At 36.2% G+C, this 144,179-nt stretch overlaps 4 protein-coding genes and 1 long non-coding RNA gene across 13 annotated transcripts; 1 reads left to right on the top strand and 4 right to left on the bottom strand.

The window, feature by feature from the left end:
* Positions 1-39,817: 39,817 nt before the first annotated feature.
* LOC148865198 (putative voltage-gated potassium channel subunit beta) lies at positions 39,818-81,514 on the bottom strand. Of its 2 annotated transcripts, XM_088979046.1 has the most exons (4): positions 80,544-81,514; positions 78,330-78,473; positions 46,084-46,248; positions 39,818-40,256 (listed from the first exon to the last, which is right to left on the bottom strand). In XM_088979046.1, exons 1-4 carry the CDS (start codon positions 81,105-81,107, stop codon positions 40,143-40,145), a joined length of 987 nt encoding a protein of 328 aa, XP_088835172.1. In that variant the 5' UTR covers positions 81,108-81,514; the 3' UTR covers positions 39,818-40,142. The 2 variants fall into 2 exon arrangements, with proteins under 2 accessions (XP_088835172.1, XP_088835173.1); XM_088979047.1 differs by lacking the exons at positions 39,818-40,256; positions 46,084-46,248 and adding an exon at positions 72,463-72,782 and having other exon boundaries at positions 80,544-81,237.
* A 5,639-nt stretch (positions 81,515-87,153) lies between these two features.
* Positions 87,154-103,742, top strand: LOC148865197 (sterol 3-beta-glucosyltransferase UGT80A2-like). 4 transcript variants are annotated; one of them, XM_088980620.1, is made up of 4 exons: positions 87,154-87,542; positions 100,264-100,326; positions 100,464-100,540; positions 103,205-103,742. In XM_088980620.1, exons 1-4 carry the CDS (start codon positions 87,380-87,382, stop codon positions 103,346-103,348), a joined length of 447 nt encoding a protein of 148 aa, XP_088836746.1. In that variant the 5' UTR covers positions 87,154-87,379; the 3' UTR covers positions 103,349-103,742. The 4 variants fall into 4 exon arrangements, with proteins under 4 accessions (XP_088836746.1, XP_088836744.1, XP_088836745.1 ...); XM_088980619.1 differs by having other exon boundaries at positions 87,306-87,542; positions 100,470-100,540; XM_088980617.1 differs by having other exon boundaries at positions 87,306-87,542; positions 100,224-100,326.
* LOC148865196 (uncharacterized) lies at positions 100,939-108,515 on the bottom strand. 2 transcript variants are annotated; one of them, XR_016110631.1, is made up of 4 exons: positions 108,167-108,515; positions 107,568-107,695; positions 107,354-107,450; positions 100,939-101,285 (listed from the first exon to the last, which is right to left on the bottom strand). It is a non-coding gene; the product is annotated as an uncharacterized LOC148865196 (long non-coding RNA). The 2 variants fall into 2 exon arrangements; XR_016110630.1 differs by lacking the exon at positions 108,167-108,515 and having other exon boundaries at positions 107,568-108,056.
* Positions 108,516-109,470: 955 nt separating this feature from the next.
* On the bottom strand, positions 109,471-111,543 carry LOC148865195 (uncharacterized). The gene is made up of 3 exons (XM_088976361.1): positions 110,954-111,543; positions 110,699-110,870; positions 109,471-109,743 (listed from the first exon to the last, which is right to left on the bottom strand). The coding sequence occupies exons 1-3, from the start codon at positions 111,541-111,543 to the stop codon at positions 109,471-109,473; spliced, it is 1,035 nt and encodes a 344-aa protein (XP_088832487.1).
* A 6,018-nt stretch (positions 111,544-117,561) lies between these two features.
* Positions 117,562-130,831, bottom strand: PAP23 (purple acid phosphatase 23). 4 transcript variants are annotated; one of them, XM_088980614.1, is made up of 7 exons: positions 130,300-130,831; positions 130,007-130,198; positions 128,696-129,032; positions 127,627-127,844; positions 127,303-127,493; positions 123,437-123,718; positions 117,562-117,915 (listed from the first exon to the last, which is right to left on the bottom strand). In XM_088980614.1, the coding sequence occupies exons 1-7, from the start codon at positions 130,559-130,561 to the stop codon at positions 117,781-117,783; spliced, it is 1,617 nt and encodes a 538-aa protein (XP_088836740.1). In that variant the 5' UTR covers positions 130,562-130,831; the 3' UTR covers positions 117,562-117,780. The 4 variants fall into 4 exon arrangements, with proteins under 4 accessions (XP_088836740.1, XP_088836742.1, XP_088836739.1 ...); XM_088980616.1 differs by lacking the exon at positions 117,562-117,915 and adding an exon at positions 121,369-121,951 and having other exon boundaries at positions 130,300-130,805; XM_088980613.1 differs by lacking the exon at positions 117,562-117,915 and adding an exon at positions 121,369-121,913 and having other exon boundaries at positions 130,300-130,805.
* Between the last annotated feature and the right edge of the window lie 13,348 nt (positions 130,832-144,179).

Genomic DNA, 144,179 nt, shown 5'->3' with positions numbered 1-144,179 from the left:
CTTTCAAAATGCAACAATCTACTACCTACCATTAAGACTTTTGAAAATGTTAAAATTACCCTTGGAAATAAAACATATTGTTCATTATCTTCTTCCCCAAGAAGATGAAACAGAACCCAAGCTCTCTATCACAAACACCACAAACGCGATCTTTTCTAACAGACCCACTCATCGGATGGTTGGAATTGCTCTAGATCATTCTTGTTTTTTATTTATATTCTAATGAGAACTGGTGTCAAGTAAATCCCTGGTACATATGTGGCATGCCCAAGGTTCCAGCTCTTAGTCGGGCCTAACTCTTTTGTGTCTTGTCTTCCTGTCCAATTTTAATGTCTCACCTAAATCCCCACTAGATAAAGCTTCAACTGATTTGGTAAAGGAGCTCGAAAGATTAGCATGGAGATCAACCACCCCCCTGAATGTTGTTGTTAAGCTCATGGATTAGAACCACAAGAATTAATTTTCTTGCACAAACACACAATAAAAAACTGTGCAAGTTTGAATAAAGAGAAATAATTCTCACAAGAAAGTAAGCTGAGGGATTTTGGCCAAGGACACTAGGAATAGCTCCTACACGATTAGATACAAGGAAACAAAGAAAAGATAAAAAGTAAGAGATTAGATGCAGAGGACTAATGAGAAAGAAGCATGAATTCAACAAAGAAAGAGATGAATAGCTCTCTATGTTTATTCAAAAAGCTCACAGGTATAGCAAATTGTTGAGTTGACCCAGAGCCATGGGAGTGTTGCCAGAGAACTGGTTATTGGATTTGGATAGATCCAATGTCTGAAGCTTGGGAAGGTTTTCGAGCTCCATCAGAATTTCTCCAAAAATGTTATTGTTCTACAATAACCTGCAAATTTCAACCCAAATAAGAAAATAAAAAAGCGGAAGAAATACGCAAATGGATGTGTGAAATTTTCAAATTGTTATTTGGTTTATTACCGCTTAGAGGAAAAAATTAAAATGGATGAAAATTTTGACGATTGGTTTTGATTTTAGCGGATGGTTGATAAAGAAAATTAGAGGACATTTAATGGGTATTTGTGTCTTTTCACATACCACTTAACAACTGGTTAACAGCAGGTACAAGATTATCGCGTTTCAAAAGTTTGGGTACTGGATTGTCGCATTTTAAAGTTCAGGGACCATACTGATCGGGAATTTTCCCCTTACTACTACTACTACTACTACTACTACACTACTAAATTTTGTGTTCCATTTTTGTCTTAAATAAAAATAATTTTTATTTTAACAATTATTTTTATTTAATATGATGATTATATAACATTAGAAATGCTCTAAAATTTCTTTGACAAAATTCTATACTTTTTTATTTTTTGTATTTAATCTTTTTTTAAATATTAATTATTCAATTATGACATTATGAATTTTTTTGAAAAGCTGGATTTTTGACCCATCATTTAGATAAGAGAATAGCTTTGCTTTTGGATTAGTTTTAAATTATATTTTTCATCTACATTATATAAATAATTTTTTACTTATCACACTTAATTTTTATTTGATATGATGATTATATAACATTAGAAATGCTCTAAAATTTCTTTGACAAAACTCTATACTTTTTTATTTTTTGTATTTAATCTTTTTTTAAATATTAATTATTCAATTATGACATTATGAGTTTTTTTGAAAAGCTGGATTTTTGACCCATCATTTAGATAAGAAAATAGCTTTGCTTTTGGATTAGTTTTAAATTATATTTTTCATCTACATTATATAAATAATTTTTTACTTATCACACTTAATTTTTATTTGACATAATTAATATATAATATTTTATACATTCTTTTAATTACTTGTACTTTTTTATTACTTTTTAAATATTTATTATTTAACTATCATATCATCAATTAATCCATTTGACCTAAAACACTAACCCACGACCCAAAAAAAAGTTTGATTTCTAATAAGTTGGCATTGAATTTTGTATTACATTTTCATTATTGATAAAATTATATCTTATGTATAATATTTATTTTTGTTCAACGTAATTAATAAATGTATAATATTATAGATGTACCCAATATTTTATTTTCTATAAATATATAACATTATATCTTATGTATAAAAATTATTTTTGTGATTCTTTGTATTTTTTTTTTAATTTTATTATCTAAATGTAACATTATTTCATTTCTAGGTTGATTTTAATTTTGGAATTCCATTTTCATCATTTATAAAAATACTTCTTACATTTCATACTTATTTTTTTCAGTATAATGAATATACAATATTAGTGATGTGCCCAATTCTTTTTTTTTTTTGTATTATATATTTTATATATTTTTATTTTCATTATTTAATTATGGCATTACTTATTAACACATTTGACCCCAAATGGTTGAATTGCTTACCCACCATCGAGAGGGAAGAAAATTGTTTTGTTTTCAAATTACTTTTCAAAATATTTATTTTTATATTAGTAAAATGAATGTTGTGGATTTAATTGGTAGAATTTAATAATGGGAAGAATATATCATAAATATATGATTTAATAAGAGAATATACTTTACATATGTGATTTAATGAGAGATAATAGGAAATAGTTTTACTTCCAATTGGTTTTAAATTTTACATTCCATTTCCATCAATAATAGTAAGCATTTCTTTTTTATCATCAATGTTATCAACCTGTTGTTGACCTGGCTAATTAAACCGTTCAAACCGTTACTTGGCCTTGACCTTAGGTTTGCTTCTATTGAAATTCCCCTTTCAGTTAAAAACCGTCTAACCCGAGCAGTTCAACCATTGCCTTATTCGACCCATGACCATGTTGTAAATTGCACACTTAATTATGTGCAAACTTTTGGAAGCCATAACTTTGCACTTTGATGTCTGATTGAGGTTATGTTTTTTTCTTTTTTATTTTGAGTAACTTTTCAAGATCTATACGTCCCAAGGGCCTTAGGTGCATTTCCTTGCTATTTTTTGCAGAAAAAAACCCTTTTTGGCCCCAAATTGTAATTTTAATATTTTTATAAATAAAAAATTAAAAACATAAATGAATGTTAGATAATACATATATTATATGTAATATATGTAAAACATAACTATAATGTATGTAAGACATAATTATACTATTTATTGATAAAATGTGTATTTTTGCACACACACACACACATAATGTTGATGTAGAGCGGTTTGACTCGTTTGACCTTGATAGTCAAATCAATGACTTGTGACCCGAAGGGAAAAGCGGGTTGACCTCTATGTCAGTTTTTAAAACTTTGTTTATCATACTTTTATGTTGTTTAATATGTTAAATATATGATGTTTAAAATGTCCCCATTTTTTAATTTCTATATTTTTTTGCATTTTATATACTTTTAAATTTTATTATTTAATTGTGGCAACATGGATTGACACATTTGACCAAAATGGTTTAATTTCTTAAAAGTATAAGTTTTTATTTATTGAAATTGTTAATTTATTATGTATGGATTTAATTATAGAATTTAATGTTGAGAAAAAACTAAAAAGCCTTAAATATACGATTCAATGAAAGTGAATACAAATTAATTACTTAAATGTTGGATTTAATGAGAGAGAATTGAATGAATTGAAAATCTTAAAATTACCTCTTTTCAACTCATTTAATATCAATAACCAACTACCCTATTTGCCCTCATTTTTTATCAATAAACTTAAATATAGAGTATAGATTTGTCTTCAGAAAATTCCAGAAATATTCTTTAGGCTATTCATACTTTTTAAAGTAGTATAGATTTGAGGATGAGTTAGCTGATTGAATGTCAAGCTTTCTCAAATCCAAGTCAAAAGTTTGTTGAATAAACTGAAAAATATATACATAAATAAAATAAAAGAAAATTTCATAATAGTATTATTATATATAAAACAAAAAATGGAAAAAATAGCTAATTTCTCATTATTTGTTTTCCATTTTTTCCATTGAGGCCCATAGGCCCAATTCCATTCATGGGTCGGGCTGGCCCAGTCACTATAGTAATCCAACATGGCACGGAGAATTGGCCAGGCTAGCATGACCCACACCTACCAGGCCCGGAGTTCACATCTACCACCCACAAATAAGGGTGTCAATGGACCGGTTTTGGGTTGGACCTTGTCCAGTCCAAAATCAATTTGGACAAATTGCACGGACCAACAAGACCTATTGGATTGGACCAATTCAGTCCAAAATATTTATTAGATTGGATTGGACCTGATCCATCCGTAATAAATTTATATTGGACTGGGTTGGATTAAGCCAATATCTGATCCATTGATATAAGATAAGAATATAGGTGTCAATGGACTAGGTTTGGATTCAAACCTATCTAAATTAGAAAGAATTTGAACAGATTGGACAGTCCAAAAATTGAATTGGACTCGTACAAATGGTTCAAAATATTCATTAGATTGGATTGGACCTGGCCCATTTGTAATGGACTTACATTGGACTGGATCAGGTTGGACCAAATCCAATCCAATTGACACCCCTACCCATAGGACACGTCCCAAAAATGCCCTACATGCATATCTCAGCAAGCATTGAGAACATCTCCTATACTTGTCATTGGAAGATGTTTCCAATACACGACTGGGATGTGTTGTGGAACATTTTTGGGGCACATTCTGTGGGTGCAGATGTGACTTCACCAGTCCTGGCCTTGGGCCATACTAAGCTCCCTGTAAAGGGATTTGTGATAAGTAGGCACAACCTACCAAAGCCTACATACCAACAAGGCACGACTTGCTATAGTGTGGGCAACCTACAAAAGTGGGTCATGCTGGTCCAACACAGCTCAGGTTACACCTCTGCACAAGCAACAAAAATCTGATTTCAAATTATTACAAACAGAAAAGAGAGGGGATCACCTTACTAACATTGATTAGAAACATAGAGATTGTCAACTTGACAAAAGAGTGTATTGCACTTTTACCTTGTTTGCAAGCACAGGAAACCGAGATAGCCTGAAAGGAGAGAAGCATCTTGCAATCTAACACAAAAGAGAGAATGTGCCAATGTGGATTTGTAGAAATGTAGAGTCCTCCATCACAAGATCGAACAGGAGAATAATAAGTTCCATTGCATCTCTCTTAATAATAATTGAATCCAGACCAAGATGATGAGCAAAACTAAGACCTTTTATAAGAGCCATGGCTTTAAAGCCATCATTTATTTGGATGGTTAAACCATTTGGCCTAGAAATCACCACTATTGTATTAACCCTAAATCCCTATTTTGAAAAAGAAAAACCATTGAAACAATGAAAGACCGTTGACCCAAGCAGTCAACCATCAGTGATTTGACCCGAGGGGGAAGAAAGGAGATAATTAAAACAAAATTAAAAGAAAGGCAACGAGTGTTGCAAGGTGCGTGTTCTGCAACTAAAATGACAACCACGTTTGATGGGAGGTGGTTCAGTAATCCAATCCATGAACTGATCTATGAGATTAACAACAACTTCAAAGTTCAAATTCATAGAGACACTACAACAACTATAATTTAACTACGGTCATAAAAACCGTAGCTAAAATAAAGGCTATAGCCACGGATAACTTTACGTCTGTGGCAAAAAAGTTGAGCTTTAGCTACGGATAGATTATCCGTGGTTACAAACTAATTGTCTGTAGCTAAAAGATATTTATAACCACGGTTGTAAAGTATTTGATGCTGTAAGATACAAAATTAGAAGTTGACTTATAGCTACAATCATTTTGTTCGTGGCTAAAGAACTTTTTGTTTGTGGTTAAAAGCTATTTATCACTATATCCATAGAATTTTAATTATTCGTGGCTATAACTACGAATTTAATCATCTTTAGCTACAACCCTTTTATTCCTAGCTATTTAATGTAATGCATTGAAAGTTAATAAATAATAATCATATAGTATTAATTAATAATATTTATTATTTATTTATTACTATTTCTAGTAAATTAATAATTATGGTTTTATCAAAGTAAATAAATATAATTAATAATTAACAAATTATTACCTCATTAATATTGAATTTCAATAACAATTAATGTGATTGCTATTTAAAAATAAGTAAACTAGAAAATAAATTATTAATTAATAATTTCATAAATTCATTAACAAAAGAATAATAATTTATAAAATAGAAATAAATAAATATTAACTATTATTTAACTAATTAAAATTAATCATCAAAAGGCTTTCTATAGCTATGGTTTTCTCTATAAACCATTGCGTTTGGCATTCTGTAGCCATGGTTTTCTCTATAAACTGTTGCGATAGGCATTCTCTAGTCATGGTTTTCTTTATAACCCATTGCAATAGGTATTCTATACCTATGGTTTTCTCTATAAATTGTTGCAATAAGCATTATTTTGCCACGATTTTCATGAAGAACCATTGTGATAGTCATTCTTTAGCTACGGCTTCCTGTCTCAACTATTGCATTCGGCATTTTGTAGTCACGGTTTTCTCTATAAACCATTGCGATGAGCATTCTATAACCATGGTTTTCATGAAAAACTATTGCGATAGGTATTATGTAGCAACAATTTTTTGTTTGAACCGTTGCAATAGGTATCATATAGCAACAATTTTCATAATGAACCATTGCAATAAAAGGATCAATTTTTCTTTTTTAAATATTTTTAGCCATAGTTTTTTTTCCATTGCTTTACATAATTTTGCAATGGTTTGTATAATATTATAGCAACAGACATGGTCCATTGCTAAATGATAACTCTAGCAGTGGTTTTAGAAAACCGTTGCGAGAACCTATCGCCATGGCGAAAGAGGCATCGATTTTGTGTGCGTTGCTAATCTGTTTCTAGAAGTCTCTAACAACAGTTTTTGGTACTTGTAGCAACGGTTTTGCCTGTTGCTAGAAGTTCATTTTCCTATAGTGAGATTATTATGCACACATGAGGGGGAAGAAAGGAGGTAAAGTCCAAATATTAGTGCATTTCTAATTCAAAGAGAGATGCTAATGCTCAAGTTGGAAGGAGTACAAATGCAAATATGTATAGTGCAAAACCTCGTATTTTGTATTATTTTATATGTATTTGTATTTGTACTCTTTCCAAATTGAGTGTAAGGCTATGTTGGTTGCAATGCAAATAAATTTGCATTGATGCAAAACCATGGCAGTGCAAATGATTTGAGTGTAAATTCTGACTTTTTTTTTTCAAATTTTAGTTTATCTTGTTTGATTGTAGTACAAATGTAGTAAATTAAGACATGAAGAATAATAAATAAAACCCAAAACAAAATTAAAAGAGGATTTGCATTTTTTTTCATTTGCCATCCCATGCATTTGTACTACTGCAAAGAAAATTGCACTGCAACCAAACACAACCTAAAGTATAGTGAGATCAAATTCTCAAAAGGGTTGGAAAGATAGTAGCAGTTTGATCTCAAGGAGTATTCCTTCTATTTATCCCCCTTTCTACCCTTGTGCCTCTAAGTTTACTTTCCTCTTAGGCTTAGTCTCTTGTTCTTCTCTCTTTTTTTTTTCCATTTCTTTGCGATTCCTTTTGTTGTTTACTTCTCCATTTTAGTTTCCATGTTTTATATTTTTTCTCTTTTTAAGGATTTTTGAAGGATTAAAAATGCAACTACAGAATTTTATCATAGTTCCAAGAACAACAAAATTCAATCTCAAGCCAAATGTTTCCCTTGGAAATTTAAATCGGCCAACGGAAAGATCTGAGAACGGAAAAAGTCAAACTTTGTTCCCTTGGAAATTTAAATCAGCCCATGGAAAGATCTAGGAACAGAAAAATTCAAACTTTGTCCCTTGGAAATTTAAATCGGCCAATGGAAAGATCTAAGAACAGAAAAATTCAAACTTTGTTCCCTTGGAAATTTATATTGACCAATGGAAAGATCTACCATTGGGGAAAAAATTCAAAACACCACTATAGAGAGAGCTCTTTCTAGAGAGGTGTATGACCAAAGATCTATGGAAAATAACAAAGAGGAAGACAGGCCTACTCTAGGGGAATCTAAAAAAGAATGGTTGGATTAGCTTTTGGATGACTAAAATATTCAAGAAAGGTTATTTGAGGCAATCAATTGGCTAGGAACCTCAATTGAGAAATTTAATGAGGCCAAGCTTAAAGCCTTAAAGCCTTTAATCAAAGAACAAAAAGGGAGGCCATCTAAGGAAAAATTGAATATCGTTAAGCCAAACTAGAGATATTTGAAGATAACTCATAGTATAACCTTTCCAAAAGACCAACTTAAAGTCGAAAACTCTATTGGCAAAGATGAACAAAGAGGGTCTATAGGTTATAAAAGCAAATTGACAAAACAAACCCATCCATTTAAATTCAACCTAGTAAGGCGAGATTTCTTCATTAGGGGAATGTAATTAAATATCTACATAAGAAATGCACGACAAAAAACCATGCACGTAGACATATCGACCCCCTTTTTTCCGGTGATTATACAAAGCTTTCAAAACTCCATATTAAGTCCAAATAGAAAAAAATTATGGTAAGAGTTGGGCAAAGAGAATCAAGGAAGTGTTTACGACTCCCCCTCAAGTAGTAACAGAAAGTTTTCAAATTGAAGATGAAAATATGGTTTCAAATTTGTGTGACAAAATGGTTAAAGCATTTGAGCTAATGGGTGCTGCTTCCCATCACAATAATAACTCAGAACAATGAAGGGCCTTGGACAATTAGAAACCATAAGGAAAGAGTGGTGCCTGAACAAGATAGTGGAAATTAGGTGACTAGATTAAAGAGCATAAATAATACGATTTTAAAAGATGAAGATCTTCTATGTCCTCCCATGTTCTAAATGCAAGATTGGTGGAACTAGAAAATAAGGAAACAAAGAAGAACTTGATGAAGGATAGAGAGCTGAATGTTGATTCCTTATGCCCATTTAAGATAAAGTTGGAAGGTATGTCTAATCAAAATGTAACAATTTCACCAAGCAAGTTGAATTCAACAAATGAAATCCAAAACAAAACTTCAAATTCAAAATGGTCTTGGACAAGGGAAGAAACTAGAAAGACCCAACACAACAGAAACATGAACATAATTATAATATCATCTCAAATGGAGGAGTAGATGACCAAAACTACCAAAAGAACAATCAATCTCCAGCCAAAGAATGTTACTTGAACTATATCAAAGAACACTCCCATTTAAAAAGAAATTACTTTAGACAAATATTCCAAGAAGACCAAAATTCAAGTTACACCAAACCCTTTTTTAATGCACTACTGATCACCACAAGTTGCGGCTATAAAAAGAAGCCGTATGAAGCAAAAAAAAGTAAGTCGTAAAAAAACTCTCTAAAACTTGAGTGAGAAAACAACATGGAAAAGGGTGAATTGAGCAAAGTGAAGCATTCTCTTCTTGATTTATTCGGTCAAGAGAAGAATAGCAACCAAAGGTTGATCTTGATGTAAGGAAAATGGTGATGAATAACTTTAACAAACGATCACTATGCCTCCATGCAAAGGTCCTTGGCGAAAAACTCAAGATTGGTGCCATTACTTATGAGCAAAGGTCTCTTAGAATATTACTAGCAAGCTCACAATTAAATCACTAGTTAATGGTTACTTTCTCTTAATCCTTACAACTCAAGAGAATTATGATTTCATCCTAAAAAACAGACCATGCTTCATGAATGGTAATTACCTTATAATGTCTAGATGAAAAGTTAGCTTTAATCCATATAGCTCCCATATGGGTATGCTTGATATATGGATTGTGTCACTCAATTAACTCTTTAACTTTTGGAAAGGGACTACCTTGAACTCATTATGACAAATGAACCATGACAAAATTATCACTTAACATAGTTTGAGTAAATTCAACTCAATCCCCCATTTGATATTTGCCATAGGTACCCATTTTTGACAGATCATTAGTTTCACTACCATAAATTGAGCAATCAATCCCTTTGTTATACATCATTTTTTATTGGTCAAAACTGGGGCATCCCCCCCTTTCGATGGGTGCTTCTTGATGTGAATCTTTAATTAACAATTTTTGCATATTCAATGTTTATGTCTTTGAAGTGTAATGTGTTTTAATCTTTGCTTTCCGAGGAAGAGGTGGTCATTCTTATCTCTCATTAAAGTATGTAATAGTCACCCAGTCGAATTTCCATCTTTTTGAATATTCATTGCATTATAATTTGTTTTTCATCACTCTATCACATATAAAATCACATTATTTTCCCACACTATAGCACATAAGTTTTCTACCACTGTAGCCCCGTAAATCATTTTTTCCACCCTATAACACATAAGTCTACCCTATCCCATCGCAAATCATTGAGTTTTCACCGCTCTATAACACATGAGTTTTCCTACCCCTGACAAATCATGAATCAAAATATCTTAATTGCCCTATAGCACATGAGTTTTTTCGCCCCTCGACGAATAGCAAGTCAAAATATATTCTATTAGACTGTATATGCCCTTAGCTCTAATAAGATTGATGTACATGAACATTTATTTGTAAGAGAATAAAATATATTATTGTTTCATGTTAATATTGGTATTTTTATGTGTATTACCCCTTAAATTGGACACTTAAGAGATTCATGCTAGTTTAGAATGTTCACAACAATTGGATAGATTTGGGGAATCTATCATGACAAGGCTGACACTAGTATGCTGCCAAGGAGTTTGAGCAACTTGTCTCAGTTGCTAGGGTTAGACCCCAAGCACATTTAGTGGGTATTTATTAAAATTATTGAACCCAACCCAATTTTCAGTTATGTCCTAAACCTTGGAGATAAATGGGCAAAACTGGAAAGTTATACATAACCCAAGACTTGATTCTGATATTGCATTAGGTGTTGGAGTGGGCTATCTTTGATATGCCAACCAATGAGATCCATTAAGGGTCAAATACTTGGGTATGTTGGGGCAGTCTAAGAATTCACTTGAGTGGGTGATTATAGTGACATGATCGACTCCTTTGTTGGACAAAGTGAATATCGGGGCATATGCTCTCTCTGATGGAAACCTAAACTGCCGGTAGTGAATTCACCTGTGTTTGAAGTCTGGTTTTACAAAATGTATTTATATGTTGTACACTGTAATTTTATGAAAAAATATTTGCAAAAGGTTTTAATCTTGGGATCCATCCGAGCAGTGAGTGTAGCACTACACCTTGCAACCAGGGGAAAGGTCATTCTCTATCAGGCAATATTTTGATCATTATAGGCCAAGAAGTTAAGTGTAAGAGACCACTACAAGGATTATTACCTTATGAGATTTGTCTTACATGAGTCCATTATCCTTGGGTCTTCATAGGGTGACTGAATCCAATGATCATTTAGATGTAAATATTGGGCTCAAACTGGACTAGTGCTGATTGGGTCAAGAGTTCACAGCCTTAAGTAGTGAATTCGGCCCAAGGCCGAACCCATGTGGGCTTCTATGAAATCAATCTGGGGTCCCATACCATACAACATCAGGCCTAAATTGGCCATACAACACCTTAGGTCGTGAACCTTTGAAGTAAATGGGCCTAAGTCCCAAAATTAATAAGATTAATTAAATTGTCATGTTATGTGCTTTGGGTCGAATCTGAGCTTGGTATTGGGTATGGAGCACCTATCCTCTTAAGAGGATAAGGCTTATCTCTTAATAGAGTCCAAATCCAAATCATATTTGGATAACCTCCTAATTAGATTAGGAGAGTGCTTCATAAGGATATAAAAGAAGAATAGGGCGGATTAAACTAAAACACCTCTCTCTCTCTCTCTTGTTCTCTCTTGTTCTCTTTGTCTCCCAAGAAACCCTAATTTGACCTAGGCTTTAAAGAACTGATTTTTGATAACTTTTTCTTCTAGTGTTTGCAAGAAAAACATTGAGAAAGATCTGACTCACTAACCAATTCAATCCAAGCAAGTTGGATAGTAGTTTTGGAGAAAATAGTGTTGTTGAACCGGTGTCACCCATGCACTGCGCCATCTTAAATGAAGGTTGGTTTTAGGACAGATTTAAGTCTAAACGTCCACCTTGGGATTTGCGTTTGTGGTGTTCATATCAGGTATAATTTTCCCTTTTGATTTGGTTTCAAATATTTCCGGTTCAATGCAAGATCGATATAGAAAAATGTAGTTTTTCAAAACACCAAGAAATTGGTTGCTAGAAGGATTTGAAAATTTTTGAAAAATTTCCCAGCCATCTAGCATGGTTTGGTCGTCCATAAGATGGATTCTAACCCTTCTAATCTATAGCACATGAGTTTTCTGCACTCAATAAACCATGAGCCAAAATATTTCCATCGCTCTATAACACATGAGTTTTTCGCCCTTTTGGCACATCATGAATCAATATTTGCATCAAAACATAACACATTTTGAGCATAGAAATCATCAATGTTTCAGTTAAATGTCATTAACTTCTCATCAAGTTTAGTTAAAAACCATTTGTTTAAAATATATTTGTTCCAAAGTCCCTCATGGCATTAAAGTCCCCTACGATCAAAATATTAGTATCATGTTGATAACCGCATCATGACATAGCATAGTTTTTCTTGCTAATTTGCTTCATGGCATAACACATCCTAGGTATAAAAAATAATTAGTTTTTAATTAAAAATCATCAATTTATTATTTTGATTATATTTCAAAAAAATATTAGTTTTCTCGTTTGAATCATATCTATATCAAAGTCACTCGTGGCACCGAAGTCCCTTGTGGAATCAAAGTCCCTTACGACATCAAAGTTTATTGTGGCCAAAATATCAACATTTCACTGTCCATTTCTTGGCATACCATGGATTGTTATTTGCATTGCGGCATAACAACATAGAAATCATCTGTTTTAGTTATAAAACATCAATTTCTTGTTTGAATTATATATGTTTCGAAGTCTATTCCGGTACTAAAGTTTCTCATGGAAACAAAGTCTCTTGTGACACTAAAGTCCCTCGTGGCACTAAAGTCCCTTGTGGCCAACTTATCAATGTTTCGTTGCTCATTTCCTAGCATATTGTGGATTGTTATTCGCATCATGGCATAAAACATATCGAACATAAAAATCATCTATTTTAGAGAAAAAATATTAAATTCTCATTTAAATTATATACGTTTCAAAGTCCGTTGCTGCACTAAAATCCCTCATAGCAGAAAAGTCCCTCATGGTGAAGAAATTAATTAACATTGTTTTGCATCATCGCATAGCATAATTCTTACTGATTTTTTGACTTACAGATTGTTATTGGCATCGCAAAATAGCACATTTTTTATTGCTGGTCATGTTTTTGTATTATTGCATAGCATAATGCTTACCAATTTCCCAATACATAGTGGATTGTTGATTGCTTCGCGACATAATGTACATTCTATCATCATTAATTTCTTTTATTTCCAATTGCAATATAACATATCAGGATTAAAAATAATGAATTTAAAATGAAAAAAAAAGGAAGGAACTTCAATAATGAAAGCTTGATAATAGACCCACCACCATTCTCTAAGCATGTGGCAGCATGCCCAGAAACTGCATAACTCTCGACAATCACACTATTTGTTGAATTTGCAAATTACCCATCATCCCTAAGGAGCATGAGTGAGAATACTAACCTGAGACATTTGGAAGCACAACACTTTACAACATCATTAGAATTATTGAGTGTTTTATTGGATTTTTCGACCATAGTTTGCTCTTGCATGGAAGGATACTTATTACCTAACAAAAAAGTAGTTATGCCACATCAACTATAGAACCTCTATCAAATTTTTGAAATGTTTTGCTAAAATCTTTCAAAATGTTTTCAAAAGAAAAAAAAAGAAAAAACGAAGAATATTTATGAGTGTTTTTATACTTTGTGATTAAGTTGAAATATTAAGTTCCTAATCTGCTTGCAATGTTGTGTTTCATTTGTTTTCTGTATTTTTCCTTACGGTAAACATACCTTGATTTTCTATATGCTTTAAATGTTTTTCTTCACAACAAATGTACCATAATTCCATAAGGTTTCTAATACCTAGGAGGTGTTCTTTTGCCAAAAATTAAATAGTTTTCACATTACGACAAACATACACTGATTCCGTAAGGTTTCTAATACCTTGGAAGGGTCACTTTGCCAAAATTAATTATCTTGCACATGTTGAGTTGCTTTCAATGTTGTTTTTATTTGTTTTAAATGTCTTCCTTATGGCAAATATACCCTAATTCCATAAGGTTTTTGATACCTAGGAGGGGCCACTTTGCCAAAAGTAAATAGTTTTCACATTATGAGTTGTTTTGATGTTTTCTTTACAGCAAATATACCTTGATTTTGAAGGTTCTTGATAACTAGGAGGGGTTGCTTTGCCAAGAATAAAATGGATTGTATGTCATAGAACAATGTTGTATGGGGACCTTTCTCCTTCACCTCAAGCCCTCTTCCTTCCTTTTTTTAACCCTTCTTCCAAAACTAACATTCACAAAAGTCTTTGTGTGCTTATTTTGGATCTTTGTTGTTTCATAATCTGCTACCTCAAAACAAAGAAGGGTAGCTGTCAACACCTGATTTTTTCTCGGTCGCCACTTGAACCCCAAACACCTAATCAGACATTTCCAATCTTTTTGAAACATCAAAAAACCTAAAGAACCCAAATTCTAGCCCAAACACCCATAGATTCATGGTTAAATCTGTCCTATACCAATCTGTTGGCCCTGATCAACACTCATCTACGAGAGAACCATTAGATCAAACACCACCATCAAACTCAAGACTTCCCAAAATACCAACCCATCAAATTTTAACTTAAGATTCCTTTATTTACCTTTAGATCAAGCAAATATTCCATTTGAGCCCTTTCATTGGCCTAAAAACCTACAACCCAGATTCCCTTGATCCTAGCATATCTAAATCAATTATATCGCACCACAAAACCCCTAGACACACTAAAAGATCTATTTAGAAATCTTTAACCCAAAATTTCCCTATTTGCCCCAACATCGAACTAAGATTCCATTTTAAATCCTCTCGTTAACCCAAATACCCTTGTTTACCCCTCCATAACATAAAGATTTTGTTTTGAGGCTTTAGATTGACTAAACCACTCCCCTTAGAAATCTGCCTGATCCGGGCTTAGTTGGTCCAATCTGAACCTACCATTCGCTCTCCCTAACCTTCAAAGAACCGAACCACAAGTGGTGATGAACCTAATCCAATCTCCACCTCCGGCCCCTTTCTCTCATTTTATTCTTCCCTATCATCATCGTCATCATCGTCATCATCATCATCATCATCATCTTCTTATTCTTCTCCTCCTCGTTCTGCCTTCTCTGTTTCTTCTTGATTTCTATTGCAACTCACAACAGCGGTGATTTTCTTTCTCCCTAATTGTCTCAATTTTCTTCTCTCTCTCTATGTCTCTCTCTTCCTTCCCTCTCTTTCCTTTTCCCTTTTGTTTTCTTCTTCTTCCCCTCGTTCATCCCATCAACACTACTCGAAGATCATCATTCATCCCTGTTCTTCAGTCGTGAAAAGGGGTAAACACAATAAAGCTCATTCAGCATTTGTGCAATTTTCAGCAATTCATCTCCATTTTCCAGAACCTTTTCTGTTCGATGACAGTAGCATCAACTCCGATCATCACTTGTGATTCCTCTAATACATTGATGATAATTTTTCCTTTGTTGGCGCATTAGAGGTTAGTTGCAATGGTGATTTAGGATATTCAGCTCCTTTGTTGAACCCGAATAGCATCCCCACACAAAGCATGATCGACCACTCTCATTCCTCTAGCGATTACTTTGCATCGATCATCATTCGTTGTAGATGAATAGTCCGAGTAAGAACTCTCCTATTTGCAGTAGTCGATCTCAATCTCAGGCCACATTCAGTCAAGTAAGGCCTGTAATTGTTCATTTTTTTATGTCTATCTTCTACACATAAACTCCCTTTAACAAGCTTGCTTTTGTGAACTCTGATTTCAGTGAGTCCTTAACCTTCATCCCTCTCTCTCTCTCAATCATAGTGAGAAGTCTCTTTTCTCTTCAGGAACTCTTCTTTACTCTAACAAGCTTGCTCTCTTGGATGCTAATTCTGATGAGGTCTTGACCTCAACCAACTAAAATCCACGGTTGCTCATGGTTTGGTTCGCTTGGGCATAACTAAAGGTGAAAGCCATCTTCTCTTCAACTCCTTTGATTAACTTCAATCCATCATTGTCTTTGAAATCGCCAATGAATCCGGCGAGGCCTTGACCTTCAACCAGCTCAAATCCATGGTTGATCATGGTTTGGTTCACTTGGGCATAAATAAAGGTGAAAGCCATCTTCTCTTCAACTCCTTCGATTAACTCCAAACCATCATTGTCTCTGAAATCACCAATGGCAACAATGTCGTCTCTGCTGCGGATGCGGCTCTCTCTCTCTCTCAAATCACTCTAGATTATCACTGTCTCTGACCTCACCAAGGGCAAGAAATCCATCTTACTCATCATTCCTAGAGCTTTCACTATGACTTGTTCTCAGAAACACCTCCCTCGCGTTGTTAAGAAGTTTACCGAGTTGAAGGCCAATTCTAAAGAGAGTTTGTTCTGTTCATGACTTTTTTTTTTCTTGTTGTTTGATCTGAATTCTAGGTAATGTTCCATTTATTTCTAGCCCTCTTAGTTTTTAGTTTTCTTTTTATTGATTTTTGTCTTGCAGGGTTCGTCTAGGTTCTGAATTTCAAGTTACATTCCATTTATTGCAAGCCCTCTTGGTCTAGCTTTGGGTTCCTGGTAATTTTCCATTTAGAGTCTCAAGTATTTTGGATGTGAAACAAAGCAAATGGAGATGTTTCTCGTACGAATTCTAAATTTTTGTTATTTTAATATGAAATAGGACATAGGAATCTTCTCCAAACATTCGACTTCTTCAATTTCCTTTTCTAGTGTGTTGGAGATGCTATTGATTTATTACTATTTATTTTGTAGATGTATTGTGGTCATTTAGGTTTTCGATTGGTTTTTAGAATGCCTTCCTATTACTAATGTTTTTTATTTTTGGTGGTGGTTGACTCTAGGATTTTGGTTAAGCATCTCCCACTCTCTCCCTCCTCCAACTTAGAGAGGGTCTTTTGAGAGGACTTTGCATTTTTCATGGATGTGTACTCTTTCGGTTAGGGCTTGGTTTCTTGGCCATTTTTCATAGCTACTGAGAACCAATCCCCATGCTATTTTTTGAGCTTCTTTCTTCTCTAAGCCTGAGGTTATACTTTTACTGATTTCTTTTCATTTTTTGCAGGATTTTTTCTTACCTTTTAGCTAGGATTTTTTCCCTCTTTTGCAGGACTTGTGCTTACTGGGTGCTGTTGGATTGTAGCTATTTCTGGCTTGAGCTTACAAGTTTTCCAATGGCTTCCTTTATTTTCCTGGTTTTTAGTTTAGATAGTTATGAAATTAGTAAATTTCTAATCTATAACCACTAATTTGCATAGCCCATTTATAGGATTTTTGCTTCATGGGTTTCTAATGTTAGGTTCATTTGCTTTTCTCCATTTATAACATCTACCAATGAGAGAGGTAGCTTTAAGTGTTGTTTTAATAAGCTCTAATTTTCACTATTTAATAATCCCTAATTGTTGATACTTCCACCTACTGAGGTTTTCTTCCTCTCTATCTCCACTACTCTGAAAATAGAGTTGGCAAACTCTTCATCCCAAGAGAAGTCTAACAGATTGTTTTTTTTCCTATTTGAGCTTCATGTTAAACTATATGCTCCATAGGCAAAGCCTTATTGATTTTAAAAAACCTAATCCACCTAAATCTCCATGAGTGTTCTTTGTGCTTTAATTTTCAGTTCTAACTCTGAAACTCACATGATGTCTGTTAATCAAGCAGGTTGCTGAGACTGTTGATCGATGGCCCATATGGAGCCCCAACACAGGACTACAAAGAATATGATGTCCTACTCCTTGTTGGGCAGGGGATTGGAGCCACACCACTGACCAACATAGTTAAAGACGTTATGAACAAAATCAAGCAATAGAACGATGTTGAGGAAGGTGTTGTAGAAGCTGGATCCAAGGCCAACAAGAAGAAACCTTTTGCCATGGAACGACCCTACTTCTAGTGGGTCACTTGTGAGCAAGGCTCATTTGAGTGGTTTGGGGGAGTATTGAATGAGGTTGTAGAGTACGACTGAGATGGGGTCATCAAGCTTCACAACTATTGCATCAGTGTCTACGAGGAAGGTGACGCTCGATCAACACTCATTGCCATGCTCCAATCGCTCCACTTCGCCAAGAGCATGGTAGAGATTGTGTTCGGATCACGGGTGAAGACCCACTTTGCTAGGCCAAACTGGCGGAACATTTTCAAGCACATCGTCATTGTTGAATTTTAATCTCATAAGAGATTAAATCCAATGGGTTTGATTGGTCAATTGCATGAGAAATTGCACCTGTACACTTGATTGAAAAATCAGTTTTTCTCTTACAAAACCCAGTTTTGAACTTGTTCCACATAGGAAAATTATAAGTTTTGTTTTCAGTATTTCAATAGGAGCTGATTTACACTCCTTAGAATTAGTAGAGGAGATATGGGGATTCGATACCGCACAACGTGCACGCATGCGTGTGTGCAGCGCAATGAGGCTCTTTAGAGGCGCACTTTGCTCGCACTTCGTGCGTACCCGCATGGCTCGCGAAGGGCGGCTTTGGTTTTGGTGCGATGCTGACCGTTGATCATCATTGATGAGATCAACGGTCACGATTCGATTGGGTGTGATCAAGAGGCACAAATTCAAAGTTAACAGTCATTAACTGTTAAGTGTTAACTATTTTTTAAACAATCACAATGTTTGAAATTGTGACTATTCAAGGTGCCTTCTCTGAACCAGCACCTACCTTTTCTTCATACCTCTTCAAAAACTATTTAAGGAGCATGAATCGGACTTCAAAAACACATATTTTCAAAATCCACTCTCTCTCTCTCTCAGTCCGGTCTGTTACAGTCTCACAGAAGGTTTCTTAGGAGATTCTTCAACTTTTCTGGTTGCAGATTCTCGCCCAAGGCTCTGTTGTATTTAAGGAGCATGTGTCTTTATGTTGATGATATGCTTATTGTGGGTATAAATATGGTTGGCATAAATGAAACTATAAACTACTTATCCTCTGTCTTCAAGATGAAAGATTTAGGAGAAATAGATACCATCTTGGGAATAAAAGTTAAAAAGCATAGTAGGGGCTATGCATTAAGCCAATCACATTATATTGAGAAAGTACTTGAGAAATTTAAGCATTTAGGGTTTAAAGAATATAACACGCCATATGATTCTAGTATAAAGCTAGTAGAAAATACTGGTAGAGCAATTGCATAACTTGAGTATGCTAGTGCAATAGGGAACTTGATGTATGCTATGCTTTGTACCAGACCTGATATTGCATTTGTAGTAAGTAAACTCAGTCGGTTTACAAGTAATCTCAGTGCAGGGCACTGGAAGGCAATTGGGAGAGTTCTTGGGTATCTCAAGAGAACCTTGGAACTTGGCTTGTTTTACTGTGATTGTCCAACTGTACTAGAAGGGTACACTGATGCAAGTTGGATTATCGGTAATGGAGATAACAAGTCCACATCTGGATGGATTTTCGTCCTTGGTGGGGGTACAATCTCTTGGGCATCCAAGAGACAAACTTGTATATCTCACTTGACCATGGAATCTAAATTCATAGCCTTAGCGGTTGCTGGAAAAGAGGTTGAATGGATTAGGAATTTATTATTGGATATAAAACTTTGGCCTAGTCCTATGCCTCCAATTTTCATTTACTGTGATAGTGAGGCAACTCTGTCAAGGGTCTACAGTGGTACTTAGAATGGTAAGTCCAGACATATAAGTCTGAGACATGAATTTGTTAGGCAACTGATTCAAGATGGAATCATCACTATAACCTATGTGAGGTCAAGTAAAAACTTGATTGATCTTCTTACCAAGGGCTTGGCCAGAGAATTGGTAAGAATGACAACCAAAGAGATGAGATTAATACCCTTTACTTAGTCACCTGTAATGGTAACCTAACCTGAACTCAAAAACCATCAGTATTGGGTTTAATGGGTAACAACAAGTTACAACAATGTGACTGTTAGCACTGACATTGAGAAATTTCCCATCACAACATAAACAGTGTTGTCCGTTATGATGAAAGGTTGAGATAAACTCTTAAGTTCTGAAATGTGTCAAATAACGGAGCACATAGTGGAACTTCACCTATGTGAACATAGAAGTGGTGCCGCTTCTCATGAGAGTTTGGGTTTGCTCTCGGGATTATTCATGAAACCAGGAAAGAAGCACATGGTCATAACAGTGCTGAGCAAAACTCGAAACTCTTGCAGAGATTGGACATTTTTGTGTATGGGTGTCTCCGTTCTGTCTTGAAGGTAATTGGTTTAATGTCTTACCACCAATAACTTTGACAAGGCTCTGAGATATCTATACTAACAAAATGTTTAAGTTGATAAACACCTTTTGTATGCATAATTGTGTCATAGTAGTTTGGATTGAGAGAGAACTATGTAATTGACCAATCAATGTGGGGGATTGAGAGATTAAAATCCAACGGGTTTGATTGGTCAATTACATGAGAAATTGCACCTGCACACTTGATTGAAAAATCAGTTTTTCTCTTACAAAACCCAGTTTTGAACTTGTCCCACATTGGAAAATTATAAGTTTTGTTTTTCAGTATTTCAATAGGAGCTGATTTACACTCCTTAGAATTAGTAGAGGAGAGTATGGGGATTCGATACCGCGCAATGCGCGTGCACGCGCGTGCGCAAGTGTGTGCGGCGTAATGAAGCGCTTTAGAGGCGTACTTTGCTCGCACTTTGCACGCACAATTCAATCACGTGTGATAAAGAGGCACAATTCAAAGTTAACAGTCACTAACTAATAACTACTTTTTAAACAATCACAATGTTTGAAATTGTGACTGTTCAATGTGCCTTCTCTAAACCAGCACCTACCTTTTCTTCATACCTCTTCACAAATTATTTAAGGAGCATGAATCAGACTCCAAAACACAATTTCGAAATTCACTCTCTCTCTCTCTCTCTCATTCTCAGCCCAATCTGCTACAATCTCACAGAAGGTTTCTTTGGAGACTCTTCAACTTTGCTGGTTGTAGATTCTCGCCCAAGGCTCTGTTGTATCCTGGGAACGAATTTGCCTGTAACCCAACAGCAAACTCAGTAAAACTGAGTGGGGGCAAATAACGTTCTAAAGATAGTGTCTTCAGACGCGCTTCAAAGCTTCTCCTCCAAAGTTACAATGACCCCATTTTCTCCAACAGTCGTTAATCGCATTGATCAACGCATTGATAAGCAACTAACTAGCTCCCTTCCATCGTCTACTAAACATAGAACAGTTCCATTCATGATCACTGAGCTTTCTTAGAACCAACTAACGATGGGTTAATTTTAACTTGTTGTAGGGGTGTCCTACTATGGGACTCCTGGATTGATGGGTGAGTTACGACAGTTAGCGTAGGACTTCTCTAGGAAGACGACGACCATGTTTGATTTCCACAAGGAGAATTTTTTAGTTCAGAGCTTGCACAGGATCACTAGCTATATACCTAATACATAATATTGTAGTGCATATACCACAAAGTGTGATATTTTTCTTTTGATTGTTTTTTATTTGATTTTTTAGTTAGACACTTGTAATTTGTAAGCAGTTATGGATTCATAATGATACATATAAAATTTGTATTTCTTCTCTTTGTTATGTAATATATATTTTTCATAGATTAATTGGTTCATTACATTAGAAACCCGGATTCGGATCCCACAACTACAGCATTTATTGTTCTATTTTTATTCTCCCACTTACTCGGTATTACTCGCCCGTGCTGAGCACGGGCGCCCCTCGCTAGTTAGGTTATTATTCATTTCAGCATGTTCTTATTTCTCCTCCATTGTGAAGGTTAGGTTCTGTGTAGGTAAAAACAATTAGGTCTTACTAGTATTCCCGTTTCCTTTGTTATGTTAATCTGATTAGTTATCTTTTGATATTGTATTTAGAACTGATACCAATATATTGATTAGCTTGTTTTATCAGTTCCCTTTCTGCTTATGCTACTTCTTTTGTGATCTTCTAGATAAGTTAAACTCAAATTAAATATAGTTTTGATTTTGCTTCTTGAATTTATGATAAGAGATAGCTAATTGGAATAATGATGGAGAAAATAGTGAAATAAAAAAATAGACTAAAAAAATTTTTAAAAAAGAAGAAAAATGAGAAATAAATAAGAAAATATAATAATAGAAATTTCATGATAGAATATGATGAGTAAATGATAAATCCAATGAATAAGCATAGAAATAAGACACTAATAAAAATAAAAAATATATAATAATAACTGATAAAATTAAAAAAGGAAAATAAAAGAAGGAAAATACAGATAATAAAAGAAATAGATAAATAGAAAAACATAAAAGATTCAAGAAAATAAAAAAATAATAACGAAATAACAAAATAATAATTCCCTAAAATATACAAATAGGATTTCTTAAAAAATATAATTGATAAAGAATAAAGATTAGATAAAAATAAAAAATTATAGAAATAACATTTATAATTAAAAAACATAAAAATAAAAATATATTTTAATTAATTAGAGAAAATTAAAAAAAATAAAATAGATAAGTAAAAATAAGGAAGAAATTCTTTTATGTTGATTTGTTCTTCCTTTGATATTAATTAGTTTTTGATGGATTAAATATTTGCTTTTTTCGTATTTGTGATTATGCCTATTTGGGAGACCATGTGGGCCCCACCTATTGGACCTCGGAGAGGGGTGCCAAACCCCTTCCCTCTCCCATTCGATCTTACCCAGATTGTTGTAGTGAGTGCGTGGGCTTTGGAGTCACTATATAAAACGATAAATGATTTTGAAGCCATTCTTAGAGGTCCCATCACCTCCATTTCCTCAATTGATGGGTGGCGACTCCAATTCAACTTAAGTGAGCCATTTTCTGAAAACTCTTTAAGAATGACATCATAGTTTAAAGCCTCAGCAATTTGTAAAGCATTGAAGTTGTTGAGAAGAGTATAAGGTCCCAAAGTGATGGAGAAAATCCCATTAGAGGCATTGAGGCCATTATTAGAAGTTGGATATAAGTAAAGATGAACAAATTTCTGACCAAATGCAACAGGGGAAGTGTATGTAAATTCGGAAGATCAACATTTGGTCTTTCAATGTGGTTTCTAAATTGACTTCCTATAAAACTGGGATTAAAATGCCCAAAATTGGTTCCATTGAAATGAAGATGACTACTGGAAAGACCCTAGCTTTGGATGTCAGTACTCTGGCCAAAATCTAGAATGGAGAAATCAAGGTAGTTCTTAGAATCCATAGATTCACCACCAAAAGGTGTAGAGTTTGTTGATGGTAGAGTTCTGGAATTTGACTCGGTAATTCTAGAAACCGGATACAGAAGCAATGTACCTTTATGGCTTAAGGAGGAGAATTCTTTAACAGCCAAGACGGCTATCCAAATATGCCATTTCTAGACAGTTGGAAAGGCAAGACTGGACTGTATAACGTGGGTATCACCAAGCCAGACTTGTTATGAGCTTTTGCAGATGCACAGAGAGTGGCAGCAGATATAGCACAGTAATTGAATTCTGAAACAAAGAATTTGTGCTTTGAGTTGTGACCCATACAAAACTCTTGCATATTATAACTTCCATGTCCAACCTTGTAGTTGTTGTTCATATGACTAGGCAAGACCCTACTAATAATGAAAGAGTATGTATTTAGAAAACGATAAAATGGAAAGTGTTTATTCTGTAGAAAAATAAAGATTAAAGGGTGTCTCTGCCCATGGCTGTGCTCTTCCTTTGCAATGGAGGGTTGAAAATTCAAATCCATTCAGTTTTATTTTGAAATTTTGAAGAACAGTAAAAGGTAAAGTTGACATCATGATTTTCCAAGCCGGATCGAAAACAGAGCCATTTTGGCCACCAGCTCTCAGGTCAAACGATTCAACCACCGGTCCAACCCCGAGTCAAACAGTTTCGAGGTCTAAAACTGGACCTAGGTCCATGATTAGTTCTTGGGTCAATCGGTCTGGTCTGATTCTGAAAACCATGATTGGCATTTCATCCAGGGCCAAAAGGGTATGTTTGGAATATAAAAATTATATAAGTCATGTGGCATTACATGCCAATGGATTGTTATGGCATGCTAACGGTAGGGGAGGATTTGGTCGGCTGTCAGAAAGCATGGGAATTCTTTAAGTCAATTTCTAAACAGTATGGGTGACTAAATCCATTTCCTAAAACTTATGGGTAGTTTAAGAAATTTTCCCTTCCTTTAACTAGTAACAATAAAAACAGTAAGGTAGAACATGCATTCAATCATTCACATTCACTTTCTTCTTCTTCTCTTCTCTCTAGGGGGGAGGGAGTATTTGACAACAATCCCAATCCTTCTCTTTCTTCCTTATTAGTTTCCAAGAAGGATGTTTTTCTCTCCAACTATAAGGCTCAATTTTCATCAGGGCAGAAACTAAAGTTCATGTCAAGTCTATCTCATTCTTAAAATCTAATTCCTATGCATTTACACAAAGTTTTGTCAGGCCTTCTCTTTCTGTTTGATTGGCCAAGTGATCAACCCACAATTCCATGTCAACCTTATACATGGAAGATACTTAGCTGTTTTAGGGAAGCTCATTATTCATTAAACAACCTAAATAACAAACCCACTCCCTATGTGTATGTGTGTGTGTGAATTTTCTAGTTGAATCATCTATTGTTGAGCTTCAACTTTCCATGTAGCAAATCAACTTGGATCTCAAAGGCTTAGTTTGGAAGGAGTACAAATGTAAATATGTAGAGTGCAAAACCTTATATTTTGTATTATTTTCTATGTATTTGCACTATACACATTGTATTTGTACTCTTTACAAACTGAGCAAAGAGAAGTTTCCAAATTTCTATCAGAGCCTCATCCCGAGAGAGAGAGAGAGAGAGAGAGAGAGAGAGAGAGAGAGAGAGAGAGTATTATTAGATGCATAATTCAATGTGAGAAGTACAAATGAGCCAAGAGAAGTTCAGCATCAGCGACTGCTCGAATGGATGTCCACATAGGTGCAGAACCTGTCTTGCGGTCATTCATGATTTGTAAGGATTCTGGATCGTGTGAATCTTCAAGGAAGTACTCTCTTGTTGTTTTCTTAGTACTGTAGTTAGGAAGTCGTTTATTTTCTTTCCTTTGTAGTTCTAGTATGCTCATTTCGGTGGTTTTCGATAATATATTCTTTTCTCCTAACAATTATCTGTTCTTTTACCTTGATTCTTCTTTTTGCTTTGCTTCTGTGTAGGTCTCTCTGGTTGAGTTGGGTTCCCCATGGGTGTTAAGGGTAACCCAAGGAAAAGAAAAAAGAGAAGGGAGTCTCTAAAATCAATCTACTCTGTGAATAGATACAGAGATTTTAATGGTGAGACTGCTCCCGTTGCTCAGAGCTCACACTTCAGTGTGAACATGCTAAAATGTGGTTTATCTGAGGCTAAGTCACAAGCCAAATTGTTAGAGCAAGAATCAGCTCGACCTCTGTCCAAACGTGAGAAAGCCAAAATGGGGCTCAAAGGGTTACCGTCCATCATTAAGAAAAGCCTTCAAAAAGGATTCTTCACCTCCCACATTACTGAGCATGTAAGTTTGAAGAGTACTGCTGGCAATAGGGTTGTTGATGGAGTACCAAAGCTGCCTGGCTGCCTTCCCGGTTTTTACGGTGGCCTTGGATTAGTTGTTTCAGGCTCTGATAGGGAGGAAGATAAGACTAACGTTAGCATTAAGAGTCAGGTGTGCAATTAATACATTGTCGACTATTTCCAGCTTGAGAAAAGAGCTTAAATCCGGATTGATCCAACCAGTCTGCTCCTTAATTTGTTTACTAGAATAGTTGCAGTAGATACGAATGTAGAAGAGAGAAAAGTAAAAAAAATAAAAGAATTCTTTGTATTGCTTGACCTGGCTGAGATGGTATAGTATATATACACAGAGCAAAAATAATAAAAGAAACTAAGAATAGAATAAGCAGTTGCCTATGTACAAAGATTGCTAATTAATTCTCTTTCTAATTTACCGGTTGCCAAATCTGTATGAGAGCCTTCATTAGTAACTGTTATTCTTGAAGGAGATCTTTCATTAGCAGCTGCTAAAGATCCTTTATTGGTAGCTGTTAAGTTGGACTGAGAGTCTCCATTGGTAACTGCTAGACTTGTGAAATTACCTTTTGGAGAGCTTTCCTTAATGCGCCCCCTCAAGCGAAACTGGGTTGGAAGCACATGAAGCTTGGACCAGAGAAAATCAAATCGAGTTGGAGCAAGAGCTTTGGTAAAGATGTCGGCCAGCTGCTGATCATTAGTAGAAATATATTGGGCGTCCAAATTTTTATGGAGAATATGATCACACAAAAAATGAAAGTCCACTTCGATATGGTTGGTACGAGCATGAAACACCGGATGCACTGCCAAATACGTGGCACCAATATTATCACAATAAAGAATAGGCAGAATAGATTGACGAATACCAAAATCCCATAGTAGAGACCGAAGCCATAGTAATTCGGTGGTGGTGTTAGCTAATGAGCAAAATTCGACTTCAGTGCTAGAACGGGCAATGGTGGATTGTTTCTTTGCACTCTAGGAGATTAAATGAGACCCAAGAAAAATACCATAGCTGCCAGGAGATTGGCGATCATTAGGGCAAATGGCCCAATCAGTATCTGAAAAAGCAACTAAATACCCAAGAGAATTAGATGCAAAAAATAGCCCATACCCAATTGTGCCTTTGAGATAACGCAAAATGCATTTCATTGCCGTCCCATGATCATTGGTCGGGTTCTGAAGGAATTAGCATGCCTTGTTCACCACAAATGCCATATATAGTCATGTGAGTGTAACATATTGTAGGGCCCCAACAATGCTACGATACTGAGTAGGATCAGGAAGCGGGTCTCCTTGAAATTTAGACAATCTTGACGTGGGAGCCATTGGCGTGGTCAAGTGTTTAGAGGCTGCCAGATTAGTTTTCTGTAGGAGGTCCAAAATGTAATGCCTCTGAGAAAGCAACATCCTAGTCTTGTCTTGATGAGCTTCTACTCCAAGAAAATAGTGTAGAAATTTGAGGTCCTTAAGAGAGAAACTCCGAGATAGATCCAAAACGAGTTGAGAAATATGAGTAGTAGAAGAACCAATAACAATATTATCATGAAGTTTGCTATAGAGTCGAGAGAACTTCTAAAGCAGTAGAAGAACTAGTAACAACAATATTATTTTTGGTATAAATGAAGAGAGAGGGATAACACTGAGAACTTCTGAAGCCAAGATCATGAAGTTTGCTATTGAGTCAAGAGAACCAAGCCCGAGGGGCTTCACGAAGACCATAGAGAGTTGTTTCATATAAATATTTTCTTGAATAAATCTATTCAAGAAGACATTGTGAACCTCTATCTGCTTAATGTCCCATCCTTGTGAGGTGGCCAAAGATAAAACTGTACTAATAGTGCCTAGCTTAACAATAGGACTGAAAGTGTTAGTGAAATCGACACTAGGAACTTGAGAGAAACCCTGAGATACTAGTCTGACTTTGTATCGTTCCATAGAACCATAAGGTTTTCTCTTAATTTTGTAAACCCACTTAAAGCCAACAACATTCATAGACGAATCATAAGGAACAAGCTGCCACGTACCATTCTGTATGAGAGCCTGAAATTCAAATGCCATAGCAGTGCGCCAGTGAACAGACTTGGACGCCTGAGAGTAGGAAGTTGGTTCCACATCACTCTGACTACCATCTGCAAGTAGTCTTTCATGTAAAGGATACCTTGTGGCAGTCTGCGCATGGTGGAAACTCATGGAACAAGTAGTCATAGAATGTGTCCGTACATTTGGAGCAGGAACAACAGGTGTGGCATCCAGAATCTCTTGAATCAACTGTGTTTTCTTACATGGCTGATCTGTCTGATTATCAACATGAGATAAAGATTCATTAGTATCAATTGAAGATGATCTTGCAGTTATACATTGTTCAAGAGATGGAGAGTCATCAGAAGAGATACCATTCTCTTGCGCACTAGTGATTTAAGGAACATGTAGTAGAGTGACTGGTGCTGAACTCAAAGGTTCAGAAGGATTCCTCTCTTGAGAGATTTCTATAAACTGTTTCTCATCAAAAACCACATGTCTTGCAATAATTTCTTGTGAAGTGGCTAAATTATAGCACTTGTACCCTTTACGAGAAGAACTATTTCCAATAAAAATGCATCTAACGGATCTATAGTTCATCTTGTGTTTGTTATATGGCCAAATAAAAGGATAGCAAAGACAACCAAAACTTCGTAATATAAAATAATCAGGTTTTTGACCAAACAACTTTTCATAAGGAGAGAGATTGCCAAGTATTGGAATAGGCCACCGGTTATTGAGGAACACTACAATTTCTGCTGCTTCAACCCAGAAGGATTTGGGGAGAGAGGAGGACGTCAGTAGAGAGAGAGAGAGAGAGAGAGAGAGAGAGAGTGGACTCAATAATATGCCAGTGTTTCCGTTCAGCATTTCCATTCTGCTCATGAGTATGAGGGCAGCTCACCCTGTGTGAAATTCCTTCACTATCCAAGAAGGGGGATAATTTTTGAAACTCTCCTTCCCAATCACTTTGGAACATCTTAATTTTAGTGGAAAATAGATTTTCAGCATGTCTCTTAAATTTACAAAAGCATCAAAAACATCTTATTTCCTTTCAAGAGGATAAATCAAAGAAAACTTTGAATCTGCATCCATAAACAAAACAAAGTACTTATAGCCTTTTGTATAGGGCAGGTCCCCACACATCTGAATAAATTAACTCTAGAGGCTGAAAGACATTACTAGAAGAAATTGACAAATTTAAACGATGTGCTTTGCCTAATTGGCAAACCTCACAAACAAAGTGATCATTCACATGTCTTGAATAAGGTAAACCAAATTTAGAAATTACTAATTTAACTACTTTCAAAGATGCATGTCCTAAACGATGATGCCAATCTTGGAAAGAGGCTCTTTATCCAACAAGTGCTTTGGCTGAATTTTCTCTGTCATCATTGTCTCCCGGGAGCTGATAAAATCCATCTCTACTAGGTCCTCTGAGTAAAATTCTCCCCATATGATCATTCAATAAACAGAAATATGGGTGAAATTCAAATACTAAATTATTGTCTCTTGTAAATTTGCTAACAGAGATCGAATTCTTTGTTAGGGCAGGAACATGATAAATATTTTTCAGATTAAACTGATAATGATCATAATTTAATGAAGAATAACCAATACTCTTAATTGTCAAACCTTCACCATTACCAACTTGCACTTGGTCCGTACCAAAAAATTCAGACTTGTTCTATAATTTATTAGCTGTTGAGCCATTGTAGAAAGACATACCACTATGAAACACATCCATAAGATCTAGAGAATTATTGTTATGTTCTCCTTGGTACGAGATGTCGTACTCTTTGTAGCACTTAAGTGCACCATGGCCAAGCTTGTTACATACTTGGCAAACAATTGTATTACCTCTACCTTGGCCTTGTCCTTGTCTAGACTAATTGCCATGCCCCCTGCCTCTGCCGCGACCATAGTTCCCTTTGTTATTCTGAAATTGAGCATTATTATTGCTATTCTTGCCATTACTATTGTTATTTGCAGCTACATTGGCATTGGGAGCTTCATTGGAAATATTATGCTGAACAAGCCAAGATTCATTGCTAAGCAGTAGACCAAGAACATCATTGATGCCTAACTAATCAACATCAGTTCTATTAGTAATAGTAGTGATAAGAAATTCATATTCGCATCCTAGTCCAGATAAAACGTAAAGAACAAGGTCTTCCTTAGCTACTGGTTCAGAAACAATAGACAAATTGTCTGCAATAGTTTTTGATTTCTGAAGATTCTGTAGCTGCCGCCTTAATTATAGCACCCTAGATCGTGAGTGAGAAGAGAACGATCTCTATAGGGCACTCCAGACTCCAGCTACAGTAGACATTCCAACAACTTGGGCTAATACGCCCTCTATCAGAGATGCAACAAGCCAACTTAAAACAAGTTGGTCTAATTGTACCCTGAAGAATAATTTGGGTTAAGAATTTTCTTACTACTACCATTGGGATCTGGAATTTCCTCTGGTGGTGAGATATGGTAGAAGTTGAGCCCTCCATAGAAGAAATTTTCTCCATTCAGCTTGATGGTGAGATATGGAGAAATGTTGGGAATGAAGTTCATGGCTACTGTAGTAGTCATGTTCTGAAGATCAGAGGAGTTGGAGCTCATGGCTTCAAACGAATCAACACTGTGAGATGTTGTATGCTCTGATACCAAGATAAGAATGTAGAAGAGAGAAAAGTAAAAAATAAAAGAATTCTTTGTATTGCTTGACCTATTGACCAGGCTGAGATGGGTGCAATATATATACACAAAGAATAAAAATAATAAAAGAAACTAAGAATAGAATAAGTAGTTGCCTATGTACAAAGATTGCTAATTAATTCTCTTTCTAATTTACTGGTTGCCAAATCTGTATGAGAGCCTTCATTAGTAACTGCTACTCTTGAAGGAGATTTTAAATTGGCAACTCCTAAAATCCTTTATTGGTAGCTGCTAAGCTGGACTGAGAGCCTCCATTGGTAACTACCAGATTTGTAGAATTCTTCCGGAGAGCTTTCCTTAATAGCAGTAATAAACTAATTAATTCAAACTCCAACTTATGGTCAAAATATGTATGCTACAAGGAACTAATAAGGAAATTGATGCAACAATTTTGAGTGTAAGCGGATACTGGTGGCCCATGCAGATTTCTGAATTTCACTGCAGATTTATGAACATTCAAAATGTCAAAAACCCCTATTCTATACACCAATGCCCGCCCGTGAATCGGCGTCAACTCCGAGTGGGCACCCACCCCAACTGTACTTTGGGCCTAAAAATTCTGACCCTGGGCTGAACATTCAAATTTCTAGAGACGTGAACCTTCAAATTTCTAGCTTAAGCTCTCCTCAAAATTTGTAAAAGGAGCCTTTGTCCCAGTAATGACAACCATTATGTAAAGTATGAAAAATACAAGTTAATTGAATGTAAGAATGAACACCACCTAGAGAGGTTCTCCAATTCTATAAAAAGACCACTGGGAAAGAAGTGGATACCGAGCCTTCTTCAATCCTTTTAGAGTCTAGAAAAATGAAGAGGAAACCCAGAAGTAGACATGAGATCGCTAAGACTAGCATGGCGAGAAAATCTCTTAATAGCTTGCTGCTGAAGGATCTTGAAAACTCGTCCAGTAGCGTTGCGTTGGGAGACTATAAGGAGGAGGATGCCGGAGTTGCTTGTCCGATCAATCTGGATGAGATTAAAAAGAAGAAAAAGGAGGATGATCATTGGGCCTTATCCCTGATTGCTAAAATGTTGGGTGATCTAGAGCCTCTCAAAGTCAGTGTTGAAAAAAAACGATGGAGTGGGGTCTGAAAGGCAAAACGGATATATGCTTCATTGGCAATGGCTATTTTCTTTTGTCTTGCTCTACAGATGAAGACTACAATTTAATTCTTAAGAAGGGCTCGTGGTTTATTAATGGGAAATACCTTGTCATCTCCAAATGGAGGAGTGGATTCAATCCCTTGAAGGAGGTTGATTTTTGGTTAGGTTGCTAGGCCTACCTCTCGAATGCTGGTCCAAAGACGACCTATAGGTTATATTACAAGATATTGGCCTGGTCATCAAGCTTGACTCCAACACGGGAGATTTCCATAGAGATATGTATCCTTAGGTTTGTGTGAGAGTTAACCTCAACAAATCCCTGTAACTTCTAGAGGACAGGAACACAAGTTCAAAGTGTTCTATGAAAACATCTTCGACTTGTGCTTGAACTGTGGGTGAAGGGGTCACAAAGCTCCCTCCTACCTAAATGTCCTAAAACAAAAGGATTTGGATGGGTGGAAGGTGGTTCATTGTCGGTGACATGGTGCTGCTATGAATTTGTCTAGGCTGAAGAACATGGGAGAAGATCTGAATAAAGGAAGGCCTTGTTTAATAAACAAGGGAATTGGGCTCAATCTAAGGTGCAAAGGCTGGACAGTGCCAGGAAGGGGGCTCGATCCAGATTCATTAGTCCTGGACTTATGACCATTGAACCAATTCAAGCTATAAAGACGAATTTGAAGTGGATTCCAAAAGTCAATTCAGATGGGAACATTGGTAAAGTTCTTGGTTCCTCTGTGGAGGGAGGATCTCTATCCTTACATGAATTTAACAATGAAGATGAAGAGTTTGAAGGTGATGATGCGGATGGAGAGGAAAATGTGGAGGAAGGCTGTATTGAACAAGAATGTCAAGAAGAACTCCGAGCTGGTAACAACAGTAATATGCACTCAAATCTTAATGAGAACAAAAGTGAGCTAGCTTCAAGGCTTTACAATAGAACATGGGTCCAAACAACAAAATGGGGAACAATGAAGATCCTGATTTGGAATGTTAAAAGGGCAGGTATATAGGCTCCGGTTGAGATGCCAAGTGTTTGACTCTCTAAACGGCACCACCTTGGCATATGTTTTTTAATGGAAACTAGAGTAGGATTGGATTGCGAAGAGAAAATTTTTAAATCTTTTCCGTTTGTTGAATCTATTGGTTTCTCTGGAGGGCTTTGGATTATATGGAATAGGAGTCAATGCTTGATCGTGCTTAGTGCATTATGGGAGATTTTAATGCATTAAGGAATAGTGAAAATAAATGGAGTGGAAGGGCTGTAATGGCTGGTCAGACCAATGATTTTAATGAAATCATATATCATAGCAACCTTATTGAGATGGACATGAAAGGTCTTCAATATACTTGGAGAAATCACAATGTTAGAGAGAGAATTGATTAGGTGTTTTCAAATGATTTGTGGAGAAGAGAACACCCAAATCTATGCTTACAAACCTTCCATTTTTAGCTTCGGACCACTCTCTTATTCTCCTTCAAACTGAATAAGAAAATAAAAGTGGCCCTAGACCATTTCGGTTTGAAGCCATGTGGTCATGTGACTCAAGTTTAAATGATTATTCAAAAGGCTTAGAGTATGGAATTTGTCAGTTCCAAAGCTACTTAATTTATTAAAAAGAGGAATATTCAGGATTTAAAACCTTGGAATAAGAATAAAAGTGGCAACATTTTTAAATTAAAAGAAAATATTCTTAACCAACTGGGAGAGGTGCAACAAAAGATATTTTTTTATTTGTCCAATACTACCTTGCTGAATTTAGAAACAACCCTTCAAAGACATCTTAATTCTATTTTGGAAAAGGAGGAGATCTATAGGGCTCAAAAAGCAAGAGTTGATTGGATCAAATGAGTGACAAAAATAATAGCTTATTCCACACATCCACTACTATTAGAAGAAACAAAAACAGAATTGTTATTAGAAATAACGAAGGAGAGTATATTTGTGCTCAAAAAGAAATTGCAGGTTTTTTAAGTGAAAATTTTACAGAAAGATTTAAGTCAAAAAACAAGGATGAGCAGAACTCATCTATCATTGGTAGGGGTGAGAAAGAAAGATCGAAAAAACTGAAGCAAACCAAAAAACCGATAGAAATCAAACAAAAAATTTGGTTAATCAAACCGGTCAGTTCAGCTTCAGTTTGGTATTTTTAAAGAACCGAAGGTACTAATTTAGTTTCGGTTAACTAAAATAGAAAACGGGTAGTTAACCAAACCGACCGGTATACATATATTTCTATAATTTTATATATTTTTATGTTTATTGTAAATATTTTTATATATATTTTATATTATATATATATATATATTATAAATTAATAAATATGCATTATATAAATATATATTTATAACATATAATATATAATTTATTATTTAAAATATAATATTTTATATACTTTTTAATTTTTTATAATATATATTGTAAAAACAAAAAACTGAAAAACCGATGAACCGAACCACTGGTTAACCGATTGGCTTTGGTTTGGTTTCGGTTACCGAGAGTACTGGTTCAGTTTCAAAAGTAGGCCCGAACTGTGAGCACCCCTAATCATTAGAGAGGTCACTGATGAAGAAATTCGAGAAACTGTGTTTTCTATGAAAGATATGAAAGCCCTTGGATGATTTAAATGTGTTAATATTCAAAAAATTTTGGCCAATCATTGGTAGCTTTGTTTTCAGTGTGGTTAAGGCTTTTCTCTACTCAGGGAAGATGAATAAAATTCTCAACAAAACTTTCATCACCCTAATTCCTAAGAATGCTAATCCGGAATCAACTAATGATTACAGGCCCATCAATTTGTGCAATATTATTTACAAAACATCTTTAAAATTCTTGTTAACAAAATCAAACCTTTGCTTGATGAAATTATTTCTCCTTTCCAAAGTGCCTTTATACCAAAAGGGCAAATCTCTGATAATGCTCTAATTGGTCATACCTAGACCTGTTCATGGGCCGGGCCAGGCCGGGTTCAGGCTGGGCTTTCACTTGTCATTAAGGGAAATATGCTAGGCCCGAGCCCGAGCCCGGCCCGACCAACAGGCTTATAACTTGGGCCCGAGCCCGGTCCTGATAAAAAGCCCAAAGCCCGAGCCTGAGCCCGAAGCCCGACCTAATAAAAACAAAAAAAAACAATTTTCCCTATTAAAATTAGAATTAAAAATTCATATAGTTTTTTTCCCTATTTAAATGAACAATGGGCCTACAAGATGGTTTTTCCCCTTTCTTTTATATTTCAAAACACAATTTTACATTCTTAAATAAAAAAAGTTATTCAAATGGACATAATCACATTACTCACTTTAAGTCTAATATTAGGTCGGGCCGGGCTATTTTGACAAAACCCGAGCCTGGCTCGAATTTATTGCAGGCCGGGCTTTTTGGCCCGAATTTAATCCCGCGGGCCTATAACCACGTTCAAGCCTATCCGGGGGCAGGGCCGGCCTGACCCGGCCCATGAACAGGTCTAGTCATACCATGAGAAAAAAAGAAGGGCATGACTGGAATCATGTCTTGTAAAATTGATATGGAGAAGGCTAACAATAGGCTGGAATGGGAGTTCATTGAGAAGATTCTTAGGAAGTTTGGATTCCATAACAAGTGGGTCGATTGGGTGATGGAGTGTATTAGGTTTGTTTCTTACCACATCTTAGTCAATGGTGCTCCCACGAGAGAGATCGCCCTACTAGGGGGATTAGACAAGGTGATCCCCTTTCTCCTTATATTTTTGTCCTATGTGAGGCCCTTACTAAGTCACTTGATGAGAGAGGCCACAATCCCAGGTAGCCCAATTGGCTATAGAGCTTCTAGACATGGCTATCCATTCCAGTCCTTCAATTTGCAAATGATTATATGATCTTTGCAAATGCATATATTCCAGCTTGCCTCACTATAAAAAATACTGTCCAATTTTGTTAAGGCTTCGGGTCAAGCTCCAAATTTTGCTAAATGGAGTATTTTATTTTCAAAAACATTCATCCTAGGCTAAGGAAAATCATGGCAAAAATGCTAAGAATTCCATTCGAGACAAATAATTATCCTTATTTGGGTGCTCCGCTTTTTAATAATAAATATGGAAGGGATACTTTCAAATTTCTTAAAGATTAGTCTTTGGTAAGCTAGCGGGGTGGAAGAGTAATTCTCTTTCCTTAGCTGGTAAAATCATCCTTATAACATGATTCCTCACTATATTATGAGATCATTTAAGATCCCTAAGGGTGTTCTCCAAGAATTGGATAGGAAACAAAGGGATATATTGTGGGACAATAATAAGGAGAAAAAGCCTCATTCACTTAGTTAACTGGAATCGGGTTTGTATCCCGATTGGGGTGGAAAATTTTGAATGATAAGGAAAATTTGTGGAAAGAAAAGTCTTGGGCTTGGAGGGGTATCTCTCCAATAGAGAGTTGCTTGAGAGAGGGACTGGTTGGGTTATAGGTAACGGAAAGTCTACAAAGTTTTGGAGTGATAGGTGGGCAGATGAGAAACCATTGTACAATCTAGTAGATAATGGCTCGATTAACAACCTAAATCTTCGGGTGAGTGAGGTCATTAAACCAGAAAGGAAAATCTTGAAGGATGATTTGGTTAAAAGTTTAGTCCCTAATACGACTAAGGAGAAAATTATTTCCCTCTTTATTCCATTGATCCCTTGGGAGGATATGTTAATCTGGGGCCCCAACCCGAGTGGGCAATTCTCTATTAAAACAGCCTATAATGAGGCTTTCTAAATGAATAGCAATCCAACTAGGACATCGAATGTGATAAAGAAAATCTGGAGCATGAAAATTCCCCCTAAAATAAAAGTTTTTTATGTATCTTCTCCTGAACCCGGGTGGGCAATTCTACCTAGCATATTCAACCTGGCTAAAATCTGAAGCCGGAATTCAGCCATGTCAAGGGTGTCCTGTTCATTCTTATTATTACAATAGTTGAATAAGAATGCATTGTTGTGTACTGAATTATAGGTTTAGTGACTCGTTTAGTCATTTCTTTAAGCAATTTTCAATTTTAATGCCCTCCTTCAATCATATCTTCTTACATTTCTAATGCCTTTAATAGCTATTAAAATAGGCAAAATATGCCAAAAAATATGGGTTCTAAATCAGATTTTTCATTTCTTTAATATAATTTTGAGGGGCAGTTTAATCTTGAGGGCCTTCTATTGGCAGGATTAATCCCAAGTTGTATGCTGTGTTTTTAAAACTGGACCAGACCGGATAGTCAGACCGGAAAACCCGAGAACTGGTCATGTAACTGGTTCTATTTCACCCTAAAATTGTTTTTTTTTTTTGCCAAAAATCATTGATTTGGTCAGTGACCCATTGACCCAGGCAGTCGAACCATCAAACTGTCGACCTGAACAATATTTTTTGGCCATTTTTTTATTTTTTTAAGTTAGAACGGGTCATCCGTGTGAACCAGACGGTTGAATCGTTTAACCTAGAAACCAGTCCCAGAATGATTCCCTGTTTGGTCCGGTTTTAAAAACCTTGGCTGTATGTACAAATATAATGCGAGAGACAGGTTAGTTTGTCCTCTGGCTATGAAGTAGTATATATTGAACAAAATTCCTAATTCTCAAAGACACCCAATTTTATCATCCTTTACATGTCTTCTGTTAATTTTAACAAATGATAAATACACACAATTTGAGTTAGTGCCTACTTGACTAATGTTTCCACATTCAGTTTTTCTACACAGATTCCTAAAAAAATACATAGATTCACATTTAGATTTTGCTACAGAGGGTGAGGTTTGTTAGTGGAGTTGTAACTCGGATCTGAGTCACCTAGTCAAAACTCGCTCTTGTTGCCTTGCTTGATTTGTAAATCATAACCCAACTAAAGCCAATAAGTTTTACTGAGTATTGAGAAAGGATGAACTCTATTAAAAGAGAAAAAAATAGAGGAGAAAGTTTTATGAATATGGTGAGAAGAGGGGGAAACAAAAGACCCAAGAGAGGAAGAATGATAAAGCAAAATAGGTGTCATAGGCCAGCCTTTAATTTAAGGGCATTTTTGTCCAGAAAAGACTAAAATATCTCCCACTCGCTATTTTTGCTATTAGTTTCAAAACGTAACCCAAACTGCTAAATGACCAAACTTGGTCATTTTTTGTGCAAAAAGCCCAATGATATAAAGTTTTTAGATTTTTCTTCTCAATTTGTTGTCTATTTTATTAAGTGTTTTGTTAATTTTTTATTATTTTTTTCAAATCTTCTGTCATTTTTACTGAGCAAAAAGCAAAAAAGAACAGGCCCATGGGCCGGATCGGCCCAGGACCACTATGGCTTGGGCCTTGGGCTGTGCTGGACTCCCCTCTTGGGGGATTCATACCAAACAGGCACGACCTGCCAAGTAAGGGTGTCAATGGACCGGCTTTGGATTAGACCCCGTCCAGTCGAAAATCAATTTAGACGGATTGGATGGACCAACAAGACATTGGACTGGACCAATCTAGTCCAAAATATTTATTAGATTGGATTGAACCTGGTCTGTCCATAATAAATTTATATTGGATTGGGTTAGATTAAGCCAATATCTGGTCCATTGATAAAAGATAAGAATATAGGTGTCAATGATCCAAAATATTCATTGGACTGGATTGGACCTGATCCATTGATAATGGACTCATTGGACTGGATTGGATCAGACCAAATCCAGTCCAATTGACACCACTACTGCCAAAATCCCATGTGCTGGCACAACACGGCCCACTACGCTACATTGTGAGCACCCCGCATATCCACATTACACTCTAAACAAAATAATGCTCTCCTCAGGAATTTGGATAGCATCACATAATAAAAATCCTCAACCGTTGGCTGAAAATTGAAATGTGTGAATAGTGTCACTAGCTTTTGGAATTTTCATTGGACAACAAATACCCCTCGCTAAAGTTTAAATTAGAAAACAATCAAAGACAAATTTGTTATTTTACATCTTTATTTAGTACTACTTATTTGACAAAAAGACACAAAATTACTTCTTTTGTTCAATAATTGAAAAACAAACTATAACAAAAGTGTCATTTTACATTTTTCCTTTAATTCTTATTTATACCATTATTAAAAGTGTGAACAATAGTGTGAAACTTTTGTTTAACTAAATTACCCTAGTTTTTTAATTTGGTCATTGTCTAATTTTGTGGACAGAAATATAATTTGAAAAACCACTTTTATCCTCATTCAAACCCCTCTCATATTCAAAGTATTAACTCCCATTAACATTCATTGAATCCTTTACATGACTAGGATACCCATATTTTTTAATTTGACCACTCTCTAATTGTGAGGGCACAAAATGTAATTTTAGCTACTACGTTTCTCCTCATTTAATTCTCTTTCATTAAGTCTTATCTTAGGTATTAACTCCTATTCTTTTATTGAATACCATATTTAAGATATTATTGTCACCAAATACCAAAAAAAAAATCTATCAATTAGATCAATATCCAATACTTTTAACAATATAAAATACATATATATTTTTTAAATATACCCAAAATGGAACCACTTTTCCATCATGGGAGCAAGTAAGCAATTCAACCATTTTAGTCAAATGTGCTAATCCATAATGCCATAATAAAATAAAAACTTTTAAAATATAAATAAATAACAAATATAGATGTTAGAATGAAATATAAATTTAAAAGCAATCCAAAAATAAAAATTATTTTTTGATGGTGGATTAACAATTCAACCTTTTGAATCAAATTTGTCAACACTTGATATCATAATTAAATAAAAATGGAAAAATATAAAAACACAAAAATAAAATTTGTGTTTTTATATTAATCATATTAAAGAAAAATAATTGTGATAATTAAAAATTGCTTTATTGATGTTGGAAATAAAATATGAAATTTAAAATCAACATGAAAATGAAATTGTTTTCCTAATGGCAGGTCAATAATTCAACCTTTCGGGTCATGTGTCAATTATTGATTTCATAATTATATAATAAAAATACAAAAGATAAAAATACAAAAAACATGAAGAGAATATAAACTCTGTAAAAAACATTTGGAGACATCCCTAAAATTTTATATTAATCATATTAAAAAACTATACAAAAATAAAAATTTATTAATGATATAAATAAAACACAAAATTCAATACCAACCTAAAAGTGAACTTCTTTTCTTGTTTGGTGGTGGATCAATTCAACATTTCAGGTCAAATGTGTCAACTAGTGAAGTTATAATTAAATATTAAAATTTTAAAAAGATAAAAACACAAAAATATACAAAAAAAATATATAAACTATGTAGAAAACATTTGAACATGTCTCTATATTAATGAACCACAATAAGTGTGACAAATAAGAATAATTTTTATAGATTTATAGACAGAGATATAAAAAAAAAAAAAAACTTGTAGAAAATTTTGAAACGTATTATATACTATCATCATCACATGGTTGAAAGAATATGACATGGTAAAATCTCCTCTATAGTGAATCCTGATATGTCATTTGTCACAAACCATGGTTGAAAGATTCCCAAGTAAGACTCGGTACAGTTCTTCCTCCTGAAGAGAGGACTAATGACACAGACTTGAATAACCAAAATTCCCAAACACAACACAATCAACAGAAGCACCACTCCACCACTCCAATTCTCATTCTCGGCAATTTGGAACCTTTGTGGCTTGGACATACTGGCCAAGTATGCAAAGTGGCTGGTCCATGTCCTTACCTTCACCTGTATGATTCTTGACGCTTTGGCTTAGTTTGAACAACCGCCTCAATTTTTTCCATGACTTCAGGTGTCAGCAATGGAATCACATCAATAGCTTTCATGTTTTCTTGAATCTGCATTTAGTAATGAAGTACAACTTTCAACAAATAGAAAATGTTGATCAAGGATCATAGTATCAACAATAGAGTATAGAGTCAATGCATTAAATCTACCATTAAAGATTTACTAAGAACTATCAAATGTATTAGAGACAAACTATCTACAAAATTGATGAAGACTACCATTGCACATTTCTTTAGATAATAAACATATTCTAGAAGTTTATCCCTACCACCATTGATTCCATACCAGAATTGAATCTTTGTGACAGCAAAAGCTTCACAAAGATGTGCTCAGCCATGGATGTAGAGAAATATATTGTATTTAGTTGTGTTTGGTTTTTCTTTCAGCGTGTTGGAGGTTATAGGGGTATACTTGTAATGCTGATGAACTATGGGTATTTTACATGTTTTTTTTTTGGTATTTGGTGATACACCTGAATCCCCTATAGGGGCTGTGTGAATAGTGCAGGACCATTCCAATAACACCCCTCTCCCAAAATTGATGGTTGTGGGAATTGAATCCATGTCTCTACTGGAACACACCAGCGTACCAACTGAGCCACCACTCAATTGGTGGTATTTTACTTATTTAAGCCATTGGTTGTGTTGGGTCAGGGTTGAGATGTCTACATGAAAAAGTTTGTTTATTGTATCTTCTAACTATAACAAATTTGACCTTACTAGCAAATGTGCATATCTTTTGCACACAGTAATATTATATGATAATGATGATAGTAATACTTTTATGTATAACGATAATTCTTATCTATCATACAGATTTTGGTTTAATATGATGCATATATAATAATAGAGATGTGACAAAATGTTTACTACAAAATTTCCATAGTTTTTTCAATTGAGTTTTTATCTTTTTTAATTTTTATTATTTAATTATGACATCAAAGATTGACACATTTAACCTGAAAGTTTAAATTGCCAACCCGCCACCAAACAGGAAAGAAATTTCATTTTTTTTTGTTGGTTTTAAATTTTATATTTCATTTCCATCATCAATAAAAATAATTCTTATTTATCACAATTATTTTTATTTAATACAAATAATATAAAATATTATAGACATGCCCAAATTTTCTACATTTTTTAAAATTTTTGTAATTCTTTATTTTAAAAAATTAATTATTTAATTATGAAATTGTTAATTGACCCATTTGACCCAAATGGTTGAATTGCTTACCTGCCATCTGGATGGAAGATTAGTTTCATTTTTAGATCAGTTTTAGAAAATTATGGGTTTCATATGGTTAAAAGTATCAGATATAAATTTAATTAATAGAATTTATTGGTGAGAAGAAAAACTTAAGCATAGGATTTAATGAGAGTAAATGTGAGTTAATACCTTAAATATAAGATTTAATGAAAGAGAAATGAATGAGGTGAGAAGTTCAAATTATATTTTATGACCATTAATAAAAAATTACATTTTCTGCCATCACAATCAAAGAGGTACCAAATTCAAAAATATGGGTGTTTTAACCAAGAAGGAAAGTTCCACAATCTCATTTGTAATGTTAATAGTAGTATAGATAGATATAGATTATCTTGCTCTCAATTGTTTATTGTAGAAGGGCAAAATACAAAACTGAGAAAAAACAGTTGAGCCTTGTAGACAAAGTTATCTAAATGGTTTTTTTCTTTTCTTTTTTTTGAGAAAAAAAAAGTTACCTAAATTGCTAGTTTCCAGTTCAACTTGAAAACTAGTTCAGTTCAAACCAATGCACAAATCGGCTTGTGGCAAGTTGCAAGGGACAAACTAACCTAGGCCCTATTTGGCACGTCTTTTCATGTGGTCTATTGACTACTTACAAGCCTGGTAGACCGCGATCTAGTCTTTTCCCGTTTGATTTGCAGTAGATCTAGCCGCCAAAAGCCGATGCGTCGAAAAGACGCAAGAAGACCAAAACGGGTGATTTTCGAGAAGCTCTAAATGGGGCTTTTGTATTTTTTTCTATTCGTCTTCATGCAAAAAGACACACCTTAACCAAACGGGCTTCAGGCTACTCAGATCTTAATACAAAAGCTCAATGCGTATTTTGACTATCAGAGCTACTAGAAGATCTTCCCAAAAAGACTTGCCAAACGGCCCCCTAGTAAACAGGCTACTTTAGGTGAGGAAATTGCAAATTTAAATGTTATCAAAATACAAGTCAAAAACCTAAAAGAGCCATGCTACAATGAAGGTGCCCTTATCATAGCTACAATTTAAGGAATTTAAGTGGCCATGTCCCCCATGTATAGACAGGATTTTAATCTACTAGTACCTTTCCCTCCTTTAGATAAGGACCACCTTCCATATCAGACATTTATAATTTGGATCTTCCGTACTGACTTTACCAGTAACCCAGTATCTGAGATGGTCACTCAGCTATCTATCTATCTATCTATCTATCTATCTATCTATCTATCTATCTATATATATATATATATATATAATTTTAGCCAACTGATCTGTGGTTGTTTTTTTTGGATTTCTACTAGTACCTTTCCCTCCTTTAGATAATTTGGATCTTCCAGTCGTACTGACTTTACCAATAACCCACATAACTGCAGGCTCCCTGTGGTAAGGTCATTGCAGTGGACCTCACATGAACCCTGCTCTGTCCCCACCCCTTAATCCCTCTGTATTGTGTAATACGTAAGAAGAATTGTTTTGTTAAGGATTCATGTAGCCGTCCCCATATGGTTGGAATAAGGCTTGGATGATGATGATGATGACTGGTTTTGGTGTTAGTATTGATTACCATGGGACCTAGAAAAAAGTGGGTCTATATCTTCTTGACTAGATGCATGGAAGTTCAAGAGGGCACCTAATTGCTGTTATGATGAGAGGACCCTCATTGTATCCTTGACTCAACGAAACCTAAAAAGTAGGAAACTGCAAAGAAATTTCCTTGATTTTCTCCTAAAACTGCTCTAGTTCTGAATTACAAGTCCTACTTTTCCCTACTCACCAATACCAGCCCCTCGGCCTTAACCCATTCCCAGCCCTATTTCGCCAAGAGAAAAAGGGAAAAGGATTGGGGGGGGTGTTCTTGGAAAGTTTTCAGCAATCATAAAACCAGATTAAATACCCTCAAGAATATTCTTGTGTTTATATTCATCATACATAACATACGAGAACATTGGCACTTTAATGGATAAAAACAGTCACATAGAACTAGTCTCTGTTTTTCACCATCATGAATTAAACAAGACCAAGAATCAATATTAACAATTACTAGCAGCAAAGATAGCATTGATTGAAAGATTGTGGGGCATGTAATCTGGTTAATGAGAGAAGAAAATCAGTTGAAGAGACAATGAAACTGGGAAAAACAAAAAGATAAGAATAAAGGAACTCCAAGTTTACGGGTGAGATCAGAGATGGCCTAGAAATGGAATTTGGTAACCCAGCTATAGGCTCATAGATGGCAAATAAGAGACAGAAATTTCAATCCAACATACATGTGGAGGATCAAACCCTAACAAGATGTATAAATGGTAACATTTTTTCTTTTGCTATTTTTGCTATAAATCTGGCAACTGTAACATTAAAATTCAAGCATTTGATTGGCACGTTATAGTTGTGGGTTATTATTGAAGAGAAAACTCTCAACAGATACCAAAAAATTTTATCCTTAAAGATTTATCAAAAAAAACTGCACCCTTGGAGATAAAGAATGATGCCAACAGACACATTGTTTGTCAATGAAATTACCCATACTTTGGCTGGTGATATCTCAGGACTGTTATTTGATAATGAAATCAAAAGTGGCTTGATCATGTTGAAGAAGAAAGAGGAAGGGAAGTGGCAAGGGGAAGGTGAATGTGGAAGATAGAAGTGGATAAATATAAACTACCCCAGTTTATTAAATTGTACATGGCACAAATTAATGCAATAAGAAGAAAATTGCTGCTAATGTTGTCATAGAGTTCTATTATACATGTATACTCTAACCTATAAAAAAAAGAGCTTTATTATACTCTACAATTTAAAATGATATGATTAAAGAAAGTTTATCAGAGATACAGGACTTCATTTGTGGGAAAAATGTGGCTTTTATCACACATCAATTTAGTATTCAAATATCCTTAGTTCTCTGAAATTAAATAACCACATTTCAATATTAGTATCCTAGACAATACATAGTTGTCCTAACCAATGCCTCTCCCCAGATTGTACTAACTTGAAGTGTTTAAAATATCTGGCTCATCTTCAGGTCATTTCCCTTGCCTGAGACATGGATGAAAATAGGTTTTTCCTTGTATCATTTTAACAAAAGGTTATTATTGAAAGTGTACAATTGCTCATTTTTCCAGAATAAATTAAACAATAGGAATCAAAAGCTGAATAAAGTTCTATGTAAAGACAAAGAGTTGATAATGTCATCTACAAAGGTAAAATTGGTAGGTCTCAGCACGATTATATGCATAGGGCATGCAAAGACCTTGGAGATGGTCCCAGTGACTCTGTAACAAGAGGACCATTCCAAGTGAGACCATGAATATAACAATACACCCTTCTTCAAGCTATAACACAAAAATTTGACAAGATGAAAATGAGAGAAATATGCATAAAAAATGTCAAGTCTTCCTAGTGATGAAGACTAAACCAAGAATACCTCAAGCTTTAGGCACAAAAAAATTACATAACAAGAAAACATGCAACATGCACTATAGAGTATTGATGGCGAATTTATGACCAGCCATTACAACTTAATACTCCTAGGCTCAACTAAAATGTTGGCTGATCATCCGAATGACACTTCCACCCCAGTTTCTAAAGCTTAAGCCTTGATATTATGATGACAAATGGCCCAAGGGTCATTCTTCCAAATCCTCACCACTACTCTCCATCAAAATCCAAGCTAGTCATCGACCTGAGCCCCATACTACTATAAGTATTTTCTTTTATCATGTCTACCGAGGTTATGGAACCTAAATATACCACACCAATATCAGAATAGTCCCCCGGGAGAAAAGAGGAAAAAGAAAAACAAAGAAACATAATAGTTCACCTTTCCACAAAACCCAAATATCATGTTTCCAGAGCCCAAATCACATCTACAAAGTTAGAGATGAAATGTGCCAGGTTCTTGAGTTGTTTCCTCTTATTTCTTAGTGGAGAAAGGAAGGGGGAAATAGAGATAAACAACATGATAAACTCAAGGGACCCTGCTCGAGGAGGAATATATTAAACTAAATTTAGATGGAAGTAGTGTGGAAATCCTGATACATCAGGAATGAGAGGGGTCTTTAGAGACAAGGAAGGTAACATCATTGCATTATTCTCTGGTCTGATTGGTATGGGGAACTCTACAAGAGCTGAGCTGCAAGTATTCCAGGGTCTACAACAGGCTAAAGAAATGGATTTGTACAACTTGATTATTGAATATGATTCCAAGGCTGTAACTGGGTGGCTGAAAAAGATGAAAAAGCAGTGTGGATCTATAGAAATGAACTAAGACAGATCAAATGTTTGGTACAAAACAGAAATATAAAGCTCATCTTGGTGCCTAGACATGCAAATGGTTTGGCCGATAGTTTGGCAAAGCCAGGGGTCTCTAGAAGTCCGCTGTATTGGGCCTGTTTATAATACGTTTATTGTTTCTCCTTTTATCCATTTCTTAATGGGGCTGGGTAGTAATTGCTACCCTACCCACGGGCTGTTTTGTATTGTTACATTTTCTCTGAATTTCTAATAAAATCTCTTTCAGTTACTCATCAAAAGGAAAAAAAAAAAACATGATAAACTCATTGGGAGGTTGAGGTAAGCATAAGAAACATAAAACTCAGAAATAAGACTAATGAAAAAATATAAAAAAGATGGTGTCAAACTTACTTGGGACTCCTTTGTAGCACCGGTAATAACTGAGGAGACATTAGGATTAGATGCACACCAAGCAATTGCGAGTTGAGCTAGAGGCACATGGAGTTCATCTGCAATGGGTTTTAACCCATTAACTTTCCTCAGCACATCATCAACCAGTGATCTGTTAGCAAGGTTCTACCCAAAAAACAAAACAAATTATAATTATAATTTGGAGATCTGTAAACACCACCACTTTAAGAGTTTGAAACCTAAGCACATACATGATTACGAATCAAGAAAACATGCATATCCTGACAGGTTGAGATACCATTTTCCCATTACCCATGTACAAGAATAGATATCAATATAGTAGGTATGCAGGTATCTAATTGATCTGGGACAAGATAGACTTAAATAAAAAATATAGAAAATTTATCAAAAAAAATAACAAACACAAATTTCAGACAATAGGCAAGCTATATGAAAAATCCACCATGATTCAGGAGAACCCAAATAAACACCACAAGTAACTGAGTTCAAAATAAAGAAACTGTATCCAATTTGAAGATTCAATTGATTGTATAGCCACTTAGGTTGCTACCTCATAACAAAAAAATTAGACTATGTTCATTTTTTGTCAGGGTTGACAAATAGGCCATGATAACAAGCACAGAAAACTCCAATTTCAACACCAATGTTCTTTTTTAATACTAAAAGAAAATTCATATTAAACTAGTATGAAACTGCACAGCCAGGGTGCAAGAGGATAAGAAATCCTCTCCATACATGGAGAAGAACCATAGACATTTACATAGTTCCACTCCCAGTTTCTTATGTTTTTCTTGTTTATAATCATTAGTTAGTGTTATTGGGCCATTAGTTGGTGTTACTGGGCCCAAGGCCCATTAGTTTACGTTGTCTTTTTGGGACTGTTTTATGAGTGGGGCAGCCAAATCATTATTGTCTTTTCCCCATCTCTTCTTCTCTTCTCACCAAGAACTCATTCTTTCTTTCCTTTTTTTCACTGTTATCAAATCAAATTACTGTTTTCTTTTTTTCTACTTGGTATAAGAGCCACTTCTGGGATTTTTTGAGTCTTTCATCATGCAGCCCAAGATCAGCCGACTGCATGGTGTGTTAGAGAGATGATTGAAGACTTCAAAAGTGCCAAGTCTTGGATTTTTTTGGTGGATCTAGAACCCTGTGTCAGATCTTGGGTTGATCATTGAAATCAAGAACAACTGGAGGAGGAAGAGTCCTGATTGCAGTAGGACTCTTTATTTTTGACCTAGGAAGGGCGCTCAGGATTTTTTAGACTTCTAGGTGTTTTCTGAAGGGACAGTTCAAGTTTTGGAGTTTTTTGAGGTCGCTGGAGGGAGTGGCAGCTTTTTATCCTGTTTCTACTGGCTCCACAGAGACAAGAATCTTTCTAGGTGAAGGCTTTTGGGTACTAGGTTGAGGCCTCTAAAGGGAATTGATATACTTCCTCATCTACAATTGATTTTCTGAACTGTTCTGAGAACTATGGAGGGCAGTGGAATTGAGTACTAGTCTACTAGTAAAATGGGACTAGGAGGAGGAGGTGCTAGTGATCCTTTTGGGGCAGGGACCATCACTACAGTTAATCTGGATGGTAAAAAATATTTAGAGTGGTCACAATCAGCCAAAATGGCTATTGGTGCTCATAGAAAATTGGGGTATGTCAACAGTGAAGAGAAGAAACTTAAGACTAACTCTTCCTGGTGCATATAGGAGAATTACATGGTGATGACTTAACTATGCAATTCTATATTACCCCATATAAGCAAGAACTTCCTATAGACTAACACAACTAAGGACATTTGGGATGGAGTTGCAAAGCACTCATGGAGTAAGAATGTTGCTAGGGCCTACTAGTTGAGGAATCAAGTGATTGCTACTAGGCAGGGAGATATATCTGTTGCAGTTTATTTTTTAGCCCTCAAAACTGTAGGAGATAGATCAGTTGGAAAGTATGGTTTGGGAAAGTAGTAAAGATGCAGCTACTTACTAGAAGCTAGTAGAGAACATAGAGTGTTTGGGTTTCTAAAAGGACTCAACCCAAAGTATGGTATTGCAAAACAACATGTTCTTTTCCATGATAGTGTAACTCTCTCTCTCTCTCTCTTAGGCATATGCCTTTGTGTTTGGAGAAGAGAGTAGGAGGAAGTCATGATGAGGAACTTAAACATTGAGTAGTCTGCTATGGTTAGCACACTGAAACCTAAGTCTGGTGGGGATAAGGGTGGTACTAATTGTAGGAAGGAGGACAAGAAGGACTTGATCTATGACTACTATAAGAAGTCTAAGCTTACCAGAGATACTTGTTGGAAGCTTCACTCACATCTTATACTAAGTCATCTTAAAAATAAGAAAGTGAATGCTAATATGGCAGTGACTAGTGACTTATCTAGGCCACCTACCACAACTTCTTTAGATTCAGTTGTAACAGCTGCAGATAGGGCAAGTTGGAAAGACAAGGGTAGTTTCTTATTCAAAGAGATACAACTAATTCTAGTTCTTCACTAGGTGGACAGCAAGGTTGAAGTGGCCTAGGAACTAGTTATTATACTTCATTTGCACATACAGGTAATTCATATGTCACTACAAGCCCCCACTACAAGTAAGGGGGAACCTCCCTAAATTATAGACCTAGGGGGTAGGAGCCACAGAACATAAGACCAATATTTCCACCATCTTCTCTTCATACTACCTTTGCTCTAGTAGAGATAGAGTCTCTACAACTAATGGCTCCCATGTTCCCACTAGGAAGGGGTCCAACAAAATAACTGATACCAGTACCCTGCCTTCTATACTACATGTTTCTAGATTGAATACTAATTAGTAATTTGGCAAAAAAATTTAATTGTTCAATAATTTTCCTCCTGACCATTGTGTTTTGTAGGATCTAGAGTCAAAGAGGACAATTGAGAATGGTCATGAAGTGAATGGAGTCTACCTTCTTGATGTGCTTCCTAGTCATCACATCAACAGCAAGAGTAATGAGTCAAAGTTAGTGAGTCAGGCTATGCTTTGGCATAATCCATTAGGGGTATGCAAAGAATCAAAAGGGGTATTGTTGTTATGATCCTACGTTAGGGAGTCGATATGTTACCATGGATGTCACTTTTATTTAGTCTACACCTTTATTTTCAAGGAATCTTTCTTAGGGAGAGTGTTTTGAGGGAGGAAATGAGCAAACTACACCACTTCTTGTTCCAACTCCTTTACCTACTCTAGTGTTTAACCTAGTTGTTCCATCTACTTTGATTGTTCCATTATGTCCTATTTCTCAGTTTTTTTATAGAATAATGCCTATGGCAGCACAGGGAGGTTGAGTCCACAGTAGAGGAACCCACATCACTTCCTATCAACTCATCTGAGATTCTAGATTCAGCTGACACAAGCCCAGGTATGCCTCTTGCTCCCTCTAATGTTTCAGTTCCTATTGATACTACCCCTGTACCTAACACCATTGTAGATAACCTAGACCTTCCTATTGCACTTCAGACAGGGAAGAGAAAGTGCACAACCCATTGTATCTCACAACATATTCCCTATAGTGGTTTATCTCCCTCCTACTGGGCATTCCTTTCCTCTCTTGATTTTGTGTCTATACCTAGGATTGTTTGTGAGGCTCTCTCCAAACCTGAGTGGAAGACAGTTATGCTGGAGGAAATGGAAGCCTTAATTAAAAATCAAACATGGGAAGTTGTGGATCTACCTAATGGCAAGGAAAAGGTTGAGTTGAGCAGGAGAAGAAGGAGAAGAAGGAAGGAGGAAGGAAGAAGAAGAAGAAGAAGAAGAAGAAAAAAAAGAGGCAACTGAGATGAGGCCTCAAAAGTACTGCTTCAGTCGAGTGAAGCATTGTATTTATACTATACTGGCCATACAACACAATAGGTATCAATCATGCCCAACTTGTCACAGAGACCTTGGTGTCTGGAATGGTTTAGCCCTTGTTGAGCAAGAGCAAGAGCAAGTGAAGAGACGAGAGGAGAGAAGAGAGGGAGAGAGGAGAGGAGAGCTGAGAGGACTGAAAGCCCCTACCGAACTTAGGGGGCGAAAGAATGATATATTATTATTTATATTAGTACAGCCGAACAATGTAAACAAAGGAGAAATTACAACAGTACCCTTATGGTACTAAACCTAAATACATAAACAATTGACAACAGCCCTTTTGTAAAGATGTCTGCTAGTTGGTCTTCAGAGCTGATGTATGGAGTGCATACTTCGCCTGTGATGATTTTGTCTCTGATAAAGTGCTTGTCAACTTCAATGTGCTTCGTTCTATCATGTAGTACCGGGTTGGTAGCGATACTTATAGCTACCTTGTTGTCACAGAGTAGAGTCATGGGTTTATCAACTGGAAAACCCAACTCTCCCAATAAATTCTTTATCCACATACCTTCAGCTACTCCGTGTGCCATTGCACGGTACTCAGCTTCAGCACTGGATCTAGCTACCACGGGTTGCTTCTTACTCCTCCAAGTAACAAGGTTCCCTCCTACAAAGCTGTAGTAACCACTAGTAGACCTTCTGTCACTTTGAGATCCAGCCCAATCCGCATCTATGTAAATTTCAACTCTCAAATGTCCATGTTTCTGGAATAATAAGCCAGCACCCGGGAACTTCTTAAGATACCGCAGTATTCTCTTCGCAACTTCAAGATGAGTGGACCTAGGTGCATGCATGAACTGACTGAGGACACCAACAGCATATGCTATGTCTGGACGAGTCATAGAGAGGTACAACAGTCTCCTTACAAGCCTCTGAAATTGCTTCACATCCTTAAGAGGTTCACCTTGGCTGTCACTTAACTTGTGGTTGGGGTCAATGAGAGAGTTGGCTAGTTTAGCCCCAATCTTTCCAGTGTCCTTAAGCAAATCTAGGACATATTTCCATTGGGAGATGAAGATACCCTTTTTTGATTGGGCAACCTCAATTCCAAGGAAGTATTTGGCGGGTCCTAGATCTTTCACTTCGAACTGAGTGGCAAGGAAGTCCTTCAAACTTTGAATTTCATCCTTCCAGTCACCAGTAACAATTATGTCATCCACATATACTATTAGGGCAGCCATTTTACCTTCTACTCTTTTTACAAACAGTGTGTGATCTGACTGACATTGCTTGTATCCCCTCTGCTGAACTGCAGTATGAAATCTGCTGAACCAAGCTCTTGGAGATTGCTTCATCCCATATAAAGACTTCTTCAACTTGCACACCTTTTGTTCACTTCCTTGAGCCAAAAAACCGGGGGGTTGAACCATATAAATTTCCTCTTCAAAGTCACCATTCAAGAAGGCATTCTTGATGTCAAGTTGATGTAGATCCCAATTCAGATTGGCATCAAGAGAAAAAAGGACTCTAATAGAGTTCATTTTGGCAACAGGGGCAAAGGTTTCATCATAATCAACCCCATATACTTGAGTAAAACCCTTTGCCACTAAATGAGCTTTATGCCTCTCCACGGTTCCATCAGCCCCATACTTAACAGTGAACACCCATTTACATCCAACTGGATCCTTTCCCTTAGGAAGATCAACAAGTTCCCACGTGCCATTCTTATGAAGAGCATCAATTTCTTCCTTCATGGCCTTCGTCCATTCTGGTACTGAGAGAGCTTCTGCCACATTTTTGGGAATAGGGATAATGTCAATGGAGGTAAGAAAAGCACAAAATGAAGGTGAGATTTTCTCATAGGAAACAAAGTTGGAAATGGGGTGTTTAGTGGTGCACAACCTAACACCTTTCCTATGGGCAATGGGAAGGTCAATATCATTAGCAACAGGGAGGTTGGGAGTCAAGTTACCTGAGTGAGTATGATCTTCCCCCAAGGAATTTGATGGCATTTGAGGTATGGCTTCTGGATTCTCCACAGCACTTGAACCTGGTTGGCCTTTATGACGACGAGAAAAAACACGGAAAGGTGGAGGATCAGAAGGAGGAGTAGGAAAAGGAGGCAGTTGAACCAGTTTCCCCTCATGCTTACACTCCCCCTGAGGAGAAATAGGAAAGAAGGGCTCATCCTCAAAAAACGTAACATCCATGGAGACATAGAATTTCCGAGAAACAGGATCAAAGTAACGATACCCTTTCTGAGAGAATGAGTAGCCAAGAAATATGCACGGGATAGCACGAGAGTCCAGTTTCCCCCGGGTGGGAGATAGGTTTTGGACAAAGCATTGACAACCAAAAACACGAGGAGGAATAGAAAGAAGAAGGGCCTTAGGAAAGAGAAGCTGATGTGGGGCTTTGTACTCTAACCAACGAGAGGGCATTCGGTTAATGAGGCATGTAGAACAAAGGACAGCCTCAAGCCAAAATCGTTTGGAAATATTCATGTGGAGTAGTAAACCCCGTGCCACTTCAAGAAGGTGTCGGTTCTTCCGTTTAGCCACACCATTTTGTTGTGGCATGCGGGCACAAGAGCTCCGATGAAGTGAGCCATGTGAAGCAAAGAACTCCGTGAGGTCACTATGAAAAAATTCTTTTGCATTGTTTGATTGAAATATTTGAATTTCGGTCTAAAATTGGGTGAAAACCATCCGCTGAAAATCCTGGATAATTTTTGGTACTTCCTCACGGGTTCACATTGGATATACCCAAGTGTATTTGGAATAATCGTCAATGAAGGTAATGAAGTACTTGTAGCCACTCTCAGAAGGTAAAGTAACAGGGCCCCACACATCAAAATGCACAATGTGAAAAGGAAACTCAGATTTATTGTTTCTTTGAGGAAATTGAGTTCTACAATGCTTGCTTAACTGACACGTTTGACAAGAAAATTAGAAAGTGACACAGACTTACACAGTTCTGGGAAAACAACTTTCAAGGACTCCAAAGGCAAATGACCCAGATGACAATGCCACAAATACATTTTACTCTTTTTGAACCGACTCATAGACTCTGTAACATGAAGGCCAGTCGTATTCTCCAGCATATAGAGTCCATCAACCATACGTCCCCTACCAATCATCCTCCCCGAGGCCAGATCCTGAATCACACAATAGGAAGGGAAAAAGGTCACAGAACAGTTTAAGGAATTTGTAACACTACTGACTGAAAACAAATTCATAAGGAATTTTGGAAATTGAAGAACATTAGAAAGAGTAAGGCCGAGGGGAAGAGAGAGAGTTCCTTGACCAGCTATGGAAGTTTATGATCCATCAGCTAGTCTCACTTTATCACTTCCGGAAAGAGGGTGATAAGTTTGAAAGTAAGAAGACATACCAGTCATGTGTTTTGATGCTCCAGAATCAATGATCCATGGCGAGTCAAGGTCGTGAGAAACAACATGGAAAACTGTGGCAGGATTACCTGATGTGGATGCAAAAGAGGTGGTGGGAGGAGCATCCATTTGGCGAATAGCTCTACCATAAAGATCCAAATGGTCACGGAAGGAGTTTACAATATCCTCCCTTGGGTCAGATCCAAAGTAGCTATGTTAGCCATGTGGTGTTTGAGTCACAGTAGAAGTGGAGGGCTGATTCTCCCGAGTAACCATATTGGCCATGTGATGTTTCTTGGTACCTTGTTGCTCGGGTCTTCTACTTACATCTGAGCCTTGCTTCTTAGGTAAATCTTGAGCCCACTTTGGTTTCCCATGGAGATCCCAACAAGTATCTTTGGTGCGCCGGGGCTTCTGACAATTAGTGCACCACAATTTTTCCTTATCTTCTACTTTCTTCTAGAGATCCCCTCTCTTGGAAGAAGGGCCACCACTAGTAGAGGAACCCCCCTTTGCCGCCAAAACAATTGCATCCCCTCCGGTGCTGTTCATCAAGTTTCTTCTGCTTTCTTCAGACTGGACAAGAGCATAGACCTCCTGAATTGAAGGAAGATCCTTAGAACTTAGAATTTGTACTCTGATGGATTCATAGATAGGATTGAGACCATGTAAAAAGGCAAACACCCTTTGCTGTGAGACAAGTTTCTTGTACAATTTTGCATCTTCATCACACTTCCAATCAATATTCTGGTAATGGTCCAACTCCTTCCAAACAATTGTCAAGTCAGAGTAAACTGATAAACTCCTCTCCCCCTGTTTACAAGTAGATGAAGCTGCTTGCTGTTGATAAATCTTGGCATAGTGTCGAAGTTCAGAATATGTGGATTTTGCATGTTCCCAAATCTCATTTGTAGTTTCAGCCCACATGAAGTTCTTCCTTATTTGCGGTTGCATGGAGATCAAAATCCAAGACATAACCATGTTGTTCTCCTGATCCCATCATCATGTTCTGCATTTCTAGAAGTTGGTTCTTTGATTATTCCATTTATGTAGCCTATTTTTCCCCTTGCGGTTATGTATAGCTTGATCCCCCTTGACCACTCTAGGTAGTTTAACCCATCAAGAGGAACAACAGCCATAGGGAAGGATAGATCACTGTTCCCATTGATTCCATTCAGCATTGTGGAGATTCTGGATATAGCTGAATCTTCACCATTCATGATTCTAGGTTTAGAAGTACACAAACCAAAGGCACACTGCCTTACAGAGCTGCTACAGTCCACAACTAGGCACTTGCAGATTTTCAGTTTCACAAGGAACCAAGCACAAACACTGCAGCTGCAGTACTAGGTTGTATGACCTACATTGTGTAGGAGTCCTCAGAACAATATACGAACTACACTTGCAGTGTAACCAGGTCTGAATGACCTACAGTTTTACAACTTTAACACAGCTTCTTAGCTGAAAAAAACAAAAAAAAACTCAGTAGGAACAGCAATATGAGTGATGGTTCACCACACCTAATCGGTTGATATCCACTTTCCAGGGCAGCCGAACAGTCACTTAGGGTCTAGGGTTCATCAACAGTCCCTTAGAGAGCAGAATAGAGCAACACACAATCGGAGGAAGGGGAACAGTCCCTACTCAGATTTTGGGACATCAACGGTCGTACAAGAGGAGAACCATAAACAGAAAAAAAAAAATCAGTTCAGTACCTAGGTCACCCGAACTGTGAATAGGCAGTACAGTCATGGACTCAAACTTCTCTTCAAATCAGAACCTTCCTTCGTACATCTGGGATGGTTTTCTACAGTCTTCTTAGCCGAGCAACTCCAGTTACCAGCACCTAAGGCTGAAGGATGAAGGAAGAAGAAGAAAGACTTGTAGCAGAACCCTTTTTTGCACTAGGAAATTGAACAATCAGCTTTCTTGTAGCAGAACCCTACTCGACAATGGAGACTAGCAGCAGCACTAGAAAATGCTTCCTATTCCTTGTCTTCGAGCATCAGGACTAAGTTTCTACGCAGCAGTGGAGAGAGACCTCAGCTGGTTGTTTTCCAGGCCTTGACGGTCCTGCTCTGATACCATGTTGAGCAAGAGAAGGAGAAGGGAGGAAGGAAGAAGAAGAAGAAAAAAAAGAGGCAACTAAGATGAGGCCTCAAAAGTACTGCTTCAGTCGAGTGAAGCATTGTATTTGTACTATACTGGCCGTACAACACAATAGGTCTGCAAAATTACAAAAATACCCCTATGGGTACTAAACCTGTGTATAGTACATACAATACACCTGTCAATAGGTTGGTTGTCGATGGGTTTATACTATGAAGTATAGGGCTGATGTAAGTATAGAAAGGTACAAGGCAAGGATGGTTCAAAAGGGTACACTCAGACTTATGGCATAGATTACTTTGACACTTTTGCACTAGTGGCCGAGATGAGTTCAGTTCGGATCCTCTTATCTCTAGTAGTTGCCTACTCTTGGCCTCTCTACCAACTTGATGTGAAGAATGCTTTTCTTAATGGAGACTTGCAAGAGGAGGTGTACATGGACTTTCCAACTGGTTTTTATAGTGATGTGGCCAAATGAAAGGTATGCAAATTGAAAAAGTCCTTATGTGCTTTGAAATAATTACACCCAAATCTTGGTTTGATAGGTTTAGGAGTGCATTGATTGTGTTTGGTTATACACAAACCCAATCTGGTCATACTTTGTTTGTTTAGAGAAGGGGATCATTGGTGTCAATGTTGATAGTGTATGTAGATGACATCGTAGTCATTTTTTTTATCAATAACAATTTCATTAATTCACCAAAGAAGTTACATAAGGAAGACAAAAACACACTTATCTTCCAAGTACAATCAAGAACCCAAGTGAGATAGATGCATTGAAGAACCTACACAGGGAGTTTGAGATTAAGGATCTTGAGGAGCTGAAGTATTTTCTAAGGATTGAAGTGGGCAAGGTACGAACATGGGATCTTCATTTTCCAGAGGAAGTATGCGTTGGACCTACTATAAGAGATAGGAAAGCTTGAGGTTAAACCAACCGATACACCCATTGACCAAAATCATAGAATTAATGCTTTAGATGGTGAGCTAGTAAAGGATTGGAAGGTATTAGAGATTGGTGGGCCGTTTGTTATACTTGTACATGACACAACCAAATATCTCCTATGCAATTAGTGTGGTGAGTGAATACATGAATGCCGTCACGAGTTCAGCATTAAGAAGCCATTGATAGGATACTTGCTTATTTGATAGGACATCCAGACAAAGGGATATTGTTTGTTGACCATGGGCATTTGAAGCTATAAGCATACACAGGTGCTGATTGGGCAGGGTGCTTAGATGATAGGGGATCTACCTTAATAGTTTGCTCTCTTGTTGGAAGTAATCTCATTTCATGGAAGTGTAAGAAGCAATCAATTGTATCCAAGTCAAGTGCAGAAGTTGAATATAGAGCTATGGCACATGGTGTTTTAGAGCTTCTCTAGGAGAGATTGGAGTTGATACAGAAGAACCTATGATGTTGTACTATGATAATCAAGCAACAATTAATATTGCTCATAACCCAGTTCAACATGATAGAACCAAGCATATAGAGGTGGACAGACATTTCATAAGAGAAAGGGTGACATATGGAGAAGTGTGCCTACCATATGTTGCATCTGATTTATAGCTAGTCGATGCTCTCACAAAAGGAGTTGCAAGAAATAAGCTTAAACATGATCAATGCAAGTTGGAAATGTATGAATCTACTCTCAACTTGAGGGGGAGTGTTGAGATTCAACAGTTTCTTATGTTTTTCTTGTTTATAATCATTAGTTAGTGTTATTGGGCCCAAGGCCCATTACTTTATATTTTCTTTTTGGGACATGTTTGTATGTTATTAGAAGTAGCCACACTATTAAGGGCATATTAGTCATTGTAATCGACTTTAATTTATGAGTATATAAGATAATGAGTGGGGCTGCTAGATCATTATTGGCTTCTCCCCATCTCTTCATCTCTTCTCACCGAGAACTCTTTCTTTTTCCTTTTTTTCACTGTTATCAAATCAGATTACTGTTTTCTCTTTCTACTATGTTGAGCAAGAGCAAGTGATAGACAAGAGGAGAGAAGAGAGGGAGAGAGGAGAGGAGAGCTGAGAGGACTGAAAGCCCCTATTGAACTTAGGGGGTGAAAGAATGATTTATTATTATTTATACTAGTACAGCCGAACAATAATCAAAGAGGAAATTACATCAGTACCCTTATGGTACTAAACCTGAATACATAAACATAAACGACTGACAACACTCCCCCTCAAGTTGGAGCATAGATATCAATCATGCCCAACTTGTCACAAAGATCATGATGTCTGGAAAGGTTTAAACCCTTTGTAAAGATGTCTGCAAGCTAGTTCTCATAAGTGACATAGGGGGTACACACTTCACCTGTGATAACTTTCTCCCTGATAAAATGCTTGTCAACTTCGATGTGTTTTGTTCTATCATGTAGCACCGGATTGGCAGTAATGCTTATAGCTGCTTTGTTATCACAAAATAGAGTTATAGGTTTGGTCACTGGAAAACCCAACTCCCCCAACAAATTCTTTATCCACATGCCTTCAGCAACCCCGTGGGCCATAGCACGATATTCAGCTTCAGCACTGGATCTAGCTACCACATTTTGCTTTTTACTTCTCCATGTAACAAGGTTCCCTCCTATGAATGTGCAGTAGCCACTAGTAGACTTTCTGTCACTTTGGGATCCAGCCCAATCTGCATCTGTATAAACTTCAACTTTCAAATGTCCATGCTTTTGAAACAACAAACCAGTACCCGGATACTTCTTCAAATATCGGAGGATTCTCTCTGCTGCTTCAAGATGAGAAGACCTAGGAGCATGCATGAATTGACTGAGGACACCAACAGCATATGCAATGTCTGGGCGAGTCATAGAAAGGTATAACAATCTCCCTACAAGTCTCTGAAACTGTTTCACATCCTTGAGTGGTTCACCACAATTGTCAACTAATTTATGGTTGGGGTCGATGGGAGAGTCACCTGGCTTCACCCCCATCTTTCCAGTGTCCTGAAGTAAATCTAAGACGTATTTCCTTTGAGAAATGAAGATACCCTTCTTTGATCGGGCAACTTCAATTCCAATGAAGTATCTGGCAGGTCCTAGATCCTTCACTTCAAACTGAGTTGCAAGGAAAAGTTTCAACTTCTGAATTTCATCCTCCCAATCACCAGTAACAATTATGTCATCCACATAAACAATTAGAGCAGCAATTTTACCTTCTCCTTTTTTCACGAATAGTGTATGATCTAACTGACATTGCCTGTATCCTTTCTGTTGAACTGCCACATGGAATCTACTGAACCAAGCTCTTGGTGATTGTTTCAGCCCGTATAAGGACTTCTTCAACTTGCACACTTTCTGTTCATTTCCTTGGGCTAGAAACCCAGGAGGTTGAATCATGTACACTTCCTCTTCAAGGTCACCATTCAAGAATGCATTCTTGATGTCCAGTTGGTGTAAAACCCAATCCAGATTGGCTGCAAGAGAGAAAAGGACTCTAATGGAATTCATCTTGGCAACGGGGGCAAAAGTTTCAGCATAATCAACTCCATACACTTGAGTAAATCCCTTTGCCACTAAGCGAGCTTTATACCTTTCCACTGTTCCATCCACCTTATGTTTGACTGTGAACACCCATTTACATCCAACTGGAACCTTTCCCTTGGGAAGATCAACAAGTTCCCATGTGCCATTTTTGTGAAGGGCATTAACTTCTTCCCTCATGGCATTTGTCCATTCAGGAACTGAAAGAGCTTCTGCCACATTCTTAGGGATAGGGACACTGTCAATAGAGGTAAGGAAGGCACGGAATGAGGGTGAAATGTTCTCATAGGAGACAAAGTTGGAAATGGGATGTTTTGTGGTGCACAATCTGACCCCCTTCCTATGAGCAATAGGACGGTCAAGATCATTAGCAGTAGATGAATCATTTTCAATAGGTTCAAGGACATCATTGGGAGCTAAAATACCTGAGTGAGTATGATCCTCTCTCGAGGAGTCTGGTGGCACAGGAGGTACAGCTCCCAGATTCTCTACAGCTCTTGGATTTGGCTGGCCTTTGCGACGGCGAGAAAAAACACGAAAAGGTGGAGGGTCAGGGAGAGAGGGAAGCTGAACTAGTTTCTCCTCATGTCTACACTCCCCCTGAGGAGAAACAGGATAGAAAGGCTCATCTTCAAAGAAAGAAACATCCATGGAGACATAGAATTTACGAGAAACAGGATCTAAAACACGGTAGCCCTTTTGAGTGAAGGAGTAACCAAGAAATATGCAAAGTATAGCACGAGACTCCAATTTCCCACGGGTGGGAGACAGATTTTGGACAAAACACCGACAACCAAAGACACGAGGAGGAATAGAAAGAAGGGGAGCCTTAGGAAAGAGAAGTTGATGTGGGGCTTTGTACTCTAACCGACGAGAGGGCATACGGTTTATAAGGTAAGTGGAACAAAGAACAGCTTCAAGCCAAAACCGTTTGGGAACATTCATATGAAGTAGTAAACCTCGAGCCACTTCAAGGAGATGTCGGTTCTTCTGCTCGGCCACACCATTTTGTTGTGGTGTGCGAGCACAAGAGCTACGGTGAAGGGAACCATGCAAAGCAAAAAATTCCGTGAGGTCACTATGAAAAAATTCTTTTGCATTATCTGATTGGAAAATTTGGATTTTAGTTTGAAATTGAGTGAAGACCATCCGCTGGAAATCTTGAATGATTTTTGGTACTTCTTCCCTGGTTCGCATCAGATATACCCATGTAAATCTAGAATAATCATCAATGAGGGTAATGAAATACTTGTAGCCACTCTCAGATGGTAAAGTAACAGGGCCCCACACATCAGAATGAACAATGTGAAATGGAGATTCAGATTTACTATGTCTTTGAAGAAAATGAGTTCTACAATGTTTACTCAACTGACACGTTTGACAAGAAAAGTCAGAGACAGACATTGACTTAAACAGATCTGGGAATACAACTTTCAAAGACTCAAAAGACAAATGACCAAGATGACAATGACATAAATAGACTTTTTTCTTACAGGACTGACTCATAGACTCTGTAACATGAAGACCAGCCTTATTCTCCAGCATGTAAAGTCCAGCAGCCATACGACCCCTACCAATCGTCCTCCCCTAGGCCAGATCCTGAATCACACAATGAGAAGGGAAAAAAGTCACTAAGCAATTTAAGGAATTAGTAACACTACTAACAGAGAACAAATTAATGGGAAAGTTTGGAACATGAAGAACATCAGAGAGGGTAAGGCCAAGAGGAAGAGAGAGGGTTCCTTGACCAGCTATGGAAGAGTATGATCCATCGGCTAGTCTCACCTTGTCTCTTCCAGAAAGAGGGTGATAGGTTTGAAAGTAAGAGGATATACCAGTCATATGTTTAGATGCTCCAGAATCAATGATCCATGGAGAGTCATGGGTGTGAGAAGCAACATGGAAAGCAGTGGTAGGGTTACCTGACGTAGATGCAAATGAGGTTGAGGGAGGAGTATCCATCTGACGAATTGCTCTACCATAGAGCTCTAAATGGTCACGGAAGGAATTCATAATGTCTTCCCTCGGGTCAGGTCCAGTGAGATGTGTCTGAGTCACAGTAGAAATGGTAGGCTGATGCTCCCGAGTAGTCATGTTGGCCATGTGATGTTTCTTTGTATTTTGCTGCCCGTACTTCTTATTCACCTCTGAACTTTGCTTCTTAGTCAGATCTTGAGCCCATTTTGGTTTCCCATGAAGATCCCAACAGGTATCTTTAGTGTGTCGGGCTTTCTGGCAATGAGTGCACCACAATTTTTCCTTATCTTCTGTTTTTTTCTGGAGATCTCCTTTCCGGGAAGAAGATCCCCCACCAGTAGATACACCCCCTTTTGCAACTAACACAACAGCATCCCCACCAGGGTTGTTCATCAAATTTCTCCTGCTTTCTTCAGATTGTACAAGAGCATAGACTTCCTGAACAGAAGGGAGATCCTTAGAGCTGAGAATCTGAACTCTGATAGATTCATACATAGGATTCAAACCATGTAAGAATGCAAACACCCTTTGCTGGGAGACAATCTGTTTGTACTTCTTAGCATCCTCATCACATTTCCAATCCACACTCTGGTAGTGATCCAACTCCTTTCAGGCAGATGTTAAGTCAGAGTAATAGACCGATAAACACTTCTCCGCCTGTCTACAAGTAGAAGATGTTGCCTGCAGTTGATAAATTTTGGCATAGTGTCTCAATTCTGAATATGTAGACTTTGCTTGTTCCCAGATTTCATTCACAGTTTTAGCCCACGTGAAATTCTTCCTGATTTGAGGCTGCATGGAAACCAAGAGCCAGGACATAACAATATTGTTCTCTTGATTCCATCTATCATATTCAGCACTCCCGGATGATGGTTCTTTTATCCTCCCATTAATGTAGCCTATCTTCCCTCTTGCAGTGATGTATAACTTAATCCCTCTTGACCATTCTAGGTAATTTAATCCATCAAGAGGAACAACAGCCATAGGGAAGGATAGGTCACCACCCCCACTCATTCCATTCAGCATTGTGGAGATTCCAGATGTGGCTGAATCTTCACTATTCATGGTTTCAGGTTTAAGAACACACAACACCCAAGGCACACTGCCTCACAAATCTGTTACAGAAAAGGGATCTTATGTCCTTAAGTCCACAAAAGAAGAAGCACTTGCTATTTCAGCATACAACTAGGTACTTCTGACCTGCTGTTTCACAGAGAGCCAAGAACAAGCACTGTTGCTGCAGCACTTGGACTAGTCTGTATGACCTACAATTTTTGTAGGAATCCAATGAACAAACATACAAACACTGCAATGCAGTACATAACCAGGTCTGTATGACCTATGGTTTTACAGTTTTCATACAACTCCTTAGTAGAAGAGAAACACAAGGTGATAGTTCACCATACACCTAATCGGCTGACACCAACTTCAGGGTAGCCGAACAGTCACTGAGATCAATAATGTAGCCGAACAGCAAGAACAGTCAAGGAAAAAACTTCAGTCCATCAACAATGTAGCCGAATAGTAGTGACACACCAGAGGAGAACACCACATTCGAAATTTAGGGCATCAACAGTCCATCGAAGGGTGCAAGAAGAAAGAACAACAAAATACAGTTTCAGTTGAATACCAGGGCACCCGAACAGCAGATGGACAGTACCTTCTTAAACTCCAGCCTCTCTGCAAACCAGAACCTCCTCTTCGTACAACAGGTGACAGCCTCTCTACAGCCGAGCAATCAATGAAAACAGCATATGGACTGGAATACGAAAAGACTCTATACCAGAACTCTTTTCTGCACTAGGAAGCTGAACAGTCAGGCCGGCACCTTCTTCCTTCTTGAAGTCGAGCATCAGGGATACAGCTTCTAGGAGATGAAGAGGCAATCTACTCGGCATTGAAGAATGACCTCAACTAATTTGTTTTCAGGCCTGGACGAACTTGCTCTGATACCATGTTGAGCAAGAGCAAGTGATAGACAAGAGGAGAGAAGAGAGGGAGAGAGGAGAGGAGAGCCGAGAGGACTGAAAGCCCTATTGAACTTAGGAGGCGAAAGAATGATCTATTATTATTTATACTAGTACAGCCGAACAGTAATCAAAGAGGAAATTACATCAGTACTCTTATGGTACTAAACCTGAATACATAAACATAAACGACTGACAACATACTACATTTAAAGTCTTCAAAAAAACAAGCAAGTAAACTATCAAACAGGAAGTACGAATACATTGAACTTTGGACTGGAGTACTAGACCAAGTATTGTGTGCAAAAACTCTTACATTTCTCTCTTTCAACAACTCCACCAGAAAAATGGCTAAACGAACACCCATGAGGTATTTGGACTATATTTACCTAAAAGGAATGCTAAGCCAAGACAACAATAAGTTGCCAATCCATACAACAAAATATGCAACATACTTTACTAGTTATAAGCAGATATGTTACCAGATATTTCAAACTTAATGATCAATCCTCTCCAAGAATATTCTAAGGGATCAATTTAGGAAAAGTGGATCACTTTTCATAAAGAAGATGAGCTTCAAGAGAATAAGGCTCAGTTGTTGCAGAGATGAACCATGAATTACCAATCACAAATAGGTCTTCCAACAAACAAGGCTCAACTAAGTAACAAGGTAAGGTATAGGTATTATTCGGAACTTACATGTAGTTTTAGGCTCATCTGCTCATAAATTCACTAATGGTTTCAACTTCCTAGCAGACAATGAAGTTTCGTAAAGAGTATGGGAGGCAAGCAACAGTTCAAGAAGGGAAAAGTTTCAAGAGAATTGTACACCTTCTATGAAGATTTATATGTTGGTGGACTTTTTTATTTTTAGGATAGATTTCGATATTGGTGACTTTAATATCCAACCGATCTCACTTGGATGCCCTTTATCCGAAGAAATTATTTTGCACCTTCCCCCCTCATCCTGCACATTTATCTCCTACGCAACACTAACGATCACCCTCTAAACCATCCTTTTTTGTTATGAATTACATTCAATTTTTCTTCACAAAAGGATTTCTTTCCCTCCTTTTTATCAGAAGCATATATCAAAATAACTCATTACTCCTAGCTGCCTTCTCAACTCCCCCCCCCCCCATCTTGCACATGCATCTCCTAGGAATCTATAAGGACCACCCTCAAAACCCTTGTGTACTTCTGCTTTCTTCTCCTTTCTTTTCCCTCTCTCTTCTACTTTTCTCAATCCGAAATCTTTTGGAATTCAAGATTGACTGTAGTCTTGATCGACTACATGGTATCAGAGCCTATCTAGGGTTTCTCATGTGTGTCTAGTCCAGCTGACCACATGAGAACTGTCTAGGGCTGGAAGCTTACAAAAGACTGTTCGTTGGCTGATTCTTGGAGGTTACCAGAAAAGTTTAGTAGCTGTCCGAAGTCTTGGAGAGTGTTTTGGTAATCAGGAAGAATCAGAGAAGGTTAGGGTTCAGGCCACGAATGAAGGTAGTGATCAGAGTTTTCAGGGTAAGTTTTATTTTTCCCTTGAGACTGCTGTCAGTCAAGATAGGTTGGACCTATCTAGGAGGAGCGGCCGAACTCTCCTATTTTTCTCAGAGGCGATCAGTTTTTTTTAGTGTTTGTCATTAATCCAACGGCCAGACTTGACTGTGAATCCTTTGGAAGGTGCGGCTGAGCACTGTTTGTGTTCTTACAAAGGTTTTCCTAACCCTACGATTAAAACCCTAATTCTGCTTCAGCATTACAGATTGTTTTCTAAGTGGTTTCCAGACCTGTTTTGGCTTCCGAGCCTGTTTTGGGGATGAGAACTATTATCGGACTGCTTATATTCTGATTGCCGAGTGGTTTCAGATCAGATCTGAACTGATTTCATACAGATTTCTGACTGTGATCAGTTGTTTAAGTGCTGTTTTCTATTGCAGTAACCCTAATAGTTCTTAATTACTGATTCTTAACTAAGAATGGAGTTCAAAAATCAAGGGGAATGTGTTTTTGGGAACAACAGTTCTAGTAGTATGTCTGAGACTGCATTTCAGATTACAACTGTAAGATTTGACGGATCCAATTACTTGGAATGGGCCCAATCGGCCATGATGGCTATTGGGGGAAGGGGAAAACTTAACTACCTATTGGGAGATGTGAAAGAACCTTCCAAGGAGGACCCAATGTATACCAAGTGGGTTCAGGAGAACTACTTGGTTATGACATGGTTGTGCAACTCTGTGCAGCCACATATCAGTCGAAATTACTTGTGGGAAAAGACAGCCAAGGAGATATGGGATGTCATGAAAGAGACCTACTTCCAACCCCTTAATGTAGCTAGAGCCTATGAACTGAAGTGTGAGGTGAATAACCTCAAACAAGGAGAAAAATCATTCTCTGTTTACTTCTCTACTTTGAAATCTCTATGGCATGGAATTGACCATCTACAGACTCTTGAGTGGGAAAGTCCAAAAGATGCATAGACCCATATAAAGCAAGTCGAGTCCAATAGGGTGTTTGAATTTCTGGCTGGCCTGAATTCTGACTATGACAATGTGAGACAATAGATACTGAAAAGAGACAGTGTGACCCTATCTCAAGCCTACTCCCTGGTGCATAGTGAAGAGACCAGGAGAAAGGTTATGATGCAGCATCAGCCCTTCCCCCCAGCCCTGGCAGCAGTTAAACCTAAGTTTGGGGGAGATACAGAAAGGGACATGAAGAAGGAAGATAAACGGGATTTAGTATGTGAACATTGCAAGAAACCCAAGCATACGAAAGATACATGTTGGAAGTTGCACCCTCATTTAGTCCCAGCAAAACTAAGGAATAAAAGGGGTAATGCTCATATGGCTGTGAATATCGATTCTGCATCCTCATCGGGCACAAAAGGCACACCCCTAGACACCTTAGCTGCTGTTCGGGCTGCCCTAATACAGTTGGAAAAGGAGGTTGGGAATTCAGTTCAGTCATCTCAGTCACCATCAGCCCCTGCAGCATCAGCATTTGCTCATTCAGGTACTCGGGCCTCAGCTTACCATGCTTCAGCTCCAGGTAACACTGAACATTGTTGGGTAATAGACTCAGGTGCATCTGACCATATGACTAACTTGCCATCACTGTTCACTACTTATCACTTATCTTCTGGTAGAGATAAAGTATCCATTGCTGATGGCTCTCTTGTTCCCATTTCTGGCAAGGGTGACATCAAGTTATCTGATACTATCTCCTTATCCTCAGTCTTGCATGTTCCTAAACTTGATACTAATTTGCTTTCAGTCAATAGTATTACAAAGCATCAGAACTGGTCAGTAACCTTTTTCCCTGACCGATGTGTTTTTCAAGACTTGGAGACAAGGAAGGTGATTGGGACCGGCCGTGAGGCGAATGGGATCTATCTGCTTGGGGAGAGTTCTCATTGGAAAGAGCTTGTGGATAAGAAGTCTTTGGTTTCTCAGTCTGTGAGTCCGGTTATGCTCTGGCATAATCGGTTAGGTCATTTATCTTTTCGGTCTTTGAAGAGTTTGTTTTCTACTTTGTTTGAGTCTGTTGAGATGTCAAACTTGAGATGTGAGAGTTCTGAGCTTGCCAAACATTGTAAAACATCTTATTCCTTGAGTAATAAAAGAAGTAGTAATTCTTTTGATATTGTGCATACCGATGTTTGGGGCCCGTATCACATCCCTCCTATGGGGGGGTACAGATATTTTCTGTTGTTTCTTGATGACTATACCCTTTTTTCTTGGGTATACCTTATGCGTTCTCGAGATGAGGTTCCCGCTCTAACCCAAAACTTTCATCAGATGATTTTAACCCAGTTTGGGGTCAAAAATCAAAATCCTCTGATCTGATAATGCAAAAGAATGAGTATGCCGCTGCCACTCTCTCTCTATTTATATGTTATGTTCACTAATTGTAGGAAGGGCAGAATTGCCCTCAATGCTTACAAGGCAAATAAAACAAATAATAAACTGAAATAACAAGCTGTCTAAGATAACTACCAACTAATCACTGACATAACTAACAAAGTGTACATATGCTGTCATACGAACACAGTGGGGACCACAGCCGTGGGGCCCACATCAGTGTTCTCTATAGAATCATATCCAATTTGCCTTGTCAAAAAGAATTTGCTTCCTCTTTCTTGATCAGAAACATAGATCAAAATTATCCATTACTCCTAGTTTACTCCTCAGCCCCCTCGCCATCCAAAAAAGCACCCGTGCAAACTACTTTGGGGGTTCCAAACCTTAACACAAAACACTCCCCCCTACTCCTTAAGACAAAAAGTTAGCTACCTCCCTGATCTATGGAGCCAGACAAAAGAGAGGTTCCCTTTGGGTGCTAAATGTCAAATAAGCTATTCGTACCAAAGAAGAAAACAGAGTTCTGGGGTGAAAACCAAATAGTTCAACACTACCCCAAAAGCCTTAATAATATTTATAGAAAAGCCCTTGCAGGGCTAAAGAGAAAAGAACAACAAAATAAGAAATGCATAGAAGATACAATACAACAAGGACTACATTAATATGGTACATCAGTGAGACTCTTCACACTCCCCCTCAATGCAAAGGCATGGACATCAGTTTGCTCACAAGGAATAAGTGTCTAGATCTCATCATGGCTTTTGTGAAGATGTCAACAACTTGCATATTGGAGGCAACATGAGGGAGAGATAAATCCGGTAAAAAACAAGTCGCGAATAAAGTGGTAGTCCACCTCAATATGCTTTGTCTTTTCCTAAAGAGGCAATCTTAATAGCACTAGTTTTGTTTGCATATAGAGGGATTGGTATAGGAAAGGAATGCCCCAATTCCTTAAATAAAGATTGAAGCCAAACAACTTCGCTACAAACAGATGACATTGCCCTGTACTCCGCTTCCATAAAGGACTTGGAAGTAGTTTGTTGTTTCTTGCATTTCCATGAGATTAGAGAGTCACCCATGAAGACACACCACCCGGTACTGGAACGATGTGTGTCAGGGCATCCATCCCAATCTGCATCAGCATATGCCCTTAGCTGGATAGAAGAAGATGAAGACAAGAAGACCTTGTGATAAGGAGCATCGAACATAATGGATGATCCGATGTAACGCAATCAAATGGGGTTGACGAGGGGTAGAGACAAGCTAACTGACAACCAGAACTACATGTGAGATGTTAGGATGAGTGATGGTGAGAGATGAGAGATCCCACAAGTTGCCAGTAGAGCGAGGCATTAGTAAGGCACCTTCTTACTTGGACAATGTGACATTTAGTTCCAAGGGAGTGTTTATCCGTTTATCATCACTAAGACCCGGCCAACTGGACAGAATTAGGGGCATACTTGTGTTGGCAAATGAAATTCCCCCAAGAACTCCTTTGAACTTCAAGTCCCAAGAAATAGGTAAGAAGGCCTAAATCCTTCATGTGAAAGGAACTGTGAAGAAGATACTTGAGATCCTGAATTCCTTCAATATCATCTCCAGTCAACAACATGTCATCCACATACAAGAGGAGAATCGTAAGACCTTGGGGTCTTTTCCGCACAAAGAAAGAGTAACCAGAAGCACTCTAGCTATACCCGGCTTGCACAACAACATCTCTGAATTTTTCAAACCAAACTTGAGGAGCTTGCTTCAGCCCATAGAGAGATTTCTTCAACTGGTAGACAAGGGCGGGGTCACTACAGTACCCAGGGGAGGTTTCATATATATTATCTCCTTTAGGTGCCCATGTAGAAAAGCATTTTTTTACATCTAGTTGAGAGAAAGTCCAAGAATGTGCAGCAAAGAGGGTGAACTATAGTGATCTTGGCCACTGGGGCAAATGTCTCCTCATAATCAATGCCATACTCCTGTGTATAGCCCTAAGCCACGAGCCGAGCTTTATATCAGTCTAGAGACCCATCAGATTTCAACTTGATGGAGTAGATCCATTTGCTCCCAATTATAGAGCCATCTGAAGGGGCTGGAACTAAGTCCCAAGTGTCGTTCTCGTGAAAAGCTTGAATCTTTGCATCCATGGCATCTCTCCACTAAAGAATGCTAATGGCCTATTGGTATGAACAAGGAATATTTGTGCAAGACAAAACAATAGAAAAAGAGCATAAGGAACATCTAAGGGAACTAAAACAGGAATGTCACTTATAGGGTTATCTAAGACGGGAGAAGGATCCCGACCGAGAGGAAGGGGGACCATAGACACGTGCACTAGACCATAAACTTTCTTGCAAGAGAAAATGAGAAGACCCTTCCAGGCTGTTTAACATCTGTGCTAAGGAGTTCGAACCAGTAGAGAGAAGCGAGAAAGAAGAAGGACAAGGAAGAAGAAGAATAGTCGATTCTAATGGGTAAACCCTATAGTCAACCATATTTTACATTAGCCTCTAATTAGTTGGATAAAGACTAAACTGCCCCCACTTAAGTATGGGACAGAAAGTCTCTATTAAAACTGCCACATAAGCACATAACTTAAAAGAAATAAAATGACTAATCTGCCCTTATTTGGCTAGCTCTAACACTCCCCCTCAAGTTGGAGAATATATGTCATATAATCCCAACTTGTTACATATATAGTTCACTCTCCCTGAGTTTAAACCTTTTGTAAACAAATCTGCCCATTGATCACCTAAGCCCTCATGTTTTGTGCTTATCTCCCCAGTAAGCCCACAATTTCATAGGTCTGTCCATGGAGAAGAGGAACCGTTGGCAAGGGTAACAGTTTGAGATATGGAAGTTTCAAAGAGGGAAGAGAACACACCTAGAGTCCTGGTCATGCGATTAGAGGCTCTAGAGTCAATAATCCAAGGAGAGGGTTTGGATGCCGGACAAGCTATACCTAAGCATGCAAGGGTGGTTGTACTATACTATGAAGTAGCCTGGAGGAACCTCTCATACTCATCAAGTGGTACACTCACCATCTCCTTCCTGGAAACAAATGTAGATGTGGAAGGTGTTAGATCTACCTGTTAGTTATCACTGACATCAACCCCACCAGTTACTACATGATTAGCCCGTGTAGAAGGTGGGCCATGGAGATCATAACAAAAATTCACCGAATGTTCGTCCCTACCACAATGGGTACATTTCCTAGTAGAGTTACTTTTTCCTTTACCACGGCCTCCCCCTGAGTCACAACCACCACCACAACCAAATATTAAACCACCACGACCTCCTCGGGAGGCATGTCCTCCCCCTCTAGTACCACGTCCACCTCATCTGGCTATCACAAATGCTGATCTGTCAGATGGTGTGGGATTCTCTGTAGATCCCAAAGAAATCTTGTGAAGCCGTGCAAAAACTTCCTCAAGTGTAGGAAGAGTAGAGCCTCACAATATTTGGGCCCTAACTGGTTCATACTCTGATTTTAACCCCACTAAGAACCTAGTGGCATCCAGTTGCTCTCTTTGTTGTTGCTGAACCTTAACATTTGGAGTGAAGGGATGATAAACATTGAGTTCATTTCTAAGGTTCTTCGTACTGGCATAGTACTCCTCTAGGCTTTTATTCCCTTGCTATAGATCAAAATACTCCTGATAGAGCTGATATACCCTTGTAGTATTATCCTGCCCAGATTAAAGCTTCTTGGTATGTTCCCATGTGTCCTTAGCTGTATCTAAGAACATAAAGTTGGCACTTATTTTGGGTTCTATACTATTCCATAACCATGTCATAATTTGGGCATCTTCCTATTCCCAGTCATCAAACCTGGAGAGTCAGCTGATGGTTTATCTTCCTTCACATGTTTCACTTTCCTCTTTGCCTTGAGGAAAACTTCCACTGACTTGGCCCATGGCACATAATTCTCACCATTAAGTTTAATGGAAGTCATCTGCACACCCAAATAGTTGGAGGGGATCATCACACCAGTTTCTGATCATTAGAACCATCTCCCGTTGCTGCCATTATGTCCTCCCACTGCTATCTCTAATGCTGAACTCTCAAACACCAACCAAATAATGCTGTCAAGGCAACACTACAGCACACTGATAACAATATCACAACTAGTCACAATCAACACTTGATGTATAGTAACATTCAGGTTAAGAATTGGATGTTTTAACCAGATTTGGCTACCATCCAGATTAGAACATTGATGAAGGCTATTCAGCCACTTCTTTTAGCACAAAATTTTTTTTCTGTTCACACCACTACTTACACCCCAGAAATATTAGGCACCATTACAACAACACAACACTCAAGCAACCACACAAAAATTCTGTTCACACCACTACTAACAACCCAGAAATAGTAGTCACCATAAGAGCAATGTAACCACTCGAGCAACCATACACAAACCCTTTTGAAATGGTTCAACAGAGGGTAAACACCACAAGCACCACCACACAACTAGGGCTGTCACACATGGTGACAGCAGTATTAGGCTGATATCCTAGGGCTGCCACACCTTTCTAATACTTGTAATAGGGATTGCGGCAGTCCTAAGAAAAATTAATAACAGATGCAGCAGCTTTCAGATTGTGTACATCCGATTCACAGCCCAAAGAAGAAGAAAAAAGAAGAGGGAGAAAGAACTTTAAGTCGCAGGATGGAAACCTTGAAGTCGCAGCCTTCTTCTCCTTCGTTTATGGCTCTGATACCATGTTTAACATTTGTGCTAAGGAGTTCGAACCAATAGAGAGAAGGGAGGAAGAAGAAGAAGAACAGTTGATTCTGATGGGTAAACCCTATCAGTCGACCATATTTTACATTAGCCTCTAACTGGTCGTATAAAGACTAAACTGCCCCCACTTAAGTATGGGACAGAAAGTCTCTATTAAAACTGCAACATAAGCACATAACTTAAAAGAAATAAAATGACTAATCTACCCTTATTTGGCTAGCTCTAACACCAGCAATCGATGACAAAGCATCCAGTGAGTTAAAATCATACAAAACAAAAACAAAGGGTGTAGATAACTTGGCAACTCCTGAGAAGAAAGAGATATGCTCAAGAAAAAACACATTCCGAGAAATACGATTACCACGTGTAGAGGGATCATAACAAAGAAATCCCTTGTGGTTAGGGCTATATCCCGCAAAACCACACATGATAGATTGAGTTTAACGCTTTGAACATTCATGAGGGGGAAGATGAACAAAGCATAAAATCCCAAAAACATGAAGATGGGAAAGATCTGGAGGGGTCCAAACAACTTCTAATGAGGAGATATGTTATCAAGAACCGATGAAGGGATACAATTAATTAGATGCACATCCGTACTAGCGGCCTCTACCCAAAAGGTGGGAGGTGCATGTGACTCTTGTAGAAGAGTCCACAAAACACTGAGAATGTGGCCATTCTTTCGTTCTTCCACAATATTGGTTGAAGAGTGTCTAGACAGTACTGCTGGACTTGTATGCCATGATGTTTCAAATAAAACAGAAAATTCTCCGTCACTGTATTCTCCCCTTGAGTCAGAGTGTATGGTTTGCACATTTTCTTGAAATCAAACTCGAACCATGGTATGAAACAACTGAAATGTTGGGAAAACTTCTAAATTGTGTTTTGAGAAAGTATATCCAAGTGTACTTGGTACAGTCATCAATGAGCAATACAAAATACATGCATCCCAGTCAAGAAACAATAGATGAAGTCCAAACATTACAATGTATAATTTCAAAAGGTGAAGTAGCATATTCATCTTTGTAAGTGAATGGATAAACAACAAGAAACACAAGATGCATCAAAAGATTTCATAGAACGAATTTTAGTTCTAATAAAACTAGACTCAAACAAATACTTAAATTTTTTAGAGTTTGGGTGACCCAACATTTATGCCACAAATCCCAGTCATAATTTCTCTGACCCAAAACAGGACTCAATGTAGAAAAGCTCAAATAAGCAAAGGATGGTGCTGATTGTGATTTCTCAAACTCCAATGCAAATAAGCGGCCCAGCCTATGCCCCTTCCCTTTCACCTTTCCAGTGCACCGGTCCTGAATCAAACAACCATCAGAGGAAAAAGTTAGAATATGACCTTCATCAACCAATTGGCCAACTGAAATAAGGTTAGTAGCATGTTTAGGAACAAGGAAAGCCTTGGCAAGGGACAAGGAGTTTGAGGGTGAAAGTTTGAGAAACAAATCATCACTCCCAATGATGTCAAGTTTCTCACCATTAGCAGTGACAATATGTTTATGGTTGGCCTTAGAATATCTGTTTCATGGTTCAGGATAGGCTCCAATCATAGGATTAGTAATACCAAAATCAATTATCCAAACATGAGAGGGAGAAGAACAGTAACTAAAGAACTCACTAGATAGACCAATAGCAGAAAAAGCAGATGAGATAGCAGAGGATACCAGTTGTCGTATCTCTTCCGTATTCATTTTTCTTTTGAAAAAGGTAACATAATATTTATTGAATCAAAAGCTACACATACAAGTTGAGATCAGTCCCAAAAAGGCTGACTGATCAATTCCGCTATTACAAACTCCACCAAGAACTGGAATGAAAAACAGCAGACAAATTACAATTTCTGAACTCCTCAAAGACTGACACCCAAGAGATTCTCCCTTGGCAGTAGAGGCATTGAACATCTATCCCTCAAACACCTAATAGGCTGATGACTGATTCTTCTTCATGGGACCCTTGGGTGGACAAATTGGACAATCTAGAATGGTATGTCCATGTTGTTTGCAATAGGTGTAGACATTCTTCTTCTTGTAGTGTGAAGCTATATGCCCAAATTCCTTATATTCATAACATAGGGTTTTAGAGGGATCCTTTCCACCAGATTTTCTATGTAGTTCAAGATGGCCACCAAGAGATTTTAGATGAGCATCTTGAAGAGAAAAAATGTATATCTGTTGACACTTCTTAGTCTGAAGCAAAAGTAACCAAAAAAAAAATGTTCAAAGCTTGTACTGCTATTTGGGAATAAACCAATCCACAGAAGGAAGAAGACTGCTGCCACCCTAGAGAGAAGACTAGAAATTCTCCAAAACTTGTCAAATCCCAAAGAGATTTTGAGTGAGTAAAACAGGCCTGGACGACACAACCAGTCAAGTTTCTCTCCAAATAGATGCTTTCCAAGAGAGTTCTAGGAAGACTTCTCTTGCTGAAATCGCAGAACAAAGAACTAGTGTTAGGGTTGAACAGTCGAAGCAACCAGAAAACAGTAGCCCTTGTGAGACCAATGAGTGAGCAAGGAGTATAGATTATAGAGAAGCCTGCTCTGATACCATGTCAAACAAGCTATTCATACCACAGAAGAAGACGGAGTTCTGGGGTGAAGACCGAATATATATATATATATATATATATAGATATATAGATATATATTAATGAAATAAGAATATTTAGAGAAAATCCCTTGCGGGGCTAAAGAGAAAATAACAATAAAATAAGAAATACATAGAAGATACAATACAACAGGGACTCATTAATATGGTACATCAGTGAAACTCTTCACACAAAACGTCGAGCCTCTCTAGATCCACTACCCCTACTGTTCATCCAGCCAACCATTAACTAAAGTTGTGTTTGGTTTGAAAGAAAAGGTATGGAAAGGAATGGAAAGGTAGGAAAACCTCTACATGGTTTGTACAGGTTTCCCTACCATTTCTTTCAAACTAAACACAATACAAGTGTTCCTCCTCAATATGAAGTCAAGTGAAACCTAAGAATACATCATACCTAGGCCCTGAAGCAAGGACATGGGAACTCTACTTAGACAGATTCACCACAACCAACATATCTTGATTAAAGTTGCAATACTTCCCTCTCCAAATTCCTAAAAACACCCCTAATTTCCAAGGTCCTAGATTGCCCAAATGGCAACATCATAATTTTGATTTATTCCTTTTGCTTCCGGATTTTTTTTTTTTTTTTGAGGGGGGGGGAGGTGGGGGTGGGGGGAGGAGGGGACTATGCTTTATTCTCTCTACCTCCTTGGAAACTAAAGATGAAGTTTAAACCAACGTTTTAAAAGGTGTGGAAAGTGTATGCATGAAGGCATGTGTACTTTTGTAGGGTATAGCCCGAACCACAAGGGATTCATTTGTTACGATCCCTCAGCACGTCGAATTTGTATCTCTCGAAATGTGATTTTTATTGAGCATATCTCCTTTTTTTTTTCAAGAATTGCCAAGTTATCTGCACCCTCTGTTTCAGTTTTGAACAACAGGATTCACCATCATCCACTGCTAAGAAGGAACTTCTCGTCTTCTCTCACAAGCGGGTTTGTGGTCCAGATCCTACGCCTACGACCCCTCTTCCTCCTGGTCCGAATCCCTCGCCCATCACAGACAACCCTGTAAGTGATGCTCCAGCTTTAGATTCCTCAATTATTCCTCCTGTTCCTTTACGTCGTTCTACTCGTATCTCCAAACCACCTAACCGCTATGGGTTTCCTTCAAACCATAGCTCCTTCTCTGCTATTTTGACCTCTACAGATATTCCCCGCTCATACCAGCAGGCTAGTTGCAGCCCTCAGTGGAAACAAGCCATGGATGTAGAGATTCAAGCTTTGCATGAGAATGACACTTAGGACCTTGTCCCAGCACCTTCAGATGGCTCTATTATTGGGAGCAAATTGGTCTATTCCTTCAAGCTGAAATCTGATGGGTCTCTAGACCGTTACAAAGCCAGGCTTGTGGCACAAGGATATAAGCAAGAGTATGGCATTGACTATGAAGAGACATTTGCTCTAGTAGCCAAGATTACTATAGTCCGTGTTCTTTTAGCTCTCTTTGCTGCTCATTCTTGGACAATCTTTCAATTGGATGTGAAAAATGCCTTTTTACATGGGCGTCTAAAGGAAACAGTATATATGAAACCTCCTCCAAGGTACTGCAGTGACCCCTTCCTCGTTTTTCGCCTAAAGAAGTCCCTCTATGGGCTCAAACAAGCCCCTCGAGCTTGGTTTGAAAAATTCAGAGATACTATCATGCAAGCCGGATATAGCCAAAGTCCATCGAACTACTCTCTCTTTATTCGAAAAAGACCCCAGGGCCTTACCATTCTCTTACTGTATGTGGATGACATACTATTGAGTGGAGATGATATAGAAGGAATCCAGGACCTCAAGTCTCTTCTCCATAGTTCCTTCCACATGAAGGATCTCGGCCCTCTTAACTATTTCTTGGGACTTGAAGTGTAACGGAGCTCCCGAGGTTATTTTGTCTGCCAACACAAGTATGCCTTTGATCTTGTTAAGTTGGCCAACCTCAGTGATAATAAACAGGTTGATACTCCCTTGGAGTTGAATGTCAAATTATCCAAATCAAAAGGCTCCCTGCTTCCTGATGCTTCCCTCTATCGGCAACTTGTAAGATCTCTCATCTATCTGACCATGACTCGTCCTGACATCTCAGATGTAGCTCAGGTTGTTAGTCAGTTTGTCTTTGCACCCCGTCAACCTCATTTGACTGCAGTGCATCGAATCATCCGCTATATTCAAGGTTCTTTATCACAGGTTCTTCTCTTCTATTCATTTTCTTCTCTCCAACTGAAAGCCTATGCTGATGCAAATTGGGCTGGATGCCCCGATACACGACGCTCCACTACCGGATGGTGTGTCTTCATGGGTGACTCTCTAATATCATGGAAGTGCAAGAAACAACAGACTGTTTCCAAGTCCTCTACGGAAGCAGAGTACAAGGCAATGTCATCTATTTGTAGTGAAGTTGTTTGGCTTCAACCTTTATTTCAGGAGTAGGGACATCCCTGTTCTACGCCCATTCCTCTATATGCAGATAACATTAGTGCTATTAAAATTGCTTCTAATTCTGTCTTTCATGAAAGGACAAAGCATATTGAAGTGGACTACCACTTTATCCATGATCTGTTTCTTGCAAACTCAATCTCTCTCCCTCATGTTGCCTCTGACATGCAAGTTGTTGACATCTTCACAAAGGCCATGACGAGATCCAGGCACTTATTTCTTGTAAGAAAACTGATGCTCATGCCTCTGCATCAATTTGAGGGGGAGTGTGAAGAAACTCCCTGATGTACCATTTTATTGTAGTCCTTATTGTATTGTTTTCTTATTTATTATTATTTTTACTTCATCCCTGCAAGGGCCTCCTTGTAAATTCTCTAAATTGTGTTGCCCTAGAAGGGCCTCTTGTAATTTCTGTAACTTTCACTTTCTATATAAAGGACCTTTGGGGTAGGGTCAAAGCATCCATTCTTCATCCTAGAATTTTGTATTCTGCTCTGGGTCTGTTGACAGACAATAAAAAGGATGATAAACCCCATAAAGAAAAGGAAAAGAAGAGAATAGAGTCCCACTCTCAGCATAGTGCATCAATCATTAAAAAGAATATTTAGATTTGAGATGTTTGGAAGGCACTTGGAATAATAGGTTAAAGTCCACCTGAACTTGAGTAATTGATAATGAGAAAATGGTTATATTTTGACTTAGAATATCCATCACCCTAAAAGATTCAAATAACAAAAGATTAATAGAAGAAACTTACTGAGTCAAACAATTCTTTACCTGTCTGGCAATCGAGTGAATCCAGAACCCATCTCAGAATTAAGAAATGTGGCTCAGAGATGCTGATGTTAATATATTAACTCTATTTTCTGGACCCATTGGCCATGAGGAGTTAATTCAAGCATAAATACTTGCAGCTTATCATGAGCTGAGATGAGCTAAATCTTAAAACTTTACAGACATTGTGGTGGGAAGAGGATTTGAATAATTCCGGGGCGGCTCACAAGAGACTGGCCAAAAGATGGATAGAACTATACAATTGGACAGTGGACAATGAGATCAGCAAATTACTTGGCTGATGGTTAGCTAAAAGGGGAGCACCCAGAAGCCAAATGTACTGGGGTTTAATCCTCCAAGGAGGGATTATGTAAACAGAATGCAAAAAGGAATAGCTAGGGCTAGTCAATCAAAGCTATGGTTTGCAGAATATATTGTATACCATTCTTTTCATGTAATCTAATAAAAAAATTAATAAAGGTGATCATCATGCTAATGCGGTGAATCTTCAAATCATAATATTCACATGAGTAATGAATCTTCAAATCATAATATTCACTTGAATTTGTGTGCCCACCAACAAGAGCATAGTCATTTGAATGCATGATCAGATTTATGCCACAACTTTCAGAAACGAAGAAAAGAAAAGAAATTTCAAGAACTGAGAAGAAAAACTAGAACACCAAGATCATAAACAAACTATGCAGCATTTTCCCAAGTTTCATCTGGCCCATGTCAAAAATATTCAATACTTCTATTGAGCTAATAAACCATTCTACAATTTCCATGCATAAAACCTTATCTAAATCCATTCCTATATTTTATTTGTTTCACATGAAACAATTCCAAATTATAACCAGCAACATATGAATACACTGAATAAATTTGTGCTATTAACGTGTTTGACACTCCATATCCATTTTTGACTTTGTAATACCAAAGAAGACATGTATCTTTATTTCTCGGAAACCAAATAATAATGAGGCTACGAAGTAACAGCGAAAAATGCATGCATTTTGTAAATCTAAAAGTGCACATTTACCTTATAGTTCTCTATTGCAAATCGACTATCAGACGGAATAACTCCCTTGCTATATTTTCCAGTAAGCACCCCTGAAGCAAGTGGACTCCATGTAGTAAGACCTAGACCGTAGTTGCTGTAAAGAGGTAGGTACTCAGATTCAACCTGCACCAACACAGAAAACCTAAAGTCATATCTAACATTTAATGATAAGAAGTCTATCGAGAAAAGTTACTTTTATTCACAACTTAGAAGATGTGTGTATACATACATGCATGTATACATACACACAGACATGCATGCATATGAGTAAATTGGTTCCACCATTCTACTCTTTCCATGTTTTACTCTATTTTCTTTCCCATATTACCTTACCAATGCCTAGATCTCAATTACCATATGTGTTCTATGTATCTGAAAACACAACAATGGAGGTGTATAGACACCACCAACCTACTTCATCAGAATTAAGACAGTCACAGATTGATTATGAGTGTGGAATTTGGACATCAATCACACCGACCTATGCATGTGCAACATAAGGTATTGGGGTTGCAATAGGTAGTACAGAGCTCTGACCCAGCAGCCCAGCCCAGTTTTTGGAATGGACTGAGTATAGGTTTTTATACCACAGTATAGACCAATATGAACCCATCATCTTGGTTGAGTTGGGCCAGACAAACCCAGTTAATCTTGGTCGGTTGGTCCAGGTAAGTTATATGTGAGCAGTATGTTGCATGACGAGACTGATTTGGGTACATCTAATCATTAAGAACCAGGCACATCCCAAGTGAAAAGATGACAAAGACACTTGAAATGATAAAAGTTAATACACCAGGCAATTTTATCTTTTATAACAAGATTTTTTTAACTAATAGTTAGGGAAGAGAGAAGTTCACCAAAAATGGGGCATGCTGAAATTAGAACCTAATAAATATTGCTTTTTACCAGTATATTTGCCAATTCTAGCTGTGAATTCATGGTGTCTGTGAACATTTGCACATATATGATTTAGGTCATATCATTTATGTCGTCTATGTATTGTTAATAACTTTTTTAGGTAATGCTGTTGTCAATAACTTGGGACTTACAAACATTGAACCAGTTCTATTTCCATCGCCATAGCTTTCTTAAGTGAGACACTAAGGCTTGGATGATGATGAGATAATATGAATTTTATGATGCTTTTATGTTACACATGGTGTGCCTTTTTTTATAAGTGAAAAATTCATTGATATCAGTAAAGATAAATTTTGTTACAAGCATTCCAGGGAGAGGCATGAAGTGAAGCCTCACCCTAAAAGAAAATTATATCAAACAATTACAACTGACCCCTATGTGCCCCCTGCTTAACTAAACAATCACCAATGCATTGGCATCTCTCCCCACCCATTGTATAAACAGATTCATATTACTTGTTAACCATTTATACAAAGCGTGTCTTTCTCAAGTGAAATCTTTACTTCGTGGTTATTATCAGAATTGTACATGCTTCCCACTAGAGATATTAAGTATTAACATAAAAGCATCAAAGCATATGAAAATGTGTATTATCAGTTCTGGTAATAACCACTAGAGATATTAGAAAAATGCATCTTCATAGTCCCATATTATCAGTTGTGACAATCATTATTTCGTAGTTAATATATCTATTGCAGTTCTGATAAGAACACTAGAGATATTAATAAAAGCATATGAAAATAGAAGTGGTTAAGTACATATATACCTCTAAATTTGATCAATACATTGATCAGAAGATGAAAGAAAATGAACAATATCTCTCAAAATTTTCTTTTCCTAAAACACATCAGTTGTCTAACTATTAACAATATGAAAATCAAATGGCTGACTTAGTTGGTATAGAATCTACCCAGACCTCTGAAGTATCACTGGTACATTGGTTACAAAATAAACTAATAAGATATGATACATAAGTTACAAAACGAACCAACAAGATTTATCTTTTCATTCAACCACTATGATAAAGAGAACAAGCTCGTATTAAGTCTTCTAATATTAATCAACTTCTATTTAGACTTATGTTAAAGAAGAAACCCGAGTTTCCTTATAATTGAGAAACAGATTGACAGTGTCAATGCTTCATGGACATTGACAATGGGTCATAGAATTTGTGGACGTGCTATAGTGAGGATCACAACTATCTCATTTAAATGGGAGTAAGTAATCAAGAAGTTCAAAAAGTAAAAATAAAAAGAATACTTGAATTTGTATCACCTTGTGCCGAGAAAATAGGTTATACTCCGGCTGCTCAACAATTGGGCCAATAAGATCCAACCTTTCAGCAACAGCCCAAGCCTCAGTGATCTGTTGAGCTGACCACTCACTAGTACCCCAGTAGAACGCCCATCCATGATCGATCACATAATTCATAGCCCTGACCGTCTCCTCAATCGGAGTCGAAACATCCGGCCGGTGACAATATATGACATCAACGTAATCCATTTCGAGACGCTTCAAGGAAGCTTTAGTTCCCTCAATTATGTGCTTACGAGACAATCCCTTATCATTAGGACCTGGACCACCCCAGAAGATCTTGGTGGATACCACGATATCCGACCGCTTCCAGCCCAGCTCTCGGATGGCTTGGCCCATGATCTCCTCGGCACGGCCATTGGCGTAGACCTCAGCGTTGTCGAAGAAGTTGACGCCGTGGTCTCGGCAGCATTGGAGCAGGGACTTGGCCTCCTTGACATCGACTTGGTTTCCGAAGCTCACCCATGCTCCGTAGGAAAGCTGACTCACTTTCAGACCAGATCGGCCCAGGTTTTTGTACTGCATCTTGGTCTCTTTCGCAAATCTGTTGCCGAGAGAAAGAGAGAGGCAGGGAGATAGCTCTCTAATGGCAGTTAGAGCATTAATAAAACAATGTAGTACGAGGGGGGAGTTAAAAGTTGGAAGCTGAGGTCATGTGTAAATTGTAATTGTGATTTTGTTTTGGTGACGTTTAAGTAAAGATCCAACGCGGAGGCACCTATACCATGGAAGCAAAAAAAATATGATTGAACAAACCAATTTTGCTACAATAATGTCGTAACGCCGAATCAAAACTTTGTTGAATTGTCATGGCCCCACCTAGAATTAGATGAAGGGACGTCCACAGCAATGGCAATGGGTGGGGATAACCAACACGACGCTCCCAACTGTGCCCGCGAAAGGTGAAACATCTTCCTCGTCACTCAATCAGAACATGATTCTCAGTTTTAGCCTTTAGCCCTGCGCATGCCGTATGAAAAAGCGAATCAAGATTGGATGAATGTGATGGAGGGCAAATAAGCCAAGTGGGCAGTGCTGTGTTTGGTTTCATTTACGTTTTTTTGTTTAATGTTTCTACTTTATTTATTTACAACTGTTTGTGACAATAAGACGCCACTAGGTATCACATCATTATAACAATGAAAAAATGCCTAACGGTTTGATGAAGCTTTAAAAAATAATTTCCTCAAATGATAAATATGCATAGAAACTAAAATCAGCTTTTGCTATTCTTGATGGATACGAAAAAAATATAAGAGGATAACTGTTAAAGTGGCACCTATGTGACAGCATTTATTGAATAAATGCCAAGGGTTCCAAACACCCTCTACATTATTCCTCCTCGTTCGGTTCTCATGTGACATACTTGTTTTAATTACCTATATACCCTATAGTATCTAAAATTAGTTTAGAATACCGTGTGAAGTGATTCCACTTGACACAAAATGGGCACTCTGTGATTAATGTTTTGGGCGAGACGGGTTGGTCTCCCCGTGGAGCACGCCCCATAGGTGACCCACAGTCCATCCCTCCCATGAACTGCGAATAGGGGATTGAGTGTGGGGAGCCCATCAAAACTCGTTTTAGGCATCTTATATTTATAAAGAATTCAATTCTGCCCCTAATTTCTTATTCTTCTCTCTTATTTGTCACTTTAAGAGACATCAGGATTAAACTAGCTGCTAATGAGAGAAAGTGTTTAATCGTTGGATCCATCGACACCATTAGTACTAAAGACAAAGTCAAGCTCCTCGGTATCGATTTATGGTCATAGATAATGATACAAACTTTAATTGGCTTTTGACTTCATCTTTTATAAGCCCATCTACCTTCATCAATTCCCTAATCTACTTAGGCTTTGTAGCTGGGAACAGATGAATCAAACATTCAACATATTAGGTCTCATTTTGCATTACTCTAGAAAATAATTTCTCATGATTCCTTCCCTGTTTGGCATCACTCTAAAAAGTCATTTCTCATTATTCTTTTGTTTCTCAGAACTGTAATGATGTTTGGATAGCCATTTTACAGCAGAATTCATTAATAAAATATAGCTTAACAACTAAATTCTTATAAATGAAAAAAGTTCACTTCCAATTAGAATCAATTCTTAAGAAAACACACTAATAGCATTCTACTATTCACATCCTTTCAAAATAGTTGTAAGATAAGAAGAAGAAGAAGAAGGAGGAGGAGGGAAGATAGTCATGATTAGAGAGGTGTGTAACTGTTCACACCCTCATAAAGATATGTATAAATTACAATAAGTCCTTAAGTGGGCGCCCAAATACAAAATGATAAAAAGTCTAAACAGCCCTTACAAACATATTCTCAACACTCCTCCTCAATTAGGCACTTGATCTTTTGATCTCACAAAGGGTATGTTTATAAATTACAATAATTACCTTATTTGGACGCCCAAATACAACAGGAGAATAAAGACAAAAAAGCCCTTACAAACAATGTATTCACAACACTTTCCTTCAAGCCAAGCATAGATGTCTATCATGCCCAACTACCTAAATTATTGTCAAATTTTGGTTTGTGCACTCCTTTGGTCAGACAATCAACAAGTTGTTTTTCTAATCTCACAAAGGGTAGACAAATTTCTCCACTAGCTATCTTTTCTCTAATGAAATGTCATATTGCTTCAATATGTTTTATACAATCAATTGGTTATATTGTACAAGATTAATAACAATGTTTATAGCTGCTTGGTTGTCATAGTAAAGTCTCATTGGTGTATCTATTGAATTCCATTTATGCCAATAAGTTATTTTACCAAAGCAACTTAGACACTATATGTCATTGCCCTATACTCTACCTCTGCACTAGAATGAGCAATAATTGATTGTTTCTTGATTCTCCACGAAACTACATTGCCCCCTATTAAAGTACAATAGCTAATTATAGATCTCTTGTCATTAATAAATCTTGTCCAGTTTGCATCTGTACAAGCCTTAACTTTCAAATGTCCATGGTCAAAATATAACATCCCTTTGCCATGACATCCCTTCAAATATACAAGAATTCTATTGACATCTTGCATGTGAGAGGTCCTTGGCTCAGACATATATTGGCTTACCACACCAACTACATAGGATATGTCAAGTCTAGTCAACTAGAGGTAAAGGATTTGACTAACTAATCTTTGATAAGTGTATGGGAGAATATCTCCAACAGTAGCACTTAACTTGTGATTAGGATTAATTGGGGTTTTAGTAAGCTTGCACCCGAAATTTTCAACCTCATGAAGTAAGTTTAGAACATATTTTCTCTAAGAAATGAAAATTTCTTTTTTGATCTTGCAACTTCAATCCCAAGAAAATACTTGAGATCACCAAGATCCTTAATTTCAAATTTAAAAGAAATGAAGGATTTCAATTTATTGATTTCTAGGACATCATCCCCAATAACAATAATATCATCAACATATGCAACTAACATAGTTTAGGATTGATCATTCTTGGTCCGGCCCTGCCTAGGCCCACATCAAGCCTAGAAATTTTTGGTCGGGTTTAGGCCCAATACTTCAAGCACAACCCAACCCGCAATATAATATAATATATTTATTTTTAAATATACATTATAGCATTATATTATATATGTTCATTTTATACTAAATGTTTATTATTTTATACAAGATATAAAAATTTTAAGTTTTAGCATATAAATAAATATTAATTAGTTGACATGTGTAAACACTTAAGCCAACCCAAGCATGTAAATTGTCCTCCTAGGCAAGGCCTTGTACAAATGAAGGCATGGCCTTCATTCTCATGTGTAAGCAATGTGGGACTTGGAAAAATACTTAATGGTAGCACTTAGTATTTATTGTTATTCCAAGTCTCACATTGCTCAAGAATGGGAATGGAGGTCTTGCCTTCATCAATAAAAGGATAGGTAAGCCAAGCAAAAGCAACTATAAGAAGTAAATAAGGCCCACCTTTTTTTTTGTGTATAGGCCCAAAGTTTAGCCAAGCTCAACTTACCTTGGGTTTGTTCCGTATTTTTTTACATGCATTATATTTTATTTAATTTAAGATAAAAATTTTAAATAATTAAATTTTTATTATTGTATGTCAAAGGCCTAAACTCATTTCTCATTAACCCTGGAAAACTCGTAAGCCTGGCCAGGGCCTGTGTAAGGCCAGGCTTAGGCTTGAAAACTAGGCCCGAGGTGTGGGTTGGGTCAGGTCGGGGCCTAGGTTAAAGCACTTATCATTAGTGCAAAACCTGGGCCAACCCATGATCACCCCTCATAGTCACACGATCATTGACTCTTCTTATGAATAAAGTATGATCAGCTTGAGAATGTGAAAATCCGACCTTCAAAATAGCCATTTTAAATCTATCAAATCAATTTTTAGGAGATTGTTTAAGGCCATACAAAGCCTTCTTTAGACGACAAACTTTCCCTTAACTGTTATGGAAGTTCACCACTGGAGGCAATTCTATATAACTTCTTTCTATGTTGGTTTTTGATAACGTGGGTGTTTTTTGGGCCCGATTTTCAAAAAAAGCCCATGTTACCATTTTTGGGCCTTGCCATTTTAATGTTTGCTACTGTTTTTATTTTTGCTAGGTAGGCAAGAAGGCAACGTTTTCACCTTTTTTGCTATTTTCTAAGGTGATTTTCATAATCATTTTTCTTGTATGTGCAATCTGTTTGGTACAAATCAGCTCCACGTCAATGTCATTGGGAGAAATGGTTCACCAATGTAGCAACGTTTTCACCTTTTTTGCTATTTTCTAAGGTGATTTTCACAATCATTTTTCTTGTATGTGCAATCTGTTTGGTACAAATCAGCTCCACGTCAATGTCATTGGGAGAAATGGTTCACCGATGTAGCAAATGTCAAATTTTCATAATGCAAATTTAAAGATGTTTCTAAATGTTTTCTACAAAATTTATGTATGTTTTCAAACTCTGTGTTTTTACATTTTTTTAGTTTTAATTATTTAATTATGACATCAAGGTTGACACATTTTAACCTAAATATTGAACCGTTGATCTACTACCAAATAGGAAAACAATTTCATTTTTTTGGTCAATTTTAAATTTGCATTACACTTTCATTATTAATTAATAGAAATAATTATTATTTATCACACTTATGGCCTACACTATTCATGTATTTCACTATTTCCTTACAATTTGGAATAAAAAGGTGTTTAATTTGAAAATGGCTTTTATTTGAAAATTTAAAATATAATAAAGGGCAAAAAGGTCTTTTAATTGATTCTATCATATATAACAGTGTCTTGTTTTGATAGGGGATGTTTAAGTACTATAAAAAATTAGAGGGGGTATAATTATTTATCTTAAATCTCAGGGGATTTTTAAGTCTTTTAACACAAAAAACTACAAAGAAAATAAATTTTGTAAAAAAGAATTTGAACACATCCCTAATATTACATATTCATCATATTAAACAAAAATAAGTATGATAAATAAAAATTATTTTATATATATAAATAATTATAGATATATCTGGACATACATTATAACTATTATTACAACTTTCATCATCATCTACTAAAATTGCCGGTATGTTCGCATTTCCTAGTTTGTTTTAAAGAACGCACATGCTAACCTACAAGGGCACACAGAGTATTTGATTTTCTAAATCCCAAATCAAATTTGATCCCATTTAAGGGTGACTCAAATTCACCCCTTTTATAATTTAGATTGAATGTGCATGAACACCTATTCAATCTACTATAATGTATATATATATACTCGTATGTGCTTAAATATTGTACCTATTAGTAAAGTTGATTGAATTTTATTGTTGTGTTTTTACTATTTTTCACAAGTTCAAGTTTCATATAAGTAATTTTCAACTAATTTTATTCATAAAATATGGTAACAATGTCATTTTTAGATTTTAGTTAATGTTTGATTTAGGGATAATCGTGGGCCAGACCCATGCCTGGTTTTTATAGGGTATTGGCCTTGAGGCCTGCTCGGGCCCGGATTGGCCCAAACCTCAGGCCTAATAATACATGTCTAAGCCCAATCATGAGTTGGGCTAGCTTAGACATCTAGGCTGGCTTATATGTATTAAATACTATTTATATTTGAAAAAAATAAAATTTTGGTTTAACTTTATAATCAAAATTACAAATAACATATATAGAAATTTTTATGTATAATATATTGTATTATATATACATGCCATTTATATGGTAAAATACGTATATGTAATTTATACATGCCATACATATTATATATAAATATTAATATATAGACATATTTTTATAAAATATTATATCATATAATCAAATATTATATATCTATATGATTACCAAAAAATGTAAAATATTTATATAAATTCTTCCATTTCACGGAATGGCCATTCCCTCCTGTCTAAGACAAGGAAGTTCAGATTCCAGATTTAAATTCTAATTTTAACTATAAATCAAACGAATCTTAATATATTAATATTTATATATTATCAAATTTAACTTTTTTATAACTTACATAAATCATCCCTACATTCGATCCGTTCCCCACTGACCTGTGGGCCACCTGGCAACCGTCACACTTGAACCGACCGGACCACCCTCCACGTTCAAGTACGATCCCAACAACTGCATTTCCGGCCACCCAACTTCCAAAAATCCGCCACGTAAATCTTGTTTGTAGGGTTTTAATTTTGGTTATACTACAAAAAGGAATAGGTAAGTGGGGCAACTTTGCTTCTTTCAGTCTGTTTACCATATTTCTGGGAGGTTCTGTAGACTTCAGCATCGATAATTTCAAAGCTGAGAGCCAATTGGCGGTAGCGAGGATGGAGGAATCGGGGGAGCATCCTGGGAGTTCTTCTGATAGTTCTTCAGGTGAGGTCTCTATTGGACATGGGGGGGAAATTGTTGAAGGCGGCAGTGGCCGTGAATTGGGAAGCAGAGAGGCAGTGGGCAGTTCTTTATCTAACAGAGGGAGTTCTTCCTCAGGTTGGTGGTTGTTGCTTCTCCGTTTCATGAAATTGGTCGAAACGAGTTATTATTTTCATGTTTTTATCAATTCTTGAACTTGGGGAGTGAGTCTTTAGTTTATTCAATTAGTTTGAAAGTTGAAAATTCTCTAATTCGATTTTAGACTTTAGAGCTAGTTGAACGTTAGATTAATCGTGGTTCTTGTTCACGTCTCAGTATGATATATGGCTGCTTAATGAACAATTTGTTTCTGGTGACTCCACAGTTTCTGTATTTTGGAGGGCAGAGGAGGAATAGTGTTTGCTCAGTAAAAGTAACTGGATTGTGGTTGCGGTGAAGTTAACCAGAAACGTTTCAGGACGTTTTTTTCTTTTTCTTTTTCTAGTTGGGGGGGGGGGTTGTTCACCAATATGTATGATTTTGTTTTTCAAAAGAAAAAGAACTGTGCAGCTGTTTTTATTTTGGAAAAGCAAAATCATACATATTGGATAATACCCCCTTAAATAATTCATATCGAACTATTCAACTAAACAGAATTAAGGTCGGTAGACATTAGAATGGAGTCCGGATTTGCTAGTAACTGCCAACGCTAGGCACATCACAGTCTGTGCCACCTATCCTCACACATGGGAGTTTTCAAAAAATAATTTGGTCCTACTTGTAAAATCAGTTGTTAAAACTTCATGGTTGCAGCAATGTGTAAGATACTATTTACCCAAACTCAGCATTGGGTGTCTCCTTGTAGGACATGTTTGATAGGTAAATACATGCTTTAATATCTCTTTTTGATCAGCAAGATCTTAGAGGGTATCTAGTATTGAATTGTGTGAATTGTGAATAACTCTTAAAGCTTTACTTAGAGAATGTTTCCATTGACTATCAAAACCCTAAGGGAATTACGACATAGGCCAATTGACACCACAATAATTTCAATGCATATTTGGAAAATATGCACCAGTGCAAAATTCAAATAAATAAAATCACATTTATGTTTCTTATCCTCCCTGCAAGCTGATTGTGCTGGATGAAGATTGTAGAGGTTGATCTGAAGCTGTAAAAGACAAACGAATGTGTGACATTTACTGAAAACCTCAGGGAGTTGATCAATACCATTAACAAAGTCAATGGCAATCAATGTGACTAGTTGTTTGTGAGCAAAATGACAATCAATTTTAATGCGTTTGGACAAGCACAAAAGGCGGGAGTTGCAGCAAAGTGAGTTGAACTAATATTATCACAAAGCAGTGCAAAAAGGTTGGGTAAAAGTCAATATCATAAAATTTGGTCTTTGCTCTGTAGTTAGAAACAATGAGATGCTCTTCAGAATGCCAAAAGACAGATTTAGAAAATGAGTATACAAAAACAAAGGTGGAGGAAGAATAACCATTGAGGCATCCAGCCCAATCAGTACCACAGAAGGCCAAGTATGAAAGATTGCTTTTGATGGAGACACAGACTGATGATGTGTACTTGAGGTATCTTAAGATGTTTTTAGCAGCAACGATGTGAATGGTTGTAACTGCACGCATGAATTGATAGTTTTTCATATCACATAAGAGATACTGGGATGAGTCACATTAATGAATTGAAAAATTCCAACAGTACTGGGATGAGTCACATTAATGAATTGAAAAATTCCAACAGGATACAAGACTATGGAAAGAGGATGCCTATGGCCAATAGAGGATTTTGATCCTGGAAATATGGGGTTAGAAAAGTGTTTTTATTGATGAAGTTGATCGAGGGTATATTTGGACTGAGTGATGTACATTCAGTGGCAGTACTGGACATTCATATGCGAAGAAGTTATTAGGATATTCCCTTCTTATTAAACTTGGACTTTAAAATGCAAGAAGAAAAGTAATGGCTGTGGTGTTGGAGCTTGTCAAAGTGATGATTGATGCCAGCGACATATTAAGAGTAGCACAAGCGTATCGTGACAAGTGGGCACATGAGTGTCAATCTAGCCATAGATGAAATTAAGTTTGTAAAGAAAAGACCAATACTTCTGATTCCGGGTGGAGAATAATTAAGGACATGGGTGGTTCTATTATAGGCAATAAACATAATCTTGTGTCCTTTTATCTACAAAAATTCAAGGTTGTAAAATCTTGGGATGACAAGTGCGAGAACATGACTTTGAGTCTGAATGGTGCAAGCTTGTGTTGAAGATTAATCAGTTTTATGATGTTTTATGTTAGTTGTTAGATAGGAGGTGGGGACCATAGTAGTTATGTGAGTCCAAATTTTGTTATGTTTTTGAGTGTTATATATGCTGTTTTATGTTTTGCCGCCCTATAAGGGCATAGCTGTCTTTGTACTGTTCTATTATTTTTAGCATAAATAATAAGTGAAGGGGGCAGCCAGATTATTGCTCTCTTTTCTTTTCAACTTCTCTTATTCTCTTATTCTCCTTCTCTCTTCCTTCTCTCTTCAAGAAACTACTTTTCTTTCATATTTTTTAATTCAACAGATTTCTACTTGGTATCAGAGCATCGGCTAGGGTTTCTTGAAGCATTCTCATGCAGCCCTAGATCAGCCGACTGCATGAAGTAGTAAAGGGCTGATCGATCTGCTATAAATTGCCCAGTTCTTGGATTTTTGGTGGGATCTAGTCATCAAGAAGGTGATCTACTGCTCGACATCAAAATCAGGAAGAATTAGAGTATGGGGAAGAGTCCCAGAAAAGTTGGACGCTTTGTTTTTGATCTGATCTTGGGCGCCCAGGTATTGTTAGTTTTCTTTTGATTTTCTGAAGAGGGCAGTTTGGTTGTTGGAATTTTTTGAGCCTCCTGGAGTGATCAAATCACTCCTCTCTGTTGGGAGGCGTGGGGAGAAGAGAGATTTCTCCCCAGATAGGGTTTTCTTCTTTCGGAAGGGTTGGTTTCTGTGTGTGATATTAAATTAATTTTTGAGGGTCTTTAATCTATTTTTTCTTACTATTGAACTATTTAAAGTAAGATGGAGAGTTGGAATACTGAGATGAAATCTACTGGTACTGTGGGACTGGGTATTGGAGGTAGTAGTGATATTTTTGGGTCTGAGATCATTACTACAGTAAAACTTGATGGTACAAATTATTTGGAGTGGGCACAATCAATTAAGATGGCTATTGGTGCCTATGGAAAATTAGGGTATCTCACTAGGGAGGAGAAGAAACCTGATACAGACTCTTCTCGATGGGTGCAGGAGAACTACATGGTAATGTCCTGTCTGTGTAATTCTATGTTACCTCATATTGCAAAAAAATTCCTATGGGCTAATACTGCTAAGGAGATTTGGGATGGAGTGACTGAAACCTACTCTCAGAAGCAAAATGAAGCCAGAGCCTATCAGTTAAGAAATTAGGTGATTAGTGTGAAACAGGGAGAAAAACCTCTTGCTGTGTATTTCTCTATGCTGAAAACCCTATGGCAGGAAATAGACCACTTAGAAACTATGGTATGGGAAAGTGTAAATGATGCAACAACTTATCACAGACTGGTAGAGAGGAATATGGTTTTTGAGTTCTTAGCAGTGTTGAACCCTGAATTTAACATTGCTAGGTAGCATATTCTTTCTAGGGAGGGTGTGACACTCTCTCAGGCCTATGCCTTCGTCTCTGGAGAGGAGAGTAGGAGGAATGTAATGTTGAGACAGCTTGGGATTGACCAGTGGGCTATGGTTGGTACAACAAAACCTAAGCCGAATGGAGATAGGGGGAGTAGTGAGATTAGAAGGGAAGATAAGAAAGACTTTGTGTGTGATTATTGCAAGAAGCCTAAGCATATCAGGGGCACTTGTTGGAAGTTTCATCCAAATCTTATGCCTGCCTGGATAAGGAACAAGAAGGGAAATGCAAATGTAGCCACTATAGGAGACTCTTTGGCCCCTCTTTTTCAAACTGATTGGGAATCCATTGCAGTAGCAGCAGTGAGAACAGAATTGGAGAGATTTGGATAGCTTATGAGTAAGAAAGATTCACCTAGCTCTAACCTTCTAGATGGACAGCAGAATGCAGGAGCCAACTACACCACTTCCTTTGCACATACAGGTAGTTCATGTGCAATTGCAAACTTTGCATCCACTTCAGGTAAGGAGGGACCTCTCTGGATTATACACTCAGGAGCATCTGAGCACATGACTAATGCCCTTACCTTTTTCAGTTCCTATTAATTGTGCTCTCTACAACAGATGGTTCACATATGCCCATTGCTGAGAAGGGGACAATTAGAGTGGCCAATTAGATAACTCTGTCTTCTATTTTACATGTCCCTAGACTTCATACCAACCTATTGTTTGTTAGTTCTTTGACAAAAAAATTGAATTGTTTCGTGACCTTTCTTCTTGGTAATTGTGTTTTGCAGGATATAGAGTCAAAGAAGATGATTGGGAGTGGTCGTGAGGTGAATGGAGTCTACTTTCTGGATGAGATTCTGAGACATCAGGCCATCATGTTAGCAGCAGCAGTAGTAGTGGGTCAGAGTCAGTGAACCAGATTATGCTTTGGCACAATCGCTTGGGACATCTTTCTTTTAGTTCTTTGAAATGTCTTTTCCAAAAGTTGTTTGAGTTTGTTCAGTTATCTACTTTGGAGTGTGAGAGTTGTCAGTTAGGAAAGCATTGTAAACAGTCTTTTAAATCAAGTAATAAAAGAAGTACTTTTGCCTTTAATATTGTTCAAACTGATGTATGAGGGCTGCATCATATCCCTTCCATGGGAGGATTCCATTACTTTCTCTTGTTTGTGGATGATTATGCACAATATTCTTGGATATATTTGATGAGATCACGTGATGAGGTTCCTGACTTGGTACGACAGTTTCACCAGATGGTTCTCACACAATTTGGAGTGAGAAGTAAGGCTTTTAGATCAGATGGTGCCTGAGAGTACTTTGAGGACCTGACTACATATCTCTTAGAATATGGTGTAGTTCATCAGAGCAGTTTTGCATATACATCGCAACAGAATGGAGTTGCTGAGAGGAAAAACAGACACATTGTGGAGGTGGCAAGGAGTCTTATGGTGTGTGCTTCAGTTCCTATGCAGTTCTGGGGGGATGCAGTTCTTACAGTTGTGCATTTGATTAACCGTGTTCCTTCACGAACTTTGGGGTTTAAGGTGCCATTTAGTCTTCTTTTTTCCAGATGGGGAGATATTTCATATACCTCTGAGGGTTTTTGGTTGTGTTTCCTTTGTTCACATTCTTGGCCCTCATCTCAAGAAATTGGATCCTAAGTCCAAGAAATGTCTTTTTCTTGGGTATGCTCAGAACCAAAAGGGGTATTGCTGTTATGACCCAATGTCGAGGAGTAGATTTGTCACTATGGATGTTACTTTTTTTGAATCCACCTTCTTCTTCTCGAGTGGTTCTCCTCAGGGGGAGAGTTTTGGGGAGGAGAACTCACAATCTGTTCCTCTTCCTGTTTCTTTGGTGCTTCCATCCGTTTAGCCAGCACCTCCATCAGTTCAGCCGACACCTGCACCTCCGGTTTCATTACTTGAGCCACTACGGGCAGCCTCACAGAAATATCCGCATTGGCAGATGATGGTTGACTCCGCACATCCTCAACCCACACCACTCTCTATCAGTCCTTTTGAAACTCCAGATTTGGTAGATACAGTTCCAGGTATTCCTCTTGAACCTAAGCCTGCTATGTTTTCTGATGATAATGTTCCTGTCCCTAACACCATTGTTGTAGCTGATCCCATTGACCTTGATATTCCCATTGCACTTCGTAAGGGGAAGAGAAAGTATACAACCCATTGCATTTCACACCATCTTTCCTACAGTGCCTTATCACCTTCCTACCGTGCTTTTCTTTCTTCCCTGGATTCTGTGTCTATACCCAGGAATGTTATTGAGGCTCTCTCCAAACCTGAGTGGAAAACAACCATGCAAGATGAGATGGATGTTTTGGTCAAAAACAAAACTTGGGAAATAATTGATCTCAACCTAGACAAGGAGATAGTCAGATGTAGATGGGTATTCACAGTGAAGTATAAGGCTGATGGCAAGATAGAGAGGTACAAGGCAAGGTTGGTAGAAAAAGGGTATACTCAGACCTATGGTGTTGATTATCTAGAAACCTTTGCACCAGTAGCTAAAATGAGTTCAGTTCGTATCCTTTTATTTCTAACAGCCACCTATTCATGGCCTTTATTCTAGCTTGATGTCAAAAATGCCTTTCTCAATGGTGATTTACAGGAGGAGGTATATATGGACATTCCAGTAGGCTTTTATGAAAATGTTTGTAAATGAAAGGTGTGCAGACTCGAAAAATCTCTGTATAGACTAAAACAGTTACGTAGGGCTTGGTTTGACAGGTTCAGAGGGGCACTCATCTATTTTGGATATACATAGACACAATCTGATCAAACCCTCTTTGTGAAGAGGAGAGATGCTCTGGTGTCAATTTTGATTGTGTATGTGGATGATATAGTGGTGATAGGAAATGATCTAGAGGAGATTGATGATATCAAAAAATCATTGCAGCAAGAATTTGAGATATTGGTGAGCTCAAATACTTCTTGGGGATTGAAGTTGCAAGATTCAAGCATGGGATCTTCATTTCATAGAGAAAGTATGTATTTGACCTACTGCGGGAGATTGGGAAGCTAGGGACCAAACCAGCAGTCACTCCTTCTGATCCAAATCATAAAATTAATGGTGTGGATAGTGAGTTGGTAAAAGGATGTGGGGAGATATCAAAGAATGGTGGGCCGACTGCTGTATTTGTGTATGAAACGACCAGATATTTCTTATGCTGTTAGTGTTGTGAGTCAGTACATGCATGCACATTGGGTTTAGCATTGGGAAGCTATTGAGAGAATACTTGCATATCTGAGAAAGCACCCTGACAGAGGCATTCTTTACTCAAATCATGAGAATCTGAAGCTAGAATCCTATACAGATATAGACCGGGCAGGATGCTTAGATGATAGGAGGTCTACATCAGGAGTGTGTACCTTTGTAGGTGGAAACTTGATCTCCTGGAAGAGTAAGAAGCAAGCGGTTGTGGCAAGGTCAAGTGCAGAGGCTGAATATAGATCCATGGTTCATAGTGTCTTAGAACTTCTTTGGGTTAGATCTCTTTTAAGTGAGATTGGGGTGAAAGCAAAGGAACCTATGATGTTGTATTGTGACAATCAGGCTGCAATCAATATTGCTCACAATCCAATTCAGTTTGATGGGACAAAACACATTGAAGTTGAAACACTTTGTAAGAGAAAGGGTAACAAACGGAGTAGTTTGTTTGTCTTATGTCTCTTCAGAGTTGCATCTAGATGATGTTCTCACTAAAGGGGTGGCAAAGAACAAGCTTGAACATGATCTACACAAGTTGGGAATGTCTGACATTTACTCCCAACTTGAGGGGGAGTGTTGAAGATTAATCAGTTTTATGATGTTTTTCTGAGTAGATGTTTTATGTTAGTTGTTAGATAGGAAGTGGGGACCACAGTTGTTATGCGAGTCCAAATTTTATTATGTTTTTGAGTGTTATATATGCTGTTTTCTGTTTTGCTGCCCTATAAGGACATAGTTGTCTTTGTACTATTCTATTATTTTTAGTATAAATAATAAGTGAAGGGGGCATCCTGATTATTGCTCTCTTTTCTTTTCAACTTCTTTTCTTCTCTTCTTCTCCTTCTCTCTTCCTTCTCTCTTCAAGAAACTACTTTTCTTTCATATTTTTTGATTCAGCAGATTTCTACTGCTTGATGATAAGGCTAAATCAAGTGCTAAGTGAAATTGAAATCATTAGTGACTAGTCATACTTTATGATACTTAAAGCAACCTGTAGAATTACAATTAACTTCATATGCCTGTCTATAGCCCAAGGATTTTTATTAGATGATGCCACCAAAGGTACTAGACATTGAGAATCTATGGAAGGTTCTTATATCCATTGATTTTATGATTAGGGGAAGGGGGGACTAAGTCCAAGTTTTGTTTATGAGAAGTGCTTACTAGTCATAACACAAAGTTTCATGCCAAAGAGGATCTTTGTCTGCTTGAGTAAGATTTAGGGTTCAGATGAAGAAAAAGTCCTAAATATAAATACGAAGGAATATTTAGTAAGAACTATATGAGCTACATCTCCCTCTACAAAACTGGATTATAAGTTTTTGAACTAGAGGAAGGATGACATAAAGAGAAAAAAGTGTTGGAGAGAATATCCAGTTTTCAGGGATTTTTAGTTGGGACCCCTAAGCATCCCTACTATAGAGCTCATTAGGTGGCAGAGTCTTGGATGATTCAATCAGGTGATTCTCTTCGACAGCATATACCTGAACGTCTCAAAAAAGTAGAGTGAGAAAACTAGGAGTATAAATTTATAAGTAGCAAGAATGAAAAATTGCATCATCCGAAAATGACTTATCCCAATCCGGAACTGCATCTGCTATAATTGATGGTAGTGACACAATGTCAACAACTCTACAAGGCTGCAGATTAGCCTTGGTCGCTGGTAAAACTGGCTAAGATGTTTCCTACCTTACTAAGTTCCTTCTCAACAAGGGCTATGAGGTCCATGGCCTTATCTACTTCTCCTCCAACATTAATACCCTGTGCATCAACCACATCCACATCAATCTTCACAATTCCTAGAAGGCCTACTCACTGCCCAGTCTCATGTTGCTGTCTCCTTTGGGATCCCTTACTATTGCTGTTATTGTTGCCACTGGTGCCCTCTACTTCCTTGAAGCTGTTGAATCCCACATCTGTGCCGCCAGCTGCAATTGTATCCACTATTATCTTGCCGAATCTTCCAGAAAGTTCTAATCCATATCATCTTCTCAATCAGAATCCTCCCAATTTCATCCCTAACTGCCATATGCAACATCCAAGTGTGCTGTGTGTTGGTACACCATCAATTACACAGAAGCCTACAGCATTGCCTGTAACAGGATGCATGACTCCGAAGATAGCTCAGTCGGTAGGCTGGACCAAGGTTGGGCCTCAGGACAAAAACTGTTGAGCATTTTGTAGTCAATATTTAAAAAAATTACTATCAAAATATTTTTTTATCAGAAGAAAATAAATTTATTAAATTTTATTAAAAAGTAGTTGATACAACTTGATGATCAGAATTTCTGGGGCTGTGAAGTTAAAAGGAATTCAGGCCTATAAGCCTCCTCAACAGTTTTTGTAAAATCCTGGCATAAGTCTTGGCTGAGAGGTTGAAAATGGTATTGCCCAATGTGATTTCTGAAAACCAAGGTGCCTTTGTCCCAGGACGACAAATGTTAGATAGTGTGCTTATTGCAAATGAGCTAATTGAGTCTAGAAGGAGGGATGGTAAACCTGATCTGGTCTGCAAATTGGATATTGAGAAAGCACATGATCATGTAAACTGGTGATGTTTTGATTTTGTGTTTGAAAAATGAATTTTGGGCGTAAATGGAGGAACTGGATGAAAATGTGTGTTACTTCTCCTAAATTTTCAGTTTTAATCAATGGGAAAGTGGTTGGCTTCTTTGAAAGTTCTAGAGGTATTATGCAAGGGGATCCCCTCTCCCCCTTGCTTTTTATCTGCCTCATGGAAGTTTTTTTCTCAGTTCAGTAAGTTGGTTGTTGTAGATGGTTTGTGGGATGGATTTGAGATTTCTCCAGGTGGGAAGAAGGTTCATCTCTCCAATTTTCTGATGATACCCTATGCTTTATTGATGCTTCCCCAGATCAGCTGGAAACTATGCTTGGCATCCTGTGCTGGTTTGAAGTTGTGTCAGGCCTTGAAGTAAGCTCGGGGAAAAGTGTAATTTTTCCTGTAGGGCAAGTTGACAATCTGGATGATTTGGCTGAGATTTTGGCTTGTCAGGTGAATAATCTCCCAGGGAAATATTTGGGGCTCCCTCTTGGGGAAAAATGCACTAGTTGTGGAGAGAATGGAGAAGAAGCTGGCTTCATGGAAGGCCAAATACCTCCCCTCAGGGGTCAGAGTGACCCTTCTAAAAAGCACTTTGTTAAACCTTCCTACCTAATTTCTTTCCTTCTTTCCCATACCCTCCAAAGTATCCAATAAATTAGAATCTCTTGAAATAATTATTTTGTGGAGGGGCTGGGAAGAGGATAAGAAAATCCATCTTGTAAATTGGGGCCAGGTCTGTTTTCCTGTGAAGTAAGGGGGCCTGGGAATAAGGAAGTTAAAGGTCTTTAATTCTGCTCTCTTGATTAAGTGGATTTGGAGATTCGGCTCTGAAGGAGATGCTTGGTTCTGGACTCTAATAGCTTCTAAATATGGTGTGGACTGGGGCAATTGGAAATCTTTGGATTCCTTTGAAGTGTGGGGATGTTCTCTGTGGAAGGGCATTATGAAGGCTTTTCCTGCATTCTCAGAAGGGCTGGAGTACAAAATTGGGGATGGTAATAGATTGAGCTTTTGGAAAGAATCCTGGTGTCTGAACATCCCCCTTGCCGAGGCCTTCCCTAGTCTCTTTTAATGTGCCCTTAACCCTGATGCTTCAGTTGCTGATTCCTATGATTGGATGGAAAACTCAGTTGCTTAGTGCCCCCTCTTTAGATGGAACCTCTATAATTGGGAATTGGACCAGCTGCTGGAGCTATTACAGCTGTTGCAAAGTCAGTCTGTTTCAGCAAATGTAGAGGATGAGTGGAAGTGGAAATGGAGTGGAGATGGCTGTTTTTTCAGTCAAGTCCATGGCTTCTAAACTGAATCAAGGCAACACTATTGGCTTCCCTAGTAAGCAGGTGTTGAATCCAACTAGCCCCTCTAAGGATAACTTTCTTGTCTGGGTGCTGGCTTTAAATAAATGTCTCTCAATAGCTAATCTGGCTAGGCACGGAGTCCAGATTTCAGATTTGAATTGTGGCCTATGTGGACTGTTGCCAAAGACTGTGGATCATCTCAGCATTCACTGTCCTGTGTCTGCTAAAATTTGGGAGCACTTCATCAAGGCGGCTGGCATTAGCTGGGTCATGCCTGGGTTTTTCAAGGATGTTTTGTGCTGTTGGAAGTTACCTGGTCTGAGAAAGAAAGGGAAGCTGGTCTGTAAAACTATTCCTGCAGCGATTTTAGTGTTTTCATGGTCAGAAAGGAATAATCGAGTGTTCTGCAACAAAGCTAGAGATCCTGAAGACCTAATACGGATTGCAGTGAATAGACTTGCCTCTTGGCTTTCTGTTTTATCCGAATTTAAAAACCAGAATGTATTTCAGCTTCTTAGCTCTCAATCTATTTGGGATTTGTAAGCTGTATCTCTACCCGATGAGGTCCACCAGGAAGCTGTTGTAACTCTTTCTTCTTGTTAAGATGTGCCGAATAGGGGTGGTTTAGTCTTCTTCTATTTATTAAGTAACTTGCTTACGTGGCAGTGTTATTAGAGTTATTCTGCCCTACACTTAAGTAAGGGCATTTCTGTCTTTGTAAACATTATTAGAATCTAATATAGATTAAGGGGGTCGACTGGATGGGTTAACCATCAGATTTTCGACAGACCCTTCTTCTTCTTCTTCTTCTTCTTCTTCTTCTTCTTCTTCTCCTCTTTCTGTTCGGACTACTGTAGCAGCAGTCGAAACATGGTATCAGAGCCATGCTCCTGACCTACGTCAGTTGGTAAAGCACCTCAGCATTGTTCGTGACTCTTCACCTTCATTTCTGGTCAGTCAATGGAGAGAACTGGTTCGCCCTAGGTCAGAAACATTACACCTTGTCTCTCTGCTGCACATAACCTTCTTCAACAAGGAAAGTGACTTCAGCAGTGAATGGTTGATTGATATTCTCAAAGGAAGGTCGGTTCTCTCTTCTTCTGGTGTTACTTATATTACTGGGTAGAAACCCTACAAGAAGCTGTTAGTATTGATTAGAACCTAGAGAACTAGGTTCATTGTTGCCCTAGGAAGGGCTATGTGTGCAGTAGCCGAATGGTGTAGGGTTGCTGTAAGTTGTTGAATGGTGTAGGGCTGCTGTAAGTTGTTAAGTGGTGTTAGGGCTACTGTAAGTGGCCCAGTGGTGTAAGGTAGAATGCAGTGACCTTGCCGAACTCCTTGTGGTTGTGTAATGCCCTCTTAAGTGTGTTAAACAAGTCTGAACTGGGTGCAGCAGATTTGATTGTGTTGTGGTGCTTGTGATGCACAATTTGTTTTGAGTGGTTGTAAGAGGGCCTACTTGTGATTAGTGAATGGTAAACTGATGCTTATGTGGGACATAAGTGTGTGAAGTCAGCAGTAGTGTGAATAAGAACAAGTGTGTGCTTCCACTGTTGTGTTTAGGGGCTGCAATAGGTGCTGAAATATCAAACTATGAACAACATCAATCAGCTTGTAGCTGAGAAGTAAAGTTAGAGGCAACTGTGAAAGAGTACAATGGCAGCAATAGGAGATGGCTACAATGATCAGAAACCTAGTGTAGTAATTTCCTCCGACTACCTAGGGGTACAAATGACCTCAATTAAGTTAAATGGGGAGAACTATGTTCCATGGGCTAAATCTGTGGAAGTTTTTCTCAAGGCAAAGAAGAAAGTAAAGCATGTAAGAGATGAGAAGCCGCCGGTTGACTCTCCAGGGTTTGATGATTGGGAACAAGAAGATGCTCAAATCATGACTTGGTTGTGGAATAGTATAGAACCCAAAATCAGTGCTTATGTCTTGTTACATTCCCTTATGTTCGGTTGCCTTCTTCATATTTTACTTTTACCCCTTGCATGATTGGATCCTTTTATGGATTCTATATTTTTTAATTTTTGCTAATTTTAAACAGCCTGTTCAAGACCCTGAGAAGATGACCCAAATAATTGTAGAGGCACTGGAAGAAACTGGACAGAGAGGCATTACTAACAAGGGCTGGGGTGGTCTTGGGAACTGTAAGTTTGAATTTCCATTTTGTGGATCACAAATGTTTCTAATGTAACCATGATGATTTTAACAGTTTCATCTATTTAATTAAGTTTAGACTACCTGTAGAAGTACTGTGTCGTTTACCTGAATTATCTTTCTGTAGTGGCAGAATCAAAGGATTTTGTGTATCTTCTGGATAACTGTCCTCATGACTGGCTATTCTTACAATGCGGGGCTGTGGTAAGATCCATTTCTTTTTCTAAAGGATACATAATTGGGTTTAGTGATGAAAAGATGAGAAAGGTGCAATACAGTCTGTGTAAAATTAACAAACAACATACCTCCACTAAATCCATCATTTGTTTGTAATTGAAACATCCACTTTTTCTAGAGCATTTGCATGCCTTCATGTGGTTGGGCAACCTAACAGAAAGAGATGCTTTAGTAGGAAACACAATCCGTAGTACAGTAGTAGGTATTTCTCTATCAGAAACATATTGATGCTGTTTCTGGTGTAGCCTTGGTGTTTGTTCTGTTGTTTGTCTTTTCTTTTCAGGGTTATAGCTCTAGGGGGCTTTGGCTGCTTTTTTTGTGTTCTATCTTCTATTCTGGATACAATATTTTACTTTCATTAGATAAAAAAGAAAAACAGATCAATGCTTGCTTATTAATATCAGAAAAAACAGATAACTGTGAAAGCCAGCAGTTTCCAAGTAAAGCTGGCACTTGCCTTCTTGATGGAGTTGAGATACATCCAAGACTAGGATTCCTCCTTTCTCATCAATCTAATAACCACTTGAGAATCCCCTTCAATTTCTAATCTTGTGAAATCCCAATGAGGTTTCCAGTCTCAGCCCTTGTAGTTGACATCAATTCAGTCTGCACTGAAGTTCCATTGCCAAGTGACGCCGGGTAGATAAATTAAGAACCTGACTTCATTCTTCCTAAATATCCTGCATTGCATGAATATCCCGAGTTGTCAAGGCTGCAACCATAAAAATGGAGTTTAATGAAATTTGGCTGAAGTGGAAGACTAGCAGTAATAAGCTTAAAAGTTCTTATAGTTGAATAAGTATCGATCAAATTTAGTTCAATTTTTTGGGAATGGTTGTTTTTTTATTTGGGCGCAGGTGGAAGTTTCCAATGGAGGTCAGTCGTCTCTTGGATCCTTCTACTTTTACATTACCTAAGAAAAGGGAGTGAACCATGTGGAGATGCATAAGAGAAGCTTTGATCTGGACTATTTGGGTAAAAGTGAATGCAAGAATTTTCCTAGAGAAGGAATGAAGCTTGGATGTGGTTAAAGAACGTGTGTCTACGAGGGCAATCCGCTGATTAAAAACTGTGAACACCTTTTCACAATTCTCCTTTGATGACTTTTGGAAGGATTGGGCCATGGTAGCAAGAAGCTCTTCTAGAAAGGAAAAAACACAGTATGGAAACCCCCTCTGGAAGCTTTTGTAAAATTGTATGTGATGGGTGGGAGCAGCCAAGGCAATCCAGGTGTTTCTAAGTTGGTAGTGGGGTCACTGAAAGAACTTGAGTCTGTGATCTGGTGCTAGAGGAATGAAATTAAGAAATTCAAATGGCTAACACTAATTGCTGATAAAAAAAAACATGGCAGACACTAATTATAACACTAAGTATACATTGGGTGAGGAAGACAGCTAATACTTTGCTGATTCTCTAGCTAAACAAGGGGCGAATAGGAATCAATTATTTTGGGCTCAGTTGTAATTGAGGCTATTAATGCTAATTTTATGATGGGAGAGGTTGCATATCACTCTTCTCTCAGGGGTACTTGTACTGTTATATATTCTTGATTTATAAAATTCAATTATCAAAACAAAAAAAAAAAAGAAAAAAAAAGCATTGATTACATTCTATCTCCTAATTATGTCTTCAGAACTGAATACGTGGTAATCTTTTGTTGACTTGAACCAATGTGCTACTCTCATTGAAATGCTCTCTATTAAATCCCCCACTAATTGTGACTGTTCTTGAATAATTCTTGCATTGTTTTCCTCCCAAATTGACTCTGAGACATGTCAACACCGGGAAATTTCCAAATCTGAAGCTATTTTATTCTTTCCTATTTCTTTAAGTTTATGTGAAATACTGTCATTCTGAACTTGGTTTTATTTTCATCTATGTTGAAATTCTATTTATTCATACCTTTTGTGTAGTTCATTGCTCTATTTATAGTTATGGATGTTATGCTAAATCAAAGTCCCTGTGTCGTGGCCCTGCCAGGGCGGAGTTGTTGCCTGGCCTAATCAAATTGACTAGACATCACTTCACCTATTGAACAAGAATTGAAGTACATCGATTAGGCTTTTTTTGGAAAATAAAGATATTGAGATACTGGACTACCAACTGTAGAAACGGCTATTTAACTTAGGTTTAGAAAAATAAGAATAAGCTTGGATAAGCCTAATTCATTACAGAATTTTTATGGTGTGCTTGGATAAGCCAAATTTATAAATTGTTTACGAACCATATTCAGTGAGGTGTTGCAAATAATCAGCTTCTGTACCAAAAAGGGAAACATAAATCTGAAACTACAACAAGAGAACCATAAGAGTGATTAGAAAACTAAAGAAGTTCCTGGATCATATTTGTTGTACTTCCATGACAAGGATCAATGGCTTTCTGCTTAAGTTTGTAATGTGAAAGTGTGTTGAGCAAGTCTGTATTTTTCGAAGTGCTTGTATACATGCGTTCTTTTTTATGATGTGTTCAATGTACTGAAACTAGTTCCAAAATCCCAATTGATCTTTGGTTTCAGATCAAATAAATTTCTTTTGACTTGTTGACTATTCCTTTTGTAATGATTCTTGAGTTCTGTATGCTAGTTTTTTATCTTAATGGGGAAATGGCATTCACATGCAATTTTGTTTTCAGGTACATCATGGTGGTGCTGGAACAACAGCTGCAGGAGAGAGCTGTTTATGTGCTGTCCATACTTACCCAGATCCTTCAACTCTTTTTGCAAAGAAAAGTTTTCGATGGAGGAAGCAAAAGAAAATACTTAAATGGACCTATTAACAATCAATGAAGGTGAAGGAGAGAGCTGTTGAACTAGCCAAGGCTATGGAATCTGAGGATGGAGTATCAGGAGCAGTGAGAGCATTCTTTAAGCATCTTCCTTCCAAAAAACCAGAGCCTCAACCATCACCAGTGCCATCCGGTTTCTTTGAACACTGCTTTGGCTCTGTAAGGAGATGTTTTGGTTGCTCATGATTCTTAGATCCACGTTGTTGATGTTATTGTTGTCTCTTTTTTTTTTTTTTTTCCTTTTCCAATTTCTTTTTGTTTCTTTTTCTTTCTTTGTAACGGTTTTGTTACTAATTTTTTCCTTACCTTCCATCAAAGTCATCATATTTTTATAGTGTGGTTTCCTGTTTAAGATGTATATAAATGTCTTACCATTCAGACTTTCCGACATGATCCTTTTAACCTTGGTCTATAGGAATCTTTCTAGTTTCTATTTTCTCCTACTAATTATGGTTAATGCTGGTAGAATCAGATTACCTAAGGGTTCAAGCTGGGTATCTGATTTGAAGAATTTATAGTCCAGATTTTAACAAATCTCCAACCTGAGCCCACCCAAGTTGCACTCCTAAGATTAATGGATTTAACTTGATGTTAATGCCAATATACATTTTAAGTTCCAAGACACATCTCATGGACAAAGATGCATGGCATCAAACATGTTGAACTTGGAATTTTATTGGTGAGTTCTTCAAACGGTCATTGGTGGTTCTTGGCTTTGGCATCTTAAAGTATCAGCGTTGCTAGGGATCTGATACATTCAGAGTATTGACCCTGGGGATGATTGTTGACTATGACAATGTAATATTTCTAGGAGCGTTCTGATTTTACTGCCCCAGTGGCTTTGACTACAGAATGTAAGTTGACCAGTAACTTGTTTGACGGCATGAAATGGAATGATCAATGCGATCATTTACATTTTCAAAACTCCAGCCTACTAACAGATCTACACCATCAAACTTGTTTGATGCATGATCAATAGGATTATGGAATGAGTCCTGATTCTCCCATAATTTGAACACACAGCAAGGAATCTTTTGGCTCTGAGTTATGTAATGTAATTAATATTGAGTCCATGGGACATTGATGATGTAATTTTGTTTCTGCTCTTTTTTTTTTTGGGAAAATTCCTGTACTTTAGGGTTATGTCAAGTCAGTTCCCAAACTTCAAAACCCTTGAACTTTCAAATGTCTGATAGGTCCCTACTATTAGTTGACCGTCACTCAACACCATCATGTGACATGAGGTGCGTATTAAATAATTTTAGAATGACAAAATTACCTTTTTATGGTATTTTTTTTATGATTTTATCCATTTTGTCCAAGTGTTAAAAGAAAAAAAAGGGGAAGAAGGGTTATGAAATTGGACACAGATCAACTGTTGAAACTCCTACTCCCCTGTTCAAGCTCTCCTGTTCAACAATTAACTGTAACCGGACAATCAACTGGAATTGGATGAAGAATTATATTGTTCAAAGCTTAAGGCTTCCTCTACTACAATGAAGCTCGTTAAAAAGTCTCTGGATGGAAATAGGTCTAGTGCAATGGCGATAACAGTGTTGACTAGCAGTCAACTAATTGTAGGAAACTATTAGACAATTTTCAAAAATTCAGGGTACTACATTTAAAGTTCGGGGACTGACTTGACACAACCCCCAAGATATAGAGTACTGATCAATAATTTTATTTTGGGTGCTTTTTCATCTCCCAGCTTATCCTTTGTACGCTTTTTCTTGAATAATATTTCTTTATTATAAAAGATGCGACCATTTACAGTTTTTAAGTTCACATCCAAAATAGAGCCATTCCTGGTTGCCAATTTAACATTGGAAGGATAGAGCTTTAGGTTTTAGGGGATTCTCATGAGCCACTTTGGGAGAATAATTGAGTAAAGATTATGTCATGATACAAGTAGATCAGAGAACTATTTTGGGCTTATGTCAAGGGGATCAATCATGGAAACATTTAGAAAGAAAAGAAAGATCTTCATATGGTTTTTACTGATCTAAAGAAAACATATGCTAGGGTTCAGGGTTTTAAAAAAATATAAAGATCTGATTAAGGATATATGTGGGGTTTACCATCAATGTTGGAAACACCTGTTACAGACATTGAAGTTAGAGTTATGATGGTGCATATTGTTTGTTTGTTGATGATATTACTTGATGGAAACAACGAAGGAATAAATGAAAAATTAAACTTATAGATAAATGCCTTGGAAGTTTTAAAATAAATAGGACTAAAATCAAAAACATTATATTTACTAATAGGAGTGCAAGTCAAGGTATACTTTGGAGTGGAGACTTTTTTTTTTTTCTAGGATTGGAGACTTATAGATAATTCAATGTGGCTTTTATCGGGTACCTCAATTCAATAATTGGTAACAAGGGATGGATAGATTGAGGAGGTTTTTACCTATAGAATTAGAGTAGATGGGAAAAAGGGAGAGATGCATGTTATAGGTGAATATCATTTGGATTATATCTTCAAGGCTCTGTTCACTTTTCGGTAAGTTACTTACCCGAGTAAATGCAGTTACTTGGGTAAGTTCCTGAGAAACACTTACCCGAGTAAGTGCATTTACCCATGTTCTTTTATTTCTCATGTAAATAAAGCAATGACCATTTTAACCATAAAAATCTATTATTAAAAGGGACATTTTTGTCCAATTCAAGTGGTTGGCAACTTTCCCCCTAGGTGGGAAAGTTATTTATCCACCTAGGAGATGGGTATCACTTACCCGGGTAAGTGGTACCTAGTAAAATAAACTTTCCCTGGTCCTTACATAAATCTGAAAAAAGAACATGAAATTCTTAGTCAATGGGAACCAAAATCCCATTGACCAGCTTTCCCCCCTCTCAAAATCTGAAAAAAGAACACCCCATAAAAGGAAAATTCTGTAACATAGTTGTACGGCAAGTTTATTGTATGAAGGATGATAATAAAACGGAAAGTTAGGTGGGATTGGTTAATCTTTGGATCCTTTAGATATTGTAGTTACTTGACATCTTGTGGCATCCTGTTAACATACATCTGATTCTTTTTTTTTTTTTTTTATGTTTCTTTCCTTAAGAGACGGTTGGGTGTGGACAATAAGAATCTATTCTCTTCCCAAGTCTAAGCCATAGAAAAGTTTAAGGCACAAATTCGATTGTAGATTTTTATACTTTGGTTGCTGCAATTGACTTTGGAAAAAAAAAAAAGAGAAACTGCAAAAGCGTAAGGAGTTCTTAAATCTTGTTAGAAGGAAAGGTATACAGGGTTGTTCTAAATTACAGATTATTTAAAGTTGGCTTTATTTTCAATTGTATTTCTTAATCTCTTAAATCTGTTCCTAAGATTCCTTAAGTTCTTTTGCCCATGTTATTATTTTGTTTTTTCAAAACAATTATAACTGCAACATTGGCAAAAGCAATATTAGTTTGCCGATATGTCTTGTTTTGTTTTAAAAAGGGGAAATCTCTTAAACTACCCTTACGTTTTAGGAAATTGACTAAAACTTTCCTTACTATTTACAAAATCCCTTAAAGTACCTTTAGGTTTTATGACAATTGACATCATTGTCAAACATTGATGAAAAATATTGAAATATCTATTTTACCCTTTATTATTCATCAAATTTCAAATACATATAATGCCTTTTACGATAACAAAACTAAATCAAAACCCTTGAAATTTCACATAAGCTTTTAAAATCAGACCTTAAATCCATGTTCAAATCCATAGTCTATTTAGAGACAACTCATAGCAGGAAAAAACAAATTACCTCTTTTCCAATCTAGGATCCAAACAAAAATGCACTTTGATCTGGATCTTGAATCAGGACGAAGGGGGGACAACCTAAGTTCAACTATTAAAGCCTAAACTTGCATTCAAAACCTTGAAGGTTATAAAGAGTGTCAAACTTAACATTAGAAAACAAAGAGTGGAAGAAAACAAATCTTCCAATTAAACCATTTTTAGTGGTAAATTAACAAATGAAGCATGAGGAAATCCTACCTGTTGGTCCAAATCTGGAGCTGAAGGCAACTTGGTAACTTCCGAGGTCAAGTGATGGAGGGTCCCACCTGCAAGGTGTGGAAAGATGCCAGAGGCCCTGAAAGTGTTTCCATGGGCAAGGATTCTGACAGTTAAGTTAGCCAGGGACTGATAAAATGCCGAGGTCACAACAAGAGAGAAAGGAAAGAGAATTCAAGTGTGTGTGTGCCCATACCCTAGGCTTTGGTGCCCTCGGGAGCCTTGTAATGCGCAGTCAGTAACCATCTCATGAATCTCAGTCACGAATGCAGTTGTTATAGGGACGACGGCCAAACCCAAGCATTACCCCATCATAAAATGCTCCTAGTTTGGTCACCAAAATGCATAACATGAAAAAAGAGAGAAAAGATAGAAAAGAAAAGAACATGTATAAGCTCTTCACGGGGCCATAAAGATCTAGCTACATCCATCATAATCGATGCTTATATGTGAGCATCGTATGAAGATGAGGGATTGATTGCTAGTGTTGAGGAGATTGTTTTCAAACCTAAAGATAGGCGAAAGATAGAGACTAGTACAATTACAAGTTTTAAATCCTTGGTCAATGGCATTCTGTCCTAGTGGGACAGGATGGATCTACACCTGGGTTTGGAAGCTTTAAAGAAGGTTGAGGTTAAAGCACCAATTATGACGGAAGCAACCAGACCCTCCATAAGTCATCCCTGTATTTGATAGGTATTTAACTCCTATTTGTACCTTTACTTTGTAAACCAAATTGTATCGAAAATGAAGAAAACAATGGACGTTTGGTTATAAAGCTAAGGAAGGTCAGACCTTTCACTTATAGAAGATTGTCCATTTCTCTTGCTCGCATTGCATTGAATAGAGCAATTCTTGGTCATCATCTTCGGGAGCTGATCCTTCCTGTGATTGTGATTCTGCTTCTCTTTCCATCTCCATCCTTTCTCTAATTTCTAAATAATATTGAATTAGATAAAAGAAAAATCTTTTTGAAAAACAATAGGACTCCAACGAACATTAAAAAAGTCTCCTACAAATCTGCTGATGTGCCCACGAATTTAAGATTGACCCATTCCTAGTCCTTTTGGCATGTATTTTTGAGAAGATCTTCTGGTAATTCTGACATGCAAAAGATATTGATCTTTTACATGAAGATCACTTCGAAGTACGTTTGGCAGATGCATATCTTTTTGTGTCTTTCTTCCTAAGAATAAAATGCAAAAGATGCGGAAAGCTTCATTTGAATCTTCCCAAAATTGGTTTTTCGTGTCTTTTTGGCGCTCCGTCTTTTGGCGGCTAAGTTTTTCACGAGCCAAACGGGAATAAATTGAAAATCAGTCTTCCTGATTTATAAACAGCCAAAAGACCACGCGAAAAGACATGCCAAACAGGCCCCAAGTTAATGACTCTTAAGGCACAACTACACATATCACCTGTACCCTCCATATATATGGTGGAAATTTACACTTCAGAATCTTGAAAAAGAAATAAAGGAAAAATTGAGAGCGAATATGATGGGTGTTTGATTGGAGGAATTGGTTCAGCAAACTCACCCCCTTTAACGATCATGATTTGGTTGTCTTTAGATCGGCATTAACCCAGGAATTAGGGATCAGCTCTTCTGCTACTTGATAGTGATTCAGTGGACTCAACTAAAATTAATGAATTTAATCAAAGAGAAACTAGAGCTAATGGGTTTGTTCTAGATAGCTTTGTGCTATATACGGGATGTGAGGAATGGTGTTCTATATCATGATAAAAAAGCCAAATTCAAAATAACAAGTTGGAGAAATTTTATCGAGTAATTGAGAGAATTCCTTGCATAAAGTTTCCCAAAGCTCACTAGAAACAACTTCTTTTAACAAAATTTACTTCCATGATTTGCATCTGCACATGAAAATTTTTGTTGATGGCTCATATGAACCAGAGAAGATTAATGGTGTTTGCTCGGGACAAACAGTGTAATAAGTTTGTTGTGTTTTTTGATGTTGAAGCTATTGCAGAAGGATTGCAAAGAATATATTCTGAATTTACTTGCATTCTTTATTGTATAATGGAACCACAAAGATCAACTCCAAACAATGAAAATAAGAGACCCAAGGAAGAAAAAAAAAAGATTAAGAAAGCGTTCCTGGAAAGAGTTTGGAGACCACCTCGCCGGCAGGTCCATCAATCACATCTTTAACGGAACAACTGATCTCCTTCCAGCCTTCTGAGTCGGGAAGGTTTTCTTTCAGCTTCTGAACTCCTTTGACTCTTACGGTGTCATCGATCTTATTCACTGCTTTCGCAACGGGAGTCATGTCAGGAATGTTTTGCTTAATTGTCATTGAGCTAACTGAGTTTGTAACGGAAGTCATCAGGGATCCATAAGCATAGACGAACCAAAGCTGGGCATTTAACAAAGAGCTCCAAAACGAACCTGATTGAGGTCGTTGAGAAGAGGCTTGATGAGAACGGAATTAAGGAAAGAATAAGGGCAAAAGGGACATTTTATCTTTTTGGTTACAATTTTATGATAATAATAATTGTCAGATAGAGTACACTAAGACAATAATTAAAAAGTAAGGATAATTTAAGAAATTCGCTCACATTATAATTTAAATTTGAATGTTATTTATAAACTAAATATTTTTTACTAATATTAATTTTAACACTATTTTAGCACAAAACTAAATATAGTGAGGGAATAATAGTATATTGTATATCAAAATTAAATATATCATGATTCCAAATAATATACATTTGCACTTCAGTAAGGACACTGATTATACATAACCTAGACAATTACATAGAAATATTGCCATATAAGTATAATGTTGTAACATTTGACAAAATCATGACATATATAGGTAAAAACGTGTTCATAGGTATTTTTCAATTTTCTCTTCTTTGAATAATTATATTACAAAATAAAAAAAATAAAAAAATAAAAACTTTTCTATACATTATAGATGTCATAAGAACAACTATTTATGTAGATGACACTTATTTGGTATATCCAAGTCCTAGGAAAATTGACATTGCTTATTAAGTCAACAGTAAGTATATATTATTAATTTATATTCTTGGGATGTTCTTTATTATCATTAAAAATTTGGTAGTCTTAGTCTCTTTGGGTTAAAGTTCTAAGGGCTAAATATTTCAAGTCTTGAACGGCTCAGTCGTCCAATCCGATCCGGGTCTGAAACACTATCAAAACTGTGGCTGAACTCTTGTATACTGTTGCATTTTTATTACTCAAAATCAGAATAGAAATGTCTACAAATTATTTCTCTTATTATTGAACAGAGATGAATAAATCATTCATGGGCGCAGGGAAGAGCGCATCTGCTGTCTGGGTACAAAACGCCTAACCCAAACATGCTTTCCATTGATTACATACTTTGCCCTCTCTCTCCCCTCCAGAATTCGTGCCATTGTCGAAGCTGATCGCAGCACCATTCTCGCGTATAGAGGTTGGACGTTCACAGCCACTTCCTGCATGTGGATGGCCTCCACACACTCACCAAACCGTCTGCAAGAACAAATTAAGATCAAGAGATTAATTTGCTTTACTACAGAGAGAGAGAGAGAGAGAGAGAGAGAGAGAGAGAGAACCTGCTGAAGTATCCCCTAATTTCACTTTCGCCAACTGGGTATCCGCGGGAGAATGTAATAAATATGGTTCGATCGTCATGAGAGACCTGAGCGTTGGGTTTCCATGGTTGGGCGCGGGGATTCAAGCTTGAGTCTCCAGCAAGCACATTCCGACCAGAACCAGACGACCCACTTGCCCTTGCCTGCTGCGCGATATCCTCAAAAGCTCTTGCCAAGACATCGTTAACCGTCTTCGTGATGACTTGAACTGCAGAAATCCTGCGCTCATGGACAAGCTGGAAAGAAATGTTCCTGTTCATGAGTCCAGAAGTCAGGGGAGTATCGTTGCTGTTTCGCGAACTGGGACGAGTCACGTTCACAGAGACATAATTCAAGCAAGAAGCTGCTTCTTCTGCTAATACATTAACCATTGAGTCTGGTAGCGGCAACATCTTCAAGATTATGTTGGGGTATCCCAACTCTTCCAGCCATATCCAGAATGCAATCACACGCATTGATACGGCGACGTCTCGCCGGAGATTGATGACCAGCCTGCTGAAGATCTCTCTATCTATTGCATGGAATGATTTGAGTTCCTCGGTGGTGATCATAAAGTAATCCATGGCGCCGGAGAGTGTCTGAGAACCGGTCTTGCAAGTGCAGGAAGTATGCCGAAGATAACACCACACACTAAACTTGAATACTTGATGGAGAGGATGGTCGATTGGGTCGAATGTTATATGGAGACGAGCGGGTGATATTGATGACCTTTCGATGGTGGCTTTTAGTGCCAAACACCATTTCGAAGAGGTGGGTCTGAAACTCTGATTCAGAAGAAACGCCGAGCTTCTGCACTGCGATGATGGTTGGAGAGATGCGACGGTTGGAAGGACAAGAGACATGGTCGTTAATTGTTATGTCTGTTGATGAAATCGGAAGGTGGGAACTCTTTTAATTTGGCGGGAAAGGATAGGCAACGGCTAGTATCTTTGAACTGAATTTCCGATTTTACAATAGTACCCCCGTTTTCTCTTTTCTTCCGCTAGAACGTGGGTTTTGGTCTTGGTCTAATAAAACCGTATGAGCGCGCCCCACACCACATCCCAACCGTGCAATGGGAACATCTCCCATGGCATGCACGAGAGATGATGCCAATGAACGCTGGGATGTGCACGTGGGGGCTCGTTCTGTGGGCCTTGTGACCTCCACCTTGGCCTTACAAGCCCGTTGGCAATAAGCCTTGGACTAAAACCATGGTTTTTAAAACCGAACCGGTCTGGGGCCTGGTTACCGCTTTGAACAGTCTGACCGTTCGATTCTAATGGTCTTCCCTTTCTGACAAAAAATAAAAAAATTTAAAAAAATTTAAAAATTTTGAAAAAATAAAAACCATTCAAACGGTTAACCGGTCGGTTCAGCGGTTTGCTTACCAAAATCAATGGTTTTGGAGAAAAATGGAACCTTCCCGGTTTTTCCAGTCCGACTGTCCGGTCCGGTCCGGTTTTGAAAACCATGACTAAAACCTTGAAATCATGGCCTTTATGCATTTCGTTTGATCCCATCTTAACGTCAAATTGGGGCTGGGTGCAAATGGATTGGATTATGATCCAATCCGAACCGAACTGAGATGCAATCCTATTTGGTTGAATTTGGATCATCTCTTTGGATGGGGTCGATTCCTATGCAATCCTATTAGTTATATTGTATTTTTATAAATTTGTTATATTATTTATTTTTTATAAAAACATGTATATATATGATCAAAATAATTAAAAATTACTTGTATTTTTTTGTTTTTTTTCTTTATTTAAATTGGTATATCAGATTCAAATTCAGATCGAGTCCTATCAGATCCAATCGGATCTTCAGATCAGATCCGATCCGACATGAACATTGTCAGATCGGATTCAAATATACTGTGATTTGAATCTGATCTGATTCGTTTATATCCCCATTGTCAACTAGGGTGGATTCAGCCCTCACAAAATTGTGTTTACATCGTTCTCAGAAAAAGTACTTTTCAGCCATGCATTGGGAATATCTCCATACTTGTATCCTTTTATTGGAGGAGATATTCTTAATAAATGGCTGAACACAATTTTGTGAGCGGGTTAGGTCTGGTTTGCGATGAACCTATGGGACAAAATCATAGACGTAGAATCATTTCAATTATTAATCAGGATAATCGGATGTGACTCGATTAGACCTGATTATACTAACATCTATATTTATCTATCAAATCTATTGATCCAACAAGAATTTACATCAAAAAATAATTTTTAATTTATTTAGTTATTTATAAAAACAAAAATAATAAAAATGAAATAATTATTTTAATAATTAAAATCTATGAAATGATTGATACAATGTGTATCATAGAAATTATAATGGATCTTATATGTTTTAAATTAATATTTTATATTTATATCACTTATTATTTATGGAAAGAAAAATACAAATTACAAAAATAACTAAGCAGAGCTAAGAGCTAATAATTTATAAGCATAATTAATCAGGATTTATTGGTTTACCTGTACAATATTTCTCAAACCGGGATGATTCATATCCATTTCTAAGATTCAGACCAGATCATTTAGGGCCTCACTACGGTTTCAATATGAAATCATATTTGTTGTTAGATTATCCAATTGAATTGACTTTAATATGGTCGATATGTATCATTTTTTAAGCTTGTCGATACGTGGCTGGCAGATGGAATGGCCGAAACTCTACCTTATTCCACCCGTACGGCCCTACCAATACTCGTAGTATTAGTTTGTACTAGACCATGTGATGCATGGAAAAGCTAAATAATAGAAATATATAAGAGTATATTATTATTTTGTATTTTAATTTTAAATAATTAATTATTATTTATATTTTTTATACTTTTTTAGTATAAACATAATAATAATTAATTTCAGTTAGGATTATTCATCAAACCAATAAAACTGATCAAACTTATTACTTTTTAGTATTTTCAGTCATTTGGTTTGGCCATTTGTAAACTAGCCCGATTATATATATAATTCCCATGTTTCTTAGTATAAACTATTTTATATTGTAAATTTAAAATTTAAAATTTATTCATTTAATAATATCATTATAATATTTTAAATTTAATTTAATTTTTAAGTTTAAATCGTTCGAATTAACCAACTAAACTGAAGATGGACCCAAATCAATACCAATGATTTCAACTGCCATTAACCCGACTGGCTGAATCGTTCGAACCGTTACTTAACCTTAGTTCTGGGTTTAGTGGGGACCCGTACGATGCAGCGACTTTGTTAAGCAAAAGTTAAATATATAGAGTGTTGACATGGAATAGTCTAACCCATTTTACCTAGTGATTGTGACCCAAATGCAAAAGCGGGTCGGTCCCCAGGTTGGTTTTCACAAATCGCCGGTCAATTTTGAGTAACCAACACCCCAACTCGACCAAATAAGTTTGGCTGGCCAAACAATTTGAAACAGAATTGAACATCTAGTAAACACAAATAATTTCAACCAAATTAATAGTGTAATCTCTAACAAATAACAATAGTTTAATCACCAATAATTATTAAAAATTTATAGTGAAAATACAAAACTACTAAACATATATTAATAACAAAAATATAATAAATAACTAATAAAAAGCTTCAATAACTCTAATTTATTTAATCTATTTTCACTATTTAAATAATATTTAAAATTCTCAATTATTTATATTTTATATTCTTATTATCGAGTATTGTTAAATCTATTATGAATAATTTTGTGTTTTTGATAAATTTTTAAGGCTATTACACGATTTTGTTATCTAATATATTTTTTGTTTTTAAATAATGTTTAAAATGTTATTTAGTATTAAATTTTTTTATATTTAAAACATTTAAAATTAAATACTTATAATACTATTTAGTTAATATTTAAATTCTTTACATTTTATATTCTTACATCAAATTCTATTTAATCTATTATAATTATTTTTGTGTTTCTGTTAATTTTTTTAAGTTATAAAATAATTTTGTCATTTAATCTTTTTTTTTTTTGTTTTTGAAATAATATATAAAATATGATTTATTTCTTATTTTTTTATATTTAAAGTATTTAAAAGTTAGTTATTTACAATAATATTCAATTACTTAAATAATACAATTATTTTTTTTAATTTTAATTATTTATTAAATTTAATAATCCGTAAAATTAGAATTAATACTATTATTACATAATTTTGTTATTAATTTTGTATAATATAAAATTATTATTAATTCAAATATTCTGAAATCTTCTATAATTATTTTTCTACACTTTAGAATTTTTTTAAATTTATTACATAATTTCATTCATTTAACTATTTAAAATTTATTTATGTTAAATATTTCATTAGTTAAATATTTAAATAATATTTAAAATATTTGAAATTAATTGTTATTAAAATTTTATTTCTTTTAAAGTTATTACGTAATATTAAATATTTTGTTATTTAAAATATTTAGTTATTTAACTTGAGTTGGTCAATTTTCACTAATGGCCGGTTAGTTTTGAGTGACCAACTCCCTAACTCGACTAAATAAGTTTGGTTGGCCAAACATTCTGCAACCAAAATGAACCACCTAGTGAACACTCCTAATTTTAGCTAAATTAATAGTCTAATCTCTAACAAAATAACAATAGTTTAATCTTCAATAATTATTAAAAGTTATTGGTCAGCTTTCATTAATGGTTGATTTTCATTAATCTCTAACAAATTATTGGTCATTTTTTTATTAATAGCCAGTTTTCATTAAATATTTTGTTATTTAAAAAAATTTATTTATTTTCTTATTTAAAGTTATTACGTAATTTTAATTTTTATTATTTAAATAACATTTAAATATTTTTTTATTTATATTTTGAAAATAATATTTAGTTATTAAATTGAATAATCCATAAAATTATAATTTATATTATTATTACATAATTTCATTATGAATTTCATAAAAATATAAAAAGTGTTAAATTTTTTAATTGAAACTTTCCTTAGATAGATATAGATGAAAAGTGGGGGAGAGAATAAATAGGAATTAGATATAATATAGGAGATAAATAGGAATTAGAAAAAGTTAGAGATAATTTAGGAGATAGTGGGTGATAGTTAGTTTTCTAATAAAAAGGAGAGGAAAATGGGGGATAAGCCATGGTAGGTGGCAACTCCATAGGCTTCTAGAGGGAATCTTGCACCCCCTCCAGAATTGCTCCCTTAGGGTAATAGAGCACAAAGAGGCCATCTGATGTGGCATATCATTAATTTAGTGTGTGTGTGTGTGTACTAATTAATAATTGATGTAAGTGCAGATGGTCCCGTCCTATCGCGGGCCTACACGTGTCAAGTAATGCAATTCAGAGCAGACCCAATCAGGGCACATGTGGAATAGAGCTCGACGGGCTTTGCGGAGCCAATAGCGTGGGGTCACATGGCAGCCTCAGATGGCCACGCTCCCCGCATACGGACCACATCTAGATCGTCTGAGCTCATCTACCTCCAAGCAGCCTCAAGTATAAATAGGAGGTGAACCCCCCAAAGTAAAGGATTGGAACTTAAGCTCTCTAGCTAGCACTTGAGAACTCTTGTGGCCTTGTCTAAGTGCATGCACCTCGGACCTCGTCCACCTGATACTCCTCCTAATACTAACTTAACCGTCAAGAGTCTCTGCCTCAGGTTCTCACCCAGGGCCTCTGACGTTCTCTTCTTTGTACGATCGACCTACAATTCCTCAGCCACCTCGGACCTCGGACTACTCAGCGACACCTCGGCTTACGAGAAAAGTTACAGTGTTGTCCTCGACCTATTCCGAGTATCAACAAAAATCTACTATAACCCATAATTTTTTTTTTTGTCTAAAAAATCAAGCATGAAAGATTTAAACATTAGTCCTTAGTTAAAAAATTACAAATGATTTATCTCTACCCTATGCTTTAATTATTTGTCATAATTACATTTATTTTATATCTTAATATTTAGACATTTTCTGTTCTTAGAATTAGTGATTAGTAGATGTTTGTTAATAAATACTTCAAAATTGATTGTTAAAATTTATATACCACAAATTTGTTTTTTTTTTTTAATTGAGATGTACTCATATGCAGACATATTTCAGCTATTCTTTCATTTTTCAATGCTAACCAAGTGTGTGATAGTTCATACTTGACATAGACTTTTCTTTCGTTTCTTTTTCTTTATTTTTGATACAAGACATAGACTATTAAAATGTGTGTTTCAATGTTTATCATGTATATATAGCTTATTGAGAGTCATCTAAAACTTATACTTAATTTTAGTGATATATTTTTCTGGGGATTTATTTGACTTTCCCAAGGTGTATCCATGCATTCCAAGGTTCAAAGTATCAATACAAGTGAAATAGTACGAATTAAGGGGTATCTAGATCTCTAAACCTTGTTCATTAGGGATTATCGCTTTTTAGAATAACACAACACATGAAAACTATGAATTAGGGAATATTGATACTCTGAACATTGTATGTATCTTAAATTTTTCATAATATCTATATATATCCAAAGTGTAATACCATAAAGTTGCATTTTTTATTTTCATGTTTCTGATACTTTGAACCTTGAGTAAAGGAGATCAACATGAAAAGTAGGTAGGACCTGACCTGCCTTCTGAAAGGCATGCAGAAAAGCATATAATAGAAATATATAGCAGATTTAGTAGATTGTGTTACAAGATAGGATTGTAACCTACCATCAAGCCTTTCCTTTGAAAATTATCAAATAAACAATATAAGCTTTCAGGAAAAAGTTTCCCCAACTTAGAAATTAGAACAGAATATCATCCTTGTCAGAGGATACTGATTGAACTATGCAACTGGTTTGACATTTGACAAACACAGCTTAGGCTGCCGTACTATATATATTTGCTCACCATGGCTATTTTCTTTATACATGTCCTGATTCCTGTGCCAAGTCCACAAAGCATATGTTGAATTTACCACCTGCAGCAAAGAAAGACATGTAGAATGAAGAGAGGAAATTAACCAACTGATGCGCCAGCCTCTATAAATAATTAATTATGTGTCTATTTAACAAAGAATTTCAAGCAACTTTTAGGTCAAAGACTCAAACTTTTGACATGAATTTTAAAAAGACATTGTTTCCTTTTTCATTTTTTTCATATTTAACAGATTTGTATGAGCCTATGGGACCATAGTTTAGTTGGTATACATCAGAATATGCAATTCTAGTATTCAATATGGGGTTAACTAGTTGTTCCTAGACCAGTAGCTGCTTGATTATTACTACATAGGACCCGCCTCTAAAACCTGTAGCTGCTTGATTATTACTACATAGGACCCAAAATGGGACATGGATGAAATGTAGTTGAATAGGGTAATGGGAGACATGATCAAAGTTTCTGCCATTTGACAACCCATTTGCTTTCTGATGGTTGAGTTTCGGTGTGTGTCTCCATCTCGAAACGTAAATTACAATTTCTCAGCACACTATCAGAGAATCAAAGTTTCCGCCATTGTTTCTTTTCTATCTCCAACTGTTGAACACGCTAAAAAGCGATTCGGTGCAAGGTTTGTATATCCCCTCAACTTAAACGGCAAATATGTTCTTAAAATATGTCACTTGGATAGTTTTAGAACCTTTAATCAGTTTGTAACTGTTCGATGAAATGCCTCACAACACAAGCATCAACTATCAAGTTATTACCATCTCAATGCGGTTCTATCATCTGAGCCTCCGTTGAAAAGGGTTCCCACAAAAGGCCCTTTTAGACTACAAAACAGTTCTTTGCTGGGTCACCCAATTCGATCAACAAACACTTCTCTCTATTTTGAATCCTATAAGATATCATTGAATTTCGAAAGCGGAAGCTGTATCTACACTGGCATTATTAAACCTAGGTTCCAATCCTATCCATCCACTGTATCTTCTTTGATAACAAACTATGTTGCCTATGGTCACATTGGCGATGCTAGTTGGCTTCTCGGTGAAATTCCCAAGTGGGGTTTTGATCTAGTATCTCCAAATTTAATTATTGCAGGTTGTACGAATACATGAGAGTTTGATAATGTAGAGTGTTTTATCCTCTATACAGATCCTACAAACCCAACCATTGTTATTTAAACAGGGGTAGAGATTTACATCGATGGGTATTCTCCAAACGTTTGCAAAAGTCCAACGTATATTTTACATCAATCAACCAAACACAGTGAATGTAAATACTGGTTCCTTTTTTACACTCTCAAAAGTCAATAGATGTTAAACTCCTCGTTGTAAATTTAGATTTACACTGCAACCAAACACAGCCTAAATGTTCTTATTAGAGCTCATGTAATTGATATCATCAAAATGATGACCAATTAGGTGGTTATCATCTAAGAGTTTTGTCCAAATTATATGGGATCAGCTACATGAATCCCCTTTCGCCATTCAGTGCTATATCCACAATTAAATTATGGACACTTATATTTTTTATTATTTCCACCAAAGTCCTTGATTTATCCTTGGCTTTTGTAGCCCCTTCAACATTAAATTGAACAACTTTTGAAAATAGATTTATATATGGTTTTACATGCAAATGACGGGACCATCTCAATCTACTTTCTCCATTTTCTCCTTTTGGAGTTACTTCTAGGTTCCTTCATATGCCACCATCAAGTGGTATTCATCAAAATTCCTTAGTGGACTATGATCTGCTAAAATCCTTTTGGTATAATACTTTCTTGCATCATGGATATAATGACGTAGTTTGCAAACAAATCACATTAAGAAAACCTTCAAAGAAAAGAATCAAAGCTAAAAACAAGAAGAACAATTCTTCACTAAATACTTAAGAGAAAATCAACAGAACTCCCCTATCTACTCTTTATATAAACTTCTTGATACCCTTATGCCTCTTACAAGAAAGTCTCATAATCTAGTAAAACACTTCTTATTAGAATCCTACTAATAAGGGTGGAAACAAATCGAGTTATTCGAGCTCAACTTGTAAAAAACTCAATTCGGCTTGGTTTAAATCGATTTCGAGCCAAGATCAAGCCCAATGAAGCTCGGCTCGCTAGGCTCGGTAGCATAATAAATAATTTTTATTATATGTGTAATAATAAATAATTTTTATATGCATAATTTTTATTTTTTATAGGAAGCTTGACTTGTAGTCGAGCTCGAGCCGAGCCAAGCTCGAACTTGCGTTCTTTTGAGTCAAACCAAATTCGATCTCAGGATTTTGTCTCAAATTGAGCTCGAGCTTGAGCCGAGCCTAACATTGTTTTGGCGAGCCAAGCTCGAATGGCCAAGTATTCGGTTTGGCTCATTTTGAATCCACCCCTACCGACTAAATCTTCTAAAAAAATTATCTTAATCGAAGACAAATTAAAAAATACCACTGTGATGTTAACTTGGTAAATGCAAATAAGGGTAGATAGATATAGAATTCTACAATGAAACTATCTTGGTAAATACATACTAAAATGGATCATCAAAAGCCAACTTAGTAAATGTTTATTCAATTAAGCTGAATCACATACTACATCCTCCCCAGGTTGAAGAGAATTTGACCCCATATTCATGTTACCATCCAAGAGACTATCAAAATATGGTTTTGTGCTTCTTTGTTAGAGATGGCAATTTCACTCATCCTTGTGGGGCCTTGCCGTGGCTCACTCTGATTGGGCGATTTTTTTTTTACCATTGATCGGAGTTCGGGACAGGTTCGGGGAAAACCCAAAATTCTGGGGTTGGGGATAGAGTGGGGACGATATTTGTCCACCCTACCCCAACCCTAGCCCAACTATATTATAAAACAATATATATAGAGAGAAATATATATAGTGCTATAATATAATATTATATATTATATTATATTACATAATATAAAATAATTCTAGGTAGATTTCAAAAAAATAAAAATTAATTAATTAATGAGTGTACAAGTAAGAATGGCCGAGGCAGGGCGGGGCAAAGTCGGGGGTACCCATTCCCCACAAGGACGGGGATGGGTTAGGATTTTTAGCCTCACCAAGGTTCAAGGCGACGAATTTGAATTCAAGGTCAAGTACGGGGCAGGCAAAACCCAGCCTCACCTCGCTTTGTTGCCATTCCTATTCTCTGTTTCTAGCCTTTTGATACATAATTGGTGGTGTAAATCTCTAATACGAACTGAGATTTCTTCATTACATCTCTTAACCTTTGAACCATATCTCTTGATCTTCGAATAATTCAATTCTTCCTTTATTGATCATTCTGAATATTGCAAAAATGCATGCTAATATAGATCTTCAGACTTGTATGACAATGATGTTATCAAAACCTCCAAATGATAAATATTTCTCCATCATCTTGAAATTCATTATGAATGATAATATATTCCTCTTGAGCAATTAGTTTTTCATCATAGATTGGAGGTTTCTTCTAATCAACATGTTCTTCAACAGATGTTGAGAAAAATGACAATGCAAGATTTTCATTACAATCCTCAACAAAATTGAATCAATCAATAAAGTCATAAGATTTGATTTTATCTTTAAACTTTGAAATTGATTACTCCATGGAACTCTAGTCCATGAGTTCATTTGGAACTATACATCCATGAAACTCCAGAAACTTAATCTTGATATCAATTTTCCACTGGTTCTATTCATCACCCGCAACTATAGTCAATTTGGTTGCTTGCCTTAATGATGATAAAGAATGTGTGAAAGAACCTCCATGAAACTCTGGGATCTCAAACTTGAAAACCCATTTTTCATTGTTTTTTGTCACCATCTACAACTACAAACAATCTGATTGTTTTCATTGATGATGAAAATGAACGAGTGGATGCACTTGCACTGGAACTATTGTCCCCTATTTTGGAACGAGAAAATAGTGATATCAACTCTTGAGCAAGTGCATTGACTTATCTTCTCAACTCTATCATCTCGTCTTGTGTATAAGTGTTTTGTTGTTGATGTCCTACTCCATGATGTGTCATTTGTTTCTTCTTAAGAGCCATAATCCAAAGAATGAACAAACCTAGCTCTAATACCAAATAGTGCAGTTCGGAAACAAAAATCTTACAATGAAGCTATCTTGGAAAATACGAACTAAAATGGATCATCAAAAGCCAACTTAGTAAATATTTACTCAGCTGGGCCGAATCCCATATTGCATCATATAAATATATATATATATATATTATTAAAGACATGTTCAAATTTTTTATAAGTTCTATACTTTTTATATTTTGTATTTTCATTATTTATTTTATAAAATTACAAGCTAACTTATTTAATTATAAGGGAAATGCAATTGCAATTAACTTTTAGAAAATTGGTTTTATCTTATGGTCAAATCAATTGGTCAAATGGGCAAATCCATCACTTAACAATGATTCTGAGTCCATTTACAACTAAACCATTTACTAGCAAAAGACTAATTATCAACATGGTGGCCTAACTGAACCATTTAACCTAGTTAATAGAATCGCAAATTAGACATCAATTTTTCTAATTTTTATATTCAACTTATATCATTAATAAGAACAATTATTATTTATCACATTTAGTTTTTAATATGCCAAACATATAATGTTATACATAAGCCTAAATTTTTTTTTATTATTTATTATTTTTTAATTAATTTTTTAATCATGAAACAATGAGCTAACCAATTTAACTCAAATGGTTAAACCATTAATCTGTGACCCAGATAGAAAATGGTTTCAACTTTGTTTACTTTTAAATTTTATATTCTATTTTCATCATTGATAAATATGCCATATTTATTATATTTATTTGTTGGTTTTCCATTGTGTGGCCCGGGTTTTTGCATACTCCATATGGGCATTTCTATTATATATACTTCATTTTTTTCTCTTTTAATAAAATTTTAGTTTACAAAAAAAAAAAAAAAACTCATACTTCTGGATTGATCCATTTGGCCCAAATGGTTGAACTACTTACACACCACCTAAATGAAAAAAATGGTATAATTTATGAATTGATTTTAAAAATATAAGTTTTTATATTATGAAAATCATTATTTATGGGCTTAATTAATAGATTTTAAAAATAAAAAACAAAGATACCTTAAATATAGTATTAAATGATAGAGAATAGGAGTTAATGCCTTAAATATGAGATTTAATTTGAGAGAATTGAAATAAAATGAATAGTAGTATTGAAATTACAGTTTTTCCCCAAAAGTGAAATTTGTCCAAATTCAAAATGAAGGGTATTTTAGCCAAGAAAAATTCTAGAAATCAATAGAATTTAATACCTTAAATATGGGATTTAATGAAATGAATAGTGATATTGAAATTACATTTTTGCCCACAAAACAAAGAGTGTTTAAATTCAAAATGAGGGGTATTTTAGTCAAGTAAAATTCCAGAAATCTCAGGCCTCATTCGTGCTTTTCATAATAGTATATAACTATATATATATATATATATATAGATAGATAGATAGATAGATATAGATATAGATATAGATTAGAACCATTAGATTATACTCAAGTGCATACCTCTAGTATTCCATGTCCAAAGCTGCTCTCTCTATATGCACTCCATTCTGGTTGTTTGTCCCAACAAAATTTTCCTTTTGCGGGGCCAGAAGAAATATTCAAATGGCATACCCCTCCAAATTCAGGTATGTTGTCTCCTGCCAAAGGACACTTTCCAGGGTCATCTGCATGCTCAACATCAACTTTCTCAATGTTTCCTCCATCTCCTACTGTTATGTAAACAGGTCCACATGGATCCAATGTATAGTTGTATACTCTATTCATCCGCTCATAGGCATGCACCTGTCAACCATATAGAAGAGCATCTTGTGTCAAGAACATTAGATGCAGTCTGAAACACATCATTCATAAGTTCTGAAGAGGCAGAAGTTTAAAACCTTTGGATGAAAGCTTCAGTTAGTTACAGGATGAATTGAATATCTATTTGAAGGAGCTAGCTTCAAATTGACAATTTTCAGAACATGTTATAGAATCTTTGATATCCTGAAGATGAAGTTAATGGATCAAGATCAACAACCATGATCCAACAAGAAACTGGAGATAGTTGGAGCTTCATCTTGAGAATTAAATCATGATGCTATAATAAAAATTATTTCCATAAACATGAACTTAGATCCAAGAGCAGAGGTTCTAAAAAGGAACCTTAGAAAGAGCTCTTTGATTGCTTGTGAAGAGGTTAGTAGAGTTCTCTAACCCCAATACTTGCTAAGGGTTACTCTTCAATTCCATCTCTGGTTTAGGGCAGGCTTGTACAGGTCTACAAACATCATAGATTAGCTTTTGCTGGGGAGCAGCCACAAGGTTTGATGCAAACTTATTAGTTACTGAACCTTGACTTTTCCCATCTAGGAACAAATCATAAACAACAAGCATGTGAAAAGAACAATAAGAATTTTCCTATAGAACACTAGGTAAATCTTGTAAAACTTGCTAACTAGATTTATCTATGTTTCTACCCATAGGTAATTCTTGTAAACAAGGTCTTCCTACAGGACAATAAAATTTTACTATATGCAAACCAATGCAAACAAATCTAGAATAATAACACAAGAGATGACAATGACTTATGAGGTTCAGCCTTTGCCTACATTCATGTGAGAGATAGATCCATTATTCATCACGAAAAAGAATGAAGAACAGTATAATATTTCCTATGATTTATAACCCAAATAACCCTATACCCTTGTATACCCATTTCCTTTCCTCTCTCAAAACCCAAAGAACATGTAGAGAGATAATTCTTTCTCAAGTGTACCTTTTTTTCTTTCAATCTCTCACTCACTCAAAGAAAAGAACCACCCTTGTATAAGCCAACAACACTCCTTATCATACAAGTAATGCATATTAAGGAGTCCAAACCCACCATTGGATCTCAACCCAAACAACACAAACCTAACAAATTTGACATTTAATCATATCATGTGTATAATTCTAAAAGAGAAGCATGAACTGTCAGACAAACGACATGGTATGAAAGAGGATTTGATATATGGATTTTGTGAAGTGTTATATGACATTTTCCTCTTTAAATTTTAGACACACTAATTTGTAATACCAGTTATAGTGGTAGCAAAATAAGAAAAGGTCCATGCTTCTCATTACTAAGATCAACATTTTCCTTATTATTAACACTTGTTTAGATAAGAAAGTATCTGATCACAAATTGTAGAACAGAGGCACTAAAGTTTAAAATGGACCCTAAGGCTCCAAAACTAAGTTTTAAGGGTGTCAACGACTTCAAATGACCTCTATATACTCAACCTGAATTAGTTGAATCTGGTTACATTCTTCTGTTTTTTATAGCTGATAATTTCAAATGGGGATCCCATTGAACAACAAAATAATAAAGCCCAAAACCTTAGATTGAATTCCTGCCCTAGATCTAGGATACTCCAGCCACAAACATACCTATCCCTTTGCCTCAAGTAGCCTGGCTTTTCTCTATAAATTATATGCTTTCACCCCACCAGGGAATCATCACCAATCTCTCCCATCAACATTATGGCCCTCACCGTGACCACCTTAGGACCTTAGAGTAGGTAAATATCCTAGAGAGAGAATTCAAAGAAAAAAGAAGAGGGAAAGAGAGAATGCTGAAAAATACCCTTCAAAAAAGAAGGAAATTTGGCAAGAATAAGGAAACTACTCCATCACATGGAAGGTCTAAGAATCAAAAGGTTGCAAAGCCCTTATACCTAACTCAGATTCTTGCACTCTATTTAGTTGCCTTGCTTCTTTCTTGTACCTACTTTTTGCACATCTATAAATATGTTTTTTCCTTTTTTATGTTTCCTTTCAAGGAGAAGCTCTATTTTGGGAACTAGATGGTGGTATCCCTGAGTCCAGGAACATTTAGGTAAAGAAAACAAATACAAAAAAAAAAACACCATTACCCAATCCTGGTCCCAGCTATACAAGGTCTTGGAAGGGGTGGACTAAATATGGGCCTAACCTCCAGAATTTTTGCATTAAGGGGAAGCATTCTCACACTTTTCATCACTGCACACTGAACAACCCATAGCTTCCTCTTGAACCTAGTTTTCAACCTTTTTGCTTGGATCTTTTTGTGCCATTCAGAGGTGTTGGGAAACCCGGTTTCATGCCTTCCCCTCATCATCATTATAGCCTCTTACCCTCTTCTAGTTTATATTGGTGCCTTTGGAGCTGTCTAAGTGGGCTATTTTCTTTTTTACCAAAAAAAAAAAAAAAAAAAAAAAAACACAATACACAAATCAAACTTTCATCAGCAACCCATCACCCCGTTTTGGTGGATGGCAAGTTCTAGTTAGTTCCATTAGTGAGACAAATGAAATTAGGGGGTTCACACCATCCAAGGATTGAATATTTTCGTTTAGAAAATATCTCTAAAGAAGGGCTTATTTCTACTACAAGAGAGTTTAAGCCAGCTGATCCCAAGTGGTTTGTACAAGGCTTTGAGAACAAGCTGAACTTTATCCTGTAAATTGAAGCAACAAGAGAAAGAGCAGTTTTGTGCCCCCAAAATACATAGCCAATTAGAAGATTACTAGTCGTTTCATTTTGACTATTAAACAAAATTAGTAGTAGAACCATCCCCATTTTAAATGACAGAGGATTTGGTACTTTATAAGGTAAGCAATATTCACAAAAGGAAATTGATGGGACATTGACAGGACAGAGTAAGCAAATCACCTTTGATATTCAACTTCCATTGTTGGTCAAGTCAATGGATGTTGCCACTGCATGTCTGAGTTTGAAGCATATCATTCATTTTTTATGGATAATTGATCAGAAGCGTTCTCAATGCAACAAAAATAATCATACAGATAATGGTGGATGAAACCCTCTAGGAAGATAAATGAGAGAGAGAGAGAGAGGCCACTTCAAAGCACATATTAAATGAGAGCCAAATGTAAGAGTGAAACCAAAACATGTTTGAACTTCCTTGTACCATCAGACATGCAATCAGATTGATGAATGAAAGAGCAGTTCTACCCAATATAACAAAATCTTAGATTCAGTAAACAAGTAAACCTACACATTAAGTTAGTAATTGAAAAGGCACACATTACACTGCTTGCACATTTCTGTAGTTGTTATCTACTTTTATATCTCTTATCTTAAAACCATAATCCAGTCCTTACCCATGACATGTGAAAATTGGCCTTTCTTGGGCACATATGTCAACCAATGTAATCATTTGAATCTTGTTTAGTAAACATTGAGCCTCAGAAATTGTGGCTCAACTGAAAAACCCATGAGAATGAAGATTAAAAAGCTAAATGGGTCATTCTTTTTTATGCTAAACAGGTCATTCTTTTAGATACAAAAAAACAAACAATGGAACTGCATGACCAATGAGAATGAAGATTAAAAAGCTGACTTACATGACCAGAAAAAACAATATCAACTCCATATTGATATAGTAGGGTTTCCATTTCCTGTCTCATGCATTCAAATTCCTGGTAATGTGATGAGTAACTATTATACCAAGGAGGATGCCATGCAGCCACCAGCCAGGGGGTCACTAAACGGTCCACTAGATGTAAATCTTCATGTAACCAGGCATACTGAGTACCTACAACAAGGATACGTGAAAATCTTAAGTATACAGATGAAAGACATGATATTCCAGAATTTAATAACAATTTGAAGTTACAAGCACTACAATTTAGAGCAATAAACGGATGGAAGATAATGACATCAGTCACCAGTACTATTGTAGTCAACATATGCTCCCAACATTATGAAATGTATTCCTCCTGCATTGAATGAGTAGTAGAAACTACTGTTGGAGCCAGACTCCTGTGAAGGAACACCAAAACGTGCAAGGTATGAACTAAAAGTGATGCCACCAGCTTGAGGCTCAATCTCGTGGTTTCCTTCAATCACCATCATAGGAACCCTTGAGATCAGGGGCTCCATAAACCTAATTTCCAATTAAATAATGTCAAAAATAGAACTTTACAGAAAAACTTCTAGTAAACTAATGTATATATGGAAACAAATTCTAGTTCTAGTTGAATAATAAAATAAATTTTGATCAGTTTGCTATGGGCAATCCCAGACCTTCTGGGGTGGGGTTCTTTTAGAAATCATGATGGCACCTTCTACTAATCTTCTCAAGCCCTGTTGGTGAAGAAAATTCCCTAATAATAGAATCACTTATCTTCTACTAAAAAATCCCATTGCATCTGGAATATTTGAGCAGAGAGAGGGAAAGTAATGCACAAGCTGAAATTGAGGAGGAATAATAGAGCAATTTTTTGTAAAATGCAGAGGTGTAACACGAAGTGTTCCACTATCCTGAGTCACAGGGTGAAAAACCATAGGGCAGCAGAAATATCCCCTGGTATGAGCCCATCATTAGACCCTTGGTCAACATGGTCAAGCTTTCAATTGTGGTATACCTTTTCTTAACTCTTTTGCCTATATCTCACACCTACACTCTTGGGCTAATCAGATCAGACCACAATGATCAGTTTAGTTTAGAAGATAAAAAAGGTGCCCCCCCCAAAAAAAAAAATTAGGTCCAATTTATGACCATTTGAAGTGAAAACTGTAAAATCTATCAATTTGAGGGCTCAGATATGTTCAAAGTTCAAACTGGCCTTGATAGTGAGACCAACTGTAACCCATATTTAAACCAGGTCATCTATAAATTATAGAGCTTAAAAGACCACTACAGAGCTTCAGTTAGGAATCCATAGAAGGTTCATTTCTAAATTATAACCACAATCAGGTCAGATACTCATAATATAATTTTAAAGATGAGATTACCTTCCCCAGCCATCCCATCGGGGTTGATATGTCTCTCTAATGGGTGCATCTGGGAAAGCACAAGAAAAGCATGGAACTCCTTTGTCACCTGTTGTAAGGTATTGGTTTGCATAGCTTAAGTCACCAACCATTAACACCATTGAAGGATCATTCTTGATCATATGGTCAACAGTTGTTGTTGAATTGCTTGTCAGACCTAAATCTCCAACAACTGCTATCTTACGGGGATACGTATTTGGGCTAGGCCAAGGCAATGTTTCAAACACATGTTCTTCACTCATAGCTGATAATGAACTATCTCCACACTTGTAATAGTATCTCTTCCCAGGTTCAAGGCCTGCAAGAAAAGCAAGAACTCAATGAACATGGTAGCTAAAAAGTACACCGAGTTCTCAGTAAAGGTGTGGAAATATAAGAAAAGCACACAATGGAAATCTGACAAATTTCTTTCTTTTTTCTCCTTCCAGAAAATGTTTTCATTTTCTGTTGGTAGGCAAGTTGGTTATTGTTAGTTGACAGTGGCCTTAAACTGGGTTGCAAACCCAGGTATGTGCCATTAGTAAGCTAGTGTCTTCAATAAGAAAACCATTCTAACATGAAAATGCACCACTCTTTGCATGTATAAATCTTAACTTATTCTTTGAATCTTGACCAGTAATATCACCATTATTTTTCAGCATATATATTTTAGGTGTCAGGGAAATGCCTCAAATTCAATTTCACATGAAGCACAAACAATCATCCAGATAATATAGTAGCTTTATTTCTTTAACTTCATATTTTGTTAGCTTTCTTGTTCTGTTATATGATATTTTTCTTGGTGCCGTACCTACACAAGACAAAAAATTACACACCTCAATTGTATCAGAGCACTTGAAACATAAAAATAAAGAAAAGTCAAAAACTTTCCTTAAGAAATTGCCATAACTTGAATGTTGAATCATCAAGACATGGTCAAAGTCCAAAGAATTATCCCTGAATATTAAGGCAAATTGCCAGACTAGTTGAATAAATGAATCCAGTAAAATCAATTATTCTACAAACCCTAGTGCAAATTTTGGGAATTTTGTGACAATTGAATGCTTATGTTTTTCTTCATCTTAAGACAATTCAGTGCCTAAATTAGTCTGAAGGGCAGAGTTATATCATTTTATTCAAACAAAGAGAGAGCATCAAACTTTACTTTGCCTGGAAGAGCAACACTGTCACAACAAAAATAATGGAAAAGGACAGGAACACCTTCAAATCTTTTAATGTGTTCCACCACAACTTCTTAGATCTCCAACTGATAACCGAGGTGGGCTTTCTTACCTTCAAGCCTCACATGATGAATGATGGCCGATGTGTAGTTCAAAAGGCCCTCAAACGGGTACAATTGACTATACACAGTCGATGTTCCCTTCTGGAGAAACGTATAGTTCCCGCTCTCTTTCCCATACCAAACCTCACTAGCAACTGTAGAAGGATCAAGTGGAGTGACCTTAGAACCAATCTGAGCATCCCCTGCACAAACGAAACACGACTTATTTCAACAATTCAATATATCAATACACCATTAATGAGCTAATGAACCATTGAGACACAGTGTGCGATGAGTCAGATACCAGTTACCCAAGAAACCCACATTGAAGCTGGTGAAGAGATGGCTAGAGCAATCTGTTCAGGGAAACTAGAGGGAACTTTCTTAGCAAGCCTGGGATGATTCATGGGCAAGTCATCACTTCCTCGGCGCAACGACGAATCGAAGCGACGAGTGACTGGTCGGAACGGCCCTTCCAGAGTTGTTGGGATGTGCTTCCCACTCACCGCCATATCCATTAAGGCCATGAACATGACCAGCGTGGACCATAATTTACAGAATTCCATGAAGAACAACTCCCCAGCTGTTGTTGCTGCCGTTGCTTCTATTGATTTCAGCTCAATCTTGAAATGCCATTTGGGTTTCACATTGATGAATGCCTAAGATGCCAGTCTCTTAGGTTCTGTGATGGTTTTACCAACCAGAGGAAGAAAAAGAAATTTGGGAGATGTGGTTTATAAGGGGGAGAGGGCTAGTAACAGGGGGCTGGAATTCAGAATTTGTATCTGTAGTTCTCCGAAGAAACTTTTGGAGGGTTGGCTACCTGTCTTCGAACTTGATAAAGGAATATTCTTTTGCAGGTTAGTATCATTGGTATATGAAATGACGTGACGTCTACCATGTCTGACGCATAGCGGGCCTCCACTGGTTGATGGGCTTTTGACATTTTTAGTATTGGGCCCAAGTAATGATGTTAAATCAGGTTTAAATTCAAAATTTATATAATAAAATAAAATACCTTTATTCTTTATCTAGTTTTATGTCCTATATGTTGTTTCTCTCAATTTTGGCCATTGGTTTGGACTTTTGTAAGACTATAATCTCCCTTTTATTTAAGCAAATTTTTTGGTAAAATCAGGAAGACGAGTGTCGTTCTGCAGCTAAGGAAAGGAAAATCAGAATTACGAAAGGGAGGAGAATAGAAGCTAGAACTTCACAAGTCGCCCAGTCGGTCACATGATTAGCTTCATAGAAAATATGATGATACATCACCTCGTACTCCAACTGCTCACAAGATCTCTAACACGGCATGGTTTTCAAAACCGGATCGGACCGGATGATCGGACCGAAAAAACTGAAACCGGAAACCAGTCAACTGTTTTACTCCAGAACTGTTATTTTCTTAAAAACTGTTAATTTGGTCAGCAAACCATTGATTTAGGCATTCGAACCGTTTAACCGTTTGGCCTTTATTTTAATTTTTGTTAATTTTTTTTTTATTTTTTGTTAGAACAGGTTGTTCGTTCGGTTCGAACGGTCAGACCATTCGACTCAGGAACCGAACCCCTAACTGGTATGTTGTCCGATTCAATTTTAAAAACCTTGGCCTTTGGTCTCTACCGCACTTCACATTTCTTCTTGAGACACGATATGACTAGAAGTGAATCCTCCTCAATAGAAATTGGATGACCCTTGTAATTAAGAACAACATTATGGGCCTCCCAATCTTCCCAACTTTAAACTAAGTTAATGGAAATAGAACCAATGGATTAGGTTTTGACTTTAAAACTTCTCCAAATGTATCTCTAGTATAATAAAAAAAATGAGAACCAAGGAGCCAAGTGAAGCATCTTGAGGTGTAAAACAGGCCGAGTCGGCCCATGGCATGATTGATGCTTGGGGCCAGGCTAGGCCGAGGGTCTTTAGCCCATGGCATCTAGCCTAGGGATGCAACCTGGGCGAGGCCAACTCGAGCCTGAACTAGCCTAGCCTGAAGTTTTATATGGATTGAACTTGGATTTTTGGTTCTCGGGCTGGACTTGGGCCTAAGAATTCAGGCTTTTTTTTTTCGGATTGGGCCTGGACCTAACCCTTGGGTAGCCCAAACCTGACCTGACCTTGTCCCAACCCAATCCCGGCCCAACTATGCACATTCATACGTACATATGTAGATATACATTTACATATATGCATACATATTTGTATACATATTTACCAACCCAAGCCCAGCCCGAATACAAACCCAACCCAAGTGCTTCAAATTATAATGCGGGTTGGGCTCGGGTTTAATTAGAAGATCAGGCTTGACCTCGGTCTCAACCTAAGCTTGAGCCTTAGGCACAAATCTTAGGGTTATGCTGGGTTGACATAAACCCGTCCCCAACACACCCGACTTGCACCCTAACCTAATTGTTATAAGGGGGTATAATGTACCCCCTAATAGCTATAAATAGCTATTTTGGGGGGCCTTTGTGTATTGTACTAAGGAGGTATATAAAATGACTAAAACTACCTCCCAACACCTATGAACAGCTAGCTTAGGAGGGCATTTCAAGTGATAAACTTTATAAATGATCAAAATACCCCTCGCAACAAATATAAAGACTAGTTTAGGAGGATATTTTGGTCATTTAATTATTTCAAACTCCTATAAATACCCTAACCCTTACCTATTTCCATCACAACAATAATTCAATCAAATACAATATCTCATTTTCATACTCTCATACTACTTTACGGTCTACTCTCATGCAGTCGTATTCTCAATTTTTTATTATTTTTTAATTTCAGCAAAAAAAAAAAAAAAAAAAAGAGGCTTGATTAAGTGTCTTAAGTTGAAGTTGGCAATTTGAAAGGCTTAAAATCTTTGTATTCAAGTTGAAATATCAAATTAGTAGATCGGACTTTGAGGACCGAAGTGCAATTTTTAGGTTAATTAGATTGTTTTATCAAGTTGAAATATCTAAAAACTTTTAGAAATACAACTAGATTAGATGATGTAGAAATTTTTAAAACATATAAATGAATTTTAATTTCTACTTTGACAAAACTTTCTTCTAAAATCTCTTTACTTCAAATGTTTAGTCCTATAAGTATAATTTTAGTTATATTTCTGTACTACTCATTTTATTGATGAAAAATGGACTTCAAGTTTTACAAGATTAGAATAGCCACATATTGGCCTAGCTATTGAAACTAGTATTTTAAATACTATACATAATTATTGTATAGAAGACAAAATTATTTCAATTACTTTTGATAATGCTAGTAATAATGGTCTAGCTATAAGTTTCTTAAAATCTCAATTAAAACCTATTTTAGAACAAAAGTTATTTAACATTAAATGTGCTTATCATATTTTAAAGCATAAAATACAAAACCTCCCCTGAAGTTTATGACAATCATTAAAACCTTCCCTATAGTTTCACTTTAGCAAAAACCTCCCATTTATTTTTGAAAAATTGACAAATACCTCCCTTCCATCAATGACTAAGACAGAAACACTAAACCGATGACATTTTTTCAAAATACCTATTTTACCCTTTTATGAATTAATGTGTATTTATTTTTACTAAAATACCCCTAGAAGTGAAACAGGTTGTGTCGTGTCGGTCCGCATGCCATCTTGGGCCATGCTGCCCTCCCTAGGGATAATTTGGGGGGTCGGCCTGACATGGCCCATGGCCCAAGCCTATGCGGGCCCGTGCTGTGCCATGGGCCTGGGCCAAGCAGGCTACAGGTCTTGCCATGGGCCAGGGTAGTGCTGGGCTGGGCTATAGGCCGAGCCTTGGGCGTGGGCTGAACCGGGCCAGACAGTTTTTTTTTTGACATTTTTTATTTATTTTTATTTCTTTGCTAAGTAAAACTAAAATATTTAACTTTCCTTTGGGAACTATTTGAAAAAAAATAAGAAATCTAACAAAGAAGTGAAAAAAAATACTTAACTAAATAAGAAGTCAGAGACAAAGACTCAAAGTGAATAATAAATTGAAAGAAAAGTAAGAATTTTATTTCATTTAAATTTGAATGATACAAAGCCAGTTAGATGAATGAAATATGAAGATTGGAAAATGAATAAATTAATAAAATATAAAAATACAATATAGTTAAAGTTGAAAATAAAAAAATTACATTATTAAAAAATATCAAATAAATTAAACAAAATTTACAATAATTTGAAAAAATGCTATACAACTATTGAGTATACAAAAAATATTAACATCATCATTTTCTCTTATTATTCTTGACTTTGATTATCATCTACTTCGAGTGAAACATTAGGTGTAGTGTCATGCCCTCCTTTGTCTTGTAATTTATTTTTAGCATTCAACCAATCTTTAAAGCAGATACACATCTCTAGACTTTTATCATTCATACAACTTCTCTTGTCGTCCAACATTCTAGTACCTGCACTAAAACAAAACTCTGATGGAAATGTAAACACCACAAGGGTTAGTAGGTTGCGTGCCATGGCAGTGAGAACTAGATAATTTTTTGCATGTTCATTCCACCAAGCTAAAATATCAAAACTATTTGTTCCCTCCGAGGTGAAGGAAGAATCACCTAAAGTAGAAAAAAATTGCTTATAAATAAAAAATGAAGTTTAGTAAATGAACTTATTGTCGAGGCAGTGGATTTCTATCTCTTACTTATTAAATAAATAAAAAAAAAGCTTTTCTCTTCTACTACTAAACTCAAGTTCATAAGTGGAAGATGCAGCTATACAAGTTGTAGAATTTTTATTATTCCCCATTACTTCATATTCATATAAATTATACATTTCGAATAATAAACTATTAATTTCTTCTTTTTCATTTCCAATTTCAATATTCATATTTTCACAATATCTTTCAAGTAAAATATCTAAACCATCTTTCCTTATCCTAGGATCTAATATTGTAGCTAAGCAATAAAGCGGAGAAATGTTCTCCCAATATTTTTTGAATTTATTTTTTATTATTTCAACAATACTTTTAAATTATGGATTCTTTCTATATTTTGCAAAACAATCACTAATTTTTAAACCATAATTTTGACATAAATATTTAAATTCTTGTTTTCTTGCTCTAGAACTTTTAATATATATAATACAATTTCTAATTTTAGAAATATGAGTAGAAATAATATTTAAAGCATTATGAATACATAAATTTAAGATGTTGATATGAAATAATTTACCACTCAAACATGGTAATGGAGATTTTAAAATATTTATTGCTAAATCAATATTATTAGAATTATCAAAACTAATAGAAAATAATTTATTGTCAATTCCATAATCATGTAAAGTATTTAAAATACTTGCAACAAAAACTGGCGTAGTATGTGGCCATTCAACTCTAGTAAAATTTAAAATTATTTTATTTAAAAGCCAATTTTCATCAATAAATATCGGTAACACAAATATAACTTATGTTAAATTTAGATGTCCAAATATCAGAAGTAATTGCAACTTTAGAATTAAGATTTGATAACATATAAATTAAATTTTGTTTATATGAATAAAAAAAAAATTAAGCATTTGATCTAATAGTATTCGTAGAAACTTTTTAAAATTATGGATTTACAGAATTACATAACCATTTTTCAAGTTTAGTATCTTCAGCTAACAAAAATGGTTGTTCAGCATGTACAATGTATTTTCCAAATTCTTGCCTCATTTTTTCTTGAGAATATTTAAAAGTACTAAAACCCCCCACCCAATTTGTGTTTGTGTTGAGCAAGCCTTCTTCTTGTTGAAACTTCAATAAAGTTGAGAATTGGATAATCAAAGAATGTATGAGAGATTGAGAGATTGAGACTTGAGAGAGTATGAGAACTAGAGAAGAGATTAAAAAAAATGTTGAATTGGTGTGCTGAGAATGGTAGAGGATAGGGCTCTTTATAGGAATTGAAAATAATTCAATTGCCCAAAATACCTTAAAAACTAGTCGTTTTTAGTTGTTGGGAGGGGTATGCTGAGCACGACCTACTACGGGCCCGTGGGCCAAGCCATGTTGGCCCATGACGGGCCATGCCACAGGCTGGGTCGTGGCGGCCCATGGATCTAGAACCCCAAGCCCAACACGGCACGGACCGTCGTGTTAGGCCTGGCATGGCTTGCATGCTATCGTGTCGGTCCAGGCTACAGGCAACATGACCCGATTTACAGCTCTAAATACCCCTATCAACATTTTATACTCTTTGCCCCCCTTTTATTATCTTAGATTCAACTTTTTATGTCTGAAGAGGAGCAACTCAAGAGGAACCAACCCAAGAGGAACAATCCCAAGAGAACGAACTCAAGAAGAACAAACAAGGATTTCGGTCAGGTAGGTTCTTTATTTTTCATTTTAACACACAATGGTCCTATAAGAAAACAAAAACACAAGAAATCTTAGCAAAGAAACGATTGAGAACAAACAAATAAAATCAATGAAACATAGCAAAGAAATGAATAAATCAAACTCCTACAAGAAAACATAACAAAGAAATACGAATCCAACTCAATGAAGATATAAAAAATGAATAAACATATACACTATAGAAAATGAAGCAAAGAAATACAAAAAATGAACTCACATAATAGAAATCGAACACCTTGGATTCTCAGTGAATGAACACAAATCTATCGATCAATACTTCGATTCTTAGAGAAGAACAAAAATAGATTCTCAAAGAATGAAAGCAATAATGGTTTTTGGTGAAGAACAATGAAGAACAGTGGTAGTCTTCGATGAAGAACAGTCTGGATTCTCAAGAATGAACAACAAAATAGTTTCCTGTGAAGAACAACGATAGCCTCTAGTAAAGGAAGTTCTGGATTCTCAAAGAGCGAAAAAACGGTTTGGCTTCTTAGAGAATGAATAGCAAAATAGTCTCCGGTGAAGAACATCGGTAGTCTCTGGTGAAGAAAGCTCTGGATTCTCAAAGAGTGAAAAACAATCTAGTTTCTCAAAAAAGGAACAAAATAAGTCTCCGATGAAGAACAACTATAGGCATATGTTGATCACCACAACCGTGGGGATACAAAAGGTGTTGAACCAATGCCACAGGAATGCCCATGATGATTTCACAACTCAACAAACATCTACAATGAGCTCAGAACCCGCATAGACGTGCGATATACTCAAGACTCGAAACGAGTTGCGATGAACTCAAGACCCACGCAGACTTGCAATGAGCTTAAAGCCATCACACAACCGCAATGAGTTCAAGTTCATCACATGCCATAAATGAGTAAAAAAACACGTGCTTCAGTAATAACACATGTGACAAAACGTCTAGTAGGATTAGAAAGGACACGTGAGATAAATATTGATGTCACCCACGCCATGTCATTATAAAAGGCTCGCGAAAAGAAGTAACACATGAGTATTATGAGAATCTTTAGATGAAAGGAAACCTCGTCCTTAAGATATCTCATAAGACATGTGGTGAAACCCTAGCGCTATTCTCCGACAACTGACACATAATCCAAGATTCCCTTCCTTAATAGGAATCAAACACTTTTACCTCCTTCCTTTCAAGACCTCGGGATCTCTCCCTATAAATAGGGGTTCAACTCATAACGGGATCATCATTCTACCATTCCATCACTTCATTCACCCTAACCTTTAGCATATCTCCTGCTCTCGACTTTCCTTTGTCCTTCAAGGATACCCCTGTGCATAGTCTTACCTCCCTACTCACAATGATAATAAACGATTGTCTCCAATAAAGTACGACTACCAAAAAATAGATGGAATATTCAAGGAAGTGGAATATTTCGAGTAATATCGTCATGCAACTACTAGGTGCTCGATTAAGGGCGAATATGGAATTTTGCAAATTAATCAGATGACCCCTAAGGGTAAAAATGTATTTGTTGATTTTTTCAAAAATAAAGAGAAGGCTTTTGTTGAAGTGAAACTATAGGGGAGGTGTTTATGATTGTCAGAAATTTTAGGGAAGGTTTTTGTATTTTACTCTATTTTAAATTTATGTGTACAAGATGGTTTAAAAATTATTTTATAATATGTTTCAAAAATTACAAATTTCATTTTATATATTAGATATTTAGTTGTAATAAAAAAAGATTTGAAAATATAAAAATCTTATGTTAGATGTACAACATAGGTGGAATTCCACTTATACTATGTTAGAAAGTAGTATACTATATAAAGAAGTTATATCAAACTTTTATAATCAAAGAATGCCAAATGATATGGTAACTTATTTTTATTGGAAAATGGAAAGTTGTAAAAAATAATTTTTACAAATATTTAATGATTTTACAAACATTTTGTCTAATATTTATTATCCAACTTCCTCAATTTTACTTAATCAATTATTTATAATTTGTGATGGTTTTTTTAAATATAGAAATGAACAATATTTTTGAAATATTGTTAAGCAAATGGAAATTAAATTTAAAAAATATTGGGGACATATTTCTCCTTTCTATTGTTTAGCTCTAATATCAGATCCTAGGAACATAGTAGTAGTGTAGTAGTAGTAGTAGTAGTAGTACAACATTAGGCAAAGCCAAGGTGTGGTCCCTAATAAAGTCCTTAATAAGTAGAGGCATTGTTTCCTCATCTTCCTCTTTCATCTTTCAATGGACTTAATTTTTATTTAATAAATAATTTTCTAAATTTCCTCACATTTGAGGAAATAGAAATTTTTGATATTTTATCCTAGTGGAAAGCACAAAAAATAATTATCCTATGCTTGCTGCTATGACACATTATCTATTAACCCCATTAGTGTCCATATAGCATCAAAATCTTGTTTTAGTGCTGGAAACATGATACTAGATGAGAGGAGGCAAATGACAGATGAAACATTGGAGATGTGCATTTGTTTGAGAGATTGGTCGGACGTAGAAGATAGACTACAAGATAAAGGAGGATATGACACATCATCAAATGTATCACTAGAAGAAGAGGAAAGTGGGACTTAAAGTTGAAGACTTGAAGAAGAATCTTTAGATTATGGTAAAATTTGAAATTGTTGTAAATTTTGAGATTTTCAATTTTATTTGTAACTTGTAAGTTATTTGTAAATTTTTCCAATTCCACTATAAATTTGTATTTTCAAATTTTCTTTTAATTTCATTTAATCATTTTAGATTTTTATTGTATGAATTAATTATTCATATGGAATAAAATTTTAAGATGATTTTTTTTTCAAAATTTTGTTGCAATAATTGAATTGTCATTTCTTCCATCAAATATTCATTATTTTTTTTATAATTTTTTGAGTTTTTGATTTTTGTAGTAAAATCAAAAAAGAAAGAAAAATGAAAATGAAATAACATGGGCTAGCCTAGTCTAGGGCAATGTGTCACGTATAAGAAAAATTAGTATGACAGTTTCTACCCTACTCGGCGGGTACTCACCCTTACTCGCCCCAATGAAGAGGGGTGTTTTTCCCTTAAAATGGATTTTGGGGCAGGAATCGGTTTTGGGATTTCACAACCCATATGGATATAGGTAGGGTACTAGTATTAGGTTAAACCTAACCCTCCCCAACATGCATATTGTTTGAAGGCATATGAACTTATGTAGGTGTTGAGTGTAATAAGGTTTTGAATTTTATGTGAAAGTTATTAATAGTTTATGTGTTCTGTACATGTTTAATCACATAATTGAAAATTTTGATGTGTGTTCATGTTATTTTACTTGATTATTACTTGTACATAATATGAATTAATAGGAAATTAGATGCGGGTTCTAGACCTAACCTGCTAATTTGACCCACCTCACCCTCAAATGCAAGGAGGGTAGGGTCGAGGAAGCTTTTGCATTTTCATGAACGGGAAGGGTTTAGATTGTAAAAATCCAAACCATTTCAGGTTTTGGGGATGTACGAGTTGGGAGGTCTAGGGAGGCGGGTGGGGTCTATAATTTACAACATGGTTTTTAAAACCAACCCGGTGACCGAACCGGTCAGGGGTCCGGTTATCGGGTCGAACGGTCTGATTGTTCGAACCAAATGCTCGGCCCATTCTGACAAAAAAATTAAAAAAAATGTAAAAAAATAAAAAATGGTTAAAACCGTTCGAATGGTTAACTGCCCGATTCAGCGGTTCGTTTACCAAAATCAACGGTTTTGGGGGAAATCTAGTTTTTGGGGAAAACGGAATCAGTCACCTGACCGGTTCCCGATTTTTCTAGTCCAATCGTCCAATCTGGTCCGATTTTGAAAACCATGATATACAAAACCCTCACCCTAACCCACCTCGTTTCCATCCCTAGGAAATATAGCCAAGCGCTTTATCCAAACCGCTAAAATTTTTCTATCGGCTCCTATAGGGCCACAAGACCCACAACCAATAATAAGATAATTTAGGGGATTAAAGACTTGAGATTCTAAGACATTTTCCTAAAAGAAAAGAAAAATTACCTAAACCTTTCCTATGTTTTGTGATAAATATTCAAGCCTCGTATTTTGATTTTTGAAAAACATCTTTATGTTTCAAAGTGTACAAGTAAGGGGTAAGATATAAGGGTCCGTTTGATTAATAGTTGGAATGGGAATGGGATTCGGGTTTCACCCAACTAAATAGTTGGAATTGGAATGATTTTGATTCGGATTCCAAACCCCTATTTCCGTAAATCAAATGGGCTTTAAGTTAACATTATATACTTAAATGTAAGTTTTATTACCTGAGAATGATTGATTCATCAACGCCTTGAGAACGATTTCTGCTTTAGAATAATTATAAGATCAAGGTTATAACAAAGTAAAAGTGAGAACCTCTAACCGCCCATTTGGCTTAAGCATGGCTATTCTCTAGGTTACCTTTTTATTATCTTTTGGGGGTCAAGCACATCCTTGTAAACTATAGCCCACGTTCCTTTTTATATTTTCATATTACACCTATCTAATATATATATTAAAGTAATGAAATCAGGCCAAAGTCTCCCCCAATCAGACATATGGCATATTTACATTCAAACACTCGTCATTTCAAAGATTTTAAACAAAATGGACGTGTGTCAAAATCTGAACAGTGGTAATTTAAGAATAGAACCCATTAGACATGTGTCAAGTTTTGATTAGTGGTAGTTTAAGAAAAGAGTCCACTAACATGTAGAGTGGAGCTCACCACCATGCAGAGTTGTGAGAAGTGAGAAGCTCCCACTTTCAATAATAATTATTGTTAACTATTTTTAACGAATTAATTAATGTTAACTACTTCTAATTAATTAATTCCAGCTATTAATTACTAACAATAATTACTCACTAATAATAATTAATTACTGAAAATAATTTCTTATAATAATTACTGCTATTACTTAATTGCTGATAATAATTAATTAGTGATAATATTGCTAATTATTAATTCGGAAAAATAATTTCTTATAATAATTACTACTAATACTTAATTACTAATAATTTATTAATGACAATATTGCTCATTATTAATTCGAAATGATAATTAATAAATATTTTCATAATGGTAATTAATAATTCAGAAATAATCGTTTTATATTTATATTAACTCATACTAATTATTTTGAAAATAAATATTTAATAGTATTATTTATATTATAATTATTATCAGAAATTATATTTCATACATTTATATGAAATAATTAACTATATTATTATAAATAGTTATAATTAATAATAAATATTTTCATAATGGCAATTAATAATTCAGAAATAATCATTTTATATTTATACTAACTCATATTAATTATTTTGAAAATAAATATTTAATGGTAATCATTTATATTATAATTATTATCATTTATATTATAATTCATACATTTATATGAAATAATTAATTATATTCACAATATTATATTAATGAATATAATTATATTATTATTATTATTATCAATAATTATAATTAATTAATACTAATACTAATGATGATAATTATTACTTTGAAATGTTAATTAATTAATGATTAATAATTATTTTAATAATGTTAATTATTAATTGGGATATAATTATTTTATATTAATATCAATTCATATTAATTATTTTATAAATATATAGTTAGTGTTAAATATTTAAATTATTATTATTACAAGCAATTATAAAAAATAATATTATTATAATTAATACTATTATTATTCTCCAATAAATATTTCATTTAGTAAAAGTTAAATTATAAAACTTTCAATTATTCAATATTGTTAAACTTAAAGAATTATAAATGAATTAACAAAAAATCGTTATTATAACAAATTAATTACTTAATAAAATAAAATTAAAATAATAATAATACTTTAATATTACTGATTTCAAAATCAATACACACACAATAAGAATATATTATTAGTGAATAATAATAATAATAATGATAATGATAATAATAATAATAATAATAATAATAATAATAATAACAGTTATAATAATAATAATAATAGTAATTATAATAATAAACTTATTATTATTATTGATTTCACAATTATTAATATATTATTAATTTGTTAATAATACTGATTATTATTAAAAAATGATAATTACTAAAAATTATTTGTTGAAATTACTCGTTTTAATTCAGGCAATTATTAATTATTAATTTCTTAAAATTATTATTTACAGAATAATTTTAATTACTCTTTCATTAACGGCCTTATTTTTGAGTAATTGGTTTTTTAAGTTCAATAATTTTTTTTTGAAAAAATCCAAATAACTTTTCATTTGCAATGCTAACCATTTTATTTTTCTCTTGTTCAGTTTTCCAAAAGATAAAAAAATAAATTAATGATATTTACCTATTTTTATCAAATTATGTATTTATTAAGTTGTTGTCATTGATGATAATGATGATGAGGAGTCAACTTTTTGAAAGAGATGGGTACTAATAATAATTAATGACTTCTAATTAATTAACTTTAGCTATAATGGTAATTAATAATTCAGAAATAATAATTTTATATTTTTATTAACTCATATTAATTATTTTGAAAATAAATATTGAATGTTAATTATTTATATTAGAATTATTATCAGAAATTATAATACATTTATACGAAATGATTAATATTTTATTATTATTATTATTATTATTATTATTATTATCAGTAATTATATTTAATTATTACTAATAATAATGATTTCTTATAAAAATTAATTACTGATTATAATTACTTATTGGTAATTAATTCCTTAATTATAATAATGATAATTATTACTTTGGAATGTTAATTAATAAGTATTTTAATAATGTTAATTATTAATTGGGATATAATCATTTTATATTTATATTAATTCATATTAATTTTTCTTTATAAATATATAATTAGTGTTAATTATTTACATTATTTACATTATTATAAGTAATTATAATTAATACTATTACTATTCTCCAATAAATATTTCATTTAGTGAAAGTTAAATTATAAACTTTCAATTATTCATTATTGTTAAACTAAAAGAATTATAAAAGCAATTATTATTTCAGGAATTAACTAAGAATTGTAATTATAACAAATTAATTACTTCATAACAATAATAATAATAATAATAATAATAATAATAATAATAATAATAATAATAATAATATTACTGATTTCAAAATCAATACACACATAATAAGAATATATTATTAGTAAATAATAGTAATAATAATATACTTATTATTATTACTACTGATTTCATAATTATTAATATATTATTAATCTATATTACTGAATAAAGACATGGAATAAAAAATATTCAAATTACCACTAAAAGAATGAACTAAAAATATGTGTATTCTAATTGACTTGAATTTGACACATCAACATGCCCAAAATTATAATTTCAACCGACATTTTATATTTCTATCTCCCAATTCCCATAATTCAAACATACCATTAGGTTATGTACGATTTTCCCTATCTTTTCCTAAAGATAATTTCTAGCCAGTCTACGTGCATTATGGGGAGATTAGACTTAAAATCCATAACCATGATCGACCAAAAGAAGCATTGCCAACTAACTTGGAGGTGACTTCCATACTTAAAGTGGTCCCATTATTCTCCTTTTTTTCATGTTTCCTCTATTGGATGAGATTCGGAGTCCTAATTATATTATCAGTTGAATGTAGCCATACATGATGATTTGATTGTAGTCATATAATTTTCATCTCTTACTTTAGAGGATGGATGCATCTGCAAATGTTGTTTGGCATGGATTGTTTTTCTTAACAGCTCATTGAATGATTTTCTTCCTTTTTGCCTCTTTGAATGGATATCATAAATGCTTTTTATCCAT

Source organism: Nelumbo lutea, chromosome 3 (genome assembly GCF_056320005.1).
Source record: "Nelumbo lutea isolate HS-2025 chromosome 3, American lotus-T2T, whole genome shotgun sequence".
NCBI classification, from domain to species: Eukaryota; Viridiplantae; Streptophyta; class Magnoliopsida; order Proteales; family Nelumbonaceae; genus Nelumbo; species Nelumbo lutea.
The sequence above is the reverse complement of the archived record's forward strand: the minus strand, read 5'-3'. Positions and strand labels throughout refer to the sequence as shown.

Bases quoted from the DNA above. Each gene is read 5' to 3' on its own strand.
- LOC148865198 (XM_088979046.1), bottom strand. From the start codon at position 81,107: ATGCAGTACAAAAACCTGGGCCGATCTGGTCTGAAAGTGAGTCAGCTT. The intron at 46,249-78,329 runs GTAAATGTGCAC...TTTTTTGGGTAG, and splicing joins TTGCAATAGAGAACTATAAG to AACCTTGCTAACAGATCACT. The intron at 40,257-46,083 runs GTAAGTTTGACA...TACTAAATGCAG, and splicing joins GTGCTACAAAGGAGTCCCAA to ATTCAAGAAAACATGAAAGC.
- LOC148865197 (XM_088980620.1), top strand. From the start codon at position 87,380: ATGGAGGAATCGGGGGAGCATCCTGGGAGTTCTTCTGATAGTTCTTCA. The intron at 87,543-100,263 runs GTTGGTGGTTGT...AAATAATTGTAG, and splicing joins CAGAGGGAGTTCTTCCTCAG to AGGCACTGGAAGAAACTGGA. The intron at 100,541-103,204 runs GTAAGATCCATT...TTTTGTTTTCAG, and splicing joins TCTTACAATGCGGGGCTGTG to GTACATCATGGTGGTGCTGG.
- LOC148865195 (XM_088976361.1), bottom strand. From the start codon at position 111,543: ATGATCACCACCGAGGAACTCAAATCATTCCATGCAATAGATAGAGAG. The intron at 110,871-110,953 runs GTTCTCTCTCTC...TTGTTCTTGCAG, and splicing joins ATTAGGGGATACTTCAGCAG to ACGGTTTGGTGAGTGTGTGG. The intron at 109,744-110,698 runs GTACCCAGACAG...TTAAATGCCCAG, and splicing joins ATGTTTGGGTTAGGCGTTTT to CTTTGGTTCGTCTATGCTTA.
- PAP23 (XM_088980614.1), bottom strand. From the start codon at position 130,561: ATGGAATTCTGTAAATTATGGTCCACGCTGGTCATGTTCATGGCCTTA. The intron at 130,199-130,299 runs GTATCTGACTCA...TCGTTTGTGCAG, and splicing joins GTGGGTTTCTTGGGTAACTG to GGGATGCTCAGATTGGTTCT. The intron at 127,494-127,626 runs GTGACTGATGTC...TCCTTGTTGTAG, and splicing joins TGTTGACTACAATAGTACTG to GTACTCAGTATGCCTGGTTA.